The sequence below is a fragment of the Schistocerca cancellata genome, chromosome 4, assembly GCF_023864275.1.
Source record: "Schistocerca cancellata isolate TAMUIC-IGC-003103 chromosome 4, iqSchCanc2.1, whole genome shotgun sequence".
Classification (NCBI taxonomy): domain Eukaryota; kingdom Metazoa; phylum Arthropoda; class Insecta; order Orthoptera; family Acrididae; genus Schistocerca; species Schistocerca cancellata.
This window is the reverse complement of record NC_064629.1, coordinates 205,776,433-205,915,241: the sequence shown is the minus strand read 5'-3', so window position 1 is coordinate 205,915,241 and position 138,809 is coordinate 205,776,433. Positions and strand designations below refer to the sequence as shown.

The 138,809-nt window shown below is 38.9% G+C and overlaps 1 protein-coding gene across 1 annotated transcript; it reads left to right on the top strand.

The window, feature by feature from the left end:
* The first annotated feature begins 30,400 nt into the window (after positions 1-30,400).
* Positions 30,401-77,709, top strand: LOC126184658 (F-actin-capping protein subunit alpha). The gene is made up of 7 exons (XM_049927138.1): positions 30,401-30,632; positions 39,117-39,180; positions 51,483-51,534; positions 55,731-55,902; positions 57,443-57,621; positions 61,797-61,947; positions 73,846-77,709. Exons 1-7 carry the CDS (start codon positions 30,591-30,593, stop codon positions 74,047-74,049), a joined length of 864 nt encoding a protein of 287 aa, XP_049783095.1. The 5' UTR covers positions 30,401-30,590; the 3' UTR covers positions 74,050-77,709.
* The last annotated feature ends 61,100 nt before the right edge of the window (positions 77,710-138,809 follow it).

Genomic DNA, 138,809 nt, shown 5'->3' with positions numbered 1-138,809 from the left:
TGATTTTCACATATTTATTATTTTGAATGCGAATAGTATGCATTGTTTTATTGTTTGGTTAGTGTTTATAAAGCAGTTGTTACACCATTTCGGAATAGGACAGTCAGCTAGAAATAAAGCTTTATTTTCGGATATCTTGAGCTTCATGCTATTGCTTGTCAAAAGATTTCGACACTCTTGAAAGTGTTTCATGAAGTGGTATGTTGTGTTTCAGTACATGTGCCTAGCCCAAATGTCGTCCGACGGAGAGTGGAATGAAACATCACTGTTTCGATACAATTAGTCCGTTCCAGGCGCAGGTGGACTGAAACAGTCTTATTTTGAAACAACGATACAGTTTCTGTGTCTGGCTCGAGATCCGAGACAAGGGCGGAATGAACCACCACTGTTTCGAAACAGTGAACCATGGCTCTTCGAAACACTGAAATAGTTCCAGGTATCGATACACTGTATCGAAACATAGAAACAGTGGCCAAGTCTACTGTCAGGACAGCCATACTGACAGACAGGCGAACTATGTTACTGTTTGTGGCTGTGTTGGCTGCACATAACCCCCACCCCTCCCCCCTTGTTCAAATAGCTTTGAGACTGGATTAATTTTAAAAAATAGAAGAAAGTTAAGGTGGTGGTTTTAATGCATTAGGTGTTCTACATAGTCTCATTTCACTTGAGTACAGTGCATAGATTGGTTATACAACCATGTGAAAATGTCAGAAAAGATCATCTTACGTATGTTCTTCAACTCGTGCCAATTTCTGCACTTTATTGGTTTGTACTGATAATCCAGAAGAGAATTGCCCTCACTTTGCGTGTCAGTCAAGTCGTGACAGGCATCCTCATGTTATTTTTGTTCTTGAATCAAGGTGTGCAGGACAAACTTTGCACACACATTTCTCTTCTTTAAAACATTCTTGAGAATGCCTTGAACACCTGATTTAGAGATGCAGCTCCATTGCGATTTGTGTCACAACATGCTACGACAGCACATGCACTACTTAACACTGACTGCTCACATCTGACTGGTACACCTGTAGTTTACAGTTGTTTGTTCAAGCTGCCATCGTAGTTACTGCGCTGATGATGCTTATACGTAAGGGATTCAATCGCTCTCCATGGTTTGAAAACTGGTAATAATCAAATAGTAGTCCACTATTAGTCGGAGGATAAACTGCAAAAGTACTTGAAAAGAGATTACTGCTCTTAACTTAGGAGGTGACTTTTCTGTAACTTATATTACAAAATGAGGTCTGTATGACCCCCATGTTCAAACCGAGATTTAACGTACAAATCATTTGAAAATTTTAACTGAAGTTATGTAACGTTTATTTTTACAGTTACTTAAGTATTGTTCAAATACACCTTGTTACTTTCCTTGTACTAAATAAAACCCAGAGCATTTTTCTTTTTATCACGCAAAATAATGTCTTCTTTCCAGTTTTTTATGTACTTCACATAAACGAACTGTCAGAAAATTGAGTTTTACGTTCTGAATATTTACAGTATTCTGTGTATTTTCGTGTAAAACTAAATTCCAAGGCTTATCGTCTCACATTAAACACCTATCATCATTCCACAACTGCAATATCAGATCGGATACGTCTTGCATCTTGGCTGTACCTTTACATAACACAAAATCTTTCTCCGTGTCATTCTCCATCTCAGCCATACGACTATGGAATGCGCTCCTCTGTGATCTGCGTCTTATCCAGAACCACTCAACATTCAAGGGGAAACTCAAAACTTACATATTAGGGACGGTATAGCTACCATTGTTGTGCCCCTCTCATATCTTTCTTTCTCCTCTCTATCATAGCTTCGAATTTTACCATTCTATTTCTCTTCCTCTAACCTAGCTACCTCTTCTATATCTCTTTCACCCCATTCTATCGTCTTATGTCTCTGCTCAATGAGAATAACTCACAAGCTGCAAGAACAAAACGAGAAAATTCCCAACTAGCAATAGGACTGACATTCATAAAAGAAAAATATGTTTACTTTCATATACATAGTCATTACTATTTCTTTCTTTTCTTAGACGTTATGTCTGGTCAAAAATGGAAAGTGACGCGGACCTTGATCAAGCATGACTTCCTTTTAACTGTACGGTATATGTTATATTGCATTTAGGAACTTTTGGGTAATTGAACATGTATCAATAATTACGGATTTCTGTAGTTGTATACATAAGTTTGGATGTAGCTGTATTGCATTGATGTACAGAGGGATATTGTGTGGTATGACTCCTGTAGTTGATAGTATAATTGGTATAATGTCAACTTTATCCTGACGCCACATGTCCTTGACTTCCTCAGCCAGTTGGACGTATTTTTCAATTTCTTCTCCTGTTTTCTTTTGTATATTTGTTGTATTGGGTATGGATATTTCGATTAGTTGTGTTAATTTTTTCTTTTTATTGGTGAGTATGATGTCAGGTTTGTTATGTGGTGTTGTTTTATCTGTTATAATGGTTCTGTTCCAGTATAATTTGTATTCATCATTCTCCAGTACATTTTGTGGTGCATACTTGTATGTGGGAACGTGTTGTTTTATAAGTTTATGTTGAAAGGCAAGCTGTTGATGTATTATTTTTGCTACACTGTCATGTCTTCTGGGGTATTCTGTATTTGCTAGTATTGTACACCCGCTTGTGATGTGATTTACTGTTTCTATTTGTTGTTTGCAAAGTCTGCATTTATCTGTTGTGGTATTGGGATCTTTAATAATATGCTTATTGTAATATCTGGTGTTTATTGTTTGATCCTGTATTGCAATCATGAATCCTTCCGTCTCACTGTATATATTGCCTTTTCTTAACCATGTGTTGGATGCGTCTTGATTGATGTGTGGCTGTGTTAGATGATACGGGTGCTTGCCATGTATGGTTTTCTTTTTCCAATTTACTTTCTTCGTATCTGTTGATGTTATGTGATCTAAAGGGTTGTAGAAGTGGTTATGAAATTGCAGTGGTGTAGCTGATGTATTTATATGAGTGATTGCTTTGTGTATTTTGCTAGTTTCTGCTCGTTCTAGAAAGAATTTTCTTAAATTGTCTACCTGTCCATAATGTAGGTTTTTTTATGTCAATAAATCCCCTTCCTCCTTCCTTTCTGCTTAATTTGAATCTTTCAGCTGCTGAATGTATGTGATGTATTCTATATTTGTGGCATTGTGATCGTGTAAGTGTACTGAGTGCTTCTAGGTCTGTGTTACTCCATTTCACTACTCCAAATGAGTAGGTCAATATTGGGATAGCATAAGTATTTATAGCTTTTGTCTTGTTTCTTGCTGTCAATTCTGTTTTCAGTATTTTTGTTAGTCTTTGTCTATATTTTTCTTTTAGTTCTTCTTTAATATTTGTATTATCTATTCCTATTTTTTGTCTGTATCCCAGATATTTATAGGTATCTGTTTTTTCCATCGCTTCTATGCAGTCGCTGTGGTTACCCAATATGTAATCTTCCTGTTTAGTGTGTTTTCCCTTGACTATGCTATTTTTCTTACATTTGTCTGTTCCAAAAGCCATATTTATATCATTGCTGAATACTTCTGTTATCTTTAGTAATTGGTTGAGTTGTTGATTTGTTGCTGCCAGTAGTTTTAGATCATCCATGTATAGCAAATGTGTGATTTTCTGTGGGTATGTTCCAGTAATAATGTATCCATAATTTGTATTATTTAGCATGTTGGATAGTGGGTTCAGAGCAAGGCAGAACCAGAAAGGACTTAATGAGTCTCCTTGGTATATTCCACGCTTAATCTGTATTGGCTGTGATGTGATATTATTTGAATTTGTTTGGATATTAAGTGTGGTTTTCCAATTTTTCATTACTATGTTTAGGAACTGTATCAATTTAGGATCTACTTTGTATTTGTAGTAACCATGAGTGGGGTACACTATCAAAAGATTTTTGGTAATCAATGTATGTGTAGTGTAGCGACCTTTGTTTAGTTTTAGCTTGATATATCACCTCTGCATCTATTATCAGTTGCTCTTTAGATCCTCGCGCTCCTTTGCAACAGCCTTTTCGTTCTTCATTTATAATTTTGTTCTGTGTTTTATGTGTCATTAATTTCTGTGTAATGACTAAAGTTAATATTTTGTATATTGTTGGTATGCAGGTTATGGGGCGATATTTAGCTGGGTTTGCTGTGTCTGCTTGATCTTTAGGTCTCATATAAGTTATTCCATGTGTAAGTGTATCAGGGAATGTGTATGGGTCTGCAATGCAACTGTTAAATAATTTAGTTAGATGTGAATGTGTTGAGGTGAACTTCTTTAGCCAGAAATTTGCTATTTTATCTATTCCAGGGGCTTTCCAATTGTGAATAGAATTAATTGCTTGGGTGACTTCATGTTGCAAAATTATCACTTCAGGCATTTGTGGTATCATCTTGTATGTATCTGTTTCTGCTTGTATCCACCGTGCATGCCTGTTATGTTGTACTGGGTTTGACCATATGTTGCTCCAGAAGTGTTCCATGTCTGTTATGTTTGGTGGATTGCCTATTTTAATGTGTATGTTATCTATTGTCTGGTAAAATTTCTTTTGGTTTGTCTTGAATGTTTGATTTTGTTTCCTTCTATTTTCACTTTTTTTGTATCATATGGCCGATGCTTGTAATTTCTGCTTCTTTTCATCTAATTGCTCTATCGCTTCTTGTTGTGAGATTTTACCTAACCTTTTTCGTTTTTTTCTGACATTTCATTTCCTATAAATTGTGTTAGCTGTCCGATGTCTTTTCTCAGTTTTTCTCTGATCTGTAGCCTGTGTTGCCATGCTGGTTTTGTGGGTTTCTTCTGTGTGTTGGTTGGTTCTGAACTCTGCCTAGTGCATATATTTAGTGTAGTGAGTGCTCCTATATAAACCAGTAGTTGTAACTCTTCCATAGTTGTGTTTTCATTTATTGTGTTGTGTATGATTGTGTTGATAGTTTTTATTGTTGTTTCGACTTGTGGGTTATTTGGCCGTCTATGCAAGAATGGTCTAATGTCTGTATTTGTGTCTTTGTATTCTATATATGTCAGCTGAAATTTTTCTTCTATATCTAACATGTGTCTTACTTTGAGTTCTACTTGTGCTTGTTCTGGTGGCTGTCTTAAGATTTCGTTTTCCTCTGATTGTTTAATTGATGCGTGTTGTTCTTTGTTTGTTTGCTCTGGGATGTTTGAGTCCATTACTGAATTTTCTTCTTCTTCTGATTGCACATTATTTTGTTCCAGTATTTGTTGTACTTGTTGTTTGATGTTCTCTAATTCTGACTGGGGTATCCTGTTATTTTTTATTATTACACGGATCTGATCAGCTAGTCGTTGTTCTGTTAAAAATTTTAATTCTGGGTATTTGATAATAAATGTTGTGTATACTTGTGATCTGTATCCAGTTGTGTTGGTTCCTAGGTTTGTTGCTTGGTAATAACAGAACATGAGGTGTCGATTAACTTCATCTGACCATATCATCCTCTGTCTTTGTTTTCCTTCTAGGGTGGTTGCAGGAAGCATATTCTGCAAAACACCTCTATTTGGATTTAAATCATTTTCCAGTTGGCTAGCAGTGTCGTTACCATTGTGGGCGGGCATAGGGTTCAAACGTCGTCCCCGACCATGACGGCGCTTGTCCGAGGCTTCTTTAGTTCTGTCCTGAACCAACTAATCACACTAAAAGGGGGATTAGCCCTATTAGTGGTTTGTTCTTTTCGTCGCCTTTTATGACTGGCAGAACATACTGGAGGCCTATTCTTTTCCCGGGCCTCCACGGGTTTCATTACTATTATTATTATTATTATTATTATTATTATTATTATTATTTTTCTCGATAGTTAAAGTTGTTATTGTTATTATTATTATTATTATTATTATTATTATTATTATTATTATTATTATTGATTGTTATAGTTATTTCTTTATTGTTATAATTATTTCTTTATTGTACTACTGTTATAATCTCTATTTTTTTCTTTAACATTAATACTGCATAACACGTTATATGTCCTTAATGTTCTGTACAAACTGACATTCGTTCAATCTAAGTGTGCCTGGTTAAGTGTAAGAGAGGGCCTGAAGGCCCTAATCTTGCCATGTAAAATAAATGCAAAAATAAATAAATAAATAAATTTTCTCGTGAAACATTCCCTCAATAGATACAAAAAGAAAGCCTGCAAAATTGATATTCAGTGCTGGGATCCACATTTTTCTTTATCAGCACTCAGAACACATTTGATTTTAACTAACACTTTAAGTATTTTATTGGAGAAACAGAAAGGTTCCCATCCCCATTGTCCTGAAGTATCTTAGTGATCCTCCAAGGCAGAGAACTCTGATCACTGGCTATGGTAAATTCGTCATTTTATTTCGTCTATCTCTTTATTTATAACACAGAAATCTTCCTGCACTCTCTGACTAAAAGTTTCATCAAACTTACAATCGTTAAAACTGACATGTTCCTGTGATTATTGTTCGTGCTACACTCAAGAAAACAGGTACGTAATCCACGACGCACGGTCTAGGAGATTCCAAGACATATCAGTAACATGGGTCAACAGCAAACAAAGAAGGCGATAACGCAACCGACAACGACACGCTTTATGGTTGCCTATTTAAGGAGGGCAGGGGGGTATAGAAGCATTCCGTCAGCGACGACTTTGCAGAGCGATTTCGAAAACTTTTGCAGTCAGAGAGACCGCACGTTGTGAGTTGAGCTCGTTGTAAAATGCCCAACTCTGATACTGCGTCACTATCTTAATGATGCAAGCCAACCACTATGGACCCCTAGGTGTACTGTGATCTAGAACTCTACTTCCGTAAGTTATTGGCCTAGATTATATTAAAAAGCGACAGACAACACATTACTGTGCTGGAAAGCTAACTTGGATTTTAAAGATAAATGGCGGGACATCAGTTTCCAAAGACAGTACGGTGCGCTTCACAAAAACGATTCGAAAAAGTCGACTTTGAAGACTGCCGACTGCTTTTAAGTACACTACTGGCCATTAAAATTGCTACACCACGAAGATGACGTGCTACAGACGCGAAATTTAACCGACAGGAAGAAGATGCTGTGATATGCAAATGATTAGCTTTTCAGAGCATTCACACAAGGTTGGCGCCGGTGGCGACACCTACAACGTGCTGACATGAGGAAAGTTTCCAAAGGATTTCTCATATACAAACAGCAGTTGACCGGCGTTGCCTGGTGAAACGTTGTTGTGATGCCTCGTGTAAGGAGGAGAAATGCGTACCATCACGTTTCCGACTTTGATAAAGGTCGGATTGTAGCCTATCGCGATAGCGGTTTATCGTATCGCGACATTGCTGCTCGCGTTGGTCGAGATCCAATGACTGTTAGCAGAATATGCAATCAGTGGGTTCAGGATGGTAATAAAGAACGCCGTGCTGGATCCCAACGCCCTCGTATCACTGTAACACTAGCAGCCGAGATGACAGGCGTATCCGCATGGCTGTAACGGGTTGTGCAGCCACGTCTCGATACCTGAGGCAACAGATGGGGACGTTTGCAAGACAACAACCATCTGCACGAACAGTTTGACGACGTTTGCAGCAGCATGGACTATCAGCTCGGAGACCATGGCTGCGGTTACCCTTGACGCTGCATCACAGAAGGGAGCGCCTGCGATGGTGTACTCAACGACGAACCTGGGTGCACGAATGGCAAAACTTCATTTTTTCGGATGAATCCAGGTTCTGTATACAGCATCATGATGGTCGCATCCGTGTTTGGCGACATCGCGGTGAACGCACATTGTAATCGTGTATTCGTCGTCGCCATACTGGTGTATCACCCGGCGTGATGGTATGGGGTGCCATTGGTTACACGCCTCGGTCACCTCTTGTTCGCATTGATGGCACCTTGAACAGTGGACGTTACATTTCAGATGTGTTACGAACCGTGGCTGTACCCTTCATTCGATCCCTACGAATCCCTACATTTCAGCAGGATAATGCACGACCGCATGTTGCAGGTCCTGTACGGGCGTTTCTGGATACAAAAAATTTTCGACTGCTGCCGTGGCCAGAGCATTCTCCAGATCTCTCACCAATTGAAAACGTCTGGTCAATGGTGGCCAAGCAACTGGCTCGTCACAATACGCCAGTCACTAGTCTTGATGAACTGTGGTATCGTGTTGAAGCTGCATGGGCAGCTGTACCTGTACAAGCCATCCAACCTTTGTTTGACTCAATGTCCAGGCGTATCAAGGCCGTTCACGACTTATGACAAAGTGATAGATATATGGATAGGTCGATACCATTATTTCGAAGGTCGTCAGACTGATATCAAATTATAGAGTCTGTAAGACCCGTTATAGAAGCAATAAGCAGCATACAGCAGTTTAATGGTATCACAATTAAAAAGTGACATGTGGAGACACAGTCATAATAATAACCATACTGCAGCTTTACAAACCTCAGGTGCCGGTCGCAGTGGTCTAGCGGTTCTAGGCTCTCAGTCCGGAACCGCGCGACTGCTACGGTCGCAGGTTCGAATCCTGCCTCGGGCATGGATGTGTGTGATGTCCTTAGGTTAGTTAGGTTTAAGTAGCTCTAAGTTCTAGGGGACTGATGACCACAGCAGTTAAGGAGGAGAAATGCGTACCATCACGTTTCCGACTTTGATAAAGGCCGGATTGTAGTCTATCGCGATTGCGGTTTATCGTATCGCGACATTGCGGCTCGCGTTGGTCGAGATCCAATGACTATTAGCAAAATATGGAACTGATGCGTTCAGGAGGGTAATACGGATCGCCGTGCTGGATCCCAACGGCCTCGTATCACTAGCAGTCGAGATGACAGGCATCTTATCTGCATGGCTGTAACGGATCGTGCAGCCTCGTCTCGATCCCTGAGTCAACAGATGGAGACGTTTGCAAGACAACAACATCTGCACGAACAGTTCGACAATGTTTGCAGCAGCATGGACTATCAGCTCGGAGATCACGGCTGCGGTTACCCTTGACGCCGCATCACAGATAGGGGCGCCTGCGATGGTGTAGTCAACGACCAACCTGGGTGCACGAATGGCAAAACGTCATTTTTTCGGGTAAATCCAAGTTCGGTTGACAGCATCATGATGGTAGCATCAGTGTTTGGTGACATTGCGGTGAACGCACATTGGAAGCGTGTATTCGCCATCGCCATACAGGCGTATCACCTGGCGTGTTGGTATGGGGTGCCGTCGGTTACACGTTTCGCTCACCTCTTGTTAGCATTGACGGCACTTTGAACAGTGGACGTTACATTTCAGATGTGTTACGACCCGTAACTCTTCCCTTCATTCGATCCCTGCGAACCCTACATTTCAGCAGGATAATGCACGACCGCGCATTGCAGGCCCTGTACAGGAGTTTCTGGATACAGAAAATGTTCGACTGCTGCTCTGGCCAGTACATTCTCCAGATATCTCACGATTTGAAAACCTCTGGTCAATGGTGGCCAAGCAACTGTCTCGTCACAATACATCAGTCACTACTCTTGATGAACTGTGGTATCGTGATGAAGCTGTTTGGGTAGCTGTAGCTGTACACGCCATTCAAGCTCTGTTTGCCTCAATGCCGAGGCGTATCAAGGCCGTTATTGCGGCCAGATGTGGTTGTTCTGGGTACTGATTTCTCAGGATCTATGCACCAAAATTGCGTGAATATGTAATCACATGTCAGTTCTAGTATAATATATTTTTCCAATGAATACCTGTTTATCATCTGCATTTCTTCTTGGTGTAGCAATTTTAATGGCCAGTAGTGTATATCCACTTGTTTCATGCAGTGTGTTGTATAAAATGATCTCAAATTTTGAGACATACTGTTCACACATTCCATGTCTTCTTTGTCATTATATCTGCAATTTCTTTTTAACTCTTTCATAAGAAACTCAGTTCCACTGGACAGGCTGGTGACCTGTAAAGTGATATGTACAATGGCTTCAAACCATATTCCTTCATTGTCTCATTCCATTCCTTTCCAACGAATTGACTTCCATTGTGACTGATTATCTTCTCTGGAACGTATACGTCCTGGAAGTAACATTTCCTGGTTTTTATTCTATGGTAGTTCCACTAGCTTTTCGAAGGAGTACAACTTAACACATTTAGAGAACAGTTTCGTAATTACTAGCAGCTGTGTGGCACCACCTACAGATTGAGGTAATGGACCTAGAATATGCGCAATCACTACCTAATTCAAATTATCCAGAAGCACTCGAGGCATAAAACCTTTTTCTGTTTACTTCAGCAACTTCTTCAAACAGTTACGATTAAATGAAAGTATATTAGACAACCAACGGAAAGCAGGCTGTCCAGAGCAGCGAGAGCTCAGTCTTGTAACCTACTCCGACCGAAAGGTGAGAGCCGACTCACTCAAGAGCACCCGTACAAGCCGAACACAGAACATTCCCGCTCCCACGACAGTGGCCGTGGTTAAACGTGCCAATCAGCAACTCGAAAACCGGCGGAAGATTCCACTCTATTGCCGAGTCACTACTCTTCCACCAATGGAGATACTTGGCGCCAATTTCTGCGCCGATTTTGCTACGTCACAGAGCTATCCCCTGAGCAAGCCAATCACAGTTAAGATTTTGCAGAAAATGTGGGAATTTGCCCACCAAGACTGCCTGGGAACACAAGTCATTCCCACGCCTCGCTGGTAGCCCATCAGAAAGTGTCTTCACTAAGTTTCTGCGAAGTAACAGAATCTCTAGCCCCAGCCGCTCCTTCAGGTCCCTGTGGGCGTGTCGCCCCCGCTCTTATGACAATGTCGGTGTCTGGACAGCATACACTCGACTCCCTCACACCTGTCGGCATAACCCTTTCAAGATAAGCAGAACCCGCCTGTCACCAGACCACCCGGGTGACGAGAGATGCTGCGTGGGAAGTCGAGTGTGAAACAATAGCAACTTTTCAGCACATGCAATTAGAGAGGGAAATATTCATTTCTTCTGAGTTCTCAATACTAGCCTTGTAATGACAACACTCGACCATACTTCCCCAAATCGAATTACTCAGAGTAAGATAAAAATATGAGAGGGGTCAAGTCACTGTGTGCATCATAAAGGCATGCCACCTCTCAATCTAATATCAATAGACAATTTCTTGTAGGGCTAGAAAGCATCTTTCCTACCGACTATGCCTTAAATAATTTTAATGATAGAGCTTTGTGAACAGATAACATATAAATTCTGAAAATTCCTGTACCTCAGTGAGTGCCTCCTTCTTGATCACAATCTATTTCTTCTCTCCAGAAGTAAACTTTTGGCTGCAAAAACTTACAGCTAATATTTGCCTGCTACCATTTATCTGGTACATCTGCACACTGATTCCATGACTGAACTGTCACAAGCTAAATAAAAAATTCTTTTCAAATCTGCATGATACAAAATAGGCACATAGTCAGCTTACTCTTTATGGGCTTAAAATCACCAGTATAGTCGTTTGAAAAAAACCAGACACTGTTCTTCGTCAACAGCTGGTGAAGTGCCTCACTGTTCAATGTTTGTTTGTCCATCAAATACAAAAAAAATGCAGATCTTTCTTGTATTAGGACATTGGAGTGCATTTAATCCCCTATATCTTCATGAGGTCAGGTGTATCCAACCACGCCTAATTAAATTGCCTAGAAATGTTATTGTTCATTTGCTAAATTCTGGATCATGCTAGTTTAAAATTACAACAGAACATTAAATTTCTAGAAATGTTTTCTGGTACGTTCAGATGCTTCTCCCCCATCTCTGTGGCCATCAATATGTCATCCACATATATCGTGATATTATTCAACAATTCTTCTCCTAGTACTCTTACCAAGATCTGTATAAATGTTGACAGGGAGGCTGTCGATCCAAACTGAGCTCTACTTTACGTGTAGCATCTAACTTCACACAGAAAACTAGTATACCGACGAGATTCTTCGTAATCAGCAGCTGTTTCCAGACTCCTAAACACCTTGGCTCTCTTAAACTTCAGAAACATCATGTCTATACTTTGTGGTTGATCCCTTTCTGCTCACATGTTTTATTCGCCTTCTTAGCGCTAACCTAACCTCGCCTGATACCATCTTCTGTTGCTCTCATTCTGCAGCTTTCTTTTTTGCTTGAGGTGTTGTTACTGGGTACAACAATAGAAAGATTTGTGCAGCTTGATCTTAATTTTACAAGATGTACAACTTTGCTTCCGCCGTTTTTTCCCCAACATTTGAGGTCTTAATGAAACAAATTGGTTACACATGTATCATTCAAAGTATTTTCCATCGCTGGCCACTACTTTCTCCCATCTTTCGGGCAGTGTACGAATTCCACGTCGAAAAAATTGTTCATCTTTTGAAACGATCCACGAATCGATCCTATTTGTGACTTCTTCATGAGATCGGAAGTGTTGGTCAGCCAGGCCATGCGCTATTGATCTAAACAGGTGATAGTCACAGGAAGCAATGTCTGGAGAACACGGCGGGTGGGGTATGACTTTCCATTTTAACGTTTCCAAGTACGTTTTGACCTCTTTTGCAACGTGGGGTCGAGCATTGTCGTGCTGCAAAATCACTTTATCGTGCCTCTCGCTGTATTGCGGCCGTTTGTCTTTTAATGCTCTGCTCAAACGCATTAATTGCGTTCGATAACGAGTATCTGACATTGTTTCGCTTGGTTTTAACACCTCATAGTACACGACGCCGAGCTGGTTCCACCAAATGCAGAGCAAGATCTTGGAGCCGTGAATATTCGGTTTGGCCGTCGACGTGGAAGCATAGCCGGGATATCCCCATGATTTTTTGCGTGTAGGGTTATCCTAATGAACCCATTTTTCGACCTCGGTCACAATGCGATGCAGAAATCCCTTCCGTTTCTGCCTCTGAAGCAACTGTTCACAAACACACAAACGCCGTTCAACGTCTCTTGGTTTCAGCTCACACAGGACCCAAGTTCCTTCTTTCTGGATCATGCCCATAGCCTTGAGACGTTTTGAAATGGTTTGCTGTATCACCCCCACTAATCATGCCAATTCTTCTTGAGTTTGACGCGAGTCTTCACTGAGCAATGTCTCCAATTTTGCATCTTCGAAAACATTTTATCTTCCATCATTATACCGGTCTACGACGTTAAAATTACCGTTCTTGAATCGTTGAAACCACTCACGACACGTTCTTTCACTAATAGCGTCCTCACCATACGTACTTGAGAGCATTCGATGAGACTCAGCGGCTGTTTTCTTCATACTGAAACAAAACAGTAACACTTCCGACAAATGACGAGAATTAGGGTTGTAAACTGACATTTTCAATCAAGAACAACTTTATGATGCAGACACAAATAGACTAACGTTTGACTGAGGCTATGTTGACCGAGGTCCAAGCTAACTGCCTCATATATGCGATCTATTTCTTTCGACCGCTGCTTACCATTGTCGCCACCTATTGACAAACAGCGGAAGCAAAGTTCCACACCTTGTAAGTGATATTTTCTATAAGACTTCCCCAGATCTCAATAGCAAATCACAAAGTTTACTCTCCACATCAATTCCTACACCTTCAGTTTCCCTAAACTTGTTAATATTTCCATTTTTCTTACTTAATACAATTTCTTCTGTAAATAATTTCATTTTTCTCACTGAATACATTTTCTTGTGATCAGTATTGTACATATAAGTCTGCACATCCACCTTCTTCCACACTGAACTGCAGCTCTTCTATTCTTTCTTCCCATATTCTAGAAAATTTAGCGTCCCTAACAGCAATCGTCTTGCCAGTAAACAAGATTATCGCCATAGTTTTCTTTGTACTTACTTCCATATCTCTATTATCAAAATGTTAATTTACTCTATGCTCTGACATCCAGTGATCAATGACTGTCACCAGCTGACAATGTTTCAGAGTCACTATTGCATCAATATTGTGTTTCGGTTCACAAATTTTTGCTTCTGTTAACACTTTCTTCTTAATGGCTTTACTTTAAACGCCCAGAAATCCAATAATTTCAGACCCAATAACTAGAAATTCAGGAATATTACTAACCACTCTCAATGGCTTCCCTGGTGTTCATTGCCTCTGCAGTCATTAATTATTGTCTCATGGAGATGCTGTTGATGATTGCCCTACTACCCCTATTCTGCTTGTTGAGAGTCACTACATGCCTGGTTGGTTCTTTTTTGTCATTTGTTTTCCATCAGCTCATAGATTTTCCTTCCCTGATCAGATCTTGTGATTGTGGTTGCCGCTAGTTGTCTTTGTGTATTGGAAGGAACGTGTCTTACAGCCCACTTCATGATGTTCTCTTTTTCGGACGGCTTAACCTGGCACCATTTCTTGCCTAATTCCATTTATAAGAACTCCAGAAGGATTCTGTCGACTCTCTGTGATAGCTCTTTATTAGGAAAATTGTGATATATTTGACGTTATTAAAAAAAAACACAAGAAATTCTCTCAAGTGTTTTTATCTGAAGACTTTGACAACGTTAGTGGTAGAGGGTGACCAGGTGCACTTCCTGTTGCCACCCTTTCCCTCTCATGACGGAATTTCTGTACTCCATCTGTTTGTGCCTAGTATTATCTGATGTTTAGATGTGAGAACCAACCTGGTACCTCCTATACAAATAGATTGGTAGGTGCTTAGTGTAATAATGACCAAGAGATGAGATTAATCATTATTTATAAATATATAAGAAATTTTATAATTCTCTCAACAGCACCATTTCTTCAGTATCTGTATTACTTAACTAAGAACTCGAACTTTTCCAGAAGGCTTTCAAGAGTGGGTTTATGAGAAAATTCATCACCAATTACAATATCTGGAGAATAGAACATCATAAAAATAATTAAAGAAATTTTTGGAGGACAAATAAAACTTTTACAAAACATCAATGAAATTAAAAATTATCACATTCAAAGTTAAGAACTGATTTTTAGATGTATGGAAATGATCACACACAAAAGAAATAAATTCAACAAATATTTCCCCATACTGTTCCACAAACTGAAAATGTTGAGTTGGGTCCCTTGTTTGTTGTTTTACGATTATTTGATGAAGAAATCTGATATGATTAATATGTGATTAGCCATCAAAGATATGTTACAACTTGAATAAAACCTAAATTAAGCTAACTTCTGCAACACAGTAAGAGAACAACTGAATGGAAAATGATTGTTTTATTTCTTTCTTTAATGTAGATAATGGATAAATTGAGTAACAAGTTGTAGGAGGCATGTAAAATACTTTACAAAATTATATGATATTTTATCTTTCCTTAGCAAACAATTGTGAGTGTTATGCCATTTTACACAAGCTTCATCATCTTTCTTTTTATGAGCTGGATTTTTGTGTTTTGTAACTTATAATCATAAAAAAGTCCTTTACTTTCATTTTCACTTATGCCTTTCAACTTGTATATAACTGGATTAGATATTACACCAACATATATTTATAATATTTCTAATGACCAATTTATAATATATCCTTCTCCCACTTTGTCTCTGGCATTAAATGTACATACATTACAGTTTTAAAAATTGGATATATTTCATCCTCTTATTTACATGTTTAGGCTCAATCTTTATTGTTCTGTGTTTTGCACTGTTATATTCTTCAACCAGTTCTGAACTAAATCTACACCCTTGTAGGTATCGTGAATAGCCAATCACTTCCACATGTTTTCTTTGGATGTTTTGTTAAATTGTTCACCAAGAGGTGAATTTACCACTGCAAAACTGAAGAAATCATTAATCTCTGAGCACTATGGGACTTAACATCTGAGGTCTCAGTCCCCTAGAATGTAGTACTACTGAAACCTAACTAACCTAACGACATCACACACACCCATGCCCCAGGCAGGAATCGAACCTGCGACCGTAGTGGTTGCACGGTTCCAGACTGTAGGGCCTAGAACCTCTCGGCCTCACCGGCCGGCAAGATAACTTTCAAAAGCCACAGGTACATGTTTACCAGTCATATGTTTAAGTGGAATAGACAATGCAAATCATGAGAGAAGATCTATGACAGTCGACATTTTATAATATCATTTATTTATTTTTGAAATTACATTTAATTTCTCGGAATAGACCTCTACCAAATCTGATTACCATAGGTCATCAATACTAAATGTAATATTTGTTCTCAGAAAATTCTTTCTCATTATTATAGGCATTTCACTTATTTCTTAACTGACAATTGGAGGTAATCCTGATCCATTTTTTAATTTTGTATGTGATGTATTCTTTTTTGCTTACTACTGTACAAGTTCTTCAGTTCTCTCTCTCCCATTTTCAGTTATTTTTCGTTGTTGGTTATGAGGAGGCTCTGTGCCTGTCTTATACTTCAAACACAATGAAACAGTATTCCTACATAAGATAAAAATATCATTCTTCCTGTTATAAGTCATCGTGCATTTCACCAAATATATATATTTTGATTTCTATGTGCACAGCTGTATTTTTAAACTTCTTAGTGCGAAAGTTCCCTACCAAAGACTGGATTTCTGAGTTAAATAAACTTACTTGGTCAAATATGTAATATAGCAATTTCAAAGTCTTGCGCTAATATATCACTATTTTTGGTTACTAGCAATTACAATTATTTTAACTCACATTTACAGTCAAAAGTGTACATCATTTCTTACCTGTTGAAAATGTGTTTTCAATAGCTTACATATCCCTTACTCTTTTCTCAAGGTTATCTATTAGATTAACACAAGATGTCAGATCTTCTTTTGTGAAATAATAAAAAAAATATTGTCCAACTCTTTGAATAATAATAGTTCAGATAGCCATTAGTTATGCTAATGTTGTTTGTAGATATTTTTGTTGACTACATCTATATCATCAACTGCATCATTAATATTACAACTGTCTTCCAAGAAAATTGATGAAATGCTTTGATTTCTTCGAAAGAGGAAATATTTTTCCGGTTTGACAAATCTCTTTTCTTCATCTTTCAGCTTATCTAAATTATCAGTGCTATTACCAGATGGATCATTTCCTCAAATTTGTATTTATTATGTTTAAATTTTCTTCATACTAACACATCTGAAAATAGACATAGATGTCAAGTAATTTATTAAGTACAGATCTAAATTCTCTTTTCATTGTAATACAGCTCACCTTATCCAAGATATTTAACCATTGCTTCTGATATATTTTCCTCAAATTAATCAAACACAAATGTCTCATTGTTATCCTTTTGATGCCAGTATCTAAAGAATCAAAATTGAGAATACTGATATCTACTTAATGCGACTTTAAGTCCAAGAATCACGTAAACATCCCTAAAATTCTTGAATTTAATTTCGTTGCCAATTTTTTAATGTCAAAATCCCTTACAGTATGTATGTGCTCTGTAACATTCTTTTAAAAAATTTTAAGACCACACACATTCCTTTAACCCATTTCTAAATTATGTCTCTTTTGTTGAGCTGATTCAGCACCCTCTTTCTGCACCTTATGAACAGCACTTACAATTGCTGTCGCTTCACCATCTAAAGATCACAGAGCTCCAAATGCAATGAACAGTAATGAAAGAAAATTTCTTTATGCTGATTTGATCCAGAACCCATTTTTATGCATAAAATATTCAAAAACTTATTATTGCAGTCATACTTAATGTCAAAATTAATGACTCACCCTTTAAAATAGGTATACATTTTCGTCTCTTTAAAACATCAGCTGGATAGGTATTAATGAAATAACAAATCATTAATTCAGTCTTTAGAAATTTTATGTTTACAGATCTTGCTTTTGTCTGTCCATCAGGAATAATAATATGGGCAATAATTCGTTTATGTAGTATGAAAAACATTATGAACCAAAACCATTTATATCTACTTAAATACGCATTCAGATATTTTTTATGCAGTACACAATTCCTCCAACAGCAGTTGCTACGGTTTTCTTTTCCAAATTAGCACTTGGTATTTGCATTTTGTAGTTTGCTATAAGTTGTAACATTTTCTCTGCCTTATACCTTCATTATTGTTCTTTATATTTGTAATAGGAAGAGTCATGTTGTTTGCATGCTTCATTTAATAGGCTAATATTAAAGTTTCATTAAACCATCTGTAACTGTATAAATTCTAGACTCATAGATAGGGTATCATCATCAAATTTAACATTTGTGTTGCCAGTACAAGGTTTACTATTCACACTTTTAATCTTAATGGTTCATTTTTAAAGCCTCATATGCATTTTAATACAATGACTTATATGTGTATTTTAAGGTATTTTTCATTCTCTGCTTTGTCTTCTTTTTCCTTTAAATTCTTCTACTTTTCTGTTTGATAGTATATCTACAGACTCTAATGAATCATCTACTTTTAGTTGAAAAAATAAACTTTTTCAAATGAAGTTTAAGGTGGCCTTGATGATATATGAACTAAACGATTATAGGTCTCCTGAAGATGATGGTAAGTAATCATTTCCTTTGCTGCTTCTCTTTTAATTGTTTTCAGCAGATTATCATCTACTCCTTCGGTTTCTTGTGAATTTGTGTTAACAACCAGCTCAATTGCCATTTTCTATTTCTCATTATCTGTTCCTGATTGTTCCCTCTATACTCAAGAAACTTCTATTAACTCTTTTATCTTTCTGCTTCTCTTCATTTTACTAACAATTTCAGGAACATTTTTGCTTCTATTGGAAACATTACAATTAACACTCAATGATAATGGTTAAAGATTAATGTTTAATGTTTACATTTAACCTTTTTATTCTTATAAAATCTTTAACCTTTTTTAACATTTTCTGCTATGCTTCTGTGTCAAATCTACTGTAAGAAAATGAAATTAGTTACTCCATCATTGAATACACATATCTATAATGTCATAAAATTTTAAATTAAGGTTTAAATTTGTATCATGTAGTTGAATAACATTCAAGAAATTAAGATTATCTCAAACTAAGTCTTTTTTGGAATTTTAAAATTTGTTAGAACTAAATTAACAATCCCATCCTTTATGTCTTGGTTTCCAAAAATCATACTATCAAATCACACAAATTTATTGTCCTCATATTCATCTAAAGCAGTGGTTCCCAACATGTGAGTCATTACACCCTGAGGCGTAAAATGGCATTTCTGGGAGGTAAAAGCAGAAAAGATTTGATTACAGTTCAAACAAAAAACTTAATTCTTTTAAAAAATCGAAACACTGCCTCTTAAGACTAATTAATTTTTGATATGTAACTAATTCTAAAATTATCAAATAGGAGCATTAATGCATGACACAGAGAAGTAGAGGCCACAAGGAATGTACTAATGGCATTATCTGAAACTCACATGTAGTCAGAGATGACAACAAGCCACATCCAGCCACATGCTTCGTGAAGTAGGTTCATTATTACCACCACTAAGTTGTCAACTAGATCATTGTTCATCTTTTGTTAGTCAGACTGTCGCTTGCCAACCAGGTCGATAGACACATTAAGTGAATGCATTAGTGGTGCCTCTGATATGGTAACCTTCTCGGTGTACTTTGAATTCTTAGATGAGAAATGGAAACAGCTGAGTGAATTTTTTCCTACTCAAGTGTCACCTATTGGGTAGAAAATTGTTAATTTACTGCAGTGACTTTTATTTACTACTTGACAGGAATAACTTAGTTGTACATAGGTGTACTAGTTTGTCTTCTATTTGTAACTGTGGCGCCACTGAGCAGTAATCACAAATAGATCACTGTAAATGACATATACTGTTACAGTCTAAAAATTAGTACACTTTAAGGACAGAACTCAGTGTCACATGGATGTCAAATCAGCATTTTTACTGAAGAATAAAAGTTGCATCCACAGTTCTATGATTTCATGCATGTGCATAATTGGGGCTGCAAGCTTTTAAATTCAAAAAAATTTATGGTGGGGGAAATCCTTATATAAATCTGAGACACATTTTGTTACAATATTGTAATTACAATAAAAGAGAAAATATGGGCTATAATCACAGTGCAGTGAGTGGCTTTGCTTGTGTTCATGATGAAAACAAACTTAACATCCAGCCATAACTCAGAAGACATCTGTCTGCTTGCCTCATTTTATCACGATACTCCTGCTCACTAAGCTGCCGCCTTCTGAACGTGCCTGATCAAGATGTGTAGCCTGTAACAGCACTCTTCATACACGGGTTGGTATACATTATCAAACTTTCTTGGCATGATCTCTTTGTGGCAGACTTTTCACCCTGCCACATGAAGAATTGTGTCCACATTTAGTTTTGATTCAAGGAAAGCAAGAAACCACTGGAAACTTTTCTTGAGGTAAATCAAGCAAAGCTGTATCCCTTTCTGAAGTAGTTTTTTTGGAAACATTTTACTTCTTGCTTAAAAAATTAAAAATCATAGATTTTGGATTTGCATGTGTTTTCGCTATGCAGTCATTCTCATACAATTGCAGGGAAACTATCTGATAAAAATATTTGATTCTTTCACATCTGATTGTCTCACTTTGCAGCTTGGTGATGAAGTTAAGTAATTCACTGCCCTTGTTCGGAGAATTTTCAGTGAATAATGAATGTGGAGTATGTAAGGAAAAGCAATAGAGCTATGATTAAATTCCGTGTGAAAATTGGAATAAATATATGACAACTGTTAGTGCAAGCATGGTTGCATATATGCACTGCCAGGGAGTGTGTTGCATACAAAAACCAGCAAATAAATAAAAATGTTATGTACTGTTACATTTCCAAAACAACATTTTTCCATCTAAATTTAAAGGACTGTAATATTTTAGGCGAAGGAGACACAGTTTCTTATTAGGCAACAAAATGTGTTCTCTCTGTTAATTATCGCCAGAAAAATAAAAATATAGGGAAAGGGAGGTTACAAGGGAGATTGCTAACCTGAGGGAAGCAGAAATTGGTAGTCTGAAACTGCCCTCTTTCTTTGAAATGCGTCCACCCAAACCATCTTCGAAATCTTGTGTAGTCACTTGCAAGAAATTTCTGAATTTCATTCCATTTTGCATTTTTAAGGTATGAAGCAGATTGTGCCCATGGCTGTTTTCTTGTTTAAGGAGTTCATGACTCCACCAACATTTATGAAAAATGCTGCTACTTTCCAGTTGGTGCACCTTAGGTCATTCATTACTGCATACAAAATGTAGCTATGCAATGTCTTCAAAAGTATGTTACACATTATTATGGCAGGCCAAGTAACTTTTATTGAATGCTGCACTACACTTCAAAGTGATGTAGACATTGAATTATTTTTCAACGTTTTCAACTTTTCTATAAACAATGGTCAGAATGTTATACCAGTCGTTTAATTCCTTGACAATTGAAATCCGCATCTTGGTCATGGAGCCATTTGAGACACACTGTGTAAGTACCCTTTAATGAAAAGACAGAGATTGTATTGTGTGAGATCTGAAATACCCAGTCAGCATTACTCGTATCTGCTCTGCCTTGGTCAAATTGTTGACACCATATCATTATGGCTGGACAAGGAATTGCATTTGATCCATATACTGCCACAATTTCACAGTCAGTCTGTGTGTGGTTTAGATGCTTTGAACGCAAGAATATTACTGTCCCACATATTTCACTTTGGAATATGTTTACAATTGCCACACCATTTCAATCAAACACTGTGATTAACCTGTTATCCGTAACATAGAAGAACAGCGTCTGCAGGACACCAGGACACGTGGAACATGAATTCTCCTCCGACAATGTGGCACTTTTGTTGTGCAATAGACGTAGTGAGGGACAACATGTGTAACTCACTTTCTCAAGTCAGTATATTATGTACTGAAAAAATTTTTATCATTATAAATGACCTCTACCTCTTTCTCGCCAGTGAAGGTTAATTTACCTGTCTTGTGTGTAACGTCAGTGTCCAAATAAATAATATCTGAATATGGTAGGTGAAGGCAGGTCAATACTGAGCACACCACACCAAACAAGTTACATGTGTTGTCACTACATCAAAGGAAGCAGGACAGTCATGCATGCTCAGTTTGGACAGGGCTGCTCTATGCAGAACTGAGCTGCGCTGCACTGTCCATAGTAGACCCAGCTGGAGTGCATGCTAGGTCACAGCTGAGGTGAGTCAAAATTGCAAGTGCCACATTCATTGTGCTGTACAGTCACTGAAAAGAAAAGAGGAAAAAGTCATCTTCAGTGAGTGAAACCAGTGTTAACAAAACGGCAATATTAGACGAAAAAGGTTTCCAGTTAATTTCTTTCTGACAAGAACGACATTTCGAAATTTTTTGTCAAATACCGTTCGACGACTTTGAATATCTGTTACATCTAAAAGACGAATATTGGACACAAATTGCACAACTGCAATATCTCGAAAAAAGGGCCTACCAATAACTGTGTGCTTTCTAGCAATTGGGGACTCCTTTATTAGTTTGATGAATCTATTCAAGATGTCCAGAGTTCACCTATGATTCTTATCAAAGTTTGCATATTGCTCTTCTCTTCATCGATTTCACAGCTGACACCAAGTGTGGCCCATTATCACTCATCATCCTTGTTGTTGCTTTTATGGTAAATATTGTCCTTTTGGACCCGCAATTCCCTTTTTTCTCCATAAAAGTCTACAAATTGTTCAGTTCCTTTGTAGTTCCACTCCATTCTTAATAAGAGCATACTATTACAAAGTCACTGGTTACCACGTCTCTGAACAGAAAACCGTTTATAAATTGTGTGAGGCGTAGTGATTTGTCACGCTGTATTCTACAATGCAGTGCAGTGCAATAACAACGTGTTGTTTGTCGCTGAGTCATATCCGCATTGGCAGTGTTCCACAATATTGAGTCTTAAAATCCCACTTCGAGTAGGATTCAAAACGCTAGTTAAATATTGTTCCGCAAGCACCACATTCAAGACCCTATGTCACCGACTCGAGACACATGTAGCAGACTCATTTCAGTTGCAGTCCACATGCAGCTCTGTGACAATGAGTCGCAGCTTTGCATCTCAGCATGTACTGGGCTTATAATCTCGATCTCTCTGCTTCTCTGACGCAATTATGGCACTGCTACCCTAATCAGGGCTTCACTTTCCTTTACAAGGTAACATATAGGCCAGTATTGCCATCCGTGTGAAAACTGCCATGAAAAATATACAAAATACTATAATGATGGTTTGGAGATTACGAACATGTGCAGCTAAATAAATGGCATGAGCAGCACGTAAATATTTATACATAACAGGCCACTGAAGGTAGTTCATAGTACATCGAGACAAAACGTGTATGGACAGATATAATTTCAGTTGCAAATACACGGTGGCACGCGAAAAACCGAGTACTAGGCTGTTCATTGTAGCTCGCCAGTTGTTATCTATTGTTCCAAAGCTGTTGCGACTACGTTTTGTGATGTCGTACGAAACCCATTTTTATTTGGTTAAGACGTGTGAACTAAATATCTCAGCGAGATGTATCCTCTTCAAGAAAGAATCGCAGTATTGGATGTGTACGTGTCTACCAGGTCATTTACAGAAAAACGGGACATTTTTGCAAAGAAGTTTCCTGGCGTTTCCATGCCTGCAAAGAGCAGTATTCCAGATTTGGTGACAAAGAGGCGTACTACAGGGTCAGTTGCAAGCGTAAAAAAGAATCGAGCCCCGTCCGTTCGTAAACCTGCTACGATCGCGGATATTTTAGCACGAGTGATCCACAGTCCTAGGAAATCGACACGTAAAGTATAGCAACAAGTGAACCTTTCGCATAGGTCTTGTCAATCTGTATTACACTGTATAGGGATGAAATTCTACAAAATGACATGTGTATAAGAACTGAAGGAGCAAGATAAGGCAAAACCTGTGAATTACTGTAAGTGGCTATGACAAATAGTTGAGAGTGAAATGTTGAATCTGTCACTGCATTTCAAGAGTGATGAAGCCTGGTCCCAACAGACAGAACATGTGAACTCCCAGAACACCAGATGATGGTCAATAAACACTCCCTATACGATTAATGAGGAGCCTCCTCACCGTGAAAAAATCCGAGTGCGGTGTGTTATGTCAGCAAGTCGGATTGTGAGTCCGATTTATTTTGAAACAACAGTAAACATTGCTGCGTATACGCGAATCTTGGAGGAGAGAATCATTCAGAAGGAGAGAATCGCGTCAACCTTTGCTTACAAAATTTGGTGATGCTGGTTCTAGAGGAGCAACGTATGGAAAAGATAAACGAGATATTTCCTTCTAACAACAAAATCAGAAGTCGTATCAAGGACATGAGTTTGGATGTTTTGGTCACACACTCACGATACCCAACAAAATAAGATCAGGCTATTTCTTTGCTTTGTAGTTGTATGAATAGACCAACGTTGCATCTTCTTCCCTGCTCCTTGTCTGTGTTCAGTACATGAAAGATGACAGCCAGAAGGAAAACTATGTGATCTTGGAATCACTGGCTACTATTATATGCGATTAATATGTTTACCGATCAGTGAAGAATTTTGTTGAGAAAAATGAAATACACTGCTCAAAGTTGGAGGTATATGTACAGGCGAAGCACCTTACATATTGTGTATTCGCCCTGTTGCCGAGAGAGGTTGCTCCAAACGTAACGTTTAGCAACTGCAGTACATAACGTTATGTTTTAGCAGTGAAAACACTTCTACCTGATTTGTTGAACGTATTCACTCACGTAAGGAAGATTTTAAATCACATACAAGGAGTGCAACAAATACAAGAGTTATCAAACGCTTGCGCGAAGAGACAGGGACCTAATTCGATGTGCTGCTCTTCCATGAAGAAGTACAGCTGCTATCATGTGGCAAGGAATTGCATAAAGTGCTCGAGCTTGGCCAAAAGATTGCTTTGTTTCTGTAAAGGACGAAGGCGGAAAAGGAAATAGATTTATATTGCGAAATAACATATAATATATTTATTCCCAAACTGCCATATCTCATGGATTTCTTGATAGAAATAAATACGCTTAACCTCAGCTTGTAAGGCAATATAGCGAATATTTTTACAGCACAAGATAAAGTTATCAGTTTTCTTCATAGATTGAAGCTTTACCACCTTGAGTTTTAAGTTAAATGCATTTCGATATCGCCAAAAATTAATATAATGCTCGACGACAACGGTGAAATAAGTCAGCACTTGCCTTTAGTAGTAAATTCTATCACCAACCAGTTTCCTGAATGGGAGAATCAACAAGTGAATCCCTTGGTTTTAAAACCATTTTCAGTGAATGAAAGAGTATTTTCAGATAGAGAAGAACAAGGCAAAGCAGAATTTCTTGGACAACGTCAAGACAACACGCTGAAAATAGATTTCTCTAAAACAGAAATGTCAACATTTAGGAGAAAGATTGGTGTCGAGTGTCCATTACGATCAGAAAAAGCCTTAAGGATATGGATTCCATTTGCAACAACAATAGGGAACACAGAAGGGTCCTCCTAGAAAATCGAATAAAGATCAGGTGCCCTGGAAAATGGCATGGAGCCAGCTAATTTTTCCAAAACCTGCACACCAAGGAGAAACATAATGTGAACAAAATATCCTTTCCAGAACTAGCCTTAAAATGATTTCAGTTAACACTGAAGAACTTTTGCTCTCTTACATAGAGCCATTTGTAAAATCTACGGTTAATAGCCAGTTAAGCTCCATTCCCGGAATAGCGATAAACGCGTTGTACGAACCGGGAATAACGCCTAACCAGAGAACAAACTCGGGATAACTTATCAAGCGATTGTTGGCCAGTTAGCGAACTTAACCAGTCAGTTTTCAAGATGGCAGGAACAGTGAGAAATGTAGTTGCAGACAGCAATGACGAGATTTTGTCTGAACTGTTCATGACAATGAGGAAGAAGAAAAAAGTGAGACTACGTCAATTCCTAATTTATAGCCAGATTTCGCTTATCAAAAGAAGCCATACTTCGTCTTTTCAGTTTTGTACGTGAGAAAGTGCACCATATGACGGACAGGTGTCACAATATCTCTGTTTTCTAAAATAATACTGTTTATTTGCAGTAGTATGCATTTGTTTTCAGCACTTCGCGAATTTCGTCGTGTTATTTGTGCAAATAAAATAACGATTTGTGCAAAAATAGTCTTATTTATGTGGTGTGGTGTGTTTCATTTAATTTAGCAGTGCCTTAATAGACTCTACCAAATCAAAGAACCACACCAAATATGGGTACCATTTGTATTAACAACTGTTTCAGCTTTAGACAAAAACATTGGTTTTTTATGTAGTAAAACGTTTTGATAACACGGCAGTGTACCAACTTTATTGAGCCACATTACTTCAATAGCAGAAAATGTTGTTCCACTCTGTTTTCTAGTAGAATTACCCTTTTCGTAAACATCACAGCAGTGTCAGAACAACTTCCGCCTGATAGCGAAAATTTTAGGGTTAGTGCTTCAGAGCAACAACATTGTCTCCCACCTACTATTATTCACTGAAGTCTGTGATCTATCTGTGCCTATTCAAGCTACGTTTCACACAGTAAGATTAACAAGAAAGTCAGTATTTAAAAATATGGTGATGCCTCCTCAGCTACACAACATAACTCTTGTGTTTCTCAAGTATCAGTATTATCTACATAAGCACATCCATATTTATCATACAATAACAGCTATATAGATGTATGTAATAGGAGCAGAACAGGAATCTAGTCAATGAATCAACATAGTTATAGAATGTGTGGAAGGAGTACCTGGAATGCTATGTTTTATCTTTCCTTGAATGTCAATTTATTTTCAGTGCCCTCCTTTATTTCAGATTGTAGTTAGCTGAAGTTAACTTAAACTGAAATATCGTATATTTTACGTCTGTGAAGTACCATTTTTCCGAAATTTATGGCTTATTACGACTGTTTAATCAGAGTTCACTCAGCCACATCTATAGCAGAAAACATTCTTCACTCTTATCTCCCATTGGGACAACAAGTTTCCATCTGTTAGTGAATTCTTCAGAGCAAAAAAACTGTACACTACCTATAATTATTCCTATAACCATATAATTTTTTTGTGCTTCCTCAAGCTAAGTTTAACACAGTGAAATTAACAGGATAATCAGTCTTTTTAAGAAAGCTGTAGGATGAGGCTGTTGTGTTTCTCACTTATTAGTATTATCTACATAATCACATCCACATCTGTCATAAAATAACTGTTATCAGTGTGTCATAGGAACAGAGGTGCTTGTCACTCAGCTAACAGGGAATCTTTAGTTACTGAATCTACATAATCATAACAGTGGACAGAGAGGCTAGCTAGTTGTGTTTTTAAGTTTCTCTTGAATAGTCAAACAAATTGTCTCATGTCATTCGTTTTCATTCTTTCAGAAATGACTGTTCAACCAATGAAGCAGCCACTACTGACACTCAACTATTTTGCCTCTGGAAATTTTCTCTGTCAATTAGAGACTTCATTTGTATTGAGAAGAGGACAGCCAGCAGCATTATTCAAAGGATGTGTATGACACTGTACAACTTATACACGAGGCAGTTTTGCTAATTACTTCAGTTGTCTGATATAATTAAGTGAAAATAAAATAAACATATGTGTATGGAATAACATACTTTTATTCTGAAATCATTTGTTTAATTTGTATTATCTGATCCTAATTTTGAACTTTATGCCCTTTCTTTTTAAACCAATACAGTTCTTCCTCCCTTCTCTGTTTCTTGTCGTACTACTTTTGAAGCAGCACCATCTGCGTCTCCGCTAATTTTCCAGATTTCAGAACAGGTAATTTTATTCTCAAAAAAAAAACTGACAGTAGATATAGCTGCTAAAGAGGATTGCAAAAGCCAAGTATGGAATAGATATTGTTCCTCAAACATTTAGGATGAGACACAATAAAAGCTTCCAGTTTGGATATGTGTCATAGGTGCATTTCTACTCCAGGATTACAAAAAAGATTATGGTTGTTTATTGTAAAAATTGGCATCTTATTTCTCACATATATATCTTTGATATAATTAAAAAGTTTTTCAACATTGCGGCATACAAAGACATGGCTGAGGTCGACAATGAAGGACAATCAAGTTAATGGCTTACCTCTGTTGAACACTCACCCTGACATTGATTGTCCTATTGACGATGTAATTAACCAATTTGCCAGGAAGATTAGGGGCACAGAACTCATCATTTAAGGAAGAGAAACGCAACTGTAACTTTTTTATATCATAAGATGGCATTGTCTTGTATATGTGTATAATCAGTTTAAATAAAACTTTCTTAAACTTTGTATGTGACTTGGTTAATTTTTATTGTGGTAAAAGTAAAGGTAGCTCAAGATATCTTTAGTGCCCCCTTCTTGAGGTTTTTCTGTATCCACCACTGCTACTGACCAGCTAATGATAAGGCCATCTGTGTAGCTGATTACTGGGCGAAAATATTTAAACTTTCAATTTTATTATGGTTGACTTATACCATATTTTAATGTATGGTGCTCTGGACACAGAAAATAAATCAATTTTCCACAACTTATAGGTGTGAAAGTGTGTTTGCGACTGTGATAGCCACGAAAACAAAAGCATTTATTATGTGCATTGACTGGGATAAAACCGAATCTGTAAAAGATTGTTAGAAATAAACAATACCAACCATCTCATTGGTTACCCCGTGATTTTATAAACAGGGATGTTTCAAGAATTTTTTACCACCATTTAGATTATAAATTATTTTGGTAGTGTTGGTTTCAATATCATCTCATTCAGGGGTAATAATCTCAGAAAGACAGCGAATCACTGATCCAACCAAACAGTTTCATCATTGTGAAAGTCAGTTTTGTTACATGTCTTAAAAAATTCTTGATGTTTAGGTTGAGACAAACTATTTTAATAAAGATATAAATGACTGATTTTATACCAGTTTAAATATCCTGGAGCTAAAATATAGTTAGCAATCATTAGAGCTGTTTTTCCACATCATCTTAGACTAATAGCTGTAAGTTGTATTGAGATTAATAGAAGTATACTACACTTACTTTCTGACTACTTCCGTGGAAGTCTTATATTTGGTTTCATACTCATTTTCACTTAATTACCTGAAATTTTTATTTATAAATGAGTAGACTGTTTGTGTTTGAGTGGCTCTGAGAAAAAGATTGACTGTCCCATTAACAGGTGATTTCAAAAACGTCACATTAATTACTATCGAGTGTATGATGGAAAATTTAATAAAAAGCTTATTGCTAACTATGCCTCATAACTTTTTGAATTCATAACAATAAAGAAAGGGAACATCCTCAACTTCAGCTGATGCCGCTGTCTGAAGATGGCCTAAGCCTAGGCCGAAACTGGTCATTTTAATAAAGTACCATAGCGATCTAGGCTGTTTTTTCATTGATTATATATTAAGTGATCCTTATGTTAATGCTATTTTTCATTGATTTCACCAGAAACTGGAAATTTTCTTGGCTGATGATACATATTAGTGTGGTAATAAAATGGAAATACCATCTGCCTGAGGCCTCCCGTCGAGTTAACCGTTCGCCTTGTGCAAGTCTTGCGAGTTGACGCCACTTCGGCGACTTGCGTGTCGATGGGGATGAAATGATGGTGATAAGGACAACACAACACCCAGTCCCTGAGCGGAGAAAATCTCAGACCCAGCCGGGAATCGAACCCAAATAACTTGAACTGGGACATCATTGAAGGAAGTTGATATTAGTTACAAAAAATAGTAGTCGTCATTTTTATAGCTCATGTACTTCGTGTTTTCTTTCACTAAAATTACCCGTAATACAGCCAAAGTTTTCAATAAGCACACCGTGCCCTTGTGTATTAACAATAATCACAAATGCAATAAGATTCAAAAGATATTCGTTTACTCGGCATTTGTTCTTCGATTTCGGATATGTCACACAATAATAACAGCTGTGATGGCAGTATCTGGCAGCTGTTAGCAAATCGAATATCTGGAACGCTGGATTTAGGTGTGAGTGGTTCAGCGAATAACGAGTACTGGAAATGACGCAACATTTCGATGACTTGTGTCGAATACTGTAGCCCAGTATGCTACAGTCGATTAATGCGAGAGTAAATCGCGAACGACAAGAGATGGTTAGAATTTTAAAAACGATTTCGCAACTACTTGAAAAGAAATATTTCATTTCCTCTATTCCTTTGGACTTACTTTTCAGAGTGGGATACATATTGTCAACGTAGTAGAAACATAGCAAAATCGCTGGAAATAGTTTTGATATTTACACTTATACTTAACTTCAGTGTACATGTACCTCGGAAAATTATTACTGTATCAAGGCAACACATTGCGTTTTGCTTTGTCTGGTTACTAAGGTCTACTATTTGAATGTAACCGTCTAAAACACACGTGAGCAATAATTTGGTTCGTCTGTTGATATTAATAGCAGTTAATAACTACCGAATCGGAGGGCGTGGTAAACAACTTACAACAGAATGATTCCAGGAAGTAGTAGCTTCCGTGTGAGTCACTTGTAATCTCATGTCGAAATTTTACGACTGTCACCCGCTCACAAGCAGCAACTCTGGTGAGCAAAGTAGTTGGTACATTGTACCGGTAGATGTCGACGTAGTCGTAATTCGTGTTGTGGCAGGGAGTTGTAGCTTTAAATATTATTTACATATTTTGTTTCTTTTTTTGTGTGTCTTCGTTATTTTCCAAGCTGTTGTTAGTGACACGTTGGAAATCAGAAAAACTACGTGGATATTTTCGTATTTTGGAGGAGATGGCAGCAGATGGAGATGAACTAATATCAGACCAAGAGAAGGTTTGTAGTTGAAAGTTGTTTCCAAATGAATTGAACTTATTTCGGGACAAAGAAATATAGTGCTGCCCTGTACTTCGGTGTGGTTCCTGTGAATTATGTTGTTCTATTGTCGTCCGGTATCGCCAGTGATGCCGTCGTAGGTTCCGCTCTTCATTGACGAATAATTTTCTTTTTACGAAGTTGTCTTGATGTCTGGTTGTACAGACATATGATTCAAATTCCCTTAGTCTCATCGACTAACATATAAGCATATAACGATTTTTTTTTTTCGTTCAGTGCGAACAGCAGTGCCCAACTTCAGTGACCTAAATGTCAACGTGATCATGCCCTAACATCCAGATGACTTAACTGATGAAAAATGACATATTAATTTGGAACATGGTGGTTTCGTTGTGAAACGAACCTGTTACTGTTTTGTTAACGCATTGTTTGTAGTAACACGCTGAAAGCACAGTTGGGCGGTGCCGCTATGTTCCGCCTCCATTTATCAGCACTAGATTTCCGTGCTCCATACCACGGTTCGTGTTAGCAATTGCAGCCAAATATGTATTATGGTATTTTCACCCAGGAGATATGATCCAAACGATATAGTACATTGTGGTAATTGATACTACCACACTGTAGCGTATTCCAAATATTAAATTCAGCAGTTTGCGTCAAATGATACGTTTAGTTGCAGCTCCAGTCATTTAGACAAAAACCTTTCAAATTAGGATAAAAATATGCCCAGGCACAGAGACTAAGTATTGAATATTCTAGTTGAGATGAATGTAATTAACGTAGGTATCTGCTTTGCTTGACAGGCAAAAGCTGTTAATAACTGCTTCTTAACTCTTGCATATTATTCATGCCGATTTCCGAGTGCATAAGTACAGTACAGATCTTTGAGATGATGGGTTTAGTAAATTAGGCGTACAGCATTTAATTCTTCCTCATTTGAACGTTTTTAAATTGTTTTAGAAGCTTCATCACAGTTGCTTTGTCGACATACTAGACCATGCACAGTAGCAACAAGCAACCTGTACTGCTGAACATTTTGCCTTATTGTACACTCCAATCATAAATTCATGAACAAAATTGTTTTTTATCATCCATTTAACTTTTTGTATACACCTTACTCAGTGTGATAGATGCATGTGAATTTCAGTGTCATTGTAAAATAATGAAAAGGGCCTACATAAAATTAGATCATGTCAGTAAAATAGCATAGTGAAATACTGCATCCTGTACATATGATTAAAGGGCGTGTTGCATCATCGTGATACAGAACCTTAAAGAAATTCTCTCGTTCAAAATTTCCAGTCTAATATGTCTTCCAGACCCAAAATTCTGGATGTGTCAAATTTTACATGTCTTCAGTATGTCTTTCAAAAAATGTGACTAATGTTTATTTTTGTTTTGCAGCCAGTTTTTTAGAAAACGACAAACATCAAAAACGACAAACATCGACCTGACCTACCCGATATTGCTGATGGAAAATATATTACAAATGAAACATTCTTAAAAAAAAAAACACACACACACACACACACTCTCACTTACTCGCTCACTCTGAGATTGGGGGAAGGGGGGGGGAATACTATAAGCTGTTATATTCTGTAGCAGCTTAAATGGATTGTATATAAGCTGTTCTTGTTTTACCCGGAAATACGGAAGCGTCCGATCCCGCCCGTCTGCTTTGACCCATGACGTCACAAATATGGCGGAAACGACCATAAACCACGATTCCAATATGGCGCATATAAAGTCGTTACGTACACATTATGAGGACGAAAATACATCGAAAAACAAACACACGTTCCACAAAAAGCCTAATGACACTAACGGGACAAGCGCGGTAAATAGGGGGTTTTTGGGTGGGGACAAACTAAATATAAACAAATTTAGACACCCACCCCCATACAAAACCACGCAAAACAACGAAAAAAACCGACATCACAAAACTCCCCAAATACCACTAAACACAATATCATCTGGAATCGGCCACTTCCCTTGACCTATATAGCTCAACAGCAGCTCCCGATCCCATAAATTGGGATCGAACACTTCCCTTGACCTACATAGCTCAACAGCAGCTCCCAACATTCACAGCCACACATTCGGATCGAATACTTCCCCTTACGACATCTCCACATACAGCCATCCCTGGTCCGCGATGCCGGAACTTTAAGTAAGCCTCATTTCTTCACGACATACTGAACACTTCACGACTTCATCCAAAAATCCGAATAGTTGAAGAAATTTTATTAGAGACAACGCACTGTCCCCCATCATAGCCGACAACTGAAAACTGTTGATCCTGTCAGTCATATCCGTACCTACCAAAGACATAAAAAATGCAATTCACACACGACGCCAAACTCGCAAACTAAACCAAAACCATCACCTAACACCACCAGAGAGCACCACCGATCGCATTAAAACGACACCTACAAACACGCCACTCTCACAAACTAAATTCCGCGGCGTCGTGACGTCACACACCAAAACAGCCTTACGTCACGGGTCAAAGCCGACGAGTGGGATCGGACGCTTCGCTCGACCCTTTTACCCAATATGTGAGGACATGTTATGTAACTTCCAAAAAAGTCGTGCAGTGTATGGGGGAGATGGTAATATGTAGGAACAGGTGAATTTGCAGAGCCTGCATGTGCAGTGTCATTGCAGTTGCGCATCATATCTGCTATTTTCAACCATAAAACATGTTATTTTCAGCATCTCCATAATTGTAGGAGTATTTAAGTCATATTTGTTAGGCTTACATTACAATAAACCAAACTGGCTTTATCTCCATGCTTTCTGAGAAACATTGGCCATCCCCTTGCTAATTTTTCACATTGTTTGTTCTTGAAATATTTGATGTTGTGTGAAAATCTGCTGAATTGTATCAAGGAATGCAAATAATGGAATGTTTAGTGTTTTCACTGCCAAAATTATTGAGGCTCTAGGAGTGTCTGGGGACATTTTGTTATACAAATGCAATGTCAATTGAAAGAAGTTAAATTTCTAAAGCAAATTTTTCACAGTAGGTGGTGTGATCTCATGAGATGTAAAATGCATGCCATTTCATGCCCTTAACCATGTTTGATTGACTCTGCAGCTATTTTCTTCTGCACCTGTGATGCTAGATTGTCACATCGAGGATCTGGAGTTTGAACCTAAGTACTATTAAAGAATTTACTTTGCTGTGAGAACTGGAATGAAGCCCACCCAGACATGAGGACAGTTAAGGACCTACTTAAACTAAAAGTAGAAACTCTGGTTTTGAATAATAAGGTAGAGAGGGTGGTAGTTAGACCACATGCCATTCCATTACTGTTACCCAGCAACAAACAGTATTAGGATTTCAGACATATTTCTTATAGGGTAATAACATCACAGATTTTACTGTTAAGTGGGTATCTCATTGGGTCTTACGGTAGTGAATAAAGTATACCCTCAACAGTCATAGTTTCTTATATTGTAGTTTTATCTTTCAAGTGTAAAACAAACTGTTAAAAAAACAGCAAAACTAAACCGAAATAGTATGTTACTTGCTCCAACTAAATTAGGGAAGATCAATAAGATGCTATAAGTGGTATGATACGTTTGTTTGTATTTAATAATACATAATTTCTTAGTTAGTTCCTTTGTGATGTGTGTACTAGTTTGTCTAATACATATTAAGATTTCAGGAAATGGGATAGTGACCCCAAAACAATACATTGATGTTTTTTCCTTTAACTTTTTTTTAGATTAGATTAGATTTACTTTCATTCCAATTGATCCGTAGTGAGGAGGTTCTCCAGGATGTGGAACATGTCAGAATAACAACAATACATGACAAATATTTACAACTAAAACAAGTAAGCTAATGTACCATTCCATAGGTCCCAAGTGGAATGATCGTCATTTTTTAATGAACGCTAAGAGTCATTTTACAAATACTAATGCACTGAATTTAAAATAAAAAAGTTTTTTATTTATTTATAAGGTAATAAACATGTAATACAACTACTGTAATACTTATTTACAATGAACACATTACTGCACTGAAATGGTGCAGAAGTTAGATTAAACTTACACACACACACACACACACACACACACACACACACACACACACACACACACACACACACAAATTTTCAATGAACACATTACTGCTCTGAAATTGTGCAGAAGTTATGTTGTACTTATATACAAATTAGTTGGTTTTACTAAGAAATTCATCAATGGAGTAGAAGGAGTTGGCCACCAATAAATCCTTTAGGCTTCTCTTAAACTGAATTTCATTGGTTGTTAAGCTTTTTATGGCTGCTGGCATGTTATTGAAAATGTGTGTTCCTGAATAATGCACACCTTTTTGTACAAGACTAAGTGACTTTAGATCCTTGTGAAGATTATTCTTATTTTTAGTATTGATTCCATGAATTGAGCTGTTGGTTTGAAAAAGTGATATATTTTTAATGACAAATTTCATTAAGGAATAACTATATTGGGAAGCAGTAGTTAGTATCCCTAGTTCCCTAAATAGGCTTCTGCAGGATGTTCTTGAGTTCACACCACATATAACTCTTACTGCATGTTTTTGTGCCCGGAAAACTTTAGATTGGCTTAATGAATTACCCCAAAAAATAGTTCCATATGACATTATGGAATGAAAGTAAGCATAGTATGCCAACTTTTTCATTTTTATATCCCCTATGTCTGACAAAATTCGCATTGCAAACAGAGATTTGTTAAGACACTTCAGCAGTTCTGTGGTGTGCTCCTCCCAGTTGAATTTATTATCAAGCTGTTATCCCAAGAATTTAACACTGTCCACTTCTTCTATCTTCTTGTCATCATATGTTAGACATATACTCTTGGGACACCCCTTACAAGTTCTGAACTGCATGTAGTGTGTTTTTTCAAAGTTTAGTGACAAAGAATTGGCTAGGAACCAGTGATTAATGTCCACAAATATTTTATTGGCTGATCTTTCTAAGACTACACTTGATTTGCTATTTATTGCAATGTTTGTATCATCGGCAAACAAAACAAACTTGGCATCTGGTAATGTTACTGATGAAAGGTCATTGATAGACACAAGAAAAAGTAAGGGCCCAAAATGGAACCTTGTGGGATCCCACATGTAATTAGTTCCCAGTTGGATGATGCCTGATAGCTTGATACATGTCTCTTTCCTAATAACACCCTTTGTTTCCTGCCAGAGATATAAGATTTGAACCATTTTGCAGCATTTCCTGTTACACTATAATATTCTAATTTACTTAAAAGGGTATTGTGATTTACACAGTCAAATGCCTTTGACAGATCACAAAATATACCAGTTGCCTGCAATTTTTTGTCTAATGAATTAAGCACATTTTCACTGTTAGTGTAGATAGCCTTCTCAATATCAGAACCTTTTAGAAATCCAAACTGTGACTTTGACAGTATGTTATTTGAGATAAGATGGTTATAAAGACGACTGTACATTACTTTTTCGAAAATTTTTGAGAATGCTGGCAACAGTGAAATTGGATGGAAATTTGATGCTATTTCTTTATCTCCCTTCTTAAACAGTGGCTTAACTTCAGCATATTTCAGCCACTCAGGAAATATTCCACTGATAAACGACTGGTTACACAGATAGCTTAATATGTTACTTAGCTCAGAATCACATTCTTTAATTAACTTTGTTGATATTTCATCATACCCACTAGATGTTTTTGATTTTAAAGATTTTATGATGGACATTATTTCTGTTGGGGTAGTGAGGGTCAAATTCATATTATGGAAGTTACTTGAAATGTCTGGTCTAAGGTAATCCATAGCAGCATCTACCGAACCTGACAACCCCATCTTTTCAGTAACAGTTATAAAATGTTTGTTAAAAAGTTCTGCAACACTATACACATCTGTCACCAATGTATCATTTACTCTTAATGCTATTTGTTCCTCTTCATGTCTGGTTCTACCGGTCTCCTCCTTCACTATATCCCATATTGTCTTTATTTTGTTATCTGATATGACTATCTTTTCCTTGTAATATATTTGCTTTGACATCCGTATTACAGTCTTTAATATTTTGCCGTATTTCTTATAATGTGCTATAGCATCAACATTGGAAATGTTTCGGATTGACAGATACAGTTTTCTTTTTGTTTTACAAGATACCCCTATTCCTCGAGTAATCCATGGCTTCTTTGTAGACTTTGTTCTAACCTTGGTAAGTTTTGGGGGAAAGCAGTGTTCGATTAAGGTAAGCACTTTATTAGCAAAAATGTTATATTTTTCATTCATGCCATGAGCACTGTAAACATCAGTCCAGTGAATGTCTCTGAGGAGTGTCCTAAAATAATCAATTTTTGGCTTACTGATTACCCTCTTGAGCTCAGATTTAACAGATTTTATATCCTGTTCAGTATTAACATTTAACAGAAGGAACTGCATGTCATGGTCTGAGAGGCCATTGACTATTGGTTTTGTAATATAATTTTGTTCATTGGACTTTTCTATAAAGATATTATCAATGGCTGTTTGTGAGCAAGTGGCTATCCTAGTGGGGGAACTTTACAGTGGGAATTAAGTTGAATGATAGTGTTACTAACTCAAATAAGTTCTTATTGGGAGAGTCTTTAAGGAAATCTACATTGAAATCACCAGCAACCACTATTTCCTTGTTTTTGGTTGTTAAATGGGCCAGTACAGCTTCAAGGTGGTTTACAAACAGATTAAAGTTACCTGCAGGTGCTCGATATACACACTATGAAGGATTTTTTGTGAAATTCTAATTCTGTTGCTATGCTTCCATATGCTGTTCTAGGCAAAATTTATGAATGTCTATGTTCTTAAATTTATGACAGTTCCTGATGAATGTGGCAACTCCTCCTTTCTCCATTTCTGATCTACAAAAGTGAGATGCTAACCTAAACCCTGTAACACTTAAAAGTTCTATACCAGTGGTCACATGATGTTCAGAGAGGCAGATTATGTCAGCTGGGTTTGAAGACTCTAATTCATCTATGCAGATAGTTAATTCATTAATTTTATTTCTCAGTCCTCGAATATTTTGATGCAATAAAGATAGCTGACATTTCACATTGACTGAGTTAAAATTGGGTGGAGTTAAAATATCTGCTGACAGTTGAAAATTCTTAACCAATGGCTGTTTATGCTGATGTAAGAAGCTGGAATTATGTTTTTTGATTTCTTTCTCAAACTGAAGGTTTGTCTCAGTTCTAACCTCTCTTAAAATTTGCTTTCTTTCTGTCCTCCCTACCCTAAAAAAGGGTCTTTTCTGAATCCTAACCACTGGTATTTTACCACTCATGACAGTGCCTCCCCCCTGTAACCTTCCTACTATTAAATGAATTCAAATGAAGACAGACTTCAGTGTGGTCATAACAAGCAGTTATTCCTCAATTTGTCCCCATAAGGCACTAGTGCAATTCAGACCCAACACAGTGGTATCAGTCTCTCCCTAAAGAGAAATACACCCATTGTTTAAAATTTACAAAAACATATGCAACCTGGCATACAAAGTGTATCTGAACACTTTCCTGAGGAAGTGCATTGCAAACTTGTCATTGATGATTTGAGAGATTGAATTGGTGCATTTACTTATTTACACAGTTTGAGGTACAGTACATTTAAAGGTAAGTTGTTAGGAAAAAGTAGTTTCCATGACATTTTCCTACAAACTAAAAAAAAAAAAAAAATGCACCTTGGTACCAGTTTCACTATATTATGAAATTAGTGTGTCCTGGCATATTAAAACTGTGTGGTTGATCATGACTCAAACCTGTGATCTTTGCCCTTTTGTGGCAAGTGCTACATCAACTAGCAGTACCGTGGAGGCAGTGGTGGCAGGTCATGAGTTGTGGTCTCCTAGTTCAGTTGATACAGCACTTGCCTGAGAAACACTGGACTCGCATTCGGGAGGACGATGGTTCAATCCCGCATCCGGCCATCTTGATTTAGGTTTTCTGTGATTTCCCTAAATCGCTCCAGGTAAATGCCGGGATGGTTCCTTTCAAAGGGTATGGCCAACTTCCTTCCCCATCCTTCCCTAATCTGATAGCCTTGCTGTCTGATCTCCTCCCCCAAAACAACCCCAACCCTTGCCTGAGATAGGCACAGGTCCCAGTTTTGAGTTGTGGTCGAGCACAAAGTTTCAGTGTGCCAGGAAGTGTTTCATATTCGCATACTCTGCACTGCATATTAAAATTCATTTCAGTATGAAATTTATTTCAGAATAATAATGCATATTGATAAGACAACAGTTTAACTGATTACCAGTTTTAACTCTTGCCGAGGGCAATCTTCATATAAGTAGCAGTTGCAAAAATAGTCCAGACGTTCTTAATTTGTCTTAAAAAATAATCAAATAATAGTAGCATGGATTTATTCTAAAATGTGAATATAAAATTGTTATTTGCATATTCATTACTACATTTAGCAAAATAATTAATTTTAACCAGAGTTTTATTATGACAGTCATTATTCTTCTTTCAGGTTCGCATAGTTTCTGATTTTATTCTGCATTCACCACCAGGAGAATTCAATGAAGTGTTCAATGGTAAGCTTGCACCAAGTTTTTTAAATGTTACATAAAGTTCCATAATGTAATATTTTTTGTGACATTTTTTGGGCATATTTATTGAGACGTGTTAACTTTGTGAAATAAACAATTGCTTGCCTGCTTGTAACTGTAATAGGGACTGAAAAATGTAACATCTTGTTCTGATGAGAGACATTTATTGTTAGGAAATAGTCGTACAACAAATGATTGCAGTAACTGCCATGTGTATTGTGACTTAGTTGATAGCTCTAAGTCTTCCATGAAGTTTGCTGATAAACTTGCAGCAGACTACTCATCATATCTTTTTTTTCTGTGGAAGAAGATTCCAGGATAAGAAAATTATACTATGTCTTATTGCCCATGTAATTTTTTTGTTGTCTGTGATGAACTGCCATAAACAGAGCAAACAACAATAAAATCAGTAAGTAGTGGACTTTACTTCATAAAATAATGCCTAGCTGTGACACTTAGCTTATGAGGACAACCCTTCATCAAACATCACAGGGGGTTTAACATCAATGACCCACTTCCATTCTGCAGACTCTTTGTTGCATGCAACACCAGAAGGTACCTCATTTATGTGATGTACTGTTGGCATATGCAAGTGGAAAAATAACAGTGCAGTGCTGAAGCAGTGGTCTCACATCAGTTTGGTACTAGTGTCGTGTCATATTTGACGATTCGTATATTACCACAATCTGAGAACCACAAGTACCTAATGTAGCCTGCTTTATATGTAATACAATATTGCAGAGGAAAAAAAAAAACCCCAAGCTCGCATGTTGAACCAAAAGCCAAACTATGTAATGGGTATTTGTTAGGAGCAAGTGCGCCCAGAGCCTTTTGTGGGGAAATCTCAAAGGTATGTAATTATTTAAAGGGAAACTACAATGCCCCTCTCTGCATCCCAGATGCCAAGGGGGGGGGGGGGGGGGAGACAAGACAACGACACTACACATAATATTATATTACAAGTCTACACTGAGTTGCAGGCCTGTATGACCACCGCCAACTGCCCTATGGTCAACCATGTCGGCATGTAAATAGCCTCGTCAAGTCAAGAACATTTCTCATTGACCTTCCCATTTCATTGACGGCAGATTTGAATATCGCTACTTACATGGCTTGCAACTTGCAAGAATGCTTGACCTTTGGTCTCATTGGTGATCTGTCTAGTATTAATCGAGCTCCTGTATGGATTCTGATTTAATTGAAATTGTATTGGTGCTGTGTTTATGTGTAATGGTTTCATTTTCCATACAATTTTTTTGGCTTGGAAACTTTGGTCTGTACAATATATTGACATTCTCTCTTGTCTATTTATCTTTTGGAAAGATAGATACCACACAAAGTTGGAGCTGGATTTCAAATCAATGTCACAAGAAAATGCAAGGAAAATGATGAACAAGAACTGGTGTATTCGACAAAAACAACAAGGTTAGAAATTGCTGCAGAGCCTGAACTGACCATAAAAAGGAACTATATGTGCTCAAAGAAACAAGCAAAATTAGTTGCTACAGAAGAATGAAAGAAGTGCCTGAACAAGTTGAGTGATGAATTCAGAGAGGATGTAAATGGAAATAAGAAAATGCTTCTTGTATATGGGATGATGAAAAATAGGAAAAGAGATAAGAAACCTACCAAATGATTACAGACAGGAATGGAAATCTTATCATCGATGACAGTAAGACTAAAATAGCTTTGTTGTCTTACATTGATCAGTTGTTTAGTGTGAATTGTATGTGACATGCACAAGAAGACAGCCAGGAGAAAAGTGAGGTGATGGTCATAGAAAACCTCTGGGCCACCAATAGAACATAGTGAAATGGAGAGGAAACAGCTACTTCGAAAGACTCTGGAATGGGGTAATCAAAGTAAACATGCACTAGTTGTGAGAATACAAGACAAAATAACATATGGACATCCGTGATGAATGACTGCTAACAAGCTACCAAGATTAATATAGAATTTGAAACTTGGAGACAAAGAGTAAAAGGACAACCATGACTCAGGTGAAAGGATATGGGGAAATCTGCCACTGTCCAGGGAGAACAAACTTGGAGCAGGATTAGAGAAGTTTATAAAGGACCGTGATTGATAGAGAAGCCTCATTCACAGACCCATTGAATAAGATGGAATGACACGGGATATGATGAATGTATTTCGCTGTAGTCACACAAAAAGTATGACTAGGTTTAATATTTCATACCAAATGAAGTAGCTGCTACCCTTACTGAACAAGTGAAAAGTCAAATTTTGGTATGCATTGCTTTCACATCATACAGTAGGTGCAAACTAAATAGGTAGTGCGCTTGCTAAAATACTGCCCTCTTATTCAGGAGGGTGGGGACTCGTGCTCTGTCTGTCCATCCTGACCTGATCCTTGCACAAACAAATTATTGCATTGTACTAAAAACAAAAATTTTGTGAATGTTGTTGGAAATTACCTTTAATTCATAGCATTATTACTTAAATGAAATTTTCATATTTCTGGCAATTATGGTGAAGATGATCATAGAGACGTAGGATGTCATTTTGGTAGACAGTGCTCCATGTGTTGTGGAGATGCATCCAATCTTGTTCGTAAAACATACTGGAGCACATGCTGCCCTGTCATTTACCTGTAAATACCCAATGGGTGACAGGTTGGGGGATTTGATGAACATCTTGGAGAGCTCTTTGGGTGCTGTGAGATGTATGTGCACAGGCAATGCCCTACCGAAAGAACACACATCACTAGTGTTGAAAAAGTGGTATAACGGGTTGGTTGATTACACAGTGTTCAGTGTCCTCCCAAAAACACGAGAGGCTAGGACTCTCCACACCATAGTTCAGGTTGGTCCTGTGTAGTTTAATCCAATCTCATGGTTGGTCAGTGGGTAGTTTTACTCTCACAAATGACTAATACTATTTCCCCAGTACAATCTGGCCTCTTTACTAAACACAACTTTACATCATTCATTCCTCCTCTTGTCTGATGCCATGATCATGGAGTGTAAGTGAAAAACCAGGTAATTCCCATGTTTATAATCTAATTTCCATCAAACTGTATCTGATTTAGCTGACAGTCTGTATGAAGAAATTGGTCTTAATTTGTATTGTGTTTGTGGTATGATCAACAATGGCAGCTCATGTGACACTGCATTCAAGGTATAAATCTGTATTCGCTTGCTGCCTGGAGCTAAGTGTCACATTTTTATGGGTGTACTTTTTCCATGTATGAATTAACATGACTGTACATAAGTGTAAAATAATGTACAATTTTTTTACAGAGGAAAATCTTTACTTTGATTCGTTGCTTTGGGATAAAATGGTATGCATTGCATTTATTTGGATTCTAATTTCTTGCCAATGTACTTTGGGACGGGATATTCTGTTGTTTTTTATCATAGAAAAGGCCCTCCATTGGGTTGAATACTGGCTGTTACGTCTCCAGTAGAAACTTGCAACATGTTGGAAGTTAATGTCCTTGTAATAGAGAAAATGTTGTCGGGTTTATATGCTAACTGCACTTGTAACCAAGCAATGTGGCACAGTGATTAGGATGCTGGACCCACATTCGGGCGGACGATGGTTCAAACCTACATCCGGCCATCCCAATTTGGGTTTTCTGTGATTTCCCTAAATCAGTTCAGGCAAATGCTGGTGTGTTTCCTTTGAAAGGGTACGGCTGACTTCCTTCCCTATCCTTCCCTAATCTAATGGGATTGACCTACTGTTTGGTCCCCTCCCCCAGCCACATTTTCATGCTATTTTGATTGATAAATTTGGTGTGTAGTCAAAAAAAAGAGTAGTGCCTGTATGGAGTCGGTATGTTCTGCCCTTCCCATGCCAAAGTTATAACCCAGCATACAAGAATAAACTCATCTACACACTTCGTCACTTTGGTTCTTAGTTAAGTGTGTGTGATCTGCAAAATTTGAGTTCGTACTTGTACAGCTCAACATGTAGGAAAGGATGATGTCATTGAAAGAAATAAAATATCATTGACAGAATTCATATATGGGGCAGCTTAACTGCACATTCAAATAGCACTATTATCTGAAAAGACAAAGTTGATAAAAAAATGCATGAACACTAACATTAGTACAATAATCAAATCATCTAAACAAAAATGGTGATGTAACCTATGTAGCAAAAGATAAATTAATAAATGAAGAGAGAAGTGTGTACATGAGTTAAGATATGAGAGGATTAACTGAGAAGGGGGCGTGATGAATTGAGCCTGTCTTTCGTAGAGATATAACATCTGAGGTAATGGAATGTCTAGCATGTGTAACAGAGCAGAAAATAGTAGTGTTTTCTCAGCAAGATGGTGTTGTTGAGTAATACTGGATTTTGTTATTTTACATATTTGCTTATAAGTAAATGTAGTCAGTGAATAATAATGTTTACATTTTAGCTGTGGTCAACTTTAGTTTCAAGATCCTATATTACTCTACCTCTCTCTATTATATACCCTCAATTAACACACAAGTTTTGTTGTTTCTTGTGTGAAACAGAAAGGTATGATGTAGAAGATCTCAAAGTATCTTATTAACTCACTCCATGACACTTTTGTGAGAAATCTTTAAACCATCTGTTGCATGAATAACATAATTCTGAGGAACTGTGTCACAAAATTGAATTTACTTGCCCACTATCTTCCCAAATCAATAAATTGCCTTATACTTTTTTAAATTTTTCGCCTTTCAGTTTATCATCTGCTTCTTGGTGTCATGTGTTCATGGTGTATAACCACCTCGGACTGTTTCATTTGAAAATCGCATACCTACTTAATGAGTCAACATACTCGGACATCATGCACATCAGAATGTACCTGCATGTTGACATGTTCAATGAGGGGGAAGAATTGTGTATCCCAATAACTCCGTGCACTAATCTATCTGGATTTACAGCTCCTAATATTGCCTGACAGACCTTTGCTGTTGGGTTCTTCACTTTAAGGCTGATCGTAACTGTTGGTCTAATATCTCCCACCTCTTCCCAAATTCCCATGTTCTGCCTTTCTCAAAAGTGTCTGTTCACTCTCATCATTAGTGTGTGATGTTCAGTGTACACAGCATTGAAGTTGGAACTCTATGTCAAGCAGAATTATTCCAGTATAAATCTCCAAAATGATAAGAAGCTAAAAGTTAAGTATGTCAATTGTTGAGGTGTGGTAGAGTGTTTTCACCATATATTGATATATGGAGATACATATATTCACATATGAACTTTGTTATTAATATCCTTTCCAATTCAAATATAATAGCAAAGTGCATAGCTACTACACTTGAAGATGGTCTTCACCATTCTGGGTTAAATTTGACTTCAGCACAGAAAGGGGTGAATTAAAATATTTGGCCATTTACCAAATAGCATTAAAAGTCTGGCAGATAGCCAGCCATCATTTAAAAATAAATTAAAATAATTTCTGAGTGACAGTTTGTTCTACACAGTGATATGTGGTTATATAGTGTAATAAAAACTTATGTTAAACTGACACGTTCCACATCGTCATGAAATGTTGTGTTCATGATTTATGGTACAAGTATTAATGTAGTGTAATGCAAATAAAAAGGTTTTGCAGTAAATGTGTATCTATATTTGTATGTCTCTATTGGACTTCTAGTAGCTACTCAGTTCATAAATTACTTATTGCGTCAAAGCAGCTGTTGTTAATTCGCAGTAACATTTATCTAAAAAATAACATGGTAGTTAGAGCTAATGAATGACATGATATATGAGAATTATTGTAATGTTTTTCATGATGCATTTTGTCTACTTGCCACCCGTGTAACTTCTGATATTTATTGGCACTGTTGCAACCGCCACCACCAATATGGTATAATAGAAACGGGTGCCAATCCATCACCATTACTGCCAAAATATCCTGTTGTGTTCACCAAACTAATTGTAATTTGAACTAGTACTTAGAAAGCTGTGTGGCTGGAATAAAAACCCCCACCTAATCCTAACTTGTGTTTCAGATTTTACTAATTTTTTTAGTGTCTGGAGTGTATGAACTGCTCTGTATAGTACAGAAAGTATCTTTTATTAGCCAAACATTTTGCTTAGATAAATTAGTGTGCACTATGAAATATGTCTTTTTGACAGTTATTGACTCAAGTGAAATTGTAGCATACATGACTTAACCAGCAAAGTTGCTTGTTGTCGTTTTAATTAGGTACTCTATCAGTTGCCAAAGTCAATAAATTATGTTTGTAATTACAATCTATTCTGGGTAAGAAATTACTTACTTAGAAGAAAAGAAAATAGAGAAGATATTCAGAGGTGCACATATTGGCATTTACTTCCAGAAACTCATCTGTGCCTGGAAGGAAGCAAAAGTGCAATTTACAACAGATTGAAATGTCAATATGTATTGAATTTGACAGCTAAAATTTGAGAATAAAGCTATGAAATTAGCACCATTATTGGTTACTTGAATGCACAATTAAGTATCATGGCAAGTGGTTGTGTGTGTAAGCTGCCATGAATGTAACTGTAATGTGCTATGATAACAGTGTGCCATGGTATAAAATATTAATTTTTGTACCAATGCAAATGACAATTTTTATAGTCAAATTGATGATGTAATGGTGCAATGTGTTGCTAGTTAATAAATTAAGAAAGTTACACATGTTTTTAAAATTAGCTTATACAGTCGGTGAACTTCTACAGTGGTTATCTCCTGGTGTGCACTTAGAGGGTACTGCACTGCAAACACTCCATCAGGAGTGTCAGCATGTACATGGAATTACGTCACAATAATAAATAATCTTAATTCAACAGAAAATATTTCATTCAGTAAATAAACTGTCACCCCAAACCAGTGAAAGTAATCTGTTAGAAAAAAGCAGATAATTTTATATATATTGACTTGTATGTATACAATATCAGAGTTACAAATTACCAGGTAATGACTCACTAACATAGAATACAATAAATGTTGTTCTAATTTTATTGTTGCCACAATAATGAAAAGTGGTTTAATACACAGAAAGATGTAAACAATCATTCAATAACATTTTTATGAAGGAAGTATTGTTTTACTTCAAGGACAGAATAGTTTAAAAAAGGTCTGTCTGAAAACTTTGAATGAATAATTAAGATAATGGGTCACAGATAACACATTAGCAATTCGGGGGAGAGGAGGTATATTTACCAGGCACAATTATTCAATTGATGTGAGATTTTGTTTGGTGTTAGTCAACCACAGAACTATTCAAACCACTACACTTTGTAAGAGCTTGTGCCATGAGCCTTTAACTTTCTTTATAAATTATAGTGTTTATTGTAGGAACTACTGTTAACAAATACCTGGAATAATGTCAGTTGATGTGAATATGTTTTGGGCAACTTTCATACCATCAGTAACAAGGACTATTTATGGGCAGGATTGACACCATAAACTTAAAATTTAAGATAAGTTTTGCACCCTTGTATTATTACTATTCATTTACTACAATTTGTGTGACTGTGTGCTTTTGCCATAGGATGAGTGGTGAGTCATGTGCAAGTCAGTTAATATTCACTATAGCATATAGTGTCGCATAATGACTGGAAAAAAAAAAAAAATGTGAGGCACAGCCCACTGATAATAAATTCTAAGCCAGTGAGTAGTGCTTCCATGAGTTTATAGAAGTCCTGAAGCTGAGACATTAATTGCTAACGGTTGTCTGGGAACCATGTCAAAATGTTTGTATGTACTTTGAAGAAGAACTGTAATAGGAAAGAGGTCACACTTACTGTCCACAGTTTGCTACTGATAATTTATATATATGGTCAAAAAGTTGTTTGTCTCCTTCCAGAAACCAATGTAAATAGGGTAAATCCTTTTTCTAACACATGTATCTCTGTTTGGGTAGATTCTATAATGAGTCTACATCTACATTTATACTCCGCAAGTCACCCAACGGTGTGTGGCGGAGGGCACTTTACGTGCCACTGTCATTACCTCCCTTTCGTGTCCCTAATGTTGTTCCCGAGACCAGTCAAAATTTGTAACTTCTAGGGCTCTTGTTTTGTGACTCGGATTTTAAAATTAAGATAGAACATTGGATTCTTATTAAAAAGAAATTAAATTCATATTTTTCCTTTTACAGTTATTTTAGGCATTGAAGTAAAATTTACCGATTAGTCTTTTAAAGAAATGGCAAATTTCTCTCCCAGTCCTAAGCTTGTTGGCTCAGTTTTCTCCCCCCCCCCCCCCCCTTCCCCTCCCCTCCCCTCCCCTCCCCCTCCGTGCCATCTCAACATTGCACTAAGAAGTAAATAAAGAACAATGCACACAGTAAGCTACTGATTTAGAGTAAAATAAATGAGACTGGGCACATGAATTTGAGATAAAATGGATCAATGGAAAAGGCCATGAATTAGTTTGCCAGAAAGTCGTAAATGGGTGAATTAGTTTGCATAAGGAAAGTGAAATTTTGGAAGCATTTACAGTTCCACACACTGAAGTACCTGGAGCAAAATTTATCATGTGCTCCCTCCTTTGACTGTGCAGTACTTATAACTGGGAGTTCATTGTCTCCATATTTCCGTCATGTAAGTAATGTGGTATATCATAAGTGGCCAGAGTCACTGCTAACATTTGACTCCCAATAAGAATAATAAATATGCTGACCAGAAGCTGCCTGAAAAATGTAAATTCATGTTGTATATTTGGGATACATTTTGTGTGTTAATGATGAACATAAAAACGTGTGTATACTTAAAAGCTTCTTTTTAATGAGACACAGAAAAGTATCCTTGGTGCAGTGAAAGCCAAAACAATAAATCCCATATTCAGAAGCCGTTTTAAGAGGATAATCGGTTTCATTTTGTTACTTAAAAAAGATTGCTGCTCAAATATAGGTTATATAGGGATAAAGATGAGAAAGTGCACATTATAGTTCCACTCAGAAACAACAGGAAAATGTGTCCATCTGACATTCCTTAACATATGCTTGTTGAGAAAAAAATCCTAGAGGCACTGAACATTAACAGTTACATTTGATGGGCAACAATGGCATTCTGTGAGCAAGAGTAACAAGATTATTGGTATCCGCACTTTATACAGCTTTCTGCCTTATAAAGTGAAAATTACTTTTGGATGCTTTTGTTTATAGATGAGCATAATTCTGCCTATGTTGCTTGTGATACCTAAATTTATGAAGCAAATGAATGCTTCCAAAAAAAATGTAAATAAATACAACACTAAAAAAAAGAGAATGTTTTAACTCTTATTACTAGACTAATATGCGATTTAGTACCAGAATGGAGTGCACCACTGCTGAAGATTTGTTTCACAGTCGAAAGATTGTGTCTCATTCCAAGGAAAGTCAGTATGGTAGAGATTTGAAAAATTCTGTAGAAAATATAGTTTTTGTCCAACTGGAAATTTTGTCATTTGCTAATGAAGATTTAGATTATGAGAGGTTTTGCTGACCTCGCCACAGCAGTTTATCGAACATTAGTGGTGTCAGTCAATATTCCCTTGGATTTTGCAGCTGAAGTTTTTTAATAGTGTGTTATTATTACCTATTGAGCACAAACTTTGTGGTGGATGTTTATGTAAATCACTTTGAAAGTGTAGGGAGCCATCACAGTCTCCTACTTATATTGTTAGCTAGATGCAATATGTCTGTACTTTCTCGGAGACACATTAGTTGCTTAGAGTTCCTTTTTTTCTGATATCAATTTTGCAACAGCTTAATAAATATTTGTCTGAGTTTGAAGCACTAGTTTATTTAGATTATGAATTGTGATAGTCTGTGAACATCAGTGATTATTTCAGAAATGCAGATTTCTTGTTCATAGTGATATAGCATTATAGGTCTGTGTAACATGCCTCACATTTATTCTTGCATTAACCACAAGCTATTGATTTTTGTATAAATTTCATAAGGCAAGTTAAAGATGTCCTTTGCCCAAAGTTTGACTTGGACATCACAGTGCTTTTGTAGTCAGGGTTCTATTGGAGGTGTTATGTCCTTGCCTTCCTACAATTTTTGAACTGACTTATCCAGATGGTTGTAAGGAATGTCTGTTTAATGTGGAGATGAACCATGGTAAAACTTGGCAATTTTCGCGTATGCATATCATTGTCAGGGGTGAAAGGAACAGTGAGTGGCAAAAAAAATTAGGACCAACTGTGGATTGAACTACAGCTTTTTTGTAGTTTGACACCCAGCAAGCTACTGAGTTAAATTTAATATCTGGATCTTTTGATTTGTAGTTTTGGCACCACATAAAATTCCACAGTCACACCTAATGAACATTGCATGTGATTTTCCCCCCCTCCTAGTTTGGTAGGCATTTTTACACTTGACTAATCACAGCACTAGTACCATGCAACCCTACAGAGCAATGTGGTATGCAAGTAACCTACTTCGCTATTTAGACTCGGTAAAAGAGTTCAGTGGCACTGTGCTGAAGAGATTCATTGTTGCTTATCAGTATCAATGGAAATGTCTGAACAAACAAGATTAGCAAGTATTGGACATGTTTGGCCAGAACTGTGATTCTTCATCCAGTGGGCACAAGGAAATACTGTTTATTTGTAGAGGAACTTTCTTCTGTTGCAGCTCATAGTTCTGTTAGAATTGATAGAAGAGTGAAATACCAGAAGACTGGCTACTTCAAGCAAATGGTAGATGCTGGAATGCAAGTTTGGTGATTTCACATCTTGGATCAGGTGCTGAGTTCCATACACATTTTTCACATTTTGCCAGAACTGTGTGACACTGTGAATTTGAAGCATTTTCATTTTGAAAGATAGCATCTTTGCTAAGAAACATCATTTGCATCATATGATGCACTTGGTCTCCAAAAATTTTTACACAAGCTTCAGCGTAGTGAATCCTTTAAGAGTAACAATAGGAACAATGGTACTGGCTGAAATTGTGTCCCACAGCTTTCTAATGTCACATGAATGTTCAAGACCAGGAAGTTTAATCTAATTATTTTCTGCTTTGCCACTGTCAGAGAGGTGTAGCAGAGAGCAGTTCCATCTAATTAGTGAAGTTCCACTAACAGGAGATATGGACCTTTTTTTTACATGTTGTGTTGAGCAAGAACCAAGATTATTACTGATATGTACAGTAAACAAATGTTTAAAAGCCTAACGTAATTAGAATTTTTGTAGATCGTACACTAATATATTCAGTGCACTTCCAGTTTTATTTCTGATTGTTTGTTTGGACTCTTGCTCATCACCTTCTATAATTTTCATTCTTTTCTAAAAAAATGTACTTACTGTTGAATTTATCACAAAGGTAATGGTGTTTTTTAGTCGTCAGTCGTCTGACTTGCTTGATGTGACCTGCCATGAATTATTCCTCTCCCCTTCATCTAAAGGGTAGCACTTGCACAATATGACCTCAGTTATTTGTTGAATATATTCCAACCTCTGTATTCCCCTACAGTTCTTATTCTCCACAGCTCAATTTAGTACCTGGAAGTTATTCCATGATGTCTTACACACGTTCTGTCATCTTGTCCCTTCTTCTTGTCAGTGTTTCCCATATGTTCCTTTCTTTGCGGATTCTCCGGAGAACTTCCTCATTCTTTATAATATCAGTCCACCTAATTTTAAATATTCCTCTGCAGCACTACATCTTAAACACTTCAGTTCTTTTCTGTTCCAGTTTTCCCCTACTCCATGACTCACTATCACACGATGCTGTGCTCCAAACATATATTCTCAGGATTTTCTTCCTTAATTTATGGCCGATGTTTGATGCTAGTATTCTTTTTTTGGCCCTCTTCGTGCTGGTCTGCTTTTTATGTCATCCTTGCTTTGCCTGTCATGGGTTTTTTGTTTCCAAGTTAGCAGAATTCTTTAATTTTGTGTACTTTGTGCTCACCAATTTTGATGTTACACTTCTCGCTGTTCTTATTTCTGCTACTTCATTACATTCATCTTTGTTTGGTTTACTCTTGATCTATATTCTGTACTTGGTAGACTGTTCATTCTGTTAAACATGTCCCTCGGTTCTTCTTCACTTTCATTGAGCATAGCAGTGTCGTTAGTAAATCTTATGACTGATATTGTTTCATCCTGTATTTTAATCCATTCTGGAACCTTTCTCTTTCCGTCATTGCTCCTTTCATGTGTTGATTAAACAGTAGGGGCAAAAGACTGCAGCCTTGTCTTGCAACGTTTTTTACTCCAAGCACTTTGTTGTTGATCTTGCACTCTTAGTATTTCCTTTTGGTTCTTGTAATAGTACTAAAAACATATTCAGAGATGATAAATTGGTAAGTCAGTGTTCTTTATGTTGTGTAATAATTTGAGTTTCAGATTTATTCCGTTGTTCTTGTTTCAGATGTACGAATCCTATTGAATAATGACAATTTGCTGAAGGAGGGTGCGTCTGTGTAAGTAACAGTCATTTTGTCTTGGCAAATTGCAAATAGCTGTTCCACTAGAAAATTGATCTTTTTCATTAATTTATGCTGGAAGTAGAAAAATTTGTCATTGGAATCCTGGGTACTGATGTATAGTGAAATTCTGCTGTTTGCAAAAGAACAGCTTTCTTTATTGTGCAGTTCGTTGTGCTGTTAATATTGATTTGTAAAAGGTACCCATAATGACAGATCATGGAAAATGAATTTTTCCTACTTACTATTTATATATATCAGGGACCACCAAGAATTCACCATGTGTGCAGAGCTCTGTCGCCTGGCTGGGCACTTATCACACCACACTGCCTAAGGAAAGTGATGCATTCAGTTGACAGTGCAGTCATGCAAGGAAGTGTGGATGTCTTTCCTGCAGCTTGGTTTTTCATATTTCCTATTTCTCAGCAACATAGATCACAAACAAAACTAATTTTCAATATTAATTATTTTTGGCACTCTAAATGCATAATTAAATTTTTATCTGGTACAAACTGTTGTGTTACAGACAGGTGCAGACAATTTCACAGATTTTTGTCACTCAGGTTTCCACATAATCCTGATGGATCTAGTTTCGTATTAAAAAAAAAAGTCTTTAGCCACATATTGTACAAGATCTGCACCCTCATTTCCCAAGGAAAACAACTTTGAACTCCTGAACAGTTTTAAACTAAAAGAATTTGTCTTATAAACTAGGTTGGTGACTCTTCTGGGAAACCTGGAATTCTCAGGGAATTACATTTTACCGGGAAAAATTGAGGAAATCTCAGGAAACTGCATTTTTAACCTAGCATTGAAAATTAATTTTATTGAGTTCTGTAAATCACAAATTTTAAAATGCTAAATATCTCAAAATAAGTTAATAGTATGAATATTATTTCATATAAATTATCAGTGTTAAAAAACTGCAATTAAACTGTGCTTATAGCTGGTATACAGTTCATCTGTGAAGAAAGAAAATTCATTATTGTGGTATGCTACCATCCCCCCCCCCCCCCTGCTTCTTACTAGCCATCAATTTATCAGGAGCTTCTTGACACCATCTTCCTCCTCACACCTGGAAGTCTTAGTTGTTTAAATAGCCACCTCGTAAACGGGAATAAGAGTGCAGATCAGTCAGTTCCGTCTGCACAAGCACGGGGATACTTTCAACCGAAAAGACAAATGGCCTCTCAAACAGCTTGGAAACTGATACAAAGTTTGCAGTGTCCTCAAAATGTTTGGAAAACTGTTGTAATTCCTTCACCGCCTAAACATTCTTCAGAATTCCCATTTTCTGTAATGCCAGTGAGCGTAAAATATTTTTTATCAGAATTTGTTCCTTCCAAAACACAATTTTCTTTTTAATGCATGTCTATCAAATCAGAAATAAGTTGTTTCCCACCTTCTGTTGGCTTACTGTGAGCAGCTTGTAGCAAAGTCTACTTTGAGAGATCTGCAATCCATTCAGGATGCTTTAATTTTCATTCCTGCTTTCCTTTTTCTTTCAAAAATTCATCAATATGGTTTTAAAACGAATTATTACGGGCATGCCCCTTGACTTATCCATTGTACTTCGCAGTAATTTGTAAAATTCTTTTCATCCAATTCCATCAAAAACTGTTGCAACTGACAGTGGAATAATGGCTGTTCCTTCAGAAAATTTACTATTTGTACTACGAATTTAATCACATGCTTCATGCCTGCAAATTCAGCACAAAGTGCAACTTGAAGTACAGAACAATGAATCCTGTATAACTGGTCGATCATTGTAAGTTTTTGCCATTTCATCATCAACTGAACCTGTAAGTTATTTCTGAAGCGTGTTACTATATCATTCAGTAACAAATATGCACTATCTGTCAACTACACAACTGCATAATAGAAATTGAGAATTCTCATCCCTTTCTACTATGATTTCCATTCATTTTTGAAAGCTTTTGACAGTAGATCGCTAGACTTCCCTAATTTTGTGCAAACAGCTGTTGGACCTGTGAATTCCTTTATACCCAGAATATATAGCGAAGGATAAACAGCACTGGCACTGCAATTCAGCTGAACTGAAGGAAGTCGTGCCAACCGATAAATGCTGCACCACACTGCTAAATGAAATGTCACACTGTACAGAGTACTTCTGAGAAGGATCGGGCAAAACGGAGATGACCAAGCCAGAGACTGTATGCATGCATACAGTTTTGCATGCCATGGCTGACTCAACCATAAATGAAGAACAGAAAAAGTTTTTATTACCCTATAACTCCACTAATCTCTCAGAAACTTTGTACTCCAGGTTACATTTTTACAACTTTTTTTCCATTTTATGTATGTATCACAGTTTTATCATTGTTTATGCAGTTGGATCCCAACAAGAGAATGTTCTCGGTTGTTCTGCTGTTTTTCCCTAATAAGGTTTTCAAAGTGTGTCTTCGAGAACAATTTACAAATTGTGATGCAGAGTTACATGGCATTTTGATGGCACTGGAGAGGATTCACAGACATCACCGTACAAGGTTACTTGTCTGTTCTGACCCTCTTAGTACTCTACAAGCACTTCACCAAATGTATCCAGAAGTGCCAGCAGTGCCGCTGCAGGAGATAGAGCAGTGTCTACAGATACCAGTCGTGCATAATTTCTTTCGGGCTCGTTTCTCCAATTGCAGTCGTTTTGCAGAAACTGGGGAAAAATGTAAGGGCCTCCTCTGATGGAAATTCCGTGACATATTTGCATTTTGAAGGATCTCATGAGATGTTCCACCTCGCCATTAGATTGTGGATGTATCGCAAGTGCCATGATGTGGCGGATACCATTGTGTGTGCAAAAATCTTCAAAGCACTAAGTCAAAAATTGAGGACCATTGTCCGAAACCACTGAACAAGGTAAGAAGGCAACACACTACACATTTCATCAAAAGACAGTGAGGCCAGTTCTGACAAAGGGGCTAATTGACACAACTGGTACATACAATGAAGAATCCGTGATAAAAACGAAGCCTTAAAATTTTCTTTGCCTGTCACCCAAAATGCAACGAAGTACTGGCAGAGCTATTCTTCATAAGCCTCCCAATCATCGTCAGTGTCATATGGCAGAGACCTGATACAGTGGAGGCTGAACAGTTAATGTAGCCACAAGAAGGGATTGAAGTACCATCTCCGTGAATAAGTTACACAAAAAATCGGTCACTGAAGTTGAGTACATGAAAGTTGTACTTACCGCCACTTGTGTTCTGACTCTGAACACAATCATAAGAAACCAACTATTTATTAACAGGAGCTGGTACATGGTTATATAAGAAGCATTTGCTATCCATGTCCGCTTGGTATCCGCTGTGGGCGATAGAAGCCCCAGACCAACGTTGGCGGCCTGTGGTGGAGGCCTGAAGCACCCAACTGTTGCACTACTCCAAGCGTTCATATGGACACATGCCATGGTAGTGTGGGAGCTGTTCTGTAATGTGCGGGTTACTACAATAGCAAGTTGTAATTTTTTGTATGTAAGTGTTGTAATTTTTTTATATGTAAAAGTTCTGGACAGTGCTTAGGATGTTGGCTTAACAATGTATGTCACAACGTCCTATGTAATTAACTTTTTATCACTTTGTTATGGTATATTGTTGCAACTTTAGAGCTGGATTTTAGTTTTTCTTTCTCTTTCATTACCGAAAGTGGTGAGCACAATTATCTTTTAAGGAATTTTCTGGGAGATGGGTGGAACCGATTAACTTGATTCACATCTCTTAGGTTTTTTCTCCTGCTCTTAATTAAAAGTTGGTAAATGTAACTATTAAATATAGTATGTAGTATAGAGCCTCACTTCTATATTACAGCTTACCAATGGCCAGTTTTGGATGGCAAACATACATTATTGAGTTTCAATTAGTGATGGTGCTACCACTTTGCCATGTGAGTGAGGCAATGAGACTGCTTTTAACTGATTGTCTGCAGCCATTTGTTTTTCTAATTACAATTGCAAATCCTTATTCTTTAAGATCCAGCATGACACTCTGTGGCCTTAGTGAAAATACAAGCAACAAGACATGGTCCAACCATACCTGATAACACACTCGTGTTTTCTCTTATTTTCATTATCATTTTAATTTGAATTGGAACTTTAGTATCAATAATGTATTCTTCATAAAATCTGCATTAAGTATGTTGGCTTATACTGTGCTATTTTCATTCTTTCTCTCTCCTTTCAGTGCATTTGCTCATTACAACAAGGATCAGCTGACACCAGTGAAAATAGAAGGATCTGAACAGGCAGTCCTTATTACTGAACATAATGACCTTGGTTCTTCAAGATTTTATGATCCTAGATCAAGACAGAGTTTCAGATATGATCACTTGAGAAAAGAAGCATCAGACTATCAGGTAATTATATATAAATACATCCCCTCTGTTTTTTCTCGTCCATCTTCCCCTACACCTTCTCCTCCACTTGTCCTTTTCTTCCCTCTATAAGTTGGAGAGCCTGTTCCCCACCATCCCAGCCCACCTCTAGCACTTATAACCTAATCACTACAACTTATTCAACTTATTGCTAACAATATTACCCTGTTTGTAACAGTGTCACCAGATTGGTTTAAGGAAATAGTGTATTGATTCAAAAACTGATAAAATATTCAGTGCATGCTTTAGAAATTAATATGAGAGAGGACTATTTTAATTATAGCTATTTGTGAGATATTTTTCTAATTACTCATAATCTCGGCCTTCATTTTCGGTATAATTATAAAACATAATGTGATTTTCTACTGAAACACTACATTGAAGCAATGCTTTGTGGCAGAGGATGTTCCTTGAAGAGTAGTAGTGAATATTTTTTTCCCTGTGAGTAAGGTAAAAAAATCCAATAAAGTTGTCATTAATTGTGACTAGAGTAACAGCTTGTAGAGGCATTGTAATCCATTATTTTTATCACATTGTTATGATTGTGAAATGAAATTTTAGCTAAGGTGTGAATGGGGAACTGATCCACAGTTTGTGCCAAACGTGATCTGAATTATATTACCTTAATTTTTGTCCAGAAAGTTAGTATGACAATACTATAACATTCCAATTACTGATAAATGGAATGTTCTCAGTCTTCTTATGAATACACCAAGCTAGGTGTTGCCAGTGGTTAGCATACTGGCCTCATATTCAGGAGGATGCTGGTTCAAATCCAAGTCTGCCCATCCTGATTTCGGTTTTCCACGATTTCCCTAAATCGATTAAGGCAAATACTGGAATTGTTCCTGTGAAAGGGCACAGCCAAATTGCTTCCTCCTCCTCAACCAGTGTGAGCTTGTACTGTTTCTCCAGTGATTGTGTTGTCATTTGTCATTAAACACTAATCTTCTTCCTCTTTTGAATAAAGTGGGTGTAAGTTAAGTAAAATAATAGATAAAGCAGTGATAAATCATGTAGGAAGTTGGACAAAAAATTTGTTAAATTCTCTCACTGTTGTCTAATTTCTGGAAATGAAAAAGATGAAATGTGGTATGCCTCAACATTGCAAAAGAAAATGCTGTACACAATATAAATCTTAGTCATTGTGGATAAAATACATATAGAAGTATTTGATCAGAGGCAAAAGCAAGTCCAACAATGTTAAAGTGCTACAGCAATTAGTATGTGAAAGTTAATAAACTACTTTAATGGGCCACAAAGTTCATCTGTTTGAATACTATAGCATGATTTCAGAAGCAGATAACACAAAAAAGTAACTTCAAAAGGAAAGATAATTTTCTTCTGTATTCTTGGAAACCTAAGATATTTAACTTCTGGCACTTTAAATGCTTTAAAACAGAGATATTGTAAGTAGCAAGCTTAAGTCTCTTCTATCATTTTTCAGGTTTTTCTGTATTCTACGATGATTATGAAACCAGTTGTAAACATTTATTAATACTTCATACTTTTACTTTTGAAGCATTGGGAACCAGATGCCGTATCTGAACCTTGGAGAGCGGCCTTGGATGCAGAATTCAGCCACTACATTGCCAGCCATTATAAACACGGTGTATGTAGTGTTTTCGGCAAAAGTGATGGTGATGAAATTACACTCACAGCTTGTATAGAAGATCATCAGTTCCAGCCCAAAAATTACTGGTGTGTAACCATTATTTCAATTGGAATGAGGTCTTGCACACAATTATGGTAGAGTAACTTACATTTTATTAGAGATGAGCAAGAATAGAAGTGATCTCGATTTATTCTGTGTTCTTAGTTTCATTAGCTTTGAGGCTGTTGTCTCCGAATCTTAAAGTAGTCACATTGCTGTATGTTTCCAAATACAGCTGATGTATGAAAGTTGTCTCATATTGCGCTAAACTGAATTGATCAACATCTTTGTCATTTGTACTTCCACTTTGTGTGTGTGTGTGGGGGGGGGGGGGGGGGGGATAGGAGGCTGGTCAGCTCATTCTGCAGGTGTCTTCTGGAAGGACTATTTTCTCGCCCCCCTATATGTTGACATTGTTATTTACAAAATAAATAAGTGAAATAAAAACTGCTAATATACACAGAGCTGACAAAGGTCATGGGATAGTGATATGCACATACACAGGTGGTGGTAGTATCATGTACAAGGTATGAAAGGGCAGTGCTTTAGTGGAGCTGTAATTTGTACTCAGGCGATTTATGTGAAAAGGTTTCCGATGTGATTGTGACCGAATGGTGCGAATTAACATTACCTCTCACCAAGTACAGTGCAGTGGCCAATGGCCTTCACTTAACAACCAAGAGCAGTGGCATTTGCATAGAGTTGTCAGTGCTAACAGACAGTCAAAACTGTGTGAAATGACCGCAGAAATCAATGTGGGTTGTACAGCGAATGTATCCATTAGGACAGTGTAGTGAAATTTGGTGTCTGTGGGTTATGGCAGCAGATGGCCAACACAAGTGCCTTTGCTAACAGCACAACATTGCTGACAGCATGTCTCCTGGGCTTGTGACCAAGTTGGGCAAACCCTAGATGACTGGGAAACTGTCGCATAGTCAGATAAGTCCTTATCTCAGTTGGTAAGAGCTGTTGGTAAGGTTTCAGTGTGGTGGTGGAGACCCCTTGAAGTCATGGATTCGAGTTTTGAACAAGGCACTGTGCAAGCTTGTGGTGGCAGCTCCAGAATGGTGTGGGCTGTGTTTACATGGAATGGGCTGGAGCCTCTGGTCCAACTGAACTTATCATCGACTGGAAATGGTTAAGATCAGCTGGTTGGAGACGATTTGCAGCCATTCATGGACTTCATGTTTGCAGACAATGATGGAATTTATATCGATGTCAATGCACAATGTCACTGGGCAAAAATTATTCGCCATTGGTTTGAAGAACATTCTGGATAATTTGAGTGAATGAATGATTTGGCCACCCACTGAACATTTATGGGACATAATTGAGAGGTCAATTTATACACAAAATCCTGCATGAGCAATGCTTTCTCAATTATGGATGGCTATAGAGGCAGCATGGCTAGACATTTCTGTAGGGGACTTACGACAAATTGTTGAGGCCATGCCGTGTCAAGTTGCTACACCAGGCGAAAGGAGATCCATCACGATATTAGTAGGTATGTTATGATTGCTGTTGCCTCAGTGTATGCCTGTCTCCGTCTCAGTATTATTTCTTTTGAAGAAAGACTTCTTTGCACAGTTCAGTGAATACCCATATTCAGCAAGGACACTAATAACCATATTGTTATGTGCCCTAATACCACCACCACCACCACCTACTTAATTAAACTTTTAACAAAAATATTTTGTGTAAAAATAGGTCTTGGAATGTTAATGTGCCAGTGTAATTTAAATTACTATGATGAAAGATGTAAACCAGGCCAATAAAAATTACTCTCTCCAGTGTGTTTATCAGCCCTCGTATCTGAAAGTAAAAAGGGGTACATCCAATTTATTTTTAGAGATGTAGAAATAGGTGAAATATTGTTTGTTATTAATTTGTGAAAGAAAATCCAGAAATGTGGTAACCAGTTGGCTGGTGTCAATATTATTGGTTGCATTTTCATAAAATGACAAAAATATTGAAACATTGTCTGAGGGATTTTAATTTTTTCCACAACTGTGTAAAGCAGGCCGTTCCAGCACTGCCATATCGGGCACAAGCACCCGCGAGTGCCTTTCAGCTCACCTGCGGGCAGGCACTGGTTGTGTAGGCAAGCCACTAAACAGCCAAATTGCATGCTTTCTGCGCATTCGTGATCTGCTTGGCCGTTGCTGACCACCTGTGCTCGGTCAACAGACTATGATCACCTATGCTACAAGGCCCATCTGCATGCAATGATATGTCTGCGCAGATATCTGTGTTGACAATAAATCGCTGCAAATGTTGTATGTCCACACAACACAAATTGTTATCTACTGCTCATGTCACCCATCAGTCTATGAAGGAAATTTCAGTAGCAAGGACTAAACTCTGAAATTTTTAATGGAGGAAATTCTGTTAAGGCTTGTGTTCACAACCCATGGTCCAAAAAAAGTATACGAAATATAAGAAACAGAAAATGGTCCAGGCAGTGGCTGCAGAACCAAAAGTAGTTTTCATGCAGAAGTTTTCTTGGCAAGTTGCAAGGCAAACCCAGCGACTGCCATAAGTCTTATTTGCAGATGGATTTGGAAACAATTATCTTTTGACACTCATAATTCCTCATATAACACAGAAAAATTCTTATATGAGAGAGTAATTCCAAGTTAATGGCTAGTGGTTACATTGATTCCTGGAAGTAGGAAGAAGCTGCAAGGATCTAGAATTTTCTACAGCAATTTCAAAGTGAGAATTGAGTGAAATCACATGTGAAGCTGTTTACGCCTTCCATGAGGAGAATTTCATGAACCCAAATGAGGTACCTCAATTCTGAGTGTTTTAAACATGTTTGAAATTCAGTATATTCTCAGATATTATTGGTGTGGGCAACAAACTGTTGGTTAGTTTCTTTCATGAGTCAGAACTTTGTTCCATGCCTCAATTCCACCAGGAACTTGTTATATGCTTTTGCACCAAAGTATAAAACTCCATTTCAAACTCTAGACAGTGATTCATAGTCTCTCTGGAAAGTTCTGCTGCTAGGGTTGTGGTAATGAATTCTACATGTCACCTCTAATTCATTCTTGTTATGAACCACGTGGTACATTAGAAGTAAACCAAATACCGTAAAGGCGCTGTTGCAAGACTTTCCATTATCAGCTTAACACAATATTCTGACTATACTCTTCTTTAGAATAAATAGGGCCCTTTGTTTTTTCTATACAGTTGCATAATGTGATACATTCTAAGTGCAAAGCAAGCAAAATTGAGAATTTTGGTTATCAACATGTTGTGCCATCTCTGTTTCATGAAATGATTACTGTCGTTATCATCACTCAGAAAGCAGAGGTAAAAGTATCACAAACTTGGTCTATATATTTCATTGTTCCCAGTTTCAGATCGAATAGATTTTGTTACTTGGCAGTGAACAGTCCACAGCTGCACCCACACACCCCACACCCCTTTTCGCTGTAGCGTCAGCTGCTAGTAATTTCTCTATTAAATGAATTATAAGCATCTGCCTTCTTATCTGGATTGCTGTATTCCTTGCTCTTAGTTTCCCACAAACGTGTGACACCAACAACAAATTCAGCAATGAACTCCCTAGAGTATTGACATGTATCTGTCTTTTAAAATTCATTGTGCCCAGAGACAAAAGAAACAATAGACTGAACAAACAGCTGAGGCAAATAAGTTTTGCATCTCAGATTTGCAGCAAACTCATGTCCACATAGTAAGATTTTTCTGTGCAGATGAGGTTGGTGCTCACAGATTTGAGCACTTTTGCTCACACCTCCAGCTTGGTCTTCCAGATTTGCACACATCTTCTGTCCAAATGCAACTATCTGTCTGTGCAGAAGTGGTGTGCACAAACAGCAGTTCGTCGCTGTACCTGGGAAGATGTCTCCCGCAGTCAGAGACGAAATGTCAGGGTCTAGTTTTATACATCGACCACGGCCTATCAGCCCGGAAGTTTTAAGTGAAGATCTTTGTGTGTGAAGACTGATGCAAGACTGCCCGCATGTCAGTTGTTTGCCCATCCCTACCCACCCCAAGTCCATGACCACCCGGCTGCCCTTGGCGAGCAATCTGAAACAGATCAGTGTAGACTATTTCATAGTAACAGAGATGGCATAATGAGAAATTTGAGTGGCATTTTGAATTTAATTCTATTGCTATAACAAGTAATACATTTTATAATGTGTAGCATTAACAGCAACCATTAATTGTAATAATCTGGAAATTATTTCAGGAATGGACGGTGGCGATCACAGTGGTCAGTCACATTTACCTCTGGTACAGCAGAGTTACGTGGCCTGCTGAAAGTGCAGGTGCATTATTATGAAGATGGGAATGTTCAACTAGTTAGTTCCAAGGATGTCAAGGAATCCCTCATAATTAGCGTGAGTGTAATTTTTTTACCACTATTGCTTGTAGGTTGTTCAATTCTGTATGTAATAAACAGTCAAAGGTGTCACCAGCACTAAATTTTTGGGGGGGGGGGGGGGGGCGAGACTCAGTAGATGGGATATAGATCACAAGGGAATCCAAACGGGAGATCCTCTCGGGGGGGGGGGGGGGGGGGGGGGAGTAGGAAAATTAGGACCTAAAATCCCATTTTGGAGCATTCATACTGCTTCAGACCATATATTAGAACGGCAGTTTCTACTCTTACAGCAAGACAATTTAAGCCTAGATTAAAAGGTGTTTTATGAGTACTGAGTGTAAAAGTAACAGATGAAGACCTCTACATTTTAAATACTGCATTAGTTTGATAATTAAAACCAGTTTAAAAAATTGAAAACAATCTGCCAGTAAAAAGAATATATTGTTTGAAGTACTTCTAAAACGTGGACAACCCTGGAAACCTATTGCCTTACAAGAATACCCTACAGACATTAACATTCCATAGTTTTCCTTCACTGAGTAATATGTGCAAAGCCACTACACGTATATTGCTAGTTTATAATAAACCTGTTTGTAGGAAAGAATCAGAAATATAACATGTAGTGAACATAATTGGCTGCATGCTATGTTTAGATCAGTTGCAAAAAGTCTCTAAATTCTTATGAACCAGGCATTCTATTCCATTTTAGTGGTAAAGTTGAGTAAATTGGAACACACATTGTAATAAATATTTAGTTGCTATCATTCCTTTGCCTTTAAAAACAGACTGTTTGTGAATTGCTTTGAGCTCTCTTCATAGCAATTCCTCTTGACATATGCACTGACTGTGAATTTACTACCGACACCAGACTGTAAGTGATTGTTGCTTGAGTGTTTGGTAGCCATCTGCCCCCTGGCCAAACCCCTCAAATGTAAGCAAAACCAAGAAGATTCATGCTTATCTACCTTAGTCCTTCACGTCTTTGTAGCCATACCAACACAATTCATGAAAACTTGGAATATAGACTTTTTAGTGAATAATGTAAGTAGACTTGATTTACATTAGTAAATGTTGCAAATCGTTAATTCATGAGAGCGTATAGAATGTGTAATTAGTTTGGATATATTCATTCAGTGGTGTCAATTCTTTGTCTCCCCCCCCTGGAGTCATGCCCATGAATATAGTGGCAGCAAAAGATTGTGTAAACAATAAAGTGAAAAATAATGTGAAATCTACAGTTTTTACCGACATTACATGAAATTTGGTAATTTCCTGTGTCCATGTAATTCTGAAGATAGTAGTTTACCAATATCAGTAATTTTTTTCTCAACTCTGAGAATTGCATATCAACTTAAAATAACAGTTGATTTCCTGCGCAAAGAACTATGGCTCTAGATGTGATGTCAAATGAACTACATTGTAGCCTATACATGAACACCAGAATTAGAACTGATGCCAGTAAATAGTTAACACCTGAAATACAAGTAGATCGGGAAGTAAAACAAGAGTGTGGCTTGTTACCAACATTATTTAATATCTATGTAGATGATATGATCAAAGAATGGAAAAGACGCAAATACTAGGAGGAATAAACATATTGGCATGATATTCATAATGATGAAGTTATCATACAAGAAAACAAAAATAAATTATAAATGGCTTTACATAAATTAAATAAGAAAAGTGTCACTATACAGATAAATAAAACTAAAACCATTTCCTTTTTAGGTATTCATCCAATACAAACAAAAATAGTCCTCAACAATAAACCAATAGAATGGGTAGCCCATTTGAAGTATTTAGGAGGTGACATTTCATATGGTAAAGATATGGATATACAGAAAAAAACTAATACTTGTCGGCATATATGTGACACAGTGAGGGGAATACTTAACAAGCATAAACATGGAAAGAGAGACAACTGAAATATTATAAAATCATTGCAGTTGCCGCTTTATTATGAGAGTCATTCAATAATCAAAGAGACAAATTGGTCTGGAGAAAAGAGCGTTTATTTTTACAAAACAATACTTTTTCTACTTTTCAACATAATCCCCTTGAACATTTATGCACTTGTTCCAATGGGCTACAAGCTTTTTTATTCCAGCTGCAAAGAGCTCTTTATTGTGATGTTTGAACCAATTTCTCGCAAACTTTTTCACGTCCTCGTTTTCCTGGAACCTCTTCCCACGTAATGCCTCCTTCAGTGCACCAAACAAATGGAAATCACTAGGTGCTAAATCAGGACTGTAAGGGGGATGAGGCAGTACTTCCCATCCCATTTTGTCAATGGTTTTACGGGTTAGTTGAGCAATATGAGGACATGCATTGTCCTGCTGGAGAATCACACCTCTCCTCTGAGATCCACGATGTCTCTTCCTCATGGGTGGCTTCACCTTGTTTAAAAGCATATCCGAGTAGTATTGGCTGATCATTGCATGTTGCTCTTCAAGATAATCACAAAAAACTGGACCTTCAGCATCCCAAAACACTGTCAACATGACTTTTCCTGCTGATACTTGGGTTTTGAATTTTTTCTTGACAGGTGAGTTGGTGTGCTTCCACTCCGTGCTTTGTCTTTTTGATTCTGGCTCACAATAGTGAACCCAAGTTTCACTACAAGTTAAAATTTTGTTGAGCAATTTCTCACCTTCTCTTTCATAATGTTCCTTTAGCTCTGTGCAGACCGTCAACCTTGTATCCCTGTGTAGTCGTATCAACTCCTTTGGGACCCATCTTGCACATGTTTCGCTTGTTACAGATGTTATGAACTGTACCAGTACTAACTTGGACCTTATCAACTATCATTCCCACAGTCACACGGCGGTTGGCACAAATAATGTCATCAGTTCGACTTAAAAGTGAGGGAGTTGAAACTGCAACTGGTCCACCAGAATGGTGTTCATCATTCACTAAGTCGTGATCAATTTTGAACTGCTCTACCCACTTGTAACAATTTGCACAATTCATACAGCCTTCACCATAAATTTTAGACATTCCACAGTATATATTCCCTGGTTTGTCACCGTCAGCAAGTAAAAATCAAATAACAGAACATTCTTAAAGTAATGTGGATGTTTCAAGAGGACTTGCCATCTTAAAATGTATTTTTAAGGTTATAAACAAAACAGTGTTGGTACATCAGCTGATCAGGGCTCAGCCCAGTGATGCCAACTTACCCTATTAACAGTTTCTTCCCCAGACCAATTTGTCTCTCTAATTATTGAATGACCCTCGTATATAGGATTGAAAGTTGGGTGCTGAGAACTAAAGATTTGTGGCAATTAGAAGCATCCGAAATGAAATTTCTAAGATCTGTGAAAGGCTGCACTTAAGGACAACAAAATTAGGAATGAAGTAATAAGGGAAGACTAAGTATGCAACCAGTGACCCAAAAGGCAATCCAATACAAAGAAAAATTGGGAGAACATATATTTTGTATGTAAGCACAGAGACTTCCTGAACTAGCAATTCATTATAAACAATGGAGCAAGAGAAGTGTGGGAAGACCAAGGATAATATGGTGAGTCTGAAACAGTCTTTAGGTGTAACCCCTGGAATAGCAGAAGAAGATGGTGATTGGAATAAGAAAGTATAAATGTAAAGAATCACCAAATATGGCACTAAGTTTTTTCAAACTTGTAAATCAATGTTACAGGTGATTGTTTTCAACCTAATACGGGCCCCACCCTATGCAACAGATCATGTTGTCACCATAAACTTTAATCACAAAACAGTGAAAGTAATATTGAATGGATAATGAAATAAATAATCTTTGTTTTTGTCCCCCCACCCCCACCCTTTCAGAAACATGTTTGCATTAAATCACATGTCTGATACTGTGATTGGTTGATAGGAGCAAACCGAGCTTGGCACAATGTTGCTTTGCATGTTCATGAAACTAAAGTGCCGCATTTGGTGAGTCTCACACTGATGCTTGCATACTATGGAAATATGAAGTTTAACTGATGCATGATGTTAAAAATCTCTTCATACCACATCATTTTTGGTACTATTTGTCCGCACAAATATCGTGAAATCTGACATACCTGAAGAAAACATTACCTTGTACTCCAAGTTAAGAATGAAGGCTTCTGTATCACTGTGGGAAAATGAATTTTTGATGATTAAACCAGTAAGGTTTTGAGATACACAAAGGGACTTACTCTTCAGCCAGATGTGAAGAAAACACTGAAACACACTGGCTTGCAGCTTCAAATTTGACCGACCCTTATGGCCACAGGTGTATATCTGAAGTTTGTGTTCACAACTCTAGGTTCTCATTTCAGCCATGGAACAATTGAACTGTGTTAATGCTGACATGGCAAAGAGTCTATTACATGTATCTAGAATGACAGGTTTCAGCTGTGTTAAGATAATCTGATGGGGTCAAAGTCCTTTATAATTTAGTGGAAAAGCAACTTGCCATGCCAGCAGGATACATGGAGGTTGTCACAAAATGTCTGGTGTTGTGCAGAGGGCAGTTTGTGTTCCATGTTCAAATTCAGATTCCCGGCAATTGTTTCTTTGTAATGAAGTATTATCAGGTCTTTGGCATAAAGTTTCAGAAAACAACTTTGCCATTATTGCAATACCTTCTTTTAAAAAGATTGGACGGTGTATGGTCGAAAAGCTCTTTTTTCTGTAATTGATAAAGTGTAATGGATTCAATATAAATGATTTCTTTTTTAACAATGTATGTAAATATGATTTGTGATGTCAATAAATACAATCTAATTGATTGGTACAGTTTCATTTTCAATGTAATACTGAAAAAAACTAAGACAAAATTAGGAATGCACACTACTTAAAAAACAAGCTGTCAAAAATGAATGCCAAAATCGGAGGAAAAGATACTAAAATTGACAGAAAATAACACCGAAATCGGTAAAACGTAACAGCAAAATTGGCCAAAACTATTTTTTCATGTCCCTAGTAATACAATGTAGTACATGTTTCTAAGTTGATACATATGATCATTATGTTAATAAATGTGTAAATCCAAGTGTGCAGAACAAGCAAGTAGAATTAATACTGTCCAGTGTGTGTACTGACAGGACTTCTCAGTGTTCGAGATACGACTGAAGAGCAGTTGGGCCGTATGATTGACGGGACACATTGGAGCTACAGCAATCATTACTAATGATGGTGATAATTTTGTGTCTCAGTGGCCAGGTATCATTGGATGCCACTTCAGTGACTTCTGTGTCCCTAATCTACCCCAGTTACCCAACCAGGAAAAGGGGACATACTGTTCAACATGAAATTCAAACTATTCCATGTGACACCTCATATCATTGAGAGGTGAAGGCTAGATTAAAGGCAAATTCAAAATTGTCATGGTCTGATGATTGGGATTCATTTGTGCAACCTCTTAGTTTCCATGTATGCACTACAAATTGTATATGTAAACACAGTAAAAAAGGAAATATATACAGCATTAAAATTTATTATCAGTAAGACAGTTATAATGAATAAATATAAGGATAATAAACAGAAATCACAATGCAGTAATGTGACACAATTAAGTGAAGGTAAAAAAAATTGCTATTGGATGGTGATAGGTAATTGCCACTGTACATTTCAGATTATTGACTGAAGAATTCATGTAAAAATTTCTGTATCTAGAAAAGTGAAAATGCTACTTGAAACATTTTGTTCTGATTACGAGATGTTGCAAAATGGAGAACTGTTGGTTTGAAAATGAAGAGACAAAGGTGTTATATTATTATTTTCAGGACAGATTTGTGTTTAAAGTAACACACATGATGCATAAGAGAGTATATGAAACATTCTACTTACGGGATAAAATAAACAAGGAAAAATAATCTTATAGCATCCAATGGAATGGTAATTTATCATCTGTTCATAAAAGATTGAGATAATGTTATTGCAGATCAGTGGGAGAGTTATCAAGAAAATTAAATAACTACAGTAAAATTGGTACATTAAAAAGTCAAATAAGTGTAATGTAAATCTTTGTTATGAAAGTTGCTAAGTAATTTGAACTTTGTGTATTACTGGTGGTACCAGGTCAGATTGTAGGAATATGTAGAAGCAATTCATAGGTGGGCTGCTAGATTTGTTACCAGTAGCTTCCCACAACACGTAAGTGTTACAGAGATGCTTCAGAAACTCAAATGGTAATCCCTGGAGGGAAGGTGGCGTTCTTTTCGAGAAAACCTATTGAGAAAATTCAGAGAACCGGCATTTGAAGCTGACTGCCAAACGATTTCACTGATGCCAACATACATCGCGTGTATGGACCACAAAGATAAGATACGAGACATTAGGACTCATACGGAGGCACGTGTATAATTACTTCATACTACTGGTGAGGACTTGTTAGTCAACTGACAAACTGTCATTGCTTCCATTCTCTAGTGAAGTAAATCATTCTTCTTCACTTTTTGAGCTGCTAAATGCAGTGTGAGATTGAAAGCACTGCCTGAACAACAGTACAGGACAGAGGATGAAAGCACACACTTTGTTGTCTAGTATCCAAAGCTGCATACAGTAAAAGTGATATCTAATAGCAACCACCTCAACCAAAACATGACAGCCGGGATACAAAAGTAGCACTGGATGCTATCTAGTGGCCAAACAGATATCAGTGCTGAAACAGATACAAGCCAGTTTTTATTTTTTCAAAGGTCAGTACCTAAGTTGCCAGAGTATACCCAGAGCATTAGTTTCTGTTAAAATAATAAAAATTAGAACTTAGGATTTTATGATAGGGCGTTAAGGAGTCCGTCCATTCAGCTAACCCGGCAACAAGGAGCAAAGGAAGGAAACCTCTTCAAAAAACAACCTCAGTGAAAAGAAAGTAACAGTCCTAGTTGGTATTGATGTGAAGTCACCAAAGAATAATTTGTTTGTCATTACAAAAGGAATTAACTCATTTCGTATACTACACCAAGACACAATAAGAATATATGCACATACCCTACTGGCCATTAAAGTTCTAGCACTAGGAAGACTAGAAAATAATGTAATTTTACTCGCTGTGTGTATCCAGTGAGAGGTTTAAATTTGTAGATCATTTGGGGGTATACAGGGTGGGAACTCCTACATCTGCAAGCATCAGCGGCTCTAACCCAGTTTGGAATAAAGTCGAACTAAGTTCAGATGACATATCCAAGTAGCTTATTCAATGCTGCTGCAACCCTGTGCTAGAGGTTATCAATCACGGTAGCTGACGAGTGGCGACGTGTGAGTCTGTCGACAGAACATGACCAGGTGTTTACAATGGGTGAGAGATGTGGAGGACGTACTGACCAGGGCAACAGTCTTTACACCCTGTGTATAGAGGCAGGTAAGGACAGCACAGACAAGATGCCGCCTTACATTACATTGTTGGAATATAATATTGTCATCATCACCATAGTCGTCGTCGCCGCCATCACCACCACCATAGTTGTCGTCGTCATCATCCATCCTCATCATGGTCGGTGGAAGGCAATGGAAAACCACCCCCCCCATTAGGATGTGATTTCATACACTTTCCTGGCGTAGTAGCTACTGATATTCTTCACATGTTTGCAGACAGATCATTTCGTCATCCAGACACAGTATTTCGGCGTACCAGCTGGCCGCCATTTTCAGGTGAGTTAATGCTTGTGCACTGCCTCGCCAGAACTGAATTCCAGCCACAATGACAGAAACCTTTATACACCACGGACAGAGCACAACGCGTGCACGAGATGATGCGCTGCGCCTCCTGGTGGCAAGTAGACATGCAGCGCGCTGGTGGGAGAAGACGGTAGAAACGATAAATCGCAGCAACAGCACAAGTTGGAAGAATCCAGTGACAAAGAAGACCGTTGTTGTTTAATGTCGGACAAAATCGAATTCCATGAAGAAACCACAAAGTTATGTCGTCATGTGTTGACTTCAACATATTTTCTTTTTAATGATGTATATTTTGAACAAACTGACGGAGTGGCTTTGGGGAGTCCACTCTCCCCCATAGTCGCCAACCTTTTTATGGAAGACTTTGAGGACATGGCACTCAAAACTTCGTTTCTTAAACCAAAGTGTTTTTTGAGATACATTGATGACAGTTTTATGGTTTGGCCACATGGACTTGATGCTTTGAATGGCATTTTAGATCATTTTAATTGTCTACACCCGAGTATTCAATTTACTGTGTAAATTGAAAGTGATGGTAAACTTCCATTTCTTGATGTTTTAGTTCAAAGAAAGGACGACGGGACCTTTGGACACAGTACGTATCGCAAACGTACTCGGACTGACCACTATCTTCGTGCGACGAGCTGTCGTCCACTACACCAATGTAGTGGACTTTTACAGACTCTGCTGAAAAGAGCTTATGCCATTTCTGACAAGGAACATTTGAAAGAGGAACTTGATAATTTGAAGATTGTTTAATGTTTTTAAACAGAATGGGTATACGGAACAACAAATATGCCATGCTATACAGTGTGGTCCGTCATGCGAGCCAATAGAGGATACTTTTGACGCTGTTGCTTATTTACCCTTTGCGAGAAGTATATCAACCAAAATTTCAAGAATTTTAAGAAAATATGATATTAAAAGTGTTTTTATGCCGGTGGCCAAGACTAGAGCCCTTCTTGGGCTTGAGGAAGCACGGGGTTTATGAAATTCCGTGTCATTGTGGAAAGAAGTATATTGGTCAAACTATTCGAACTATTCAGGACCAGTGTGTGGAACATCATCGGTACACTCAGTTGTTACAGCCTGAGAAGTTGGCAGTGGCAGAACACTGCCCTAACGAAGGACACAGGATGATAGATTACAAGACACAATTGATCTCTCCTGCTTCTCGCTATTGGGAATGCGTTCTTAAAGAATCCATTGAAATTAGATTATCAAGTAATATTATTAACAGGGACAAAGGTTTTCCTCCAAGTTAGATATGGATTCAGAGTTTTGTCTGACATTAAACAACAACGGTCTTCTTTTCAATCACTGGATTCTTCCAACTAGTGCTGTTGCGATTTATTGTTTCTGCCGTCTTCTCCCACCAGCACGCTGCATGTCTCCTTGCCACCAGGAGGCGCGGCCCATCATCTCGCACACGCACGGTGCCCTGTCCGTGGTGTATAAAGGTTTCTGTCGTTGTGGCTGGAATTCAGTTCCGGCGAGGCAGTGCACGAGCATTAACTCACCTGAAGATGGCGGCCAGCTGGTCCGCCGAAATACTGTGTCTGGACGACGACATAATCCGGCTGCAAACCCGTGAAGAATATCACCCCCATTAGGACCTTGCCTGGTACGGCGGTGCAGGTCTCCCGCACCTTTCTCCTACATTCTTGTCAAGAAGCATGGGATTTCATTTCCATAGATGAGCTACACTTTGAATTCTCCCAGTAAACTGAAATCAGCCATTCACCTTCCCTACGTATGACTGTATTTACTCATTCCATTTCGTGTCACTTTGCATTGTTATGCCTAGATACTTAATAGATATTGTGTTCAAACATCATCTGCATTAGTTTACATTTTACCACATTTAGAGCAAGCTGCCATGTATCACACCAAATAGAAATTATGTCTAAGTCATCCTGTATTCCCTTACAATCACTCACAGGTGACACTGTCCTGTACACTATAGCATCATTAGCAAACAGCTGCAAATTGCGTCCCGCTGGTGCAGCATGAATGTCTGGGGAAGCTGCAATTCAAGAAGTCTAATTTATTGAGTTTGAGTTTGCTAGCCTTTGTAGTGTGCTACTCTGGCAAGACGACTATTCTACGATTTGCTATAGCATCCCACCACATGAACACTACTGCCTCAAGGAAGATATTTTGTCATGCCATCTTTGCCCTATTGTGAGAAAGGATACAGAACATGAGGCAGCAGCTGAGTTAATTGCTGTGTTATGGTCTTGCATCTGCAGCTATCTAGGACGCTCACAGCTTTGCGCTGGGATTTGGTTGACAAGGCTACAGTCTCCCAACAAGTGACCTCACAAAAATGAACTGCAGAGAAGCAGAAAGGGAAGTTCATCTGACTTTCCCAACAACAACAACAACAACAACAACAATAACACTGTGCAGACCACAGATCCTCAGAACAAATCGTTGTAAATTTGACAACGAGAGACATAGACTCGGGTGCAGTGTCAGCACTTAAAGAAAGGACTTAACTTCATGGCTTCCCAATGAGACATCCCTGTCTATGAAATAAAAAGTGGCATTGAACAGTCAGTCTGCAAGTTGCCCAGTTAAACAGCAGATAAAATATGGTGTGAAACTAGTGCTATTCTCATGAAAGCGAAGCTTCCAGCATCCAACGTGACCAGGGCCAAGTGCAGTGATGGAAGTATTATGGCTCTTCCTGTTCACAAGTGCAACACACAGTAATTATGAAATTTGCAGACTATGATATGGAGATCTGCATGCTGTTGGAGAAAGATACTTACCAGAAACTCCCACACAACCCAAAATTGAGAATAATAAGAAAGACACTTCAGTTTCTTCAGTGTTCTTGGGTTGAAAGACAAAGTGGTCACGATTCTTCTCCCTCATGCATCTAGACTTCCTATTGTTTGTGCTCTACCAAAGATGTAGGATGGTATGCCACTGGTGAAGTACCTGGCAAATTTCCTCATTCCACATGTGGGGTTACTGTGAACGCCATACTAAAAACTTAGCTAAATTGTCTTCGACTTAACAGTAACAGTCCAGTTCACCATGGAAGTAGCAAAAGATGAAGCATTACCCTTCCTCAATGTCGTCATTTGCCACAGTCGAAATGATTTCCATTTTGAGAAAACCTGCACACAACAATCTACTTGCTTCTCATAATCCATCATCAGCCAGCACAGAAGTGTGATGTGCTACAAACATTGGTACATCGTGCAAGAATTCTATCAATCCTGACAATCTGCTCCTTGAGCTGAACTTCCTATGCAAGGTCTGCAGGAACAATTGCTACAATGTTTACCAAATAGCAATGTTGTTTTACTTATATTGGTTGCAGCTCAAAGGAGAGAAGACGGAATATCATTGTAATGAATCCTTGTAACACTAAACACAAGTGTTATGCCTAGGCCAGCGCTCACTTTCCTGTGTTCTATGAAGTTTCATATTTTCCAAGTCAAATAGTGTGTCACCTAACAATAAGTAGACTAACTTCTAATTAAACTCTGGATCACCCTGTGTGTACTACATCCTGTGCCACAGATTTTGAGAACACAAATGTATTTCTTACTTCGACAGTGCCAAATTTTTAATTATTTGCAGCTTTAGATTATGGTGATAATGCAAGAAGCAATCCATGTTGATATTTTCAAGATACAATAAATGATATAATAAAGATAAATAAAAAAGATACTGTAAATATGGTGTGGAAAGCTTACGTACAGAGTAAAACTGAAATCCAGCTGTCTCTGCTAGTAATGAGAGACAAATAAATAATTTAAATGTAATACTGTTTCATATCTTCAGAAGTTGTACCTTTTCATATAAACCTTTGTTGTTTTGTTGGTTATGGCTTTGTAGAGACAAGAAAAGAAATTGGTTGCTCTGTTTGTCATTTACACAGAACTTCATCTCTCTCTCTCTCTCTCTCTCTCTCTCTCTCTGTGTGTGTGTGTGTGTGTGTGTGTGTGTGTGTGTGTGTGTGTGTGTGTGTGTGTGTGTGTGTGTGTGTGTTTTACATGATTCATTTGATCTGTGAAATCGTTTCTGTTCTTCCACTTTTATCATGTTATGCCTTAAGTAGTTATTGAAGGATTCTGAATTTTAAATCTCAAGATTATTTGTCTTTAACTGCTGCAAATATCTGTCAACATGGGCTCCTGTTGATAAGTAAATATGTTCATTTATGTCCATAAATATTATGTTCATGTTTTCAGAGTGTTTAGCTATCACCCTTTTCCTCCCTCTTGTCAAACTATTCTCATCAACTCTTATATATTTTCAGACCGAGCAACAAACAGCTAAGGATTTTATCCGCATTGTGGAAGACGCAGAAAATGAATATCAAGCAGCCATATCTGAAAACTATCAGACTATGTCTGACACAACATTTAAAGCACTTCGCCGACAGTTGCCAGTTACACGAACAAAAATAGACTGGAATAAAATCATTTCATATAGTATTGGAAAGGAGTTAAAAATGCAGTGATGTTTTTACTTTCTAGTTCACACAAAGAGAAGATAGCTTTTTTGGTGTTCGCAAAAATTTGAATCTGCATTTATTTGCAGATCAGCTGGCGTCCGATTTGCCATTGCAGTGCACCATGTTTGAATGCGCGAAATCATAAAATTATATATACAAGTTGTTTTCATAATATATTGATTTTGAAGAAGCTTTGGCTTCAAATGTTCTACTGATGTTTCCTAAAAAAGAAGAGAGTTTGTGTTATTGAGCTTTAACATATTACAGCAATATAAGGTTGCTTTAATTTGCAAGAAAATAACAGCATAGCATGGAGATGATTCCATGTATGATATGCAACTAACTTTATTTTGAAAAATTTTTATTGTTGCTGAGTATATACATGGAATTGTTTGAAATGCCAAGTGTTCATGTACCATGAAATGAAACTTCCGTTTACGATGACTGCACCATTTCAATTATTTACCATTGCCCTTCATTATGTCTTGACATCTGGCAAGTGACTGCCATCTTAATACAAAGAACCATAATCACTATGATGTCAAACATAAAGTGTAAAAAGTACCTAATAAAGCTAACTTGACACTTCATCCAATAAAAGAGGGAGGAGAGACAGTGGCCTATATTTAAATGTGGAACCAAACTGCATTTTTCATGAATGCAAGAGGTTCAGTAAAGAAGAAATATATCCTGTTCATTGAAAACAAACATCTTGACATTCATAGTTATCTAAAGTGAGACCCCCTCGAGGTTGTAAAATTCCGATACTGTGTTGCAAGTTCTCAAATCATTATACTTGATGCCTAATCTTATATGGTTCTTGATCCTAGTTGGATCAAATCCATGAGCTCTTACATCAAAATCTCACAAGAAAATAACTTATCCTGGTGTGAAGGCCTACAATACCAGAGCAAAGTTCCTGGAGTTTATTCTCATCCAAACGCAGCAGAGACCTCATTATCTGTGAACGCATTTCACACTTCTTGTTTGCATTGTTACACAGTTTGCATGACTGGATGATCTAACACTTGTGTATGCTATTTCTGGCAGAGTTCATACTACAGATGTCCTTTATTCATTCCATTTCTTAGACCAGTGTTTCTCTTGGAGGTAAAGTTGTACACTTGTGTGTGGGGAGGGGGGAGGTGAATGCATCAGTTGTCAGATATTCCATTGTACGCGACCTGAAATTGATTATGATTAATAGAGTCCCCTTAAATTGGATTTGTCTGTGCCATTACCAATTTCAAGCAGTGAATTATGTTGTCAGGTAGTGAAAATGCTGGTGCATACTCATGATTTGTTAAACATCATATAATAGCATCTCATATCTGGGAATAGAAAAGCATACCCTGTGATGATTGCTATTTAAAACTCGTAACAGCATAGCTAAATGCAATTTAAAATTGCTATCTGCACTACCTACTCGTTAATTCCTTTGTTTACTATGGTCATCATCTAACATGCATAATTTGGCTTACACATCCAAGTTTTGAAAATACACAGGAAATTCCTTAGACTACTACTTGAATAAGGTGTTAAAAAAAAAAAAAAAAAAAAAAAAAAAATAGCAAATCTGTTGCTTTGAGCACAGTCAGTGTGCAGCAGCTCTCTCTCCACATGGTGTATCTCTGGTGAAGGGACACAATAAACTGAAATTTTTCTCTGCCAGACACTGTCTGAATTGAAGTTAGTATGAACTTGCAACATAGTGTAGTAAGTAATTCCCAAGCAGATGTGTGTTCTAAAATTAAGAAGAAGATCCCGTGTAGATCTGTAAGTGAGATAAATTGGTGAAGTCATTTAGTTGCATCCCATGGACTGTGTTGTGATGTGTGCAGTATTGCTGCCATGTTAATGTTATATATATTACACTTTGGCAGAAACTTTTTGCATACAGTACTTAGTTGATAAATACCATTAATAACAACTAAGGCTTTACTTTAGAAAAAAGTAAAATACAAAAATATACCATGTCCAGTATGGGTTATATTTCTTCTTTTATTTAAGTTTTAAGTTGTACGCCCTGGTGGACTTACTGAACCTGTACCCTTGGCATAGGCAATTGAAGTATTTGAAATGGTTGCTTATGCTTAGATGCCTATGCAGTTCAAAATCGAATATTGTTGTTTACCTGCTGTTGTTATAACTATGCAAAAATATAGGGGTAAAGACAGATTTATTTAAACTGTCTGCAAGTTCAGGCTTCATATGTTGTATGCATTGAGATACATGAGCTTAACAGGTGTGTCATTCTCCTTCATTGCAATTTGGTTTTGTAAATGACTTAAAGTTCGTCACTGTATGAACTACATTTACATTTGGTTTATGATCACATTGTTTTTTAAACTGCCATTCAGCACCAATTCAACTGAGTCACTTTGCTACATATGGGCCTGATCATGTAAATCACAACTGTGTTGTTACTAGTACAAAAAAGCACACTGTTCTGAAGTTGTGTCCTTGGTGTCATTACTTTTTTTCCTTCAATGCAGCAGCTTAGAGCAATTAATTGTAAGAAAATGTAATTGAACAATATGATAATGTTATTTAAGTGTAATGTGTATTGTTTAATAACATTATTAATCAGTTTTTCATCAGTATTGACAGTTATGTTGAATTTATAAGAATATTATCATCTAAATGTCCTTTTCTTAGTACACTCGCTCAATCATTACATATTTCTTCATGAAGCTTCATATTTATTGTCATCATATGATCATGCTTTATTTGAAATTGTTAATTGTAATTCACTTTTTAACAAAACAAGCTTTTAATTGTAAATTTAAGAACTACACAAATCCATGAATTATGTCCAATGTACTTGTGGCATGTTTTGTCAAATATTAAAACTGTTCCCAACATCAGCCACATTGATTTTGTTTAAAATGTGTTGGTGACACAGCATTGAAATATTGTGTTTAGTGAAGGTAAATATAAGACTGTGTTAAGTATCAGACATATTTTTGTTGTTGAATCATGTAGGTTGCTGCTGCATTTCATGTTGGTAACACAATTTGAATTTGCTTTCCTTCCACTGATTGTGTGAAACATTATTAATGTTGCAGTGGTTTTTCCCAGAATAAAGTATTTTGTGGATTCACAGGAATGATAGGCTAAAATTTGGCCTTAGTCCCAGGTTCTGTCTCTGTGATCGACATTTGTTCTTATTTTTAATGACTATATCATTCAGACATTTAGGAAGCTGCATATATGTTTTGATGTTTGTAAAAAAAGCTGTCTGAAGTTTGTTGAATATTTTTATGGGAAGTGTGTTGTATTCATAGCCACTTTTATGTGGTGATGGGCAAAAATGAGTGACCGCTGTGAATGGACAGATTCTGAAATAAAAGATTAGTTGTAATCTTGTATTCGTGGATTACTTTTTAATGATTATTTTTCAGTTTATATGTGAAGATTTCTTACTATTTTTAGTACATCAGTTAGTTTAAAAAAATCCATTAACATTTTACAACTTGTTTTTTTCATAAATTTTAATATTTTTCCAGAATAATGGAATTATGTTGGCATTGTTATAAGTTGAAATCGTTGTTAGCTCCACGTTTTGTAAGCACTTAAAACATGGGCCTTTCATTTCATCTGTGTAAGACATTTTAGTAAATGAAATGTGCAACTATAGAAAGTAAATAAAGCACATTTACACAACTACTGTGTCACTAACTTCTTTTAATGTATTTTCTTGTGGTTGCAGGCTTCCAGTTCTGTAAATATTTGTAGCATGGCTGTCAAGTTAATAATGAATTGTTTTGTTGTAATTACTTATACTCTGGCCGAGAGCAGCACTTTAAATTTTAAAAGATAGAAAAAGTGCAGTAGTTTCTGTGAACACCTTTGTTCATTTAGATAATAGTCAAGTGAACTGTTGTGCAAAAGTATGAACGAAATTCTGATGAATTCGTGGAATATATCTGTTGGGATGCAGTAAGCCTTACCTGTCCATTCTGTCCTAAAATTTTGGTCATGTTTCATCTGAAACACACTGTTCAAACTCTTCTTTTTCATTTCCAGACTTTAAGCATTCTGCTGTAGGATCCAAAGAATAAATCTATAATTTATGTAAAACCAAGGCCTAAATACAGGGAGTAGAAACACCACAGGGTGTTGAAACATCACAAACACAAAATATTACCATTTTTTAATAGATTTTTCCGTCACTTCTTGGTAGAACATACTTAAAGAATGGAAAATCCAGGATAGAATGTAACAATATTATGAAAAGGAAAGTTACCACTCACCATATAGTGGAGATACTGAGTCGCAGATAGGCACACCAAAAAAATTCTCACGATTAAAGCTTTTGGCCACTCGCGCGTGTGACTGCAGTCTCAGTCAACTGAAACACACACACACACACACACACACACACACACACACACACACACACACACACACACACCTGTGTGTGTGTGTGTGTGTGTGTGTGTGTGTGTGTGTGTGTGTGTGTGTGTGTGTGTGTGTGAGGGAGAGAGAGAGATCTGTTGTTGACAAAGGCCTTAATGGCCGAAAGCTTTAGTTTTGATAGTCATTTTGTTGTGCCTATCTGCGACTCAGCATCTCTGCTACACGGTGAGTGACAACTTTCTTTTCCACAATATTGTTACATCTTTAAGGTTGAATAGCAAGTAAACTGTTTTTGTTGAACAAAAAGAGTTTACTTGTTATTCAACCTTAAACACATTACCATTCTAATACAGTGTAGGAAACTGTTGGCATTCAAAACTATTTCCATTCATTTCAGAATGGATAAAGAGTATGGTCTTCAAGGGACTCTTATACCATCCTTCCTGTGCAACGTAGAGGCAAGTTCAGGTAACAAAGATGGAGGTGGGCAGAAACTGTGTGCCCTCCTCTCCAAAGCAGACCTCAAAGGTTCAATAATATTGTGATCTGGTGACTGTTGTGGCCATGGTAGGTGGAACAGTTCATCCTCATGGTCACAATGCCAGTCCCGGATGATGCAAGCTGTGTGAATAGGGGTCTTATCAATCTTGGAACACAGCATTACCATTGGGGAGCATTGTTCCATGGGATGGGCCTGATAAGACAAAACAATCACATAATCTTTGGCAGTAATGTGCCCTTACAGACTAACCACGGGCCCAATGGAATGTGCTGCCCAAATCTTCACCGAACCCCCACCATCTTTCACACCTGGGATGTGAACTCATCCAAAAGCTGTAAACAGTGTGAAACATGACTCATCACACCAATCTACTTTCTTCCATAGCCCAGGTATTATGGCTTTGGCACCGTGTTTTCCTGCTAGGGGCTTCTGCATCAGTGGTTCTGGAATTACATCTTTCCCCACTTCTGGAGCTCCATTTGTGTTGTTTTAGTGTTGACACAGCTCATCATTGTGGCATTCTGTTCTGCAGTGACTTTTGCAGCTGTCCTCTTACTTTCTGTCACAATCCTCTTCAATGACTGGCAGTTAAAATCGCTCAACACTCCGTCATTTGTGTTATGACTTAGTGAATGACGTTTCTCCGCTCTCCATGTATGCAGTACAAGTCTTCAATATAGTGCCCCTTGAAACACCAAACACTTCAACTCCATTGGTAATGGATGCACCCATCACAGGAGCACCAACAATCTGTCCACTTTCAAATTCAGTTAGCTCCAACGCAATGCACTCACAATTACACACGACGTTGTTAGGACCAAGACTGACGCTGGCAATGTATTGAGGACATTGTACTGATGCTGTTCATGGTCAAATGCAACAGTGCAAACTGCCGGCTTGGTTTGCATTTGGGTCATTCAATTTCCAATTGCCTTATTTTGGAACATTTTCCTGCTCGACTATCATGGATTTTGAGGAGATTTTATGTGCACAATCACCCATGTCCCCAATTAACATTGGTAAAGTTTAATGTTCATCGAAGCAATACTGGCTGTGATATAGTAACTTGTTTGACTGCATGTGCAACATGGCACAGAGCAAGAGTGTAGTTCTGCTGACTTTGAGCTGTTATATCTTGGGTTATATTTTATTGAAAGAAATTAAATTTGGCCATCTTGTAACAACTTTGTGCATTCTTTTAAGAAGAAAAACAATGAAAAGAATTTTAGTAGCCATATTCAACCATAGAAGTTTAGACAAACTTGCTTAAAAAAAAAAAAAAAAAAAAAAAAAAAGGTGATCGGGTTTTGGCTTCTTATATGCAGGTGAGTAAAGTTTCATTTATGTAGTACTTTCCACTACTGAATAAATTAAATACAAAGATTAACATTGTGTAAAAAGATAAAAAATGCAGTATTTTCGACCAGATTAAAAAAAAAAAAAAAAGTTTTGTAAAATTTTCCAAACTGGGCTCATTAGAAAGACCATGGCTTTCACTGCCAAAAAAGTGGGATTGATTATCTAGTGCAGACGAACATTGCTATATAATTTGAATCAAAGTTGGGTGCAAAGCTGATCGCTTCCCGTGACCAGTTGTCCTCCGCCATGGAAGTCTAGCCCGCTCGGGACCATCTGTCGTCTTCGCCCGTCGGGTGCTCCGACTCGATGGAGGTCGACCCTTCGGCCCAACCTGACTATCTACGGGTGTATACACTGCATGTTGGCGTGCACCCTGGACTAGGTTTTTCAGGCGTTTCCTAGCTCCCCTCGGACCGAATGGCCGGGTGCGGGTGGCACAGCCTCGCCTGTTGTTAGGCTCCCCACCTCGTCGCATACATCAACATGGGGTCCTCCCCACGGCGGGCGGAAGCCTTATAACACAACTGTTCGCCGATTTGCGGGGGAGGAATGTGGTGTCACCGCCAGACACCACACTTGCTAGGTGGTAGCCTTTAAATCGGCCGCGGTCCGTTAGTATACGTCGGACCCGCGTGCCGTCACTGTCAGTGATTGCAGACCAAGCGCCGCCACACGGCAGGTCTAGAGAGACGTCCTAGCGCTCGCCCCAGTTGTACAGACGACTTTGCTAGCGATGCTACACTGACAACTACGCTCTCTATTGCCGAGACGATAGTTAGCATAGCCTTCAGCTACGTCATTTGCTATGACCTGGCAAGGCGCCATAACCAGTTTATATTGAGATTATAAATCATTTATCAACAAGAGCGATGTTCTCCAGTTATGGATTAAAGTTAAGTATTACATCAGCTACGTACTTTATTTGCTACTATACATTCCCTTAACTGTTCCAGACCTCACGCCAGTCTGCGTGAGCTTTAACGCGTGCATTTCGGTCTCCTCTAGCAACACGGTGTTGGCTCTTCTGCCAACACAATAATTATTATGTTGTAATTTCAAGAATTTGACACTGTCAACTTCAAAGTTTACCCTTGATACACTGCACCTGGTGCCACAAAGATGTTTCCTTCATATACAGGGTTATTACAAATGATTGAAGCGATTTCACAGCTCTACAATAACTTTTAGAGATATTTTCACAATGCTTTGCACACACATACAAAAACTCAAAAAGTTTTTTTAGGCATTCACAAATGTTCGACATGTGCTCCTTTAGTGATTCGGCAGACATCAAGACGATAATCAAGTTCCTCTCACACTCGGCGCAGCATGTCCCCATCAATGAGTTCAAAAGCATCGTTGATGCGAGCTCGCAGTTCTGGCACGTTTCTTGGTAGAGGAGGTTTAAACACTGAATCTTTCACATAACCCCACAGAAAGAAATCGCATGGGGTTAAGTCGGGAGAGCGTGGAGGCCATGACATGAATTGCTGATCATGATCTCCACCACGACCGATCCATCGGTTTTCCAATCTCCTGTTTAAGAAATGCCGAACATCATGATGGAAGTGTGGTGGAGCACCATCCTGTTGAAAGATGAAGTCGGCGCTGTCGGTCTCCAGTTGTGGCATGAGCCAATTTTCCAGCATGTCCAGATACACGTGTCCTGTAACATTTTTTTCGCAGAAGAAAAAGGGGCCGTAAACTTTAAAGCGTGAGATTGCACAAAACACGTTAACTTTTGGTGAATTGCGAATTTGCTGCACGAATGCGTGAGGATTCTCTACTGCCCCGATTCCCACATTGTGTCTGTTCACTCCACCATCAAGAAAAAATGTTGCTTCATCACTGAAAACAAGTTTCACACTGAACGCATCCTCTTCCATGAGCTGTTGCAACCGCGCCAAAAATTCAAAGCGTTTGACTTTGTCATCGGGTGTCAGGGCTTGTAGCAATTGTAAACAGTAAGGCTTCTGCTTTAGCCTTTTCCGTAAGATTTTCCAATCCGTCTGCTGTGGTACGTTTAGCTCCCTGCTTGCTTTATTCGTCGACTTCCGCGGGCTACGCGTGAAACTCGCCCGCACGCGTTCAACCGTTTCTTCGCTCACTGCAGACCGACCCGTTGATTTCCCCTTACAGAGGCATCCAGAAGCTTTAAACTGCGCATACCATCGCCGAATGGAGTTAGCAGTTGGTGGATCTTTGTTGAACTTCGTCCTGAAGTGTCGTTACACTGTTATGACTGACTGATGTGAGTGCATTTCAAGCACGACATACACTTTCTCGGCTCCTGTCGCCAATTTGTCTCACTGCGCTCTCGAGCGATCTGGCGGCAGAAACCTGAAGTGCGGCTTCAGCCGAACAAAACTTTATGAGTTTTTCTACGTATCTGTAGTGTGTCGTGACCATATGTCAATGAATGGAGCTACAGTGAATTTATGAAATCGCTTCAATCATTTGTAATAGCCATGTATAAATGACTGCTAGTGACATTCAATACCTGCAACTGCTCTTTCTGTGACAAGTTGGAAGTTCTTCATTGTTTGTTGTTGTATGGGTCTCTGTGTTAAATTTTGACCCTCGAACCTCAAGCCTGGCCAGTGCAATGTGTCTAGCAGTGTGAGACTTCTGGACTGACTGAAGTAGATGGATGGCATGTTTACACAGGCAATACAAATTGCATATTGCTGAAAATATATTGCTACAGTACTATTTGGTAATATTTTCTGGCAACATGAATTTAGTCCACATGGTGGACAACATTGCTGGTTATTGTTCTGGGCAATAGTTGCGACAATACATTTCAAGCCAAGAAGTGTTTAACAGGCCACAGTAGTGCCACAAATGTAGACAAAAGTAAACTATTCAAAGTGAGTGCTGTTTTCCTACTTTAGAAATCAATAATCTAAAAAAATAAAATAAAATAAACAGAAAGAAGAATAGAGATCCGTTTTTGTGAATGTTCTCCTTTTTCACCAAGCAAACTCTTCCCAAATATTTAGATCTTGAATTGATGCTAGATACCTACTTTTTCCAGAAATTCATCAGACTATCAGAATTTGATTTTAAATATCTCATAAATGAAATTTCTCAGAGAATTAGTAAGACTGATACAAGGATAAGAGACTGGTGATCAGACTTAAGTTGCTGGCTATTGGCTATTCAAATAGAATTTTGATGTACCTCTTCAGTGTGCACTTTTCATGGATGTGCTTCTTGAATTCAGAAGTTTGCAGTGCCAAGGTAGTAAAACTAAAGGAGTTCATTAATGTAATATTTAAATAACATTCAAATGTCAAAGTCTTATTGAAACAAACAGTACTGTGCATCATTATGCTGAAAAGCTTTTTATGTTTTGTCCCCCAGTTAGCACCAAGTGCTATGTCTTCCATACAGACAAATAATATGATTTAATAAAATGCACACTGTGGCTGGAATTTCTAGGATAAATAACTTGTATGGAGGTAGTGTATACTTAAAGAGTTTTAATTGAGTCACTGATTGAGTGCCACGCTGGTGGGGGCGACACTGGTGATCATTACTCCCCACCTCCAACCCCCCTCTCTCCCCCAAAAATAGTGAAATCATTTATATTTTTTACATACATCAGCTATTTCTAAATTTGTCAGCCAACATTAGGATAATAAAACAGCATGAAAACTACAAGTCTCCAAAATGGCAAGGAATTCTATATACAAGAAGCTATGTTTAACACACAATATTTTTCAGTCTCTTATGTGAGGGCTTGTTCACATGGATGAGCTTGAAGTTTGATGGCCTGCAGAGAATATTCCAGCCAGGAAAAGGCACTCATTAACAGGCCGAATGTACCAGTAGCCAACAAATAATTCACAGGTTTATAAGTAGAAGCAGAAAACCATTGAAAGTTGAGTAAGCCAAGACAGAAAGGGAAAGACCCTCCAATAAGGGAAAAAAAAGAGGAAGACCAACTTCCCAAAAGCAATCGGAATGACTGAAAGAAACAACATTTCCACCATGTACACACTTGCGTATCTATAGTTTATTGACTTGTGTTCACGATCATAGTGCTAAGTAAAATACTGATAATGGTGACTGTACCCTTTGATTTTATATCATGTTGTGGTCATCACAGTTAAGGGAAAAGCCAAGAAAATCACTAAAATGAGTCGGAACACTATAGCTTTCTTTGACCCAGTATGCGTGTTTCTGTGTGTGAATAGGGCATGTCTGTTGATTTTAAATGCAGAAAAAAGTCTACCACATGCAACATGGTCATTTCAGGGATGGAGTAAGTCAGTGACTTACCTCATTTCTGTGCTGTTGTATCAGAAGGGCAGCACACATGACAACCAATAATGCGAGTTCTGGCAAAGTGGCAGATCAGCTAGATGTAACAAACAGTTCACAGGAAAAATAGTGTTTCATTAGTGGTAAGTGTAACGAAAGTGACTATTGCAAAAATGTAATCAAGAACAGTAAGGTCAAGGGCATGAAACATGGCAACTGAGCTGAAAGGACTGTACAGAACCAAAAACAGGAAAACCATTGGCTAAGTAGCTGATTAAATAACTGCATCCTGATCTTGAATAAAGTTCATGAATGTTATGGCTGTCATTTTGTTACACTGGAAAGGTTTAAGGTAATATTAACATGTGTCTCCACAATGATTATTCTGCCTTGAAGCAGATTATCATACCACTGGACTGGAAAAACAAGTTGTATTCAACCTAGACTTTGGCTGTTGTTATTCAAGTACAAGGGTTGCCCAGAAAGTAAAGCAGTGCACATTTCTTTTCTGAGTCAAAAACAATGCTATGAATGTGAAACGTTATATATATAATTTGAAGTCTCCTAAGTGAGTGTGCTAAGTTTCTGTCTCTTCCGAGCAGATAGTATAGCTGCAGGACAGTTTCAAAATGGCATCTGTAGGTGATGTATGTTACAAGCAATGTTCCATCATTGAATTTCTCATTACAGAGAAAGAAACTGTGGGAAATATTCACAAATGCTTGTCAAAGTCTACAGAGCATATGCTGTTGACAGAAGTACAGTTAGTGGCTGGGCATGGAGGGTGAGGTCATCAGAAGGCGGTTCAGCGGAGCTCCACGATTTGCAGCAGTCGAGGAGACCATCCACGGCTGTCACACCTGACCTAGCCCCATCCACCCTACAGTCCTGATGTAGCCCCCACAGACATCCACCTGTTTGGACCATTAAAGGATGTCATTCATGGAAGACATTTAGAGGACGACGACGAGGTGATTCACACAGTAATTGTCATTATGTTCAATAAAGAATTGTTGAAGGAAAAAAGAGCATTACTTTCTGGGCAACCCTTGTAATAGTGTTTTGGCAGAGTACCTCTCCAAAGATAAAACCACAAGATTCATGTACACAGAAGCTTTTTAAGAATGAAGTTGGATGTGGTTGTGTGTACTGGGACAGCAGCTGTCATATTGAGATGAAATTCAAGCTACCTAAGAAGCTCACGATTTTTGCATTTGGCTATTCTTCAAGCCCTTCAATACTCCGAGCAGCACTTGGACTCAGAATTTTGTACCCTTTATGATTCCAGATTAGCACTCGAACTGTTTAGACATCTGTACAGTGGACAATCCAACCATCCAGTAGCATATGGCATTATGAATCTGTTATTACAGATCATAAATAGGAATCAGGAAGTTACCATATACTATGTAAAAGCACACTGTGGCATACCTGGCAATGGAACAGTGGAAAAGCTAGTCAAAGCAGCCATCTATGTGCAAGGGGCCACACAGAATTACCACCTGCAGATCTTTTAAACATTATTGCAGTCCTGCAATTGCACCCACCATTTGGTGTGGATCCATTCTTGCCTGTTGCACAATGTAGCAGTCATCTGCTCTGTAATTGACCATAGTTGTCCATGTCCTCTCCTTTGGGCAGCAGTGTATATGGTTTGGAATGCTCCCCATGCACATCACATAATGTTGTGAGCAATACCAAACTCCTGGGCTACACTCACCACATTTTGCCCTCCTTTCATGTTCCCTGTGTGAAGTCATCCAGATGTTGTCTCTGGACCATGTTGTAATGAACAACACCACTAAAGTGCACTATAACCACTCACTATTTGACACACACTGGATCTTCCTATTCCTTCAACTGCCTCATGTTGCAGGGCCAGGCCTACTTGGTGTTATAGTCATGATAACATCACATGGTGTGACATCCAGTTTTCTGTGCTCCACTGGGAGACCTTTGCCAACATGCTCTGGCACTTTCAGTCATTTGTACTGAGTTGCATGCATGAAAGATAAAGTAAATGGAGGTATTGTGATATGATGTGTTGCAAAGAGTTCAGAGTTTACTGATTTTGGTCATGTGTATCATTTGATTTATGTGCAGTAGTGCAGAGAGAGGCTGGCACTGCACTGGTGGCATCCAGGAGGCACATGACAGACGCACAGGGTGAGACTGGAAGCATGCTGAACTATCAAACCCCATACACTGTTTGGACATCACATCATGTCCACCTCAGCAATGCTCACAAAGAACTATATCACACTGTACATGTTTGCACACATGCAGTGCAAGCAGTAGTACTTATAGTACAGCACAATGCACCACCTTAAAGAGGAGAAAGAGGTGATTCAATGTATGTGTAGATACAGGGTGTTTCAAAAATGACCGGTATATTTGAAACGGCAATAAAAACTAAACGAGCAGCGATAGAAATACACCGTTTGTTGCAATATGCTTGGGACAACAGTACATTTTCAGGCAGACAAACTTTCGAAATCACAGTAGTTACAATTTTCAACAACAGATGACGCTGCGGTCTGGGAAACTCTATAGTACGATATTTTCCACATATCCACCATGCGTAGCAATAATATGGCGTAGTCTCAGAATGAAATTACCCGAAACCTTTGACAACGTGTCTGGCGGAATGGCTTCACATGCAGATGAGATGTACTGCTTCAGCTGTTCAATTGTTTCTGGATTCTGGCGGTACACCTGGTCTTTCAAGTGACCCCACAGAAAGAAGTCACAGGGGTTCATGTCTGGCGAATAGGGAGGCCAATCCACGCCGCCTCCTGTATGTTTCGGATAGCCCAAAGCAATCACACGATCATCGAAATATTCATTCAGGAAATTAAAGACGTCGGCCGTGCGATGTGGCTGGGCACCATCTTGCATAAACCACGAGGTGTTTGCAGTGTCGTCTAAGGCAGTTTGTACCGCCACAAATTCACGAAGAATGTCCAGATAGCGTGATGCAGTAATCGTTTCGGATCTGAAAAATGGGCCAATGATTCCTCTGGAAGAAATGGCGGTCCAGACCAGTACTTTTTGAGGATGCAGGGACGATGGGACTGCAACATGGGGCTTTTCGGTTCCCCATACGCGCCAGTTCTGTTGATTGACGAAGCCGTCCAGGTAAAAATAAGCTTCGTCAGTAAATCAAATGCTGCCCACATGCATATCGCCGTCATCAATCCTGTGCACTATATCGTTAGCAAATGTCTCTCGTGCAGCAATGGTAGCAGCGCTGAGGGGTTGCCGCGTTTGAATTTTGTATGGATAGAGGTGTAAACTCTGGCGCATGAGACGATACGTGGACGTTGGCGTCATTTGGACCGCAGCTGCAACACGGCGAACGGAAACCCGAGGCCGCTGTTGGATCACCTGCTGCACTAGCTGCGCGTTGCCCTCTGTGGTTGCCATACGCGGTCGCCCTACCTTTCTAGCACGTTCATCCGTCACATTCCCAGTCCGTTGAAATTTTTCAAACAGATCCTTTATTGTATCGCTTTTCTGTCGTTTGGTTACATTAAACCTCCATTGAAAACTTCGTCTTGTTGTAACAACACTATGTTCTAGGCGGTGGATCTCCAACACCAGAAAAATCCTCTGTTCTAAGGAATAAACCATGTTGTCTACAGCACACTTGCACGTTGTGAACAGCACACGCTTACAGCAGAAAGACGACGTACAGAATGGCACACCCACAGACTGCGTTGTCTTCTATATCTTTCACATCACTTGCAGCGCCATCTGTTGTTGAAAATTGTAACTACTGTAATTTCGAAAGTTTGTCCGCCTGAAAATGTACTGTTGTCCCAAGCATATTGCAACAAACGGTGTATTTCTATCGCTGCTCGTTTAGTTTTTATTGCCGTTTCAAATATACCGGTCATTTTTGAAACACCCTGTATATTATGAGCGTAATGTCTGTGACAAGATACAGAACTAAAGGTTTCTGTAACATATTTTCAGTAAGTAATTAATAATAATTGTCATTTCACATCCTCAATCAATAAACATCAATTGAGCTATATACATGTTTCATTGGATATGCTCTTAACCTGTGAGAGGCAGTTAATTTGGATACTTAATAAAAGTCAGCATAATTAATAAACCACAGCTACAGTTCAATGAGACAATCTGTGTTGTTGAATATACACTTGCTTCATCTATAGCCTGTTCATTATAAGAATTGTATGTTTAATAGCAAGTTTTAATTAATCATTCACTTTTTTGTGTAGTTTTGCCCATGATTTATATATGGTTAGAGATACATGAAGTCTGATTTCAGCAGTGAAAATAGAATGTCATTTCCTGTAAGAAAGGTGTGCCATATGTATGTGGAAAGTAATTGTTAAAGGTACAGAGGGCAAAGACTGAAATTGATAACTGCAGTTAAAATATATATTTATTTGAACTTTAATTTGTGGGCAAACTACTTAACATAGAATCAAGTGTAATATGTTCTTTTGGTTGGATCTTTGTGTGCTTCTGAAAATGCATCTGGTTTTAGGGCTGAATTATAGTACAGAAAGTTGTACATAAGGCTGGTGCAGAAAGCTGTAAATAAGGCTGGTGATTGCCAGATCACCAGCAGCTCATGGTCATGTTCTTAGTGTTGCTGACTGTTATATATGGGTCGGGGATTTTCTCTGCTCGGTACTGATTATGCATGTTATCGTCCTCATCATCAATGCACAAATCACTAAAGTGGCATAAAATAAAACAGGCTTTCACCAAGAGTGTGAATTCCCCAGAAGGATCTGCAGCTCATGGTCTAGTGGTTGGCATTGCTGCCTCTGGATCACAGAGTCTTGGGTTCAATTCCTGGCTGGGTTGGGAATTTTCTCTGCCCAGGGACTGGATGTTTGTGTTGTCCTCCACATCATCACTTGGGAAATTGGTAAGACTGAACAGTGAAAAGATTGGGAATTTATACAGGCACTCATAAATCCATTACTGAGTGCCACACAAACCAGAATTATCATCATCATCATCCCCAGAAGGGGGCTTCAGCTAAAAATGCCATATGCACTTTTAATTTGCCCCTAATCATTACGTGATGTAGATTCTTGGTGTTTCCTTGGTATGGTGGGCCAAACTTATGAAAAGGCGGTGGCCGTGTTGCTCGTTCATACTTATTTGGATGGAGTTGAAGAGACAGGACCTATGTTGATCTGGGTGGTAACTGAGCCACCTGCTTTTAGGATATAGAAGGTTTTTCATGATGATAGTCACAACACTTAGGAATATTCTGCATGGTAACTTAGTGGAGACTCAGAAACATCCCCAGTGGTCAGTGCTCTTATTTAGTCTGCCAGCAGTTTGATGTAACTTGCACTTTATGCATGTTAAGCTGGTTCAGACTTACAGGGGACCGCACAAACATGTCATTACCAGTTTCATCCAGATTTCTGGTATATGCAGGGCTTGGCCAGAAATGAAAGTGTCAGAAGTGGGAACTACAGAGCACCAAGCATTTAGAAAAAAATAGCATATGGGTGAGGCATGAGCCATTTGTGTTAGCTTAGCCTCCAAGCAGTGCTTAGCACGACATCAAGAAGTCACAATGGTATTCCGAGTGTCGTGGGTTTGTGTCCCTATGCTAAACATTTTTTCTTTTTTATTTTCAGTTTTTACTTCAAAGATTTTGAGCATGAAATAATGGCCATCCAGTTGCAAAATACACATTTATTAAACATTGACCATTGTTTTGATGGTTTTAAAACTGTCTTCTTCAGAAGATGTAAGACCTATAAACAAGATTACAGCATTGTGTATGGAACAAAGATAGTAACATTACAATAAGCAAAATTACAGGAAATGTTACAAAAAAAATTTTTAGAGAAACACTCTCAAGTAAAATCACATTAGCTATAGTCAAAGTGGGAGTCGTTGACTCTGTATAGTACAAGTCATCCACTTAACCACCATGTTAATACATTATATGAAAGTAGTAGCCATCTGCTGTACGGCTTTGTCTTAACACTTTTAATTAAAAGTCACATATTTGATGCAATGTACAACAATATATAGTATGCCACTTGAAAGTTTTCTGTAAAACTGTAATTTAAATATAAAATGTGGCATCAGATCCTATAGAGTGTCGATATGTCACATTCAGAGCTAGTGACATGCGCTGACTGGCTGAAGATTTACCTCTGGCAGGTGGCACTCCTGTACGTCCTATATGCACATAACTGCAATGAGCAGTGTGTGTGATTTCACTAGTACAGATTATTAATATAATTAACATATTAACTAAATAGCTGCAAAGAGGGAGAGGAGAAGGGGTGAAAAAGAGTGTCATTAAGGTCATATAGCTTATAAAAAGCCCACAAGCTCAGGTAAACATCTTTACAAAATGTGCATATCATATGAGAAGCACTTGTGAGTGAAAGTGAACCATAAAAGTGCCACGCTGAGGGGAGTGGTCATACTGGTAAATCATGCTGTGTGAACAAATAAACCAGGAGAGGGGAGGGTGTTATAAAAAAAATAATAAAATAAAAAAAATTTAAAAAAACAGAAAAATAGTAAGTGAAGCCTCACTAACAAGTGTACATGACAAGATATCACAATGTTGTAGGTAGAATAAAAAAAACACTAAAATATTTTAAAAAAAGGGGGGGGGGAATAGGCCTAAAATGTTGCATTACTAAAATGTTGAACAGCAACCAACTGTGGATGACAAAGTACTTTCTAAAATAACAAGAGATGTATTCTTACTGAACATAGAATTTTGAGGGAAACAAACACTAACGGAGGCCAGCACCGAGTGGTCAACTTAGCTACTCGGCTAAAAGGAAATGATTAAAGCCTTCCAGGAAATGTCTACTTGCATGTTTAAGCTGATCATTTAAAATGTAGCCCCATTTTTCTCTAAGTGTTTGAAAATTTCAAGCTGTTCCCATAAATTTAATCTAGTGTGCGGTCTGATGAGATCCAGTTAACACTTAACAGAACAATGAATCGTCATAACTATGTCTACTGGACACTATAAAATCCATATGTTTATGTGAATAACGCAGTCACTCTACCAGGAGTTCATGTGTGGCGTGAACCATCATCTAGGATCTTAGGAGGCCCTATTTTCTGTGATGATACTGTCAGTGGAGCACTGTACATGAAAACATTATGTGAATGTTTTATCAGGTGCATGTGCACTTTATGGAACTAACGACGAGGTCTTCTATCAACAGGATGGGGCACCACCACACTAGCACTTAGCCATACAAGCTTTCCTGGATGACAATCTGCAGAGACGCTGAACTGTACGAAGAGGGCCCATTGAGTTCACCTCATGGTCACCAGATCTAATCTCTATGAGTCTTTACTTGTGGGGAGCTGTGAAATATCAAATCAACTGACACAGGCAATGCACATTGTAGGACCTTCACCAGGAGATTACAGTGGCATGTGCAGCGATCTCCACTGAATCATTGCACTGACTGATGTAGTTGCAACAACTGTTTTTTGTTCTGCTATGTGCCTGGCCATCAACAGTGGACATTTTGAACATCTAACCTAACCATGTACTTAATGGAAAACAGTACTACATTTTAAATGTAAAATAAATACGTAATAAATAGTTTTTGTTCCTACTACATTTTAAATGTAAAGCAAATACATAATAAATATTTTTTGTTCCTTAAAGTATACATAAATTCTTGTTGGTGGAGTCTGTATTTGGACTTGTCTAGGAGAATATTGTGAACTGCACAATGAAATGCTTTTGACAAGTCATGGAAGATACCGGCTGGCAATATACTCTCATTTCAATTTCATGTAATCTGATTTATGGATTGAAAAACTGTGTTCTGTGGAGAGCCACTCCTGAAATGCAAACTGAGACGGACTAAGTATCTTAGTCTTGAGAGATGTGTTATGGTTCCTTTATACATAATTCTCCATTACCGTCAAGAAGCAGGTTAAGTAATGAGATTGCTCGGTAATTATTAGTATCTATCTTCCAAGCTTCCTTGTGAATGTGTCTGACACAGTATATTTCAGCCTGTCTGGTAACATAACTGAATACATTACATATGTGTGAAGAACAGAATTTTAGTACTTTATTTGAGATATTAAAGATTTCAAAATGTATGACATAACTGATCAGAAGAAAGAGCTTCATGTTACAGCACATTGATTATCATGATTTGGTGCTCCATTTTCCAGGAGAGAATCCCTGCTTGACACATATACTATGAACATACCTAATTATTTATGCTCTGGAGATGTTCACTGATGTTTCCCTGGAATGTTAACATTTTCAAATTCATTTTTGAAACTGCAAACTGTCTCAGTATTATTATTGACCACTCCTATCTTTTTATGACATATAGCTTCAACAAATCACTGTGTCTGAGCCCAATTGCTCTTTATTTTCTGAAGGTTCAAAATAATAAAAGACACAAATGCATAATTAAGAATGCAGGCAGCACAGTACAGTTAGTATCGTCAACAAAAAAGTATGAAAGTTCCAAAACCATGTCTCACAGAAGTTTGTAGTAATTGCCCACTGCACAAAAATCAGAGTAATAGTGACATGCTGTAATCAATAACACTTCATGGGTTCCAGTACAAGTAAACAATAAATAAGCAACTAAGACAGACCGAAAGGAACTGGCAGTGGTCAGTAGTGGCATGTAACTCTGTTTCATAAGAATGACCACTCTAGTGGCACTGCCTTAGCTTGTCTCCTTAAATTCCAGGAGGAAATCTGTATTGCTTCTGGATAGGTCACAAGAGCCTTCCCCCCACACCCTTTAAGTTCACATAAGTGACCAGAAGCAGCTTTTTTTATGCCACTCAGTGTTCGAGGCCGGAGAGTGCTGGCAGAAGTATCCTGGTGTCTTGTGAAGTGTCCACCAGCCTGACTGCATCCTGAGGGTTGAAATGCTTCTCGGCCTTGCATCAAGGTGATGGTGGTAGCGATGGTGTTCATCAGTATGCAGGAGCAGGCTTGAACAATCAATCTGCCCTGCAGGAGACCTCTGTGAATGGTTTTAGGGAAGTCTGTTGTGGGGATGGAGTGGCCTCTCAAGGCTACAGGACATACGGTGCCCCTATAGGGTGTTAAATTGGGTGCTCTCCCATCTCATATTGAACTGGCGTGTAAGAATGACAGGAGACACAGGAGACACTTTCCAGGAGTAGCTGTTGAGAGTGGTCCACTTGTTTAGGAAATATCTAATGGTGACATGTGGCTAGGGCATCACATGTCCAGGTCAAAGCTAGATGATTTCTACATCAGGGACCCAAATGTGTGCACCTAGTTCAGTTTGCTTGGCTGTAGTGGCCAGGACATTTGCAGGAGAAAGCCTGAAGTGATGGATGTGAGCAGAGCAGCAGTGTCTGATGCTGCTGATCGCGAAATGTCTCGGCTGATCTGCGTGCATTGACTGGTGTGGTGCAATAAATACTGAGGAATCGTGTGAAAGCTGTCTCAGTCGAAGCCTTGCCACAGCTTTCTTCACCTGGTTCTTGAAGCTGTGAACATTCATTCATCCTTGCCTTTAGATTGTTCGAACAGGCAGAAACTGGATTGTTTCTCTCGTATTTGTCTTCTTCATGAGCTTGTGTTACTATATGACGTCTGCATCATGTCTGACATTTGTAAGACTGTCCGCCCCCAGTAGCTGAGTGGTCAGCGCGACAGAATGTCAATCCTAAGGGCCCGGGTTCGATTCCCGGCTGGGTCGGAGATTTTCTCCGCTCAGGGACTGGGTGTTGTGGAGTCCTAATCATCATCATCATTTCATCTCCATCAACGCGCAAGTCGAAAGACTTGCACCCGGCGAACGGTCTACCCGACGGGAGGCCCTAGTCACACGACATTTACATTTGTAAGTCTAATTACATATTGTTAGTATTAGGCTGACAGCAATGGGGGAACAATTTACGACTACGGCATTATGACCAATCGGTATCGGTGAATGATCTGAGGAAACACAATATCGGCTAAAGAAAGGAGAAAATTTGGTAAAATCAGAGTTACATAAAATATCAACAGAAGTTGCTGAGCCCCTGAAACTGTAATGGCATGAGTGACATAATGCTAAGCCCAATTGTATAATGGCAGGCAGAAACTGGATTGTTTCTCTCGTATTTGTCTTCTTCATGAGCTTGTGTTACTATATGACGCATGTCTGACATTTGTAAGACTGTCCGCCCCCAGTAGCTGAGTGGTCAGCGCGACAGAATGTCAATCCTAAGGGCCTGGGTTCGGTTCCCGGCTGGGTCGGAGATTTTCTCCGCTCAGGGACTGGGTGTTGTGTTGTCCTAATCATCATCATCATGAGTTTATGATGGTCGATTTTCTGTATGAGAATATCAGTTTCATAGTCATACTGAGTCTTCTTCGGCCTCTGCGCTTACGTTTTTTGTGGTTGGAAATAATATTGTGTTGAAGTATTAGCGGGCAACTCGCATAAATTGTGAAAGTCCGAGTCTTTCAGAACCACTTGATCACAAGGTAAGATACCGTAGGTTATCAGTTTCACTACCATTACGTTACAGTACGTGACATGCGGGCGCTGATACATTAATTTAAAATACAGCAGAATACAGGAAACATCATTCGACTACCGACCTCTTGACGGGTATATATCTTTATCGTAATTCGACAAAGAAAGTTTGCTCATCTTCTGCTTATAATTACAAATAAATTATAAACATGTATCCCTGAAAATATGGCTCTAACGCCACGAAACTGATTGGATCAGAAATAAAGATTTATCGTACAATTGAAGGGGTCTTATTTATCATCGTTCAATTCTACAGCAGTGGAAGCCCACAACACAAAATTTGCTGCAAAGCTGCTTAGAATGAACTATTGTTGGTTAATACAGGGCGACGAGATGCATAGAGAATCAGCATGTTCCAACCCACGAAATGTTCACTAATGAGATACCGAAGACGAAGAAATTCTGCTCTGAATTTGTCGAAACACTCTGCACATAGGCCATGCCTATGGTGTTAAATTCATTATCGTCGTTTGAACAAAATAAAGGGAAAGAAGAGCAAAGAAAAAAAAAAAACCGAATGGACACGGTTGGCGATGTCAAAAACCAAATGCTCTATGGAAATCAAAAGCAAAACTTTTTGCCTTGTAGACATGTCCACATGTACAAATATAGTTCCTTCTTTTGTTCAAGTTGCCTATTGGGCAGCTCACATGCTTGTTGCGTCAGACGAGCCGGAAATATTACGTTCCCGTTGCAAGTGCGTGATATGTAGTGGGCGTGTGCTGTAATTGCCCGGACGTGCGAGTATGCGGCGCATGGCCATAAAGGCTACGTTGTCAGGTTGACCACTACTGTAATGAGTGGCTAGCAGTCTCGCAGTGATACTTCTGTTGATGGGTGTTTGGACAAGAAGAAAATTCCTCGGCCCATCACAGGAATGGGGTCCTATTAAAAGAAACTTAGCTTTTTTATCTTGGTGCAGTCTGCAAAATAACGGTAGTCAAGTGTCAACCTGACCTACAAAATAGTATTTCATATCGCTATCACGTTAGATGTGCTTCGTTCTAGTGGACAAGCTGGAATACTTCGCCATACTAAAATTATTTGTTTTGTGCTGTTTACCGCCAACGAAAATTTACCCACAGTTAAGGAGTCTGGTCCATTTTCTACAGTCAAGAAACCGACGGCTGAATTAAAATATGCCACACTTCTCTTGAAGATGATCCAGATACAATATTTACATTAACTGTACTGACAGAAGAAAATACTAAGAAAGTACACAAGGTAGTGGACGATTGGCCATTAAAGGTGTATGAAATAGCTGACGTCATAGGCCTGTGAGAACAAGGAGCACCATTACAGTGTACATGAACAATCGACCATGAGAAAACTTTGTGCAATGTGAACGCCGCTTTTGTTAAGTATAACCCAAAAGCAAATGTGGAAAGTAATTCTTTAGTAATGTTTTGGAGCATTCTGTATAGATTCCAATTGATTTTATACATTGATCTGTTCCTGTGGATGAAATGTGGTTCCACAGCTTCACGCCAGAAACGAAAACAATCAAATTAATGGGTTTGAGCCGGTGCTCTTACACCAAAAAAGCGGAAGTTGGTTTCATTTTCCAGAAGCGCTATGCCCAGTCTTTTATGGGGCGATAAAAAAGTTCTTTGTATTTATTATCTTACGAAAGGTGGGACTGCTAATGCTGAACGCTATGCAAGTCTTCTGAATCATTTGGATGAACAAATACGTCAGAAGAGGTTTGGATTTCAAAAGTAAAGAATCCTATCAATGTTAGACGGGTGATGGAGCCCTTCAGAAAAATAGTGGGCAGATCGGGAAAGACAGCCAGAGTCCACTCTGTCTGCTTCTCGTCCGAGATGTGGAGCAGGCTCTAACGGCAGTGGTTGATCGCACTGCAAATTCCGATTGGAATGTGCATCGCAGAGATAAGTTGAACGGTGACAGCGGAGGCGTTTATATAGCCATGAAAAATATGACAATATCTAGTGAGATTAGTGCAGATTCCGAATGCGAAATAATCTGAGTGATTACAAGTGTTAAAGTTGGATCGAGCAGGGCCATTGAATGCTTTTATAGACCCCCTGCCTCAGCAGCAGTAGTGGCGGAAAAGTTGAGGGGAAACTTAGGAGAATATTTCGCGTAAATTTTCTCGTCATAATAGCTATAGGCTGAGAGACTCAAGTGATTAATACGGCTAGTACAGACAGAGAAACATGTGAAATCGTTCTAAATTATCTTGAGCAGCTAATCAGAGAACCGGCTCGTGAAGATAACATCTTACACCTGCTGGTGACAAACAGACCCAAATTTTTCGGCTCAGCATAGAACGGAGAATCAGTGATAATAAGGCCGTTACAGCATTGCTGAATGCGGCTGTAAATAAGAACACAAACAAAGGCAGGAAGATCTTTCTGTTCAGTTAAAGCGAAAAGAAACAGATTTCAGATTACCTGAGCGGTCAACACGAAATTTTCATCTCTGGCACGTTGAATATCGATATATAAAGTTCAAGAACACTGGACAATACACTTTGGACAGGTATGTGCAGAACAAAGTTATGAAGGATGGAAAAGACCAGTCGTGGTTCGACAGCTGTGTTAGAAAACTACTTTTAAAGCAAATAGTGTGTCATTGCAAATTAGACGTAGCTAACGCCTCGCAGACAAATAAAAATTAAACGAAGCCAAATTAAACGAAGCCAAATTAAACGAAGCCAAAATTAGCTTAAGGAGAACTCTGTGCGGAGCGTTCAACGAATTCGAAAGTAACATTCTGTCTACCGACTTGACAGAATGTCCTAAGAAGCTTTAGTCTGATGTTGAATCGATAAACGAATCGAAGCCATCTGTCCAGTCCATGGAGGTAGAGCTTTTACCTCCATGGTCCAGACACTCTGTGACCATAATGGGACTGAAAGGGAGGACGACATAGTAAAGGCCGGAATACTAAACGTCTTTTTCCAGAACTGTTTCATAGAGAAAAATCGCACTTAACTGCCTCCTTAAAAGCGCAGCACGAACGACAAAATGACCGATATCGAAATAAGTGGCAATGGGACAGAAAAGCAACTTAAATCACTCAACAGAGAGAATGCCACTGGATCTGACGATATACCAGAATCATTCTACATATAGTATGCGAAAGAGCTTGCCCCTCTTCTAGTAGCAGTGTAGCGTACGTCTTTGAAGGAGTGAAGTGTTCGCGATGATTGGAAAAAACACGGGTCATTTCCGTATTCAAGAAGGATCGTCGAACTAAGGAGGAACAGCCTCACAAAACTATAGGCCTATAAAGAACTTTGCGACATGTTTTTGCTCGCGTTTTATTACATTTCTGGAGGCCGAAAATCTCTTTTGTAGGAACAAACTGGGTTCTAGAAGCAATGATAGGGTGAAACCCAGCTCGCTCTGTCTGCCCATAAGACCCACAAAGCAGTAGATAAAGACACCCAGGTAGATGCCGAGTCCTTTGACTTCTGGAAGGCATTCGATGCATTTCCGCGCTGCCGCCAAATGAACAAAATACGGGCGTAGAGAATATCAGATCAGCTGTGTGACTAGACCGAAGAGATTTTGGCCAACAAAACACAGTATGTCATTCTGAACGGATAGGAGTCCTCATACATAAAAGTACTTCAGGCGTGCGCGAGGGGAGTGTTATACGACCGTTATTTTTCACAGTATATACACTTAAGCGCCAAAGGAACTGGTATAGGATGCGTATTCAAATACAGATATTTGTACACACGCAGAATACGGCACTGCGGTCAGCAACGCCTATATAAGACAAGTGTCTGGCGCAGCTGTTAGCTCGGTTACTGCTGCTACAATGGGATGTTATCAAGATTTAAGTTTGAACGTGATGTTATAGTCCCTAGCGATGGGACACAGCATCTCCGAGGTAGCGATGAAGAAGGGGTTTTCCCGTACGACCATTAGACGAGTGTACCGTGAATATCAGGAATCCGGTAAAACATCAAACCTCCGATATCGCCGCGGCGGGAAAAAGATCCTGCAAGAACAGGACCATCGACGACTGAGAAGAATCGTTCAACGTGACAGAAGTGCAACTCTTCCGCAAATTGCTGTAGATTTCGGTGCTGGGCCATCAACAAATGTCAATGTGCGAAACATCATCGATATGGGCTTTCGGAGCTGATGACCCACTTGTGTACCCTTGATGACGGCACGACACAAAGCTTTACGCCTAGCCCGAGCCCGTCAACACCGACATTGGACTGCTGACGACTGGAAACATATTGCATGGTCGGACGAGTCTCGTTTCAAATTGTATCGAGCGGATGGACGTGTACGGGTATGGAGACAAGCTCATGAAACCATGGACCCTGCATGTCAGCAGGGGATTGTTCAAGCTGGTGGAGGTTCTGTAATGGTGCAGTTGGAGTGATATGTGACCCCTGACACGTCTAGATACGACTCTAACAGGTGACGCGTACGTAAGCATCCTATCTGATCACCTGCATCCATTCATGTCGATTGTGCATTCCGACGGACTTTGACAATTCCAGCAAGACAATGCGACACCCCACACGTCCAGAATTGCTACAGAGTGGCTCCAGGAACACTCTTGTGAGTTTAAACACTTCCGCTGGTCACCAAACTCCCCAGACATGAACATTATTGAGCATATCTGGGACGCTTTGCAAAGTGCTGTTCAGAAGAGCTCTCCACCCCCTCGTAGTCTTACGGATTCATGGATAGTCCTCCAGGATTCATGGTATCAATTCCCTCCAGCACTACTTCAGAAAATAGTAGAGTCCATGCCACATCATGTTGCGGCACTTCTGCGTGCTAGCGGGGCCCTTCAGGATATTGGGCAGTTGTACCAGTTTCATTGGCTTTTCAGTGTATATATAACCTATTAGATAACGCCGTAAGTTCAATGAGGCTTTTCACAGAGAAGTTGCGATGCTAGAAATTTGTAGCGAAATGCAGGATGACCTGCAGACGATCGATGCTTGGTGCAGGGAGTGGCAGTTGACCATCAACATAAACAAACGTAACGTATTGCGAGTACATAGACAGAAACACCTGTTATTGTATGATTACACAATTGGAGAACAATCACTGGAAGCTGTTACTTCCATGAAATACACTACTGGCCATTAAAATTGCTACACCACGAAGATGACGTGCTGCAGACGCGAAATTTAACCGTCAGGAAGAAGATGCTGTGATATGCAAATGATTAGCTTTTCAGAGCATTCACACAAGGTTGGCGCCTGTGGCGACACCTACAACGTACTGACATGAGGAAAGTTTCCAACCGATTTCTCATACACAAACAGCAGTTGACCGGCGTTGCCTGGTGAAACGTTGTGTACGGAGGAGAAATGCGTACCATCACGTTTCCGACTTTTTGTAAAGGTCGGATTGTAGCCTATCGCGATTGCGGTTTAACGTATCGCGGCATTACTGCTCGCGTTGGTCGAGATCCAACGACTGTTAGCAGAATATGGAATCGGTGGGTTCAGGAGGGTAATACGGAACGCCGTGCTGGATCCCAACGGCCTCGTATCACTAGCAGTCGAGATGACAGGCATCTTATCCGCATGGCTGTAACGGATCGTGCAGCCATGTCTCGATCCCTGAGTCAATAGATGGGGACGTTTGCAAGACAACAATCATCTGCACGGACAGTTCGACGACGTTTGCAGCAGCATGGACTATCAGCTCGGAAACCATGGCTGCAGTTATCCTTGACGCTGCATCACGGACAGGAGCGCCTGCGATGGTGTACTCAACGACGAACCTGGGTGCACGAATGGCAAAACGTCATTTTTTCGGATGAATCCAGGTTCTGTTTACAGCATCATGATGGTCACATCCGTGTTTGGCGACATGGCGGTGAACGCACATTGGAAGCGTGTATTCGTCATCGCCATACTGGCGTATCACCCGGCGTGATGGTATGGGGTGCCATTGGTTACACGTCTCGGTCACCTCTTGTTCCCATTGACGGCACTTTGAACAGTGGACGTTACATTTCAGATGTGTTACGACCCGTGGCTCTACCCTTCATTCGATCCCTGCGAAACCCTACATTTCAGCAGGATAATGCACGACCGCTTGTTGCTGTTCCTGTACAGGCCTTTCTGGATACAGAAAATGTTCGGCTGCTGCCATGGCCAGCACACTCTCCAGATCTCTCACCAATTGAAAACGTCTGGTCAATGGTGGCCGAGCAACTGGCTCGTCACAATATTCCAGTCACCACTCTTGATGAACTGTGGTATCGTGTTGAAGCTGCGTGGGTGGCTGTAGCTGTACACGCCATCCAAGCTCTGTTTGACTCAATGCCCAGGCGTATCAAGGCCGTTATTACGGCCAGAGGTGGTTGTTCTGGATACTGATTTCTCAGGATCTATGCACCCAAATTGCGTGAAAATGTAATCACATGTCAGTTCTAATATAACAAATTTGTCCAATGAATACCCATTTATCATCTGCATTTCTTCTTGGTATAGCAGTTTTAATGGCCAGTGGTGTATCTAGGAGTATGCATACGAAGCTATTTTTAGTGAAATGCCTACATAATTTTAATCGCGAGTAAGGTAGATACCAGACTGAGATTCACTGGAAGAACCTTCAGAAAATGTAGTCCATCAACAAAGGAAGTAGTTTACAAAACACTCGGTCGACCAGTACTTGAATATTTCTCGTCGGCATGGGATGCGTGCCGGATAGGACTGATAGAGAAGATCCAAAGAAGAGTAGCACATTTCGTTAAAGGTTTATTTAGAACACAAGGAAAACGTCACAGGGATGTTCAACCGACTCCAGACGCTGCAAGAGAGGCGTTCTGCGTTACGTTGTGGTTTATTGTTAAAGTTCCGAGCATACGCTCCTAGAAGAGTCAACAGATATATTGCTTCCTCTCACGTATATCTCACGAAAAGACTATGAAGGTAATATTAGAGAGATTCGTGCCCACAAGAAGGCTTACCCGCAATCGTTCTTCCCGCGAATTTTTCGCGACTGGAACAGGAATGGCGGAAGTGATACTGGTACAAAAGTACCCTTCGCCACACACAACATGGTGGTTAGAGGCGTATAGATATAGATGAAGATGCACATGCAGAATTTTAGTATGACAAAGCACTTCCACACAATGGTGCTTTGGTGATCAGAACCTTCAGTAGTACGGTCTGTAGTCGCTCTACAAAGTGAGGGCTTTAAAGTACGAATTGCTGCAATATTCGCCCTATTCGTTGGATTTAGGGCTGTCTGACTTCTATGAGGCTGGAAAATTTCAATGACGAGTTTATAGAAGTCTTAAATTGGTATTTTGTAGGCCTTCCAGAGTTAACTTCTACAATAGAATATACTGACTGAAAAATCGTTGGACAAAATAGATTGACCTGAAAGGATACTAACTCAAAAATAATAAGTGCATTCTTGAGCTAAAGAGTAGTGTTTGACTCCTACGCTGAGAAATTTCGCCTTACCCACATCCAGATATTAGGCACCAATCCCTATCGACGATCTGTCGTTATTCATCTTGACACTGATAAGTCAAATAGCTGTGAAACCCTACATGTGCCACTTTCCACTTAGGTCTTAGCATTGTGCGTCTCAGTCTCTCTCGCCCTTTCTTTAAAAACCCTTCGTATTTCCCAGTCCTGCTCATATTTTCACTACTTACTGAAGGGCTAGCCACGTCTCAATGCTATGACTGTACCCAATGATCTGTTGTGAACCTCACTTGACCACATGGCCGAGTTTACAATTTAGCGAAGTGGACGAAAGTCAGTGGACGTTCAGTATTTTTTACGCGCGCACATTTTTGTACTGAATAAAGAAATATCTGTACATAGATGGGTTATTCATTATTTGTGTGTAAAATATCTACCGTAGTCACACAAGGGAACAGGTTGGGTGGGTATGTATATAAACACAGGTGCTTTCAAAATAAACGTTTGATTAATAGTTCATATTTGCTTGTTCCAGCAACGGATATAGGACGTTCCGACATATATTACGAAAGTGCACTGCTGAAAGCAGTTAGGGAACGAGTCAAGATATCCGGATACTTCTTAGAGATAAATGTCGTAACGGAACAACTTGGAGTAAAATTACTCAGCATTGGTATGCGAGGAATGCAGTTCGAGGCAGCTAGACACGTCAGGCACATGACCGATAAGTAAGGCATTGCTCAAGCAGTGGAGCTCCTATTCGGGGCAACGACTCAACAGTCTTATTCATTGGAATGTGAGGAATGTCGGGCTACTGATAGGGTAGAAGTAGGTCTTCAACGGATATATCAAATATTTTTGGAGTGTCCTGAAGTGTCACTACGCTTCTAAGGATTCGCTTTCAAAAAATGTGAGCTATTCAAATAAAAGGAAGAAAAGATTATGCACGTACAACTACTCAGCGTTACCTCTTCGTTTAGTGGGTCGGTATAAGCAACAGAATGAAACTTACCGGCTGGCTTGGGGATTTTCTCTGCCCGGGGACTGGGTGTTTGTGTTATCCTCATCATTTCATCATCATCCTCATCATTCGTGACAGTGGCTAGATTGGACTGTGAAAAAATTGGGCCTTTGTACGGGCGCTGACGACCGAGCAGTTGAGCACCCCACAACCCAAATATCATTAGAATGAAACTTAACTGCGGTGAGCCTTGTAAACAGCAACAGGTGTGCCTCAATGCCAATACTCTGATTTTACCTCCGTGGCCTCTAGTGATCTGATACGCAGGGGAAGGAAAAACATTCCTCCCTGGAAGCCGATTGTTAGAGTTTCCCAAGCAGATTTTCGCGGGATGCGAAACGTCGCTCTCCGAGTGCTTGCCAGTTAGATTTACTGTCTCCGGCCAGTTAAACAAGTTTGTGACCATTCGTGCCGTACCTCTTTATATACATTCGATGCTCCATTGATAAGGATCATATATACCTAAGCAATATTCCAGTTAGATAATACAAATGATTTGCAAGCAATCTCCGTCAAGAAACTCTGCAGGTTCCTACTATTTATTTGTTGCCCGTTATTTTATTTTCGTAGAACGGAGCTTCATACTTCTACACGTTACCACTTCCACTTAATTGTGAAGGTATTTGTGATTTATTGATTATGTAATAAAATGTGACTACATTTTTACGCGTCATGAAGCACATAACTTTAAATAGCAGCCAATCTACGCACCAGGTTGGTATTTCGTCAGTATATTACTGTATACTGTCACAGTTTTTGTCGGATGAAACCTCCTAATAGATAACCTATCATCTCCGAAAATTCTGATACTGCAAGTAATACTATCCGCTACGTCATCGATGTAACCATGAACAGTAATGTACTCTTTATATTCTCCTTCGGCGTACCAGATATAACTTTTGTGACTGCAGATAATGTAAGGTAATGTGCTGTGTTCTACCTGTCAATAAAGTTGCAATCCAGTCGCGTAGCTGATTAGATGTCACATATAAATGTATTTCTGTAGCAGAAGTCGGCGTATTACTGATTCGAAAGCATTTAGATAATCTAGAAACAACTGTTTGTCGACGGCATTTACAGACATGGTCGTTCTCAGAAATTTTCACAAGAGGGGGCAAGAGTCTAAAATTGCTTTGATATAATTGATTCAGTGGGCCCTAAAAACTTGAAACGTGCCGTCCATCAAGAACTAATTTTGATGTACAGTGAGAGACTCGAATAATTTAGAGTCCAAGAACAAAGCGTTGCGCATTCGCAAGTTCAGAAGTGCCAGTGTTCACAGTGCCTGTCTGTGGAGCTTCAGCTTCGTGTTTACATCGTCGGATAGAGGCAATATGATAGGTAGGACACAGTGTATGTCGAAATTCATTGCAATTTAACTCATCGTGTAATTTCTTTTGAAAATCATTATTCGAGCACGTAGAAACGGTTGAAATAGCAGAACCCCGCGTCGGTAGAATTACTACGACGACGAGCGTTTCATACATGTTTCAATGGCTGAGTGGATGCCGGCACACTAGCTCAGCGTATTCCGTTAGAGGGCTAGCTGCTCTCTGTAGTAAAAGAACTGAGTTAATGGATGAACTTGAACGGGTGTTACGGGATGACTGCCCCAAACAAATGCAACGAAGAAAATGAGATAAAAAAAGGGGGAACAAGTTGTTGGTTTACGAACGTAAAGGACGAGCCTTCGAATCTAAGTGAAGTCAATTGTCACTTTTTTTATTCACAGATGTGCAAGTAATATTGTGCAATTGCAGGCTTTTCTAGTTTCCACGTTCTTTCAAAAGATTCCATGTTACAATAGTCTAATCATAAAAAAAATGGTCACAGTAAAAAAACTGAAAACTGATGTATTTATTTCTAATTGATTCGATCGCCACCTTGTGTCTCTATAGTTTTCAAATAAGAGAAACGTATCAGCTGATTTGCATTCGTCATAGGTCTGCTTCAAAATGGCTGATGTAAATGTTCGCGAGTGACTAATTGCTCTTTTTGAAAATGGTGTTATTACATCTGAGGCAGGACGTCGTTATGATGTTCATACTTCCACAGCAAGGAGATAGATTAGGCTCGATTCACACGATGGGCAACGTCACGTCAACGTCAGTGACGTCACACACCATCAAAAATCCACTTGCATTCACACTGGACGGAACGTCAAACGACGGCAAAACTTCAACCATGTTTTGGCGCGTTGTTGGAAACTCGCAGAAGTGTTCACAAGAGAGAATGGCGGACATTAAATTTAGTCTTGATGAACTTGCTACGATTGCAATTGCTTTAGATGATGAGGAAAGAGAGCGGAAATTGGCAAGGTAATCAAAACGAACGTGGGTGAAGAAAATGATTTTGAAGAGAATGTGCGAAGGTGAATATCACACATTGTATAGAGAGCTGGAAGAAGAGGAGACGTCATTTTATAAATATTTACGAATGTCGAGACAGCAATTTTTTAATTTGCTGTCTTTGATAAGCAGCAACATGAAGAAAGCAGACACAAACATGCGCCGTGCAATTTCTCCTGGTGAATAAACAAACAGTAGATATAATTCCTTATAGATGAAATAGACTAGCTGTGGTAGTAGCATTTGCACTACAAACTCTCTCGGCAAAGCAAATGTAACTTTGGCACAGCAGAGAACCAATTGCACACTGTATATGAATGTGGAACATCAAACTTTTTACTGCAGTTGTACTTAAATAAGCTGTATCCATACGAAATGTTGAATGAGACTCAGTACCAGAAAGTATGTAAATAAATACTATACATAAGTAAACTACTAACCAAAATGACTATGTGGCGTAGAATACTCATATTTGCTTCGGAATGATAAGTATTACATATAAACATGGTCGAAATAAACTTTCACGACTCGCGAATAATTGTGAAATTGGAAAGCAGGAAGGCTCTAACCTCTGCTAAGCGTTTTCACCTCCTAATCGTGAGTACATACATACATAAATACATGCAGGTGCGATGTTATACATCTAACTACATTACATACAAAACAAATATAATCTGCAGAAGGCCTACAATATGCATACAGTTATTTACCTGGGCGACCGATAACCAATCCAGTTTTCTTCCATATTTCTTGTTTAAACAAAATGTCGCTGTATTTCTTGCAGCTCACGTCATACAACTCCACATTTTGGCGAACAAGTTCGATTAACTTCTCGTCGTTCGCGTTTATATAAAAACATTTTATAACTACAAACTCAGTAGATATTTTCGATGTGGAGAACACTGCTAGCAGAATCAAACTCGTGCCATGCGAGCAGCAGCAGATCAGAGAGAAAAGTAACAGCCAATCGTAAGCAGTTCGCCAATCACGTGAGCCCCACCGTCAACGTCAAACTATTCTTTCGAAGTATACCGGCCGGCAGGCAAACTGACGTTGACGTGACGTTGCCCACCGTGTGAACCTCACCATTTGAAAGCACTGGACGAATATTTTGACGTCACGTGACCCGCGTTCACGTTGACGTGACGCTGTCACCGTGTGAATCGAGCCTTAGACAATTTAGAGATAACGGTGAGGTAGCGAGACATCCAATACCTGGAAGACCAGCAGTCTATACAGGGAAACTAGATGAATAATTGGCCAAGGCGGCCCTGAATGTTCCTTTGTCGCTCATCAAGGAACTAAGGAGAGCTTCACATTTCCTGGGCTCGTCGAGAACTGCTTGTAAAAGATTAAAGGATCATGGAATGAGGTGCCCTCGTGTGCTTATCAAAGAACCGTTGTCAAACGAACAAGCCATGGATAGCCTAGCAATTGCGAGTTCCTAGGAAGATGTCGATTGGAGGAAAGTCATTTTCTGCGACGAGTGCACAACTGAGTCTACGAGCAGAGGTCCTGCTCTTGTTTATCGCACAGATGGGCAACGATATGACTTCCGCTTCGTGGCCACAAGCTCCAGAAGCGGACACATGAGTGTGAAATGTTGGGGCTGGATGTCTTACATGGGTGCAGGAGCTTTACAACATATCCAAGGAAAGTTCAATTCAGCATGCTATGAAAATTTCCTTGAAAATGTTATCATCCCTGCAGCTCGACTTTGGTACCCCTTGAAGACGTCTCACTTACCATCATAATCATCCATCACACACTAGCATTAGTATTCAGAGCTGGCCTCAAAGGAGTCAGAACATTATTCGGTGCCCTCCGTGGCCTCCAAAGTCACTTGATCTCAGTCCTATAGAACATTGTGAGCTCAACTTACGAAGACTTTGAGGGACAATTGGGCAGACCCTCCTCCTGAAACTGTGAACGCCCCTTGCGATTTGGCTGATTCTTCATGGGAGAGAACTGCCATGAATCAAGACTTTTTCCATTGACTTGTCAATTCTATGCCTCGAAAGATCCAAGCTGATACTGGCACTGGGTTGGAGTTGACATCCGATATGCATGTTTTGTTGACAGCAGAGCTGGGAATCGTGCTGGACATGGTAGTACCTCAACATCACACACACAGTTAACAGAGACAGCTGCCACATGTGAATAAGCATTTTCCTGTTGAAAAGTGGCACCACAATAGATTCGCATGAGAGGTAACAAATGAGGATGCAGGACGTCCGTGACACAGTGTTGTTGCCATCAGCGTTCCCTCAGTTACTACCACCCATGAGCTGGAGTCATACCTGATGACTCCTTACACAATAACACTACGAGTAACACTGCTGTCTCCCCAAAACCCAAAGCACTGGAAGAATGCGACCCCTCCCCAGGTCACCGCCATACTTGCTGACGATGACAATCCCGATAGCGCCCAACTGTGATTCATCGCTGAACACAATGCGATGCAAGTTACCAGCAGTCCATACTTCCCAGTCACGATAGCATTCCCAATGCAGCCAATTGTGCTGTGGTGTTAACGACAGCCTATGCATGGATCAGTAGTTCCCTGATCTGGATGCTGTTAGTCTCTGACCAATGGTGTAGGATGGCACGGGATGCTGTAGGGAGACCATTACTTGTTCTCGGTTTACAGGCGCTACTTTGAATGGGTTACAATGTGCTTGGTGCGCAGTACAGCGATCCTCCCTTGCGGAAGTCAGATGTGGCTGACGGAACCTTGACGGTGTGCGCCTGTCCTCACGTTCTACGCAGTCCAACACTGGGCCACTGTCGCATCCCAATATTGGCAGATACCGCAACTGGTAAGGATCTGTTTTCGGATGTATAATGAAAACGTTAGACGCTCTATGCCTTTCAAAGATGTTCTTTAACGATCTTCAAATGTAACAGCTCTTATGTGGAAGTGAAGATGTAATTTTTTACAAAGAAATTCATTTAAATAACATGTAGAAGACAGATGTGAATAAAAGTATTTTAGAAAAAGTAGTTATTGAGTGTAAACCATCAGTAAGCTAATATGAGAGAAGATTTTAACTCAAAGTAGTTCAAATGTGTGTGAAATCTTAAGGGACTTAACTGCTAAGGTCATCAGTCCCTAAGCTTACACACTACTTAACCTAAATTATCCTAGGGACAAACACACACACCCATGCCCGAGGGAGAACTCGAACCTCCGCCGGGACCAGCCGCACAGTCCATGACTGCAGCGCCTGAGACCGCTCGGCTAATCCCGTGCGGCCTCGAAGTAGTATTAGTACTGAGCATTTACGGACGCGTACCGCATAGATTGGCAAAGAATGATGCTGAAAATTTGTTTAGATTTGTTGTTGCTATATGCTACTATTTCATATCCCATGTCGAATGGGCCAAGCGGGGTAGCCACGTGGTCTCAGGCGTCCTTTCACAGTTCGCGCGGTTCCCCCCGTCGGAGGTTCGAGCCCTCCGTCGGGCATGGGTATGTGTGTTGTCCTTAGCGTAAGTTAGTTTAATAAGTTAGATTAAGTACGAGTGTGTAAGCCTATGGCCGATGACCTCAGCAGTTTTATCCCAAAGGACCTTACTACAAATTGCAATTCTATGTCAAATGGGCCTAGTGATTTGACCGAAGTTTCTCGGATCAAACAATCTGCGTTCTTTAAGCTTTATGGCTTATTTACATAAATTTGAATTTTCTGATGATTAATTCTAAAACATATGCGTTTACCAGCAGCAATATAGTAGGCTAGCAATGCGCCATTATATATTTCCTAACTGATACATTATTCGAATATACACACCCTGACGAAAAGGTGGAGTACCCAGAAGGGGAGGAGGAAAGAAATAGAACTTCGCGGGTTGAGAGGGTATCTGATGTTATTTCAGTGATTACAAAATCGTGTCACATATACAAATAACTTGGCAGTATGAGCGCACTTGTCAGCATGACATTGTACCCCTTCTGGCCTGGATGTATGCACTGATTCGATTGGGAAGGGTGTTATAAGCCCATTATGTACTCTCCTGAGGTAAGATGGCCAACAATCGTCCTAAATCGAGGACTAGGAGATTAGTGTTTAAGTCACTAAAGATGGAGCACAAGCTCGGATTAGGGAAGTATAGAGAAGGAACCATCCTGGAATTTGCCTTAAGCGATTTAGGGAAATCACGGAAAATCTAAATCAAGATGCCAGGACGTGGGTTTGAACCGTCGTCCTCATGAATACGAGTCCAGAGTGCTAACCTCTGCGCTACCCAGCTCGGTAACTGTCGTATATGGTCCTTGATATCCTGGATATTGGGACTGGAACGGAGTTGACGTCCGAGCGGGTCTCTCACGTTTCATCAGGGACATATCTGGGGATGTTGTTGGCCACATGAGTACCTCAACATCATGCAGACAGTTCATAGAGAGACGTGCTACATGTGGACAGGCATTGTCCTTTTGAAAAATAGCATAACAGTATTATCGCATGAGAAGTAATACATGAGGACGCAGGATGTCTGTGACCTACCGTTGTGGCGTCAGAGAGCCCTCAATCAGTACCAGACGCGACCTGAAGTCATACCCAATTGTTCCCCACATGACGCCAGCAGCAACACCGCTATGTCTTTCCAAAGTATTTGAAGAAGGGGAACTTTCCCTAGGTCTCTGACACACTGACATATTCATCGACGATGGTAATCCAAGACAGTGCAATAACGCGATTCAGCGACGAACATAATGCATCGCCACTCGTCAAAAGTCTATGGTTCAAATGGCTCTGAGCACTATGGGACTCAACTGCTGAGGTCATTAGTCCCCTAGAACTTAGAACTAGTTAAACCTAACTGACCTAAGGACATCACAAACATCCATGCCCGAGGCAGGATTCGAACCTGCGACCGTAGCGGTCTTGCGGTTCCAGACTGCAGCGCCTTTAACCGCACGGCCACTTCGGCCGGCGTCAAAAGTCTATGCTTCTCGATTACGGCAGCACTCCAAACGCAGCGGAGTGTGCTGTGGTAATGGCAGTCTACGCTAGGCCTAGTCAGATTGTTGCCAGTTTCTGTCCGATGGTGAGCAGCAGACACAGAAAGTTGCAAGAAGTCGATTACTTGTTCTCGAATCGCAGGTGCAGATGTGAACGGATTACAACGTGAACGGTGATCCTTCCTTGTGGTGGTCAATCAGAACGTTTACGAGTATGCCTGCCTGCCCTCACGCCCCTATCTACTCCAGCACTGAGACACTGTCATATTCGAATGCCTTACAAATCTGGGTATGGCATGCTTCCACCAGCTAGCCAACGACTGCGGGGCCCCATTCAAACTTTGTCATGTGCTGATAAGACTGTATCACACGAGTATGCAGCAGCTTCGTGTCCTCCGCAGTTATCACTGAACATCTGGTGCTGTTCACGCCTGTTGTATACCCTACCAGGTCTGGTAACAACATTAAACACGAACAGTACTAATATACTCTGGTGGCCGTTCTACCTGTCACAGACAATTGTAAATCTAATCATTCACATCCCTGCCGATGGTGTGTACGTGTACGAAGTTACACTGACATCCGACTATGTCTCCTTGGTACTTCAGTTTTTTGTCAAACAGAGTAACTGAAGCTTCGTAACTTAGTAAGGTAGTTTAGGACGTCAATGGACATCGAAATAATGTGCTAAAATTGGTACTCGCAATTATTTCTGCGATCAACCAGACATCTTTTCTGTCAGTTTCCCGAAACCATTTCTGGGTATTATTCACCATAATATTTATGTCAGCCCTTTAGGTCGCTAGTTCTGTGCTCTACTCAAGCTGCCTTGTTGAAATCTATCGAAATCTATCTTTGGACAGGAAGTCTAACAAGGGGAAGGCCTCTGACACGGCCAACCGATTCGGCTCAAATTTGGCAGGTCGCTTGTGTCCAACCTAAAACGAAGGAATCTAAGATATTTTGGGTCAATACCCCCGCGTTTTTGAGAAAATCGCCCCTAAAGGTTATGACGAGCAATCGACTCAAAATTGGCGGGATCGATAGTTAATTGTAAATAGAGCGTTTTTCATCATCAGGTATGGGGTCCGAAAACGCATACTTTTCCAGAAATCGAGGTAAGAAACTTTTACAACTGCCGCTTCTGTACCCACATGGTAAAGACTTTTCGCCGACAGCACCGATAGCCGCCGGCACGGTAGCTCAGCGTGTTCGGTGAGAGGGTTACGTGCCTCCTGTAATAAAAAAAAAAAAAAAACTGAGTTCATCGATCAATAACGAACTTAAACGGTTGTCTTACGACGTCTGCCCCGAGCAGATGCAACGAACAAAAGCGAACAAAATGAGATTAAAACAAAAAAAGAGGGTTAGCTGCCCTCTGTAATAAAAAACTGAGTCAACGACTCAACACTGAACTTAAACGGGTGTCATGGGAGATCCGCACAGAACAAATGAATCGAACAAAACGAGAACAATAAAAAAATACCGCAACGGCCAAGGTAATAGTCTGGGATTCGGAGAACCCGGGTTTGAATCTCTTTTCGTTTGTATTTTTCCATATCTCAATTGATAGGGATAGGAGGTTTAATAAGGTAAGTAAATCAATAAGGAATGATAATATTAAGGTAAGCAAATAAATTTCTCCAACGCCGAGAAACAGAACTGCCTGCTTCCGGTAGTGCATTGATACTGCATCTGTCTTGCAACCATCGTCGGTAACTTCCCGCTTTCAATCGTCTGTGACAGGCTCCCAACTACATATTACAGCGCTAGTCGAAGGGTGTACATCCTCCATTATTCAGATTATGCACCTGAAAGATATGACGCAACAAACAATAACTAGTTACTACGGCATAAACAGACGAGCTAATTACTACAAAGAACATGCAGTACTCGTCATATGTTACTTACGGAAGAACACTGTATTCATTCACAAAACGTATTTCATTCGGCGCATTAACGATGGAAAAATCACTACATGTATCCGCGAGGTTCGCGGCAGCCTGATGACCGAAAACAATTCTTTCCGACTGACTTCTATTAGGCTCGTGCTGGACACCTTCACTCTTCCAGGTGCACAACTACGATATTACAAGAGGCGACCGGGACAACATATCTCCCGCCGCGTGCATTCTGTCCCATGCCTCGCTGTAAACAAGCGTCGCGCGGTTGATTATCTGTGATCCCTCGTGAGGAATTCGCAGCGCTCTTACTCGGAGTTGTCTTCATGCGACAAGGCTTAAAAGTTTAATACTTTACTAACTCACGGCGTTTGGGAAATTAGTTTGCCTACCTTATTATTATCATTCCGTATTGATTTACTTACGTTATTAAGCCTCCTATTCCTATCAACTGAGATATGGAAAAATACACACGAAAAGAATAACATCCGCTAGGTTTCTTCGAGATTCCAACCCGGGTTTTCGATTCCCAGCCAGTTACCTTGGCCGCTGCGCTATCGGCACTATCGGCGAAAAACGCTTACCATGCGGGTACAGAAGCGCCAGTTGTAAAAGTTTCTTTCCTCGATTTCTGGAAAAGTTTGCATTTGCGGGCCCCATACCTGATGATGTAAAATCCTCTATTTACAATTATCTATCGATCCCTTCAATTTTGGGTCGAGCGCTCGTCATAAGCTTTAGGGGCGATTTTCTCAAAATTGCGGGGGTGTTGACCCAAAATATCTTAGAGTCCTTCGTTTTAGGCTGTACACAAGCGACCTGCCAAATTTGAGCCGAATCGGTTGGCCGTGTCTGAGGCCTTCCCCTTGTAAGATAGATTTGGCTCAAATGGTTCAAATGACTCTGAGCACTACGGGACTTAACATCTGAGGTCATCAGTCCCCTAGAACTTAGAAGTACTTAAACCTAACTAACCTAAGGACATCACACACATCCATGCCCGAGGCAGGATTCGAACCTGCGACTGTAGCGGTCGCGTGGTTCCAGACTGAAGCGCCTAGAACCGCTGGGCCGCAACGGCCGGCCTAAGATAGATTTCTCGTGTGTTAGTCACTACACAGGCTGCTCAAAGGTTTCATTATAAAATGCACAATTTCGCAAGAAAGTGAGTTTCAACTATTTACAGTAAATGCAGGGGACTTCCAATACTTGTTCGACATCGTAAAATTATCACTCACTATCAGCATGTGACTCGAGTATTCCTCAGTATGGAGCCTAGAAAGTCTTTTTAAATGATTGTACGCCTGGAACTGTCCGTACAGTTTAAACTGCTGCTGTCAGTGAATTCAGGTCTATCTTAACCAGGTTCTGAGCGAACACTGCAAAGGCAACTGCATGCAGTGGACATTTGGAGTTTTCTCTCACGGTGGCACGTAAAGCTGCCATTTTCAGTAGGCCAAACAACACAAAATGAACGTTAGCTGAGTGAAGGGGTGTTGTTTAGTTCGACAAGTCACGTGTTTGCCCCTTATAAAAACATACAGGGTGTTACAAAATGGTACGGCCAAACTTTCAGCAAACATTCCTCAAACACAAACAAAGAAAATATGTTATGTGGACATGTGTCCGGAAACGTTTACTTTCCATGTTAGAGCTCATTTTATTACTTCTCTTCAAATCACATTAATCATGGAATGGAAACACACAGCAACAGAACGTACCAGCGTGACTTCAAACACTTTGTTACAGGAAATGTTCAAAATGTCCTCCGTTAGCGAGGATACGTGCATCCACCCTCCGTCGCATGGAATCCCTGATGCGCTGATGCAGCCCTGGAGAATGGCGTATTGTATCACAGCCCGTCCACAATACGAGCACGAAGAGTCTCTACATTTGGTACCGGGGTTGCGTAGACAGGAGCTTTCAAATGCCCCCATAAATGAAAGTCAAGAGGGTTGAGGTCAGGAGAGCGTGGAGGCCATGGAATTGGTCCGCCTCTACCAATCCATCGGTCACCGAATCTGTTGTTGGGAAGCGTACGAACACTTCGACTGAAATTTGCAGGAGCTCCATTTTGCATGAACTACATGTTGTGTCGTACTTGTAAAGGCACATGTTCTAGCAGCACAGGTAGAGTATCCCGTATGAAATCATGATAACGTGCTCCATTGAGCGTAGGTGGAAGAACATGGGGCCCAATCAAGACATCACCAACAATGCCTGCCCAAACGTTCACAGAAAATCTGTGTTGATGACGTGATTGCGCAATTGCGTGCGGATTCTCGTCTGCCTACGCATGTTGATTGTGAAAATTTACAATTTGATCACGTTGAAATGAAGCCTCATCCGTAAAGAGAACATTTGCACTGAAATGAGGATTGACACATTGTTGGATGAACCATTCGCAGAAGTGTACCCGTGGAGGCCAATCAGCTGCTGATAGTGCCTGCACACGCTGTACATGGTACGGAAACAACTGGTTCTCCCGTAGCACTCTCCATACGGTGACGTGGTCAACGTTACCTTGTACAGCAGCAACTTCTCTGACGCTGACATTAGGGTTATCGTCAACTGCACGAAGAATTGCCTCGTCCATTGCAGGTGTCCTCGTCGTTCTAGGTCTTCCCCAGTCGCGAGTCATAGGCTGGAATGTTCCGTGCTCCCTAAGACGCCGATCAATTGCTTCGAACGTCTTCCTGTCGGGACACCTTCGTTCTGGAAATCTGTCTCGATACAAACGTACCGCGCCACGGCTATTGCCCCGTGCTAATCCATACATCAAATGGACATCTGCCAACTCCGCATTTGTAAACATTGCACTGACTGCAAAACGACGTTCGTGATGAACACTAACCTGTTGATGCTACGTACTGATGTGCTTGATGCTAGTACTGTAGAACAATGAGTCGCATGTCAACACAAGCACCGAAGTCAACATTACCTTCCTTCAATTGGGCCAATGGCGGTGAATCGAGGAAGTACAGTACATACTGACGAAACTAAAATGAGCTCTAACATGGAAATTAAGCGTTTCCGGACACATGTCCACATAACATCTTTTCTTCATTTGTGTGTGAGGAATGTTTCCTGAAAGTTTGGCCGTACCTTTTTGTAACACCCTGTACAAGGCGCCGAGTGCTCCCATTGCCCAATAAGGCGTTTAATCCACAGTGACTGGAAGGTATCGTTCGGTCCAGAGGTGGTTCTCCGATTTCTGGTGGTGTTTTTCGTAATCATTCAAGTTATCGTGAACAAGAAAGAAGATTTTTATTTCTACAAGAAGCGTTCAACAAGTAATACACCACCTTCTTTCTCTGCCAGTTTCAGTTGCAAAATGCGGAATCTGTTGTGGGACATCGTGGAATATTCCCACTTGAGCCCCAATAATTTCATGAAGTTCCGGTAAGTGGCGGTGCTATACGTAGCCTTTAAAATAGCGTTTGTGATGGAGGTGCGTTCCAAGCAGAGACCTGTCATTCACTTTCTTTTGGTGGAAAATCAGAGCGTCGCAAATATTCATAGGTGCTTGCAGAATGTCTACGGAGACCTTGCAGTGAACAAAAGCACAGTGAGTCGTTGGGCAAGGCGCCTTTCATCATCGCCACAAGGTCTCGCAAATCTGTCCGATCACCCGCGTGCCGGCTGGCCACATACAGCTGTGACTACTGCAATGTTGGAACGTGCGGACACTCATTCGCAGGGATGGACGGATCACAAACATCTTGCTGCACAACTGGACGTCTCTGTTGATAGTACTGACACACTCGTCCATCAGTTATGGTACTCAAAGGTGTGTGCCCGCTTGGTTCCTCGCAGCCTAATAGAAAACCATGAACAGTAACGAAGGATTGTGACAATTTTTTTGTCGAACATCATCACAGGCGATGAAACATGGGTTCATCACTTCGAACTGGAAACAAGACAGTAATCTATGGAGTGATCCCACGCCACGTTTATACCGAAGAAAAAGTTCAAGGCTGCACCCTCAGCCGGTAAAGCCATGGCGGCGGTCTTCGGGGACTCTGAAGAGGTTATGGTGTTTTATGTCCTCTCTCATGGTGCAACGATCAACTGTGAAGTGTGTATTAGGCTACCCTCAGGAAACTGAAGAAACGACTCCAGCGTGTTCGTAGCAACCGAAATGCAAAAGAACTTCTTCTCCATGACAACGCGAGGTCTCACACAAGTCTTCGCAGAAGAGAGAAGCTCACAACACTTCTTTGGACTGTTCTTCCTCATCCACCCTACAGCCCAAATCTCGCACCTACCGAATTTCATCGTTTTGGCCTAATCAAGTATGCACTTCACGTAAAGCAGCAGGTGGTTGATGGGAGGTTATTGATGAAGCAGAACGTTGGCTCCGACGGCGACGAGTAAACTGGTACCATGCGGACATACAGGCCTTCCCAGTATCGTGACGTAAGGCCGTCGCATTGAACGGAGTTGATGTTGCAAAATAGTGTTTTGTAGCGAAAAGAATACAGAATGATACGGTGTACTGGAATCCAGAATAAAACCAACCAAGAACAACGTGTTGCATTACTTATTCAACGACTCTTGTACATTCTCGACGACAAAAATGTTTCCCTTTCTCCTACAAATTCATGATGTGTACACTGTGGAGATTCTCATCTTCCATGATGATAACTGCCTTGTTCACAGATCTGTACGCATACGAGTACGTTCCTGGTTTGATAGACACTCAGGCACACAGCTGCATCTCGACTGGCTCAGTAAATCACCCACTCTTAGTCCCATAGAGAGTGGCTGTTGCTACTTGGGCTGCGTGTGAATCGTAGCAGTAAATTTCCCCGCAATTTCGCGGCTCTACGGGATCTGATCATCAGTTAGTGGCTTCAGCTGGATGTGGCATACCTGAAGAAACTTGTGGACTCTCGTCCTTGAGAACTGAGGCCTTTATAGAGACTAGAAGAGGTGTTACACGTCATTAGCGTAATGTCTTCTGGGAGTACTGTTTTTTTGCCCAGTGTGTCTAGTTATGATTGTGATTATACAAGGTTGAGAAGCATGTCCATAGTTGATAATGTGTCGAAGTAAGGGTCGGGTTCGGTATTTAGTACTGAAACGCAACAGCAAAGGCCGGCCGGAGTGGCCGTGCGGTTCTAGGCGCTACAGTCTGGAACCGAGCGTCCGCTACGGTCGCAGGTTCGAATCCTGCCTCGGGCATGGATGTGTGTGATGTCCTTAGATTAGTTAGGTTTATTTAGTTCTAAGTTCTAGGCGACTGATGACCTCAGAAGTTAAGTCGCATAGTGCTCAGAGCCATTTGAACCATTTTTCGAGCAACAGCAAAGGAAATATTTATTGCTAGATTATCAAGGATTTTTTCCTCTTGTTTTCATACGGTGCAGGTTGTGTCCTTGGTTCTGATCATCAGTGATGAAAAGTGGAACCAAGTTTTGAGAATAATTAAGGAATAAGTCCATTTTAAACTGCTGTATGAGAACAATAGCAGCGGTACCACAGCAGCAGAGTGAGTCATAGCTTCCCAGACCTTGGGCAAATATAACTTTTTATGTCTACTTCCCAAATAAAGCGGTTAGTTAAAACAGCTCAAACCTTACTACTCAGAACTAAAATTTATGATTATCTAAAAATTATTTCAAGCATCATTTTGAGTCTTACAGCAACAGCTTTTTTCCTAGTACTTTCTTTCAGCTATAAAGAGACATGTGAACGACATTGTACTATAATTAGACACGGAAGGAGCTTTTTCTGTGATTTCGTCAGTCCTACAGGATCGATCGTAGCTTGTCGTGATATAGTGGGTAGGATGCAGATCGTCGCTTGTCTATGAATTACATGACCATTCCTCCTTCAGGTTACGGCGGTTTATTGTTGAGCATCACTGTCATCATCCCCTCGAATGTGTATGTAATACTACAAGAAGACAATTAGATGACAATTTTTTTCTAGTGAACATTTACGACGAAGCTGCATCTACGACTGCGAGCTGAAAAGTAGAGCCTCCGAATTCTTTATGTGAAAACTCTTAAAGCTTTTTAAATAAAACAAATGTCATTGACATGCTAGATCTTTATTCTTCATGTCTACATATCTGCAGTCCTCCGCCGCTAGAAACCTAATTTTAGCGTGTAACATGGCGGTGTGCAACGTAACTGCGTCGGCAGGTGAGAAATTGCGTGCTGTAATCGAGTTTCGAATTCAAAGAGCTCGTTCACAAATGGAATATCCTCTTCTTCAGCATGATAATGTCAAAACATACACGGGCGCTGCGACATCTGCAAGCCGACTCTATGGATTCACTGTCATCGATCATCCTCCATACATGGTTCCACCGGATTTTCATCTGTTTCCAGAGCTTAAAGAGCAGCTTAGAGAACTACACTTTGATAGTGACGAAGTGATGCAAGCAGATGTGAGGTGGTAGTTCCGTCAAAAATGTCAGACATTCTACAGTGATGCTATCAACAAACTCGTCTCTCGTTGGGAGAAATATGTTAGTCTCCAGGGTGAGTATGTTGAGAAATTGATATGAAGACACGAAGGAGAAAGATGCAGAATGTTAGTAACATTTTAGTTTTTCGCATAAAAACTCTGAGGAACTGCTTTCCAGTACGTCTCATATGTCTCCTAAATCTAGGAACACTTGATTATTCCAGACGGTTGAAGTAAACGTGTGGTATCTTAGGTTAATGCTAGTTTTTAACACAATATATGAAATAATCATAATTAAAATTTAAAGCTATCCTGAACATGAAGATTCGTGTATACGCTGCTGTGTTTTCAAATGCATGGTCCTGGCATGATACGTGCAAGCCTCCCTGTGCCTGGGGAATGGATATACATAGTCACGGACGTACAGGGTTCATTACAAATGATTGAAGCGATTTCACAGCTCTACAATAACTTTATTATTTGAGATATTTTCACAATGCTTTGCACACACATACAAAAACTCAAAAAGTTTTTTTAGGCATTCACAAATGTTCGATATGTACCCCTTTAGTGATTCGGCAGACATCAAACCGATAATCAAGTTCCTCCCACACTTGGCGCAGCATGTCCCCATCATGAGTTCGAAAGCATCGTTGATGCGAGCTCGCAGTTCTGGCACGTTTCTTGGTAGAGGAAGTTTAAACACTGAATCTTTCACATAACCCCACAGAAAGAAATCACATGGGGTTAAGTTGGGAGAGCGTGGAGGCCATGACATGAATTGCTGATCATGATCTCCACCATGACCGATCCATTGGTGGACCACCATCCTGTTGAAAGATGAAGTCGGCGCTGTCGGTCTCCAGTTGTGGCATGAGCCAATTTTCCAGCATGTCCAGATACACGTGTCCTGTAACGTTTTTTTCGCAGAAGAAAAAGGGGCCGTAAACTTTAAACCGTGAGATTGCACAAAACACGTTAACTTTTGGTGAATTGCGAATTTGCTGCACGAATGCGTGAGGATTCTCTACCGCCCAGATTCGCACATTGTGTCTGTTCACTTCACCATTAAGAAAAAATGTTGCTTCATCACTGAAAACAAGTTTCGCACTGAACGCATCCTCTTCCATGAGCTGTTGCAACCGCGCCGAAAATTCAAAGCGTTTGACTTTGTCATCGGGTGTCAGGGCTTGTAGCAATTGTAAACGGAAGGCTTCTCCTTTAGCCTTTTCCGTAAGATTTTCCAAACCGTCGGCTGTGGTACGTTTAGCTCCCTGCTTGCTTTATTCGTCGACTTCCGCGGGCTACGCGTGAAACTTGCCCGCACGCGTTCAACCGTTTCTTCGCTCACTGCAGGCCGACCCGTTGATTTCCTCTTACAGAGGCATCCAGAAGCTTTAAACTGCGCATACCATAGCCGAATGGAGTTAGCAGTTGGTGGATCTTTGTTGAACTTCGTCCTGAAGTGTCGTTGCACTGTTATGACTGACTGATGTGAGTGCATTTCAAGCACGACATACGCTTTCTCGGCTCCTGTCACCATTTTGTCTCACTGCGCTCTCGAGCGCTCTGGCGGCAGAAACCTGAAGTGCGGCTTCAGCCGAACAAAACTTTATGAGTTTTTCTACGTATCTGTAGTGTGTCGTGACCATATGTCAATGAATGGAGCTACAATGAATTTATGAAATCGCTTCAATCATTTGTAATAGCCCTGTATATAAAGGGGGGGCGGGGGTCCAGGGGGTCCAGACCCTCCCCCCTTTCCTTAGTTTACACAAAAAACGCCAATATTAGAAGAATACTCGCTTTTGAAACCCCGTGCCACAAAATAGTTGCGCACTGCGCTTGGTTGACGTAGTGACAAGCCATGGAGGAATGAGGCTGCAAAAAATAGCTGTGCCCTGTGGCGGGGTGTCTACCCCCACCCTCACTATGTGTGCAACTGAAGTGAGTGCAATCTTGCCAACCGTAGCGGAATTCCGCTACACGTATTGGAGTTTTTTGGCCTTCGTAGCGTAGCGGCGAAATTCAAGAATTGTTAAAAATGTAGCGGAATTCAACTTTCTTTGGTGAAATGTAAAATCCTCGTAAATTTTCAGTGCCAAGTACAAAACATGTAATATATGCACGGGAATGCAGATACCGAACAGTCTTTCTCCATGATGACAGACATTAAAACTAGAAGATTTATTAAGCTACTCGCAGAAACGTTAAGTGACTTGTTGAAAGTATGACTAGACATCCAAAACAAGAACCGTTATTGATCATTATTATATTTCGTACACGGTTACGGAGGAACATTTCGGTAAGTTTGAAAAACGTATCAATTATTATCTGAGAACTGAAGGTGATCAAAATATTGCTTTATTCACATGCTAAAATTATAGTAGAGGTGAAAGTTTTGTTATATGCCAAAAGGTATCCTTCTTCCGAAAGGTGTCGAGCTTCAGACCTTTGGATAAGCAGTCTGACATTTACTCACGCACTTTTCTTTATACAGTCTATTACAGAAGAAACTTTTTTAAAGAATACAGTTTTCTTGCGACAATGTAAAATGACACAACCTTGTTTCATTAATACTTGCATTACGTTGTTCAGTAAGTAAAAGCTTTGGAAGAGTTCTGCCTTTCTAACGTCAAGTTCTATGACTATCATGTTAAGCTTATCTACTGTTACCACACAACGGAAGCTCTGCAGAGCTTAAGCGTATCCGATTATTGGCAACGCTATCAGTGATAAGATAATACCTTGATAAAAATCTACACGGCAACTGACGCACTTCGCCGTCCTTAAACATGTGTTCAGTGATTCACGCTGACGCGATAAGCGTTTCACCGTCTTCTGCATCACCATATATAGAGAAGTAGTTTCCTCCTGCCGGTCTTTCAGTCCCACTTTACGTTCGTCAGAAAGCGTTCTGCCTCTCCTACAGATTGGTGTCTCTGCTGGAATGATTTAAGCTATTCTGATTTTGGGAACCTCAGTGTCGCAGTTAGAGCAATTCCCATCCGGTTGTACTAATCCAGATATTCCATAGTTTCTCTAAATGACTTCGGACGGATTCAGGATGGTTGCTTCAACCACTTCAAAAGTAATGCCATCTGTGGCTGAGTTAGTGCTGCGTCTCGATGCCCAAAGTGTGCCACACTTGGTTCAGTGCTATTCTACGAGGGTACTGCTCAGCTGGCAACAGAAGTGCTGACAGATGTATGTACTATCAGAAACATTTCTGTGGCCAGTTTAGAGGGGATGTTCTCCCCTGGCTGACTACTTACAACTATAAAGGCGAGAAACTCCCGTATTCACATCGAGACTCCATTATAATACGCTGGTGCATAAGTTCGTAGCGTTTTTCCATAAGTTTAATAGACACAACAGATACACATAACAGAGACTTTAGTCATCAATAATACGAGTATACCGGGTGATCAAAACGTCAGTATAAATTTGAAAACTGAATAATTCACGGAATAATGTAGATAGAGAGGTATAAATTGACACACATGCTTGGAATTACATGGGGTTTTATTAGAACCAAAAAAATAAAAAAGTTCAAAAAATGTCCGAAAGATGGGGCTTCATCTGATCAGAATAGCAATAATTAGCAAACAAAGTAAGACAAAGCAAAGATGATGTTCTTTACAGGAAATGCTCAATATGTCCACCATCATTTCTCAACAATAGCTGTAGTCGAGGAATAATGTCGTGAACAGCACTGTAAAGCATGTCCGGAGTTATGGTGAGGCATTGGCGTCGGATGTTCAAATGGTTCAAATGGCTCTGAGCACTATGGGACTTAACAGCTGTGGTCATCAGTCCCCTAGAACTTAGAACTACTTAAACCTAACTAACCTAAGGACATCACACACATCCATGCCCGAGGCAGGATTCGAACCTGCGACCGTAGCATTCGCGCGGTTCCGGACTGTGCGCCTAGAACCGCGAGACCACCGCGGCCGGCGTCGGATGTTGTCTTTCAGCATCCCTAGAGATGTCGGTCGATCACAATACACTTGCGACTTCAGGTAATCCCAAAGCCAATAATCGCACGGACTGAGATCTGGGGACCTGGGAGGCCAAGCATGACGAAAGTGGCGGCTGAGCACACGATCATCACCAAACCACGCGCGCAGATCTTTCACGCATCTAGCAATATAGCGTGGTTCTAATAAAACCCCATGTCATTCCAAGCTTGTGTGTCAATTTTTACCTCTCTATCTACATTATTCCGTGGTTTATTAAGTTTTCAAATTTATACTGACTTTTTGATCCCCCGGTATTTTCCGTCACTAATTACACAGTATGCCAACGCTGTGGTAACATTTCGATTCCGCGACTGTAGAAATCACATGGTTTCGAGGCGAAGAACTCATCGAGCCATGTTCGGAGCACATTTTCACGCGAAAAGGAAGTTCCTTGAAGGTTGTTCGATAGAGAACGGAAAAGGTGAAAATCTGAGGGCGCAAGATCAGATGAATAAGATGGGTGCGTAATGACTTCCCAACCCAACTCCTGTGTAGTGTTTCTTGCCAGCCTAGCAGAATGTAGACGGACGTTATCGCGGAGCAGCATCACTTCGCGCAGTCTTCCTGGTCTTTTTTCTTGGAGGGCATCTGCAACACGTCTCAGTTGTTGACAATAAATGTCAGCAGCGACATTTGCACCTTGGGGAAGCAGTTTGCAGCACACAGTCGCTCGCTGTTCCACCAGATGTATAACATTATCTTTTGTGGATGCACACAGGGAATTGCTGCTTTGTTTGGGCTCAAACACTCCCTTTTTTTCCCCTTATGTTAGCTTAAAGACGCCATTTCCCGTCACCAACGACGATACAGGATAGGAACCGTCGAGGCCTTCCACGAGCCAACTGATGACGATCAAGCAGAGATGCACGCTGATTTCTGCGATTTTGATTTAGATCATGCGGTACCCATATAACTCATTTTTGAATCTCACCCTCTGCATGAAAATTTCACACGATGGGAGAATGATCATCACACTTGCCAGTTTACGATTACACTCACGTCGATCATTGTGAATTAATTAAACGATCTTCATCAAAGGTCGACGGTCTTCCTGAATGTGGAGAGCCGCTAATGTCAAAACGATTCTCCTTGAAACGAGAAAACCATTTTCTTGCCTTGTTCTGTCCAATAGTATTATATCCATACACTGCTGGCTGCCTCTACTGCTGCCACCCCTCCACTGAATTCAAACAGAAGAATATGTGGCAAATATTCCGATTTCTCCCATTGGCACTCCATTTTCGAGCGTCCACAGGTCCACTCACTAACTCCAAATGACAAAATATAAACTGGAACAGCAACAGTGAACCACAAATAAAAAATGACAATCGATAAATGCAACCAGAATACCAACATGTAAAACAAAAACGCTGAGAACTTATACCCCAACTTAACAGATGTACCGTCTGGCTGAGGCTAAACTGTCCGAAGATTCCGAAATTCCTTCAGCAACGTCGTGGAGCATCTTCTTTCCCATCCTTCTCCTTTAATTTGCACCTCTTCTGAAAAAAACCTCGATGTTGTGGAGATGGTAAACTCTAACCTTATTTTTCCGTATGTGTGTTCCAGCCGTTTATATTGAGCACTATGTGTAGATGGAACTGGATTCTAATATCCGAAACAGCTTGCCTTATTTATCAAAGTTTTCAGAAAGTGCGCTGCTATGTCAATTGTAGGTCGCTGTGAACGTGAAGATATAGCTCTGCGTGAATAACTTTCTATTCTTTGCAAGCTTTGGACGGACGAGGACGTCGAGCAACGGCAGGATATCGGCCTTTTACATCTCCGTCATGAAACTCAAGTTCTCTTGAACGTTGTTGAACCTTTTGCACTGCTTCTAGAGCATGACGCCAGATTGCGAACGATGATCTCGCTTTCTTTAGCACTCTCTTGTAGTCAAAATATTTTTACAGCTGTAACAATAGTTACTGGCTGTGACTAATTGAAGTTGCTTTCTTTACGTCTCTTCTCTTCTTGACTTTAGATGAAATTTAAAACTTAATTGCAAAGCACGTAATCATAAAGAAATTTGTAGATCTTGTATTATCACTTTTTGGGACGTTTACCTTCGTTACGGTGCTTGAAGCTGTATTCAGCCAATACGAGTTGAGAGGCTGTTCTAACCACAAGTAAAGATATATTGTTTTGGGCCTCGTGTTGTTAACATGTATGCCACAGGATACTGTATGAAATAGGGCCTCCAGTCGAATTTCCACGGGAAGTGCTACCAGACACTTTGAATTATAGTGGCTACAAGTAGTGCTCTGATGCACTTTCAAGCAATCGTTTCACAACTGCAATGGCCGAACTGCTAGCTTTTGATGCTGGTGGTCGTATACGGCAGCCTTCTAAGCTCTCACCGTCTTCCGTTTACCGAACACCGTCGATGACTCACTACGATTACTCACTACGAAGTCTCACTACGATGACTCACTTGGAAGTCTGCCGCAAAGCACTGCAAGCTCGCGCGGTGATAAAGATTACATCACATGGATACACATATGTGTTTAAAATGTGGAGCGGTGGGCATAATGCAGTGGGAATTCAGCACACTGTTGACAAACAGACTTGGGCGTGCCCGACAGGGTGACCGGGGGTTGGTGTGGGGGACAGGGGGAAAGTATTGGAAGGGGGCGTGTGAACAGCTGCCCTCCAGCCTCCCTCCCACCCTAGTGAAAGAAATGATCTTCACAAACCGAACTCAAACCTTCTTCTGCCACACAGACAGCAGACAGACGTAACAGTTCAGTATCCGACCTCCCAGTTCAGACGATACGGTTGCTGAAAGGTTCAAAGAAAACTTGAGTTTGATTTCAAACACGTACCCGACTCATACGATAATAGTTGGTGGTCACTTTAAATTACCCTCGATATGTTGGCGAAAATACATGTTCCGGTTCTAGACGCTCCAGTCCGGAGCCGCGCTGTTGCTACGGTCGCAGGTTCGAATCCAGCCTCGGGCATGGGTGTATGTGATGTCCTTAGGTTAGTTAGGTTTAAGTAGTTCTAAGTTCTAGGGGACTGATGACCACAGCAGTTGAGTCCCATAGTGCTCAGAGCCATTTGAACCATCTTTTAATTCCGGAGGTACGCATAAAATATCGTCAGAAATTGTGCTAAACGCATTCTCTGAAAATTATTTCGAGCAGTTAGTTCATGAGCCCACGCGAATAGTAAACGGTTGTGAAAACACACTTGACCTCTTGGCAACAAATAATCCTGAGTTAATAACGAACATCAAAACCGATTCAGGGATTAGTGAACACAAGGTTGTCGTAGCGAGATTGAATATTGTAATCCCCAAATCCTCGAAAAATAAGCGAAAAATATACCTATTCAAAAAATTAGATAAAAATTCACTTGACGCAAAATCCCCAAGATTGGCGATTTTTTACAGAAGCTCGAAATTTAGCGCGGACTTCAATGCGACATGCCTGTAACAGATTCCACAACGAAACTTTGTCTCGAAACCTGGCAGCAAATCCAAAGAGATTCTGGTCATATGTGAAATATGTTAGCGCCAAGAAACAATCAATACCTTTTCTGCACTATGTCAATGGATATACTATAGAAGACAGTGCTGTCAAAGCAGGGTTACTAAACACAGCCTTCCGAAATGCCTTCACAAAAGAAGACGAAGTAAATATTCCAGAATTCGAATCGAGAACAGATGCCAACATGAATAACGTAGAAATAAATATCCTCGGAGTAGTGAAGCAACTCAATTCACTTAATAAAAGCAAGTCTTCTGGTTCAGACTGTATAGCAATTAGGTTCCTTTCGGAGTATGCTGATGCATTAGCTCCATACTTAACAATCATATACAACCGTTCGCTCGACGAAAGATCCGTACTCAAAGACTGGAAAGTTGCACAGGTCACACCAATATGCAAGAAAAGTAGTAGGAGTAATTCACTAAATTAGAGGCCCATATCGTTAACGTCGATATGCAGCAGGATTTTAGAACATATATTGTGTTCGAACATTATGAATTACCTCGAAGAAAACGGTCTATTGACACACAGTCAACATGGGTTTAGAAAACATCGTTCCTGTGAACACCACTAGCTCTTTATTCACATCAAGTGCTGAGTGCTACTGACAAGGGATTTCAGATCGATTTCCTATTTCTGGATTTCCGGAAGGCTTTTGACACTGTACCACACAAGCGGCTCGTAGTGAAATTGCGTGCTTATGGAATATCGTTTCAATTGTGTGACTGGATTTGTGATTTCCTGTTAGAGAGGTCACAGCTCGTTGTAACTGACGAAAAGTCATCGAGTAAAACAGAACTGATTTCTGGCGTTCCCCAAGGTAGTGTTACAGGCCCTTTGCTGTTCCTTATCTATATAAACGATTTGGAAGACAATCTGAGCAGCCGTCTTCGATTGTTTGCAGATGACGCTGTCGTTTATCAACTAATAAAGTCATCAGAAGATCAAAACAAACTGCAAAACGATTTAGAAGAAATATCTGAATGGTGCGAAAAGCGACAGTGGACCTTAAATAACTAAAAGTGTGAGGTCATCCACATGAGTGCTAAAAGGAACTCGTTAAACTTCAGTTACACGATATATCAGTCTAATCTAAAAGCCGTAAATTCAACTAGATACCTAGGTATTACAATTACGAACAACTTAAATTGGAAGGAAAACATAGAATATGTTGCGGGGAAGGCTAACCAAAGACGGCGTTTTATTGGCAGGGCACTTAGAAAATGTAACAGACCTACTAAGGAGACTGCCTACACTACGCTTGTCCGTCCTCTTTTAGAATACTGCTGCGCGGTGTGGGATCCTTACCAGATAGGACTAGCGGAGTACATCGAAAAAGTTCAAAGAAAGGCAGCACGTTTTGTATTATAGCGATATGGGAGAAAGTGTCATAGAAATGATACAGGATTTGGGCTGAAAATCATAAAAAGAAAGGCGTTTTTCGTTGTGACGGAATCTTCTCACGAAATTCCAATCACTAACTTTCTCCTCCAAATGCGAAAATATTTTGTTGACACCGACCTACATAGGGAGGAACGATCACCACGATAAAATAAGGGAAATCAGAGCTCCTACGGAAAGATACAGGTGTTCATTCTTTCCACGCGCTATACGATATTGCAGTAATAGAGAATTTTGAAGGTGGTTCGATGAACCCTCTGCCAGGCACTTAAATGCTATTTACAGAATATCCATCTAGCTGTAGATGTAGATGTATCAGACTGAAGAATTACAGTACATGTAATGCATACTGACTAGTAGCATGTGTATTCAGATTCATTTGTCGCGAAATCTCAAAACTATGAGAGCATACTGAAAAGCAATGCCTCCGAATTTTTATGCCAAAACTCTTAAGGCTTTTTCAATGAAACTAACGTTATTAAATTTCTGCATATTTCCCCTTCATGCCTTCATGTCTATTTCTCAACGTAATCACCCTGGAGACGAGCACATTTCTCCCAGTGAGAGACCAGTTTGTTGATATCGTCACTGTAGAATGTTTGACTTTGTTGAGGGAACCACTGCCTCACCTCTGCATGTATCGCTTCATAACTATCAAAGTGAAATCAGCGAAAGTGTCCTTTAATTTCTGGAAATAGATGGACATCAGATGGGGCCAAGTCGGGACCCTATGGAGGATGATCGATGATAGTGAACCCAAGCCGTCGAATTGTTGCAGATGTCGCAGTGCTCGTCTGTGGTCTGGCATTGTCAGTTGACGGAGAGGGTGATGGATGTGTGGACAAACTCTTCGAATTCATGCTTTCAGTTTTCTGAGAATCTCGCAGTACGTTGCAGAATTTATGATGGTGTGTTCAGGCATGAACTACAAATGCAACACACCTTGGAAATCCCTGAACGCATTGACCATGAGTTTACTTAATGATGGCATGGCCTTGAAGGTTTTGGCGTTGGCGATCCATTATGGCAGGTGCTCTCTTGTTTTCGGAGTCAAAATGGTGAACCCAGCTTTCATATTCTGTCACAATGTTGTCAAGGAATCCATCACACTCGCGCTAAAAACGCAAAAGAAATTGTTGTCATATAGCTGTTTCACCTCAGGAATGAGCATTCTAGTCACCAACAGTGTACACTGTTTTCTGTACCACAGATCTGCAATGATGGCTTCTACACTCTCTCGTGATATGCCACTCTCATCTGAGAGCTGTGTCTGTGTTATCTGACGATTTTCTCTGACAAGAGTCCAACAATCCAATTCTGATGAGTCTCGTTGGTTGTCATACATGGTCGTCCACTCCCAGAGTAGTAGGGCAAAGTTAGGGTCACCGCACTCTGCATTGTTCCCAAATTTATTCAAGATGGCGGTGATAGATGTGGCAACGTTGCAACGACGTCATGGCGGGAAGTTCAAATGTTGGCAGGAAAATAGGTTAGATGGGCTACCTAAAACCCCTCCCCTCCCTTCTCCCCTTATTCTCCCCTCTCCTCTTCTTCTCCCCTCCCCTCCTCTATCTGCCGATCTGGGAATTGGTGGGAAAAGGACTCAGTGTGTGCTGGGCTGCCAGATAGAATGTATATAAGATTTTATTTTGTGTGCATTGTTTATTTAAGCAATTTGAAGTGTCATAGACAGTAGCTCCATCCAGTGTGTTCACCATAAAGTCTGGAGTCCAAGTGACCTAATTCACAGCACCACCACCAGAGTGCGCTGTCCTCCCTCCACTCTCCCCTCCCACGACATAATCCAAGATGCTGTTTCTAAGTTTCTTCACTCCTTTATATTTCAGTTTTATCTGTCCTTCTTCAACTAATCGAAAATCCCAATCAGTAATTAGTTTAGAATATCTAATTGGTGTCCACATGCTTAGCTGGGTGGTAACATGCTTGCCTCCCATGCAAGTGGGCCTGGGTTCGATTCCCAGCCAGGTTAGAGATCTTTTCCGCTTGTGGACTGGATGTTGTGTTGTCCTCATCATCATTTCATCCTCATCACCGGCACGCATGTTGCCCAATGTGGTGTCGACTGAAATAAGACTTTCACTTGGTGGCTGAACTTCCTCAGATTGAGCTTCCTGGCCAACAATGCCATATGCTCATTTCATTTTATTTCTATCTGGTAAAATATCTTAAACTCATTATGAAGATCCTTACAAATTTTTTCTCCAAATCTATTATTTCAATATTCACATCCAGTATTATTACATAAAACATTTATCTCTAACACACACATTTTTTATCTCTTTTGAGGCACTTACAGTGTTGGGCCTCTTGATTAGAGTCTCCATTTAAATAGAAAGGCTTTTATTAATTTTTTTGTGATTTGTAATGTCTGTATGGTAATGTATCTACTTCATTTTACAAAACTTTTTTTTATCATCATGTAGACTCAATGCTTTCTTGTTTACTTCAGCTGTATAGATTTCATGCCTGTCACTTCAAGTCACATTAATTTTTCTGTACTGTTCTCTGTTATTAAACAAACTATCTTTATAATCTTTTAAGCTTATTCTGTTTTTAATAATACAGTTCGTAGATCCTTTAGATTTTAATTATTTTATCACCACCTTTATAAGCATACAGGTTTGCTGTTAAACTGCAAAAATCATCCATTCCTTTTCCATTACATCCATCTTTCGTTTATCCTGAAACTTACTCATTAATTGTGGATTTCCCAAATATTATCCATTGGACAATTACTTGTATCAAAGTAATCAGTCATGTATTTAATATCTTTATAAAAATCTTCAGTTTTAATATGGTGAATGTAACTGTCTGTATCTTTATAACACAATTCAATATCTTATCCATATTTTGGTTTCATTATTCTATTGTGAAATCGTAGATCAGTTCTGTAGAATAATCAAGTATACTCATACCAAGACAGATGGGTTTATTGAACGCAGTTTTTGTTTCATTCATATGAATAGCAACAAGATTTTCATTAAATATAGTTCTTCAGTTAAAGTTTGATTTAGCTATAAGTTTGTCACATTTTCTCTATTTGACACTAATTTTATATCCTCTCTGTTTCTTATGTTTGCTGACGTTTTTCCAAACACTGAATCATTCATTAATTTATAGAAATGTCTTTCAAAATCATTTTCAGCTTTAGGTCTCACATCCATATTTAAATCTGTATACTTCTTCAACCAATCTGATTGATTGAATTTTAGGATTCTACATATTTTTGTTATTTTCATTCCAAGAGACAGATACTGTTTATGATTTCTATAATGAACATTCAGAGTAGTCAACAACTTGCTTACTTTAGTACCTAGTACAATTTTATTTTCAGGAGCTAATGGTTATTCTTTCTTTAAATCAAGTAATTCTTTTGGATACTCAAAATTTACTACAATAATATATCCTGTTTTAGCAGTATCTGACTTTTCACTTATTTTTGTACAGTCAAAATTATTCGGTTCATCCCACTCACATCCACCATATGGTAAATATTGACTCATAGCATAACTATATAAATTATTTGCATCATAATACGCTAAACAATTCGATGTCTTTCTAACATCATAATCTCTAATATATTTATTATTTGCTTTGTTGTATACTTTACAACTCTGTGATATTCCTCCTCTTATCCCCTGTTCAACCATGAAAATCATATCATAATCAAGCAATAAATCAAGTGCTAGTTTAGTCATTTTGAACATAGAATCCTAAGATAAACCAGGTTCAGTAACATACAAAGATGGATCAAGATCATAAAGTTTAATAGAAGTTTTTCTAAAATTCTCAAATACATCATCCAATAACAATATATCATTTTTAAGGTATAGATCATGATATTCACCAAGATTTTTAATATTAAATTTCTCCTAAGCTAATTCTGCATGTTTATAATTTTCAACACTTGTTTCACAGCCATTCACTTTACTGTAAATTTATCCCTTTGCTGGATAGGTGTGTGTCTTCAAATGTTTTCCAAGAATTTATATAATCATATTGATATACACCTTTTCTGATCACTAGATTGAACAACTCTACTGAGAAAAACCTTTTTAATATTTTTCATTTGCTCCTTTTGCAGATTTGATGAATGTCTGTCAAATAATAAAGACATAAATTTAAATGTATCAATATACCTAATTTTCAAACCTCCTGTCGAACTTTTTGTCAGACTAATGCATCTACCTTCATTATTTAGCAAATAAATCTTTTTCTTTTTTATAAAAACCAAGTTCTTTTACTAACAGATGTGAATAATATCCGCATAAATTATGGAAATAAATTCGTACAAAAATAGGTTGTTTTAAGTGTACATACGATTATTACATCATGCATTTATAAATTTTCCAGTTAAATGATCATGAGGATTAACCTTTTTGTTCTTCTGTAAATAATAACATTTACACAATGTACACTTTTTCGATCTTGAATATCCTGATTGCTCTCATTTCTTCAGTTTCAGAATAAATTCTTCCTATTTATTCTACTTCTTGTTTTATACAGTCAATAAATTTCTTATGACTGTTGGGCTCTCTATAAACAACATTTATATACTTAATATAATATCAGAATCCACTTGTTTCATGGTTTTGGTATTTCATTGTAAATGTATATTTCATTTTAATAACAAACATTCAGAATCAGTATAAATAACAAATTTAAATTTTGTGTATATTGACAATTTATAAAATTATAATACGAACCTTTCTTTGGCATTTATACTTTTAATGGTATGTTAACTAAACAGATTGATTTGGGATTATCTAATTTTTTTACTAGTGGTTGAGTACCCATAAACCAAAAATAAATTTTACTTCTTCATGTTTACTACTTTGACTCTAAACTAGACTAGATAATTTTTTTATATAACAGTAATTAAATGGATACACTTGCTTTTTTTCACCAAATGAAAAAAAGTTAATAGATACATTAATTCTACCCTTGATTTTTGGAATATTATCAGCCACTAAAGGAAATTCAAAATTTTCGAGTTTGTGATCGAGATGAAAACTAACATTTTTATGTTTTGTATCTATTTCTCAATTTTTATCTACAGGTTATAACCCAGATTTTATAGCCCACAGAAAACATTTTTGCACTTCATTTTATACATTAATACACCCTTTTTATTGTTTATTTTATAGGATAATTCACTGTAAAATGATCTCTCAATGGAACATATCTTTTAATTCCTAGCTGTAAACCAATAATTCTCTTGAATGTCCATCCTGATCCTAGTGCTTCAAAATTAGATATTCTTGGTAAAATATTTCGTTGAAAATTCTTATATTTTAATTAACTCTTTCTCATTTGCGATTATATGGTTTTCTATTTGGAAATTAAAGTCCATAATATTTCTAAATGTATGCATTTGGTATTCACAAAAAAGTTGAAAAGTTGCTTGTCTTTTACAATTATCATAATTTTCGATTTCACTACTGTCAATCAATGATTAGGTTTAACTGAGTATATATTATTTTCAAAATTTATAGTTTGTAATCTGTTTGCAAATGCATTATCAACCAGATAATCATGAAATGCTCTTCTGTCTCTTGGCTTCTCAAATAAATCAGTATAAAAAGGAAATAATTTTTCATCGTTAGTTCTAGCTTTTTATGTCACAAACATGTCATTAGGAAATGGAAATATTTCTTTCAATGGTTTAGTTTCATTATTTTGAAAAATTTTATCACCTCTTCCAATTTTGTAATAAGGTAATTGTTTCCTAACACTTCCATCTCAAGGTAGATGATGTCCGTTAACAAATCTAATTAGATCAACATTATTTACTTACAAAATTATTTAATTACCTCGTAAATTATTTATTTTCCAATAGTCATGAAGTTGAACAATGGTGAATTTCTGCATCTGGCCCTCTTATTTGTAGAAAATCAAATTTATTACATATGTAAAAGGTAACTTTCAGAATTCGTACAGTATGTAGTGTCTCCTGGCCAGTCGTCATAAAAACCGTGAGACAGAATTATTTCCGTGTGTGTAAGACCAGTTAACATGTATCGATATAGTGCAACGCACATGGTTAAAGAGAAATAATTTAAACACAAATAAACATTACCCAGTGAAACAATAAAGCAAGACTGTGTAAACATTTCACGAATGTATTATGTGTGTATGGAGAACATTCATAATTATTTGACGTTTTATGCATTTTTTAACTTTAAATCCTTGACATATTATTATCTTGTTAAATGAATTAGTGATTATGATTTGAGCCTTAGACGAAAAGGACAATTCAGTATATGTATAAATAGTAAAAAGCATTGTAATAATCTCTCTGTTCTCTTTGGGTTTCGTTATGCATAACACTTGCATGTTAACCAAATGTATATGCTAGCCGTGAGTCTTTTGTTCATGAAGCTTGAGATCCACCATTAGGCGAGTTGTTGTAAAAAGGTGTGTAAAATTGATGCATTTTTGTCTGAATATATAGAGTTTAAGCAAATATGTTTTTAAAATAATTTGTAAAGTTGCCAGCCATTCGTCCCGAAAATAATTTAGGCATTTTCAGCATTTAATTTAGCGGAAACCGCTGTACCAATCTGCAAGGGCAATGGCCGCAGACATGGCACATTTAAAAAATATTTATTTCAGGCATTGCAGTCGCCTCGCCAGTAAAGCGAGGTAACATAATAATATTTAACATTTTCTTACAGCTTCCAGCAGTGCCGGCAGACTATATCATATTATTCAGTGCATTTCTCAGTTTGATTTAGAAAGGTGCTGTGCGACATGTTCTATGTGGCCGCAAAAAATATAATGAACAACTGTGTTATGACTTTATCACTTTCACATTTTGTGGCAAGGTCTGCTCTGTGAAACTAAAGCAATATTTTACATTTTTTCCCTTAGATTTAGAGAACGCCGGCTAGCCATTCTCCTGTTATAATTAACAGTATTCAAAAATCCACTGTATAACGTAAACAACATTCAGTGCTGTAACGATCATTTGAATTTCATTACTGACTTTTGGGAATACGATGCAAGGTAGTGAGTTCAGATACAGTTTTCTTTCTTTCTTGATTATGTTACAGTAGCAAGTGAATGTTCCCTACATGATTATACAGAGCAGATGTGGAAAAGCAATAATTTGATCCATGGTGTGCCACACGTATGATAAAAGTGTTTATTCCCTCTCCCACTCCAAGTCTGAAATTAATATATGTGTGCTAGTGTAACTCATACAGCCAAAGTGAAATATTTATTCAACATTACTCAAAGTTACTTGCTGTTATGAAGAAAGAATTGCTAAGTAAAGACAGTGTAATAACATTGAATCAGAACCATAGCAGCTTGTTACATATAATTTTGTGTATTGCCATCAGCTCTCAGTTTCATTTTTATATCAGTCTGAACATTGCAAATCCTAACTTAAATATCATAAAGCAAAGTTACTAGTTACCATGTACTAACTTACTTGCTGCTACACATATATAATCATATCTAAATAAATAAAACCACAAGCTAAATAAAATTAACTCCAGTAGCAAAAAAGTGAGAGGTGGAGTAAAGGAGACGGAATAAGTAAGAATCCTGATTTAATAGATATTTAAATATTAAATGCGAAATATTGCTTCTGTTTTATTTTTCATATATTCCAAAGTACATTTTTTCATGTATCATTATGTGATGGATTGATGCAGAAACAATCTATCGTTTTAATCTCTTGACAAGCTGTATATTTTTTTATATTGATTCTGTGTTTTTCATAATCATTCATCGATAATGACATTTGCAAATGTTCTTAACTTTGAATTCATTGTACATTTTTTCCACATGCACAAGAAATTCGTTTACGGTTGTAATTATTTACACAGATTCATTCACACATTGTATACACATTGTTCTGTATCCATCTTTTGTATATTTCTGTGAAGTAAAATAATGAATTGACTTCTCAGTGTTACAGTATTTAAAAATTTTGGTTTGACGCAGGACTGCTCTGGTTGTTGTTGAACCTGCTCCATTTATATATAAAAATTTTATTAGATTTGTGAAAAACTAAGATTTCCTGATATTTCTAATGTATCTTTTAATATATTTATTATCCCAACCACTAATATTGAACATTTAATACCAAATAAAGATAAATCAACTTTACCAGCTCTAACTACTTTTTTGTCAATCCATTATACTCAGAAAAAGTATTGTCCTTAAAAAATTTCAACAATCCATAAATGTATCTGAATGAAGAACTCATTCTGATAGTTAACTCTGGATATTCTCTAGTTTTAAGTCCTGGTTTTTTATATGTAAAATTACATTCATCTAATTCCATGTAGAAAAGTTCATTAAAGAACAAAAATGGTCTACCTGAACCTGTGTTGACTACACCACTTAATAAAAAGTTCTTACATAATTCTGTACTAGATACTGACTTTGGATATCCCTAAATTAATGGTAATGTTTGTAAATTTGTCACGACTTGATCTTTGATATACTTGATCTATTTTCTGTAAATCTTCCAATAAAAATTTTAACCAGTTAGTTATTAATTGTGACTTCATATCATCACCTTTTCATACTCACTTCTGACAAAATAATATACACTCCACTCATAATTAATAATTGATGAAATTTATTAATGATTGTGAATAGACTTATTGTGAATATACTTATTATATAATTAGAACACAACTAAAATAATTTTGAAGACAATTCTATAGAATTGAAGACAGACATTCAAACTGTGAAGAAATGTTATGACTTAATTTCAATCCTAATTCAGTAAATTTATATCAAGGAATGAAAGAAACACTAAGAATTATTTGTTGACACAATTATTTCAATATTCTAAATGATGACACTCAAGAACAATCGAATAATGGTACAATTACTCTTCATCAAAATTAACTGCGTCTAATTATATTTTTAATAACTTCATACACAATGGGCAAATAACTTTTTCTTTTACCCATTCGTAAATACGCTCTTTATGGAAAATATGATTACACTTTCTTTTCACAAATTGATGATTTTCATTACCTAAACATACAGAAAAATCATTATCTTCAGACTGATCTATTATTTCATTCACTTAAGTTTTTTTTGTATGTATGTTTCAGATAGATTTTGCTAAAATATACTCTCAATTTAATTTATCTCGAATTCTATTATAAAATCTTCAGATAATATCTGTTCACTTGGTATTTCATACCAGTTTAATTTCTCTTGAAATTAACTAATAAAATCATCAGGCAAATTTTGACTATATATACTGCTATCCAATGTAAGCTGTCTTGAAATTCTCTCATATAATTTTCAGATGATGTTTTGTATCTTGACAAAATATCCCAATCTAGGTTACATCGAAATTCTGTAATAAAATCTTCAGGCAAACTCCATTCCAGTATTATAGTTTTCCATACTAATTCATCTAGAAATACTGTCATAAAATCTACAGATAATTCATAATGTCCTGATATATATTTCCATCCAGATTCACCAAATTGATATAATTTTTAATATACTCAACACTTTCAATTTTATATGTTTCAGTTGTTGTCGAATACAGAATTGGAGTGTGTGCTGATGTGAAAATTCCTGGCAAATTAAAACTGAATGTGGGCCCGAGACTAGAACTCAGGGCTTTTGTGTTTCGCAGACAAGTTCTCTACCATCGGAGCTGAAGTTTGGAAGGTAGGAGACAAGGTACTGGCAGAACTGAAGCTGTGATATGGGTCATGAGACATGCTAGGTTAGCTCAAATGCTAGAGCACTTTCCCGCGAAAGGCAAACGTCCCTTGAGTCTTGTTCCGGCTCACAGATTTAATCTGTCAGGAAGTTTCGTTGTCATATACAGTTTACATAATTCATAAAAGGTAAATGTTCGAAATTATAATTCATAAATGCAATACCTTTTTCTTTCCCATTTTATAATATTCTTTAATTCCTAGTTCTTTTGCTTTATATTTTAATTCTTTTACAGTACAATTTTTCAATTTCATTGTTGTTATGCATTTCATAGATAATACGAGGGTTGTTCAAGAAGTAATGTCCCATATTTTTTTGTCAGAACATACATATTGTACGGACTCAGAATTTGGTGACAATATATTTCAACTTGTCTTGCCCATTTCCTATTTTCTATGTAGTCTCCACCATGTCCTATGGCCATATGCCAACATAGAGGAAGAACATGTATTCCCAATTGGTAAAAGCTCTTGTCCTGTAGGCATAGCTATCTTTTGACGGCAAGACTTAGAGTCTCATCAACTGTACCCACAATTGTAGAGCCAATTGTTGAGTTGTGATGCGCTGGTCGACTTGAATAATGGCACCTGTACGATTCAGCATGTCTGGAGGAGTGGCTCTGACAGGACATCCCGAGTGTGGCTGATCATGGAGCTCTGTTTCTGCATTTTCTGGGGCTGTAACTGTCTTTGCCCACCTCCAACTGTACTGTTATCAACTATGGCATTGCCATACCATGCACAAAACGTTTATGGATGTTCATCGCAATTTCCTTTTCTGCTCACTAGAGTTCAATAACAGCATGCTGCTTGTAATGCGAGTCATATGTAGACTCCATTTTGATACTGTACTAAGGCTCTGCCATTTGTCAGAATGGTTCGAAACTTCACAGACGCACAGAACATACATCAAATGTGAAGGACCAACAAGGACGTTTGTATATGTATATTAATGGCCTTTTTTAAAAAAAATGTGGGGCTTAGTTAGTGTGTGAACCTCGTATTCTGCTTATTAATATGATAAAGA

Bases quoted from the DNA above. Each gene is read 5' to 3' on its own strand.
- LOC126184658 (XM_049927138.1), top strand. From the start codon at position 30,591: ATGGCAGCAGATGGAGATGAACTAATATCAGACCAAGAGAAG. The intron at 55,903-57,442 runs GTAATTATATAT...TTACTTTTGAAG, and splicing joins AAGAAGCATCAGACTATCAG to CATTGGGAACCAGATGCCGT. The intron at 57,622-61,796 runs GTGTGTAACCAT...AAATTATTTCAG, and splicing joins TTCCAGCCCAAAAATTACTG to GAATGGACGGTGGCGATCAC.